The sequence below is a fragment of the Perognathus longimembris genome, chromosome 2 (genome assembly GCF_023159225.1).
Source record: "Perognathus longimembris pacificus isolate PPM17 chromosome 2, ASM2315922v1, whole genome shotgun sequence".
NCBI lineage: Eukaryota > Metazoa > Chordata > Mammalia > Rodentia > Heteromyidae > Perognathus > Perognathus longimembris.
Window position 1 is genome coordinate 90996568 of NC_063162.1, and position 144179 is coordinate 91140746.

Genomic DNA, 144179 nt, shown 5'->3' on the forward strand with positions numbered 1-144179 from the left:
TCCATGTGCCACCAAATCAAATTATCATTTAACCTTACTGGCAGGTGGAAGAGAACACAAATGAATAACAATTGAGAGGGAAAAGGTTCAGGATAATGTAAAAGAGTCAGCTTTAGCAGCGGCTGTGTCCTCCATCCTGGATCAGTAGGTTTCATTAGCCACATGTGATGGAGGCAGGTAGGGAGATGGGTTGGATCTGGGCAAGGCTATCGTGGCATCTCAGAGTCCTCTGGATAGATTGTCACACCGCCTGTTGGGTTGCCTGCAAAAATCTACACAGACTGGTTAAAGACATTTGAAATCTCCCAATATTTCCTGGTTGGTTGCTCTGAGTACTCTGGCTGCTCAAATCCTTTATCTAGAAATGTATTTTAAGCCTTTAAAGCTTTTACATCTCTGCCTCAGCCTTATTTGCATCCGAAAAACTCTGAAACCCAGGGGGCTTCTAGCCTCCTGGCTGCCTTGGAAAACTGATTAATGCTGTGATGTGATAATCTGATCTTAGACTCTTCCCTATCTCCCCTGAAGACCTAGGCATTGGTTTACTAAAATGTCAATCTGTTCTTAATTTTTCTCAACTTGAAGTCTTTCAGGGGCTCAGTGCTTATAACAGAACTTGTGAAAAAACTTTTTTTTTCTTTTTCATATAAGAGATCCCATGTGAAAGCAGCTTTTATTTCTCAGCAGGCTCTGAGGTGACACTGCTCTTTAGTATTTGAAAAACACTGACCTGCAATATGAAGTTTAAATCCTCCCATCTGGCTTTCTCTTTTATCTAATCCTGCCTCCACTCCCTTCTTTAACTTGCTCTACACTTCATTGATCTCCAAGCCTTTCCCTAAACTGGCTACTTTGGCTCTGGGCTTTACTATAGTTCCACATCTTCTCCTGGTGCCTGAACGTTCCTTTTTACCTTGGATAGCTGAGACCATCCAGCTCATCTTTATGACCCACTCAAACTGTCCCTCGGAGGCCTTTCTCACTCCCTTTTCTGCCAACTCCATGTCTCCATAGTAACCTGAATTATTTCTATTTTTGAGATACATCGTCTATTGATATACATCTGTGTGTTTCCCATTGCTGCTATTTTATGTATACACTGTACATGCTACAAGAAACGTGCTTTTATTATTGTCTAAAATGAAATATCGAGTGAGAATCCTCAATCTGCCTTATTTCCCCTAATGAGCCATCATTCATTAATTTTTTTGTTCCTTTAAGTTACTGTATGTTTTGAGGTTACTAAGGGTTTCAGGAGTCTCACATTCCTTTCTGCTGACAGTGCACACTGTGTTCCAGTTTTTATATATCATGAAAAGTTTGCTGTCCAAATATGAGATTACTATAAGGAAGCTCAGTTCTAGAGGGAATATGTTTGTGTCAGGAACCAATGGCAAGTTTTATACTTTTATTAGATCAGGAATTCACATGATGATTTTATTTCAAAGCATTAAATACATTGCTGTTGATAGTTCAGCAGCAGAATTCTGGGTTAAAAAATTAAATATACAATTGGTTTCTGATTTCCACTATTTCTCTCCAGATCATATTAAGTAATGTTAGATTCCCCTACTCCTACAATAACTATACTAACACACACCCACAAATTTAGTATAATATCATACTTCTGTGTTGGGATTAAGATGGCTACAATCTTTTCTTAAGAAAGAAAGAAAGAGCCAGGCACTAGTGCTTGGAATCTTAGTTACTCAGGAGGCTGAGATCTGAAGATCACCGGTCAAGGCCAGCCTGGGCAGGAAAATCTAGGTGACTCTTGTCTGCAAAAAACAAACAAGCAAAAAGCTGGAACTAGAGCTATATCAAGGGGTTGAGTCCCAGCCCTGAACAAAATGTTCAAGTAAAGATGGAAGGCCCTGAATTCAAGCCTTTGTGAAGGTACAATTTAAAAAAAGAAGAAGAAAAAGAAAGAAAAGGAAACAAGCAAGCAAAATATATGAACATTGTTGCTGGTGCTTTTTTTTGTGCTTATCAGTGAAGGGAGCCCGTCATTATTATTATTATTTTTATTTTTTGCCAGTCCTGGGGCTTGAACTCAGGGGCTGAGCACTGTCCCTAGCTTCTTTTTGCTCAAGGCTAGCACTCTATCGTTTGAGCCACAACACCACTTCTGTTTTTTTCTTTTTTTTGAGGAATTGAACCCAGGCTTCATGAATGCGAGGTAAGTACTCTACCAATAGGCCATATTCCCAGCCCCGGTAGCCCATTATTAAAATAAATTGCAATTTGAATCAATAAAATTAAAAATGGGAAAAAATTTGGTCTGTATTTTCAGATGGATAATTTTGTATCCCAATAATTTTTACTAAAAAGCTTCAAATTAGAAGTTGATAATTGACTTTTTGAAGCAATTGTGTTGCAATTTCTTGCTATATACAAACTTGGTTAGATTTGGCTTGATTATCAATATTACTTTTTCAGAACAGAAAATTAAAAGAGAACATTTTAAAAAATATTAATAATAGAAAGATGAAATCTTCTCATGGCTTATTTTTGTCCTCCTGCTGACTTCTTACTAATATCTTGGGTGTAAAGAATTGTTTAAAACAAAATCCTGGTGGCTCACACCTCTAATCCTAGCTATTGAGGAGGCTGAGATTTCAGGATTTTAGCTTGAAGGCTAATCTGGGGCAGAAAAGTCCATGAAATTCTTATCTCCAATTAACCAGCAAAAAGCCAGAAGCAGAGCTATATCTCAAGTAGTAGAGCTCCAGCCTTGATTAGAAAAGCCAAATGAGAGTATGAAGCCCTGATTTCATGCCCCAGTACTGACAGAGAGAGAGAGAGAGAGAGAGAGAGAGAGAGAGAGAGAGAGAGAGAGAGAGAGAGAGAGAGAGAGAGATACGGGGCTTATTTTCCAGATGATAGGCTTAGTCAATAATCTGATCCCTAGGGTTCTGAGTCAATCAATGGGTTGATCTTTCAATGTAATCAAAATATATTAATGGTGAAAGGTAGGAGGTAGGAATTAGTTCAAGAAACAGATCCCTGAGGTGTGTGATGGAAAGATGTGCTCATACACCCTGCCCCTACTTATATCTCTGCTTCCTCCCTGCATAAGATAAACATCCTCCTTCCCACACATTCCTACTATCATGTTGTTTTGTCTCACCTCAAGAAGTAAGTGCACCATAGGCTAAAATTTCTGAAGTTCTTTTGTAAAAACATTAATTTATTTCTATTAAGTAGTTGTACTGAAGGAGTTTAGTTCCAGAAATCAGGTGGTGAGTACAGTGTTACCTCTTCCATTGTTCTTCCTTTCCTTTCCCCATCCCCCAAGTTGCAAAGTTCAATTGTTTTACATAGTAGACATTGAATATAATGACTATTGGCTTACTCTTCCTCCCTCCTTTCAGGTTGTTCCCCATCTCATTGTCCTTTCCCCCAGAACAAATTCCAGTTTGCTGATAGTCATTTTGCTGAGTGGTATGTTAGTTGTTCAGAGGAGTTACACCATGGGACTTCTCTAAGTGTCCCATCCTTAAGTTAATTTGTTTGTGTGTGTGTATGCATAACCTTGTATGTTACTCTATATGTTTTTATATTAGATATAACTTCCACATATATGAAAAAACATGCATTGTTTGTTTCTGAGCCTGATTTATTTCACTTAACACAACTTTTTCTAGGTCCATTTGTTTCCCTGCAAAGGATGTAATATTATTCATTCTCATAGGTGAGAAAATTCCATTGTGTGTGTGTGTGTGTGTGTGTGTGTGTGTGTGCCATATTTTCTTGATTCACTCATCTGTTGTAGGGCAACTGAGCTCTGAAAATGTGAGCCAAAATTCATCATTCAACATCTATTCAACATTCATACATGTGCATAGCTTTCTCCTATCTGACCAAGCTATCATCAGAACCTACCCAGATGATTCTGTACTATAATTATACCTTTCCTTTCTTTCATGGTCAGGCCTTCATAGTTCTACCTCATATATTCACATTTATGTTTCTGTTCCTCTCCATAACACTCAGAAATTGGGCTTTGATTTCATCTACAGTGCATATGTAAGAGTCATTTCCTACCTGTCAGGATGATGAGCCCATGATTACCCCATTCTTTAGGATTCTAAGATGTTGAAGTTCTCCACTTGACCACAAACCAGTGTGGACAGAATACCTCAGGCTTTCTCCAGTGGGCATCTTGCTGTTAGTGGTGTGTGTGCTTCCAGGCCTGAGGTGCAACCAGTGAAAGTTTTTGTACCAACCTTGGTATTGTGGACTGAGTTGAACACATGTATCTGTGTAAAGAAATCATCATCACACCTCACTCTAAAGAATGGAGGAGGACGTATTCTCTTCCTGTGTCTTTACTGCTGCTATTACTGTAACTGATCTTAGTACCCTGGATACTGTATACATGTATTGGAACTAGGGAAGGGAATATCAAAATCAAGAGACAAAGGATAAGAAGACAAACCATTGCAATAGCAATACTTACAAAACCAATTGGTGTAAACCAACTGTACAACTCATGGGGGCAAGGGGACTGGGGAGTGGGTAGATGGGGGGATGAGGGAGGAAGTAACAAGTTGGATAAGAAATGTACTTGCCTTTCATATGAAACTATTGCCTTCTGTACTTCACTTTGACAATAAAGAAGAAAAAATAAAGAATGGAGGAGGAGGGAAAAAGAAAAGCAGCCAACAGCCAATAACTACTCTTCACTAACTACTAAATTCTAACCTGTATCTCTGCTCCAGAATGGAACCAATGGCTTCTTCATTGCCACCATTCTCCCTGTTTCAGCACTATTGATTTCCTTAAAGTTTAGATCAAGTTACAAATCAGAGAGCCAGACTTCCCCCTCAAGTCTGTGGCTCACCTTTAAAATTTTCCAACTGAACATTGTTTTCTTTAGTCACTTCTTCTTCTGCCTCACTCTAGACATTCTGGTTGAGTCACTTTAGTGGATTCCAAACTTATTTCATTCTTCTCAAATCATCCTCTAACATAATCATGACGATGACCTAACTGGAAACTAATTACCTTCTTTCCTACTTAATTATCAGTAGATCCTCTCCACCTACATAACACAGATTACTCTAACCATAGTTTGAAATCCCTTCATGCCTTTCCCCAAGTTTATATGTTCAACCTATTTCACTCATTAACCAAATTTGAATGAATGCTCACTTGATAGGAGGCTGAATTCTAGGCATCAGAGCTGCCATAGTAACAAAAAAAGTGACTATTCAGAAGGATTTCTTGGTGAAAGTTAGTAAACCAATGAGAGAAATTAAAAATTCTAATAAATACTGCTCATTACATGAAAATATGGCTTTTGAATACTGGAGTGACTAAATAGCTAAATGTAATTGTCTGATTTGAGAAGGTTTTCTACACATCTGACATCTCTAAAAAAGAGAAAATTCTTGAGATATTTTTAGGTAGAATTGCACATGTCTGCATGTGGTTTCTCATGGAGAGCAGGAGAGAAGAGTCGATGACAGCAGCAAAGCAGAATAAACCATGATCTGTTTTACAAAGGGAAGAAGGCATAATTTTAAGAAAGTAAATTATTTTTCTAACAATATAATTCAGTTTGCCAATTAACATCTAGGTAACAATTCTTAGAGCTAGGTGAAAATGGAAATATAGACCTAATCATATTACTTACTGATAAAATTACTTGGTCACATTTTTTTAGATTCAAGAATTTTAATTTATAATAAGATTTATTATTTTATTAATTAATTAATTTATTTATTGTCAGTCCTGGAGCTTGAACTCAGGGCCTGAATGCTGTCCCTGTTAGCTCTTTTGCTCAAGGTTAGTGCTCTACCACTTGAGCCACAGCTCCACGTCTAGGTTTTTTGGTGGTTAATTGGAGATAAAAGTCTTATAGACTTTTCTTCCCAGCTGGCTTCCAACACCAATCCTCAGATCATAATCTTCTGAGTAGCTAGGTTTATAGGCATGAGCCACTGGCATCTGGCTTAGGATAAAAAACTTAAGTGCTAGTTCTACACTTTATAAAAGAAGTAAAATACATTGGAAAGCGTACTAGGCTTAAACAAATGTAACTATTTATTTAACAGATGTTGGATGTCGGCGATCCCCTTCTCCCCGACCCCACGGGGAGAATGGTGAACCCCGAAAAATTATGAAAGGGCACTCGGCCTTGCCCTCCGCCAGCGGAAGGCCAAAGGCGCACTCACATGGACCTGTGCTAAGTTGAGGAAAGGTTGCTGAAGCCTCCCCTCCCCCCAGTCCCCTCACATGTTACCAAGAGCGGGGGCGAAAAGGAAGGCATCAGGGACACGCTGCGGTGGTGGGATGCGTCTCAAAGACTTTAATATGGAAAGGCACTTATATAGAAGTAATGGCGGGAAAGAAAGGGGGCTGGCCAAAGGGCCAGTCATAGGCTAAGGACCATGTCCATCAAGTGACATCACAAAACTTCCTTTGTGGGCGGGACAACCCCATCATGGTGGCATGCACGTGTTCACCTCCCAAGGGGCGGAGGCCAGAAGGTGGGAGGGACTTCCATTGTCCCAAGGCTGGTGGATGGGCAGCCTTCCCCCAAGGCCATAATAATCCCCAACATCTCCCCCTTTTTGTTTTTTCAATGAGCAGGGGATGCTGTAAACACATGGCATGTGTGGGCATACGGCAAATGCTGACATGAGATCTGTGGGGCCCCTTCCACAAAACTGGGGTGAGGGGTAGGTAAGGGTCCATCTGTCTGGCTATGTCCAGAAGTCGGAATCCTCAGCTGGTTTCTGCCAAGTGCAGGAAAGTGCAGACAGCAGCCCTCTTTTGCTGGTGAGGTAGAAGCTGAAACTGGCATTCCCGGCAGTTCACAGTAGCTGATAACTCAAACATAAGTGATTAGTGAAACATACTTTTATATAAACATTGAAGCCAAGGTGCTAAACCTTTGTGTTTACCTTTTTAAACATTTCTATCATAAAACATTGAGGTTGAGTGTCAATACCCTCAGCTCCTATTTTCTTTCCAACGGGACTCCCCAAGTCTAGCAACAGGGGGAGAGGAAAGGAAGAAGCATGGTGCAAAATTCTTTTAGTTTCTTTGTGTGACGTTGTAGGCAGTATTGCCACGGCAAAACATTGAACCATGAGACGCTCAAGAAGGAATCTAGAAAGCAAACAAGGAAAGGAAGCTTGGTTGCCTCCTACCGTAGGCAGTCCTACTTTCCATATTTTCATGGGAGAGCAGAAGTCCAACATGGTCCTCCTTTTTCTGGAGAGAACAAGAAAACGTTTCTCCAGAGCGGGTGCTCTGGGTTTAATTTTCCAATCTGGAAAAACACACATACTGTACTCCATCCCACACTGATTCGGGATGATTTAAAATTTCTTGATAATTAACATAAGCATAACTAATCCTGGGGAATTTAAAATTTCTTGATAATTAACATAAGCATAACTAATCCTGGGGAATACCCCCCCCCTTTTGTTTTTTTAAAATTATGACACCGGCGGCTACCAGGCAGGGAGTATGGGTGGAGGTCTCATCTTCTGTAGCTACTTCCTGCTGTCAAGGGGGCGACGTAAATCAAGGGCCCCTGGTCACCCTGGCAGTCCGGTGTAGCTGGCAAAAAGTTCCCATCATTACCATGAGGATGGTCACTGGGGCTAGAGAGTGCTATGGTTTTCTCCAGCCCCTCCTGCATCTTTGGGCATACCCAGAAGTTTCCAAGGCTAGTGCCTCCAGGGTCCAGGCCCGTGTTAGGGTGACGGCTGTGAACAGTAAATTCCCAATTGGTGATCTCAGCAAGAGATGTTATTCTGTCAAAAGACACTTTTGAAAAGGTCAGGCAAAGTATTGACAAGTTCTCAGAGCTGGTTGGCATGAATGGCATAGAACACCCCCTGGGCATAAGTCAGGAACGGTTCCTTTTGGAGCATAAACCCAATTGTAAAGCGAACAGGTAAGGAGAAATGACCAAAAGAAGTGTTTAATGTTAGAAAACTGGTTTGGCATAGCCAGTCAGAGGCAAAAAAATAAATATATATATACACCTATATACAATTGGCAGAAAAGAAGAAAATGGACAGGAATTATCTCTCTCCATTTCCCGGCTATGATCCATTTTGAAAGGGTGAAACAAGGCAGCTCCCTTTAGGATAATATGGCACCATTCTCCTCTCACTCCACTCCACCTTTCCGTCTCCTGGACTGGCTAAGTCCCAGGAATTTCAACGTTTGTGGCTGGAATTGCATTTTCCCATCTGCGTTTCAACTCGGGGTCTGAGCACTGTCCCTGAGCACTTTTGTTCAAGGCTAGTGTTCTACCACTTGAGTCACGGTGCTGCTTCAGCCTTTTGCTCGTTCTCTGTGGTTGAGCTCTCAATCTGGCTCTTTGCTGTTTAACTGGGAGGTGGGATTTTGGAGAGATTTTTTCCTTTTGCCCGGGCTGGCTTTGAACTATCCAGGGAGTCATAGTCCTACAAGCCCTTTTTTATTCCCAATTGAGCAACAAGGAAAAAACAGCAGAGATAATCCATTTGTAACTCGTTGAGACTGACCAAAAACTGCTTGTTAAAGTTTTGCTATAACACTTAGAGAACATGAGATTCATATGCCATCAACTTGAATCATGCCAATGAATCCCACTGGCAAGTGAAAGAGAACACAGATAAATGTCAACCAAGGGCAAAGGGTTAAAGCATTGTGGAATCCTCAGTCTCAGCAGTGGCTGCGTCCCTCATCCCCATTTGGCAAGTTCCATGCCATGCGATGGAGAAATCTAGGCGAGGCTGCAGTGGCATCTCTGGATAGACTGTCACATCTCACTCTGGGTTGCCTGCAAAATTTCTATATAAATTGGTTAGGGTGTTTAAAATTTTTCCCAGCATTTCTGGCTCTGGTGTATCGATGCCCTTCTGGTTTAAGCAGGGTGAAAAGACTTTCTTAATCACAAAATTCACCTGGCTAGCTCTGTGACCACTAACATAACTATGGTGATTTAACCTGGAGTAACTGTTAGGATGGGACTATTTACATCCTCACAAGGCTCATAAATCATTCGAACAGCTTCCAATGCGAAAGAGAGCAAAGAATCATTAGTAGTGAAACCAGGCAGTTTGGGAACAGACTGTGGTGGCATCTTCCTGTATCCAGGGGCTGCCACCGTCCATGCGGCTAGCACATCTGTCTACCTGTATCCTATAAAGCAATATATTAATCCTGGGTCAGGAAAGTTGAGGTTAATAGTCACATTTGTATGAAGCAATCCCAATTCCTTGACCTTGAGAGTTTATGAGAACACAGGAGAGAAAAATGGGAAGGTAAAATCTTAATTTATGCCAAAGAGTTGTTAAGACTAGATGCACACTTAACTTTTAACACACTGAATATAAAATAACACACTGGTTTTATACCATTGTACTTTTACCACATGTTGCATATTTGAACCTTATGGAATTATTTTATAAACACCTTTGTTTGTATTGAACATTGGGCTGAAAACCTATTGTTATGCTTTTAAATCTTACCAACAACCACACACGCGTGCGCACACACACAAAAATACCTGAGCGCTCTTAAAATTGCTTTGATTGGCCATTTAAATTTTCTGGAATTCCAGCGGCAAATGATATTAATTTGCCCATAATAGAACCACGTGGTTGAATAAAAAACAAAAGGGAAACCTGTTAATTACACACTCCCAACATGACAATTTTTAAATCACAGTGGACAAGCAAACCCTTTTATCCATCTAGAAAAACTCCAGTCGATTTTGTATCTTTGAACTGGTAAACATGGAAGTTCAATCAAATTACCTATTGTCATATCAAAACTTTGTTTTTCCCTTTAATATTTTGTTTTGGTTTACAATTTGAAGCTTTCCCTGGCTTTAACCCCGCCTGCAGCCACAGAGAGAAAACGTGCAGGCAAGCAGGCAATCGCTGGACGCTTGTTAAGTCAGAGTTCCCACCCAGCCCAGGGGAGTCTGGCACGCCCCTCACCTGGGGGGAATGGGTGGGGCCCTGCCTTCAATATGGTGGACCCCATTGTGCTCCACATGTGTGTTAAGTCGGGGAAATCAGGATTCAACCAACTCACCCGAATTTCTGAGCTTAACGACCATCGGCGGGCACAAAGCAGTTTCCGCTCAAAACCACAGTCGCTGGGCTGCAGCAGGTCCAGCCACTCCGGGCTGCTGCCGACGCTGATGCCGCCCACGCACCCCAACGGGGACGCCGGCCCATGGCCCCGCAGAGCCTAAACTGCACGCTGCGCCCTGCTTGCAACATAATGCCCCAGTGCTGCTCCCCAGGGGCAAAGCCCCACTCAACGCTGCCCACTGTGTCCATTGACCAGCTAGAGAAAATTTAACATTAACTCCTTTAGCATTAACTCCTCTTTTTCTTTTTTTTTTGGTTTGGTTTTAACTCCATCCGCAGGCAGGCTGCTGGCTCCGCCCAGCCACTGTAAACGCCTCAGCCTGGCCAAAAAGCAACTTTCTCCTGAAAGCTCTGCCGCCGCCATGCCACGGCTTCCACGTGGCGGAACCGCGCTTCCGCCGCGCCGTGCTCGGCCCGCCACGCTCAGCCCAAACCCTACGGCACTAGACGCCCGGTGCCGCCCGAGGCAACGCGGGCCCCAGCACACGCAGCTCGCAAACCCGGGGCTGCACGGAGCCCAGACTGTACTCCGCGCTCAGCCCGCAAACGCAAACGCCAAACCGCTCCGGCGCTCGTCTACCCACTGCTTCTCAAGCACCACTGCGGGTGCCGGGTCGTCTGGCCCGGGGCACGCAGAGCAGAACCGACTGACCCCAGATCGGGGTCGCAGTCCTCTTGGCTCCGGCCTCACTGCTTCACTGACATGTTTCCGCTGGAGGCGCGCCCCACTCCCTCCCCCGCCTGGCGCCAAATCGCCACGGCGGGGCAACTCTCTGGCGCCGCGTCCCGCGAGCCCATGTCTGGCCTGTCTTGTCTCCATGCTTCTGCCCCATCTGGATGGGCAGGACCCTCCTCTAAAAACCCTACTTAGCACCATCTGTGGGGATACTGTACCCCGAAATTCCCGGCCGTATGATTCGGTCCCTGTTCGGGCGCCAGATGTCGGATGTCGGGATCCGAACGATCCCCTTCTCCCCGACCCCACGGGGAGAATGGTGAACCCCGAAAAATTATGAAAGGGCACTCGGCCTTGCCCTCCGCCAGCGGAAGGCCAAAGGCGCACTCACATGGACCTGTGCTAAGTTGAGGAAAGGTTGCTGAAGCCTCCCCTCCCCCCAGTCCCCTCACATGTTACCAAGAGCGGGGGCGAAAAGGAAGGCATCAGGGACACGCTGCGGTGGTGGGATGCGTCTCAAAGACTTTAATATGGAAAGGCACTTATATAGAAGTAATGGCGGGAAAGAAAGGGGGCTGGCCAAAGGGCCAGTCATAGGCTAAGGACCATGTCCATCAAGTGACATCACGAAACTTCCTTTGTGGGCGGGACAACCCCATCATGGTGGCATGCACGTGTTCACCTCCCAAGGGGCGGAGGCCAGAAGGTGGGAGGGACTTCCATTGTCCCAAAGCTGGTGGATGGGCAGCCTTCCCCCAAGGCCATAATAATCCCCAACAAACAGATAGTCAAGAACAAACAACTATCCTGAGATGTAAATTCACTAGTTAATATCAATCTATACCTCTAGTTGCTCAATAGAAGCAAGGAGCCAGACATAAGCCTCAGAAAAAGAACACATTATATCTTTGAAACCGTCAGGACTCTGAAAAATTGGGACTAGTAAGAGATACTTCTGTATGTAAAAGACATTCATATTCAATGGACTGAATTAAAAACAAAGTTAAAAATTGGAGGAATCGGATTTTACTCCGAGGTCTTTGATCCAATTGGAATTGATTTTGGTGCAGGGTAATATATAAGAATCTAGTTTTAGTTTTTCACAGATGTTGAATCAGCTTTGCCAGCCCCATTTGTTGAAGAGGCTGTCTTTCTTTCATCTTATTTGTTTTAGCTCCTTTATCAAAGATTAGGTAGCCATAGGTGTGTGGGTTCATTTCTGGGTCTTCAGTTTTGTTGCATTGGTCCTCAGGCCTATTCTTGTGCCAATACCAAACTATTTTTATTACTATAGCTTTGTAATACAGCTTGAAGCTTAGTATTGAGATTCCTCCAGCACTGTTATTTCTACTTAGGATTGTTTTTGCTATTCAGGGTCTTTTGTTGTTCCTGAAAATACTACAAGAACGAATAGGGAGAAATGCTTGGGCTCCTTCGCACAGGATGAAACTTCCTTAACAAAGGCCCAGAAATGCAACAAATCAAAGAAAGTTGGACAAATGGGAATGCATCAAACTGCAGAACTTCTGAATGCATCAAACTCCAGAACTTCTACACGACAAAGGACATAGCTTGCAAGATAAACAGAAAGCCCACAGATTGGGAGAAGATCTTTACCGGCCATACAACGGACAAAGGCCTCATATCTAAAATATATTCAGAACTCAAAAAATTATATTCCTCCAAAACAAGTCCTCAAAGAACCAATGGTCCCCTCAACACATGGGCCAAAGACCTAAAAAGAGACTTCTCTGAAGAGGAAATGAGAATGTCCAAGAGACACATGAAGAAGTGCTCTACATCACTGGCCATAAAAGAAATGCAAATCAAAACAACAGTGAGATTCTACCTCACCCCAGTAATAATGTCCATTATTACTAAAAATAACAAATGCTGGAGGGGATGTGGCCAAAAGGAAACCCTACTACATTGTTGGTGGGAATGTAAACTTGCTCAACCACTCTGGAAAGCAGCGATACTTACAAAACCAATTGGTGTAAACCAACTGTACAACTCATGGGGTGGGGAGGGAACTGGGGATGGGGGAGACAGGGGAAAATGAGGGAGGAGGGAACAAGTTGGATAAGAAATGTACTTGCCTTACATATGAAAATGTAACCCCTCTGTACTTCACTTCAACAATAAAGAAGAAAAAAAATGGAATCAACCAAGGAAAGTTTACAGAATGTGAAAGTTCATTAGGGTAGAGAAACCTCATATATTTGTAGTTCAGAAATGTAGTCAAATTTTTCTAGATAATAATAACAAATAACACCTATTAAGACATTATCACCTTATGCCAGACACTGCTGTAGAAATTTTCTATATATCAATGTTCTCAGTTCCAGCAAAATCCAAATGATGTCGAGAATTGAAGCAAATGTCACATGAGTCACAGTCACATTGTTGGTCAGGCAAGGAATGGTCTAGGAAGAACTATGTCAGTGCCTAGCCTTTTACCAGTATGTCATTTTACCTCCTTAGGTCTAGAATATTCTGAACATTGGCACAGCAATTATGTTTCCTTTTGAATTATTCATATTGATTGACAACCTGAGGCAATCACTGGGAAGGCTAGTGTAATTATGGAAAGAAACAGATAATCATGAAGTTTGCCTTCCCTAATTTACATAGCCATTCCACAGCTTCTTTATAATATAAGCTGTTTTTAAGGGGAAATAATAATATATATGGTACAAAGTGCTTATTGATGAGTAGTGAGTAGTGAGAAAAATCCCCAAAGAAGCAACCCCACAAGAGAACAGTGAAGCCAGAATATCATCTGTCATGTTTTACTTCCTAAATTAGGCATCAGTTTTAGCAGATTGCTTATAGGCTTTTTGGAGGTGTAGCCTCATGTCACAGAATTCTCCATTGAACACTTTCTTCCTCTAATTTACTGGAAAGATAAGCATATACTCTGTGGAATTCAATTATGAAAGAAAGGTTGCAACTCATTTTATTCAATGTCCAATAACAGCCCAGATTACACTTATGTAATCTGGCCTTCAGCATACTCAGATAGTCCATTTCCTCTTATTTGTCTCAAGGAAATTTTCTTGGTTATTTGGTAAGAAGACAAAAGGAAATAGCCAGCTTTTTTCACAAAATGAGTTTAACTTACATTGTGCATTAGATAGTTGTAGAAGATGAATTTCATTCATGTATTCAGTAACTCTCTAGTAAAGTATAGTATTTAAGAGAATGGATTCTGGAGCCAAACAGGCTTCATATTTTTCTTCTGCAGTTTTCTGTCTATAAGATGGTTTAATGCTCAAGTTTCCTTTTCAGTCAATTATGGATATATATATATATATATATATATATACATATGTTTTCAAGATTATGGGTTTATGCTTAAGATAAACTTCCTGACACAGAGAAGCTATGCCAATGTTAGTATATGATAGAGTCCCTGCTTTATCTTAGAGGCTGAGAGTCAAGTAAAAACCAAGATGGACAAAGGTCTTGATTTTCTGTCTTCAGCTATTCTAGTCAGGAAGACTCATAACAAGCATCAAGTTCAACATGCTCTCTCATTTCAGATTATATGAGGTTCAGTATGCTTGCTCATTTCAGGTTGTGATAGAAATTGCATAATGGCTGTACAAATTCTTATGTTCAATAATACTATATATATATATATATATATTACATTATCCTCAACAGTTGTTAATCACTTTGTACAATTTTGAATAGTCATTGAAACCATTCTTTGGCCAACATTTAATAGGTACATATTATTTTGAATCTTCCTCTAAAGATAAATAACTGAGACAAAGATACATCCATTAGCTTGATAAATAGTGGAGCTAAATCCAAATCTCTACTTGTCTCATTTGGAGTTCATGTCCTTAAACTACTCTGCACAGCCTTACAACCATGGGATGTGATGAAGCAGAGATAGTTCCCATTGCCAACTGAAAATATATGACACAAGTAAAGTGAAGGTCAAGGTCATATTGCTTGGAAAGTGGAAAAACTGGGCTATTAACACAGTATTTTTTATTTCTATTTTATTTTTTAACTATGAAACATTGCAAAATTCCACAAGAAATTGAAAGATGTTGGAAATATTGTTTAGATCCTTAAACCACTCATGCTTTTCTACTATTATTCATTTTATCGTATGATTGCAAAATGACTTTCAAAATCCCTGTTAACTCTGGGTGTTAGTTTGCTGGAAGAAAAGGTGGCTTCCCAAAGAAACAGTGGTCAAATAATGAGTGGCTTCTTAGAATAGCCCACAAACTTTCCTTAGCCTTCAGAAGCATGGTAGTACAATGTTCATAAAAATCACTTTGTTTTGATGGTTGAATGGTTCTCTGGAATATCTAAGGGGATTTTTTTCCCTTAGGTAATGAAAGAAAGGAATGCAATAGAATATGCCTTGGTTGTGAAAGGGAAGTGGTGACAAACACAGAAAGGACCACACTATTACTCAATAGGTTGTTTAGTTAAAAAATTTTATTTCCCTACAACTGTTTCATTACAAATTAGCACACATTTTGGAACACAATAACCAGATAATTTATAGTGTTTCATTTTGTGTTTTTGGACAGTCTTGTATGTAGCTCAGGCTGGCCTAGAACTCAGTACATAGTAGAAGTTGAATTTGAATTCATGATCATCCTGGCTCAACTTCTAACGCGCTAGAATTACAGGAGAACAGCACCATACCTCACTTGATAACTTTCCGTTTCTGAAAAACAGCCTTTCTATTAGGATATATGAGCAAGAATCTGCTAACTATCCATCCCAGACTCCAAAAAGTTGTCATGTACGTTATGATTCTTTGAAAGCCACTTTCAGACCTAGTAGTTCTCAGAAACTCCTACAGCTTCAGTGATAATAGAGAAATTGAGATGGAAAGAGACCAGCAGACAAATAAATACAGCTTACCTATAGCGGTAAATTATGGGGTGATACCACAAATTAACCTTGTAAGGCTCTTAAATTGGCCAGAAATTTATTTTATGTTATGTGGTTTACCTTTTGGCAATACAACAAATTTATACAAATGAGTCCAAGATTCTATCATATTTCAGAATTTTTGCTTTAATCTACACATTAGTGACAATGAAAGGGGCTTTTCTCACATCTAATTTCTTCTTCAGAATCCTACAGTTTTCAAGAGTGTTATTGATCCTGAAATCCTATCTTTGTTTTTTTTTAAAATATCTTCAAGTAGTTGTACAAAGGGTTTCAATTCAACATGTTAGTTTATGAGTACAATGCATATTGATCAATAACACTCCTTTCATCTTTCTCTCCGGTCTCCCCAATCCACTCATCTTCCCAATTTTATAAGTTCCATTTTCATATAAGTACACTGAATATTATGATTGCTAAAATCACGTTTCCCCTTCTGATAGAAAGGAGTTCTTTTTAAGCACTTATTTGGACTACTTATTTTAAAATATGCACAATCACAGTTTCTAATGCATTGGAACAGAAGATGGTATTAAATGTCACCATGATAAAGTAGTAAAATCTTGGATCCAGAGCCGAGAGACCTGGGCTCTAGTTCTTTGCATACATTACATGGGTTCACTTAAGTCCATTCCATGTCAGTTTGTTGACATCACAGAGATGTGATTGAAGGTTGTATGAGTCAAATCTCAAAACACAGCTCCCCCACAGTGAGGGCCTCCGACTTGCTGCCAACTTTGATCTGAAGGAGTTTGGGAGGGTCTCAGAAGCAAGGTCTCTGTGACATTTGCTCATTCTCCCTTCTCTTTCAGTTCTCCCCCAAACAGGGGACAGAAACTAGAATTTCACTCCCTCAAAGGTGGTCACAGAAACTGACTTCCTCTCTGCACATAAAGCATAGAAAAGTACTTTCTGATCTTTCTCTGCCTGTATTTTCGAAGCAGGACCATGAGGGGATTTTCTGACCTACTTTGCCTGGAAGTAGGGAATAAGACCTTATTCTTGGGCAGGTTTACCATTCCTCTCCATGGGCTGAGAAAGGAATTCTCATAGAAAGACCACAAAAGAATGTGAGCAGATAGGCCCTGCTGAGTATCCTTGCATTATCATTAGGCAGGCACCATTTTTGTGCTATCCATTCTTGCGTGATCATACATTCTGCACAGAATCTGAGCACAAAAACCTCATTTCCTCTGGGTCTTTAGGTATTATCCTGTATCATGCAAAACTCTTATTTTAATAAAAGTTTTTTTACATGATTGTCAATCACAATCTTAGTGATAAGTGGTGGAAAGACAGTACCTTTTTTCCCCTACACATGAATACACATATACTGTGTACATTTGTAAAAATAAAGATGCTCTTCAACTTGAAAAGTTGGGCCATTTCAGCCTAGCCTTTTGCTGGTGCTTCTAGAGATGGAGTCTTGCAGATTTTTTTTGCCCAGGCTGGCTTCAAACTTCAGTTTGTAAGATCTCAGCCTCCTGAGAAGCTAAGAAAGCAGGTGTGAGTCTATCCTAGTGTCTTTCTAGTCATTTTCATGGGATATATGACTAGCCCTGGCATCATAACAAATTGGCCACAAGACTCATTCATGGACAAGTCATATATACTTAGTCTGATGCTAAGTTGTATGACCAATCACTTTTATAGGTTTAGATAATATATATTTTATCAGTACAGATAATAGGAGCAAATGACTTTCCTATAATAGCCCCCAAATTGACTAAGTGTCTTCAAAAAATTAATACCTTAAAATGTGAAGCAAGTTCAGAATTGTTTAACAACTCAGGGAAATTAATGTGGATAGTATCATTTAATTTTTATGGTAGACCCGTTTGATACTGTCTTTACTTACAGATGCAGAAATTCAGTTAGTCGTATTCATTATAAAACACTGTGACTAGTTGCACATGGGCTTCACATATTGATTTTAATCTTAAAACTGTAAAATTGCTAATTCCTATATCATTATTGGGAAATTGATTGCTCAGTTCCATAATGTAAATTATACATTTTAAGTAAAAACAAAACAGAACATTTATTTGGTAAACTCCATTTAAAATTCCCCTGGAGGGACCTGAGTACCTTAAAAGACATAATGTAGTTCCGAATTGGAATAGATTATTTCCTTCTTATTGACCACATCACAAAGTAGGATGATTGCCTAAAATATTGGTTTGGAATTTAGGGTGACACACTACTTCAAGTGTTTTTGAGCATAGGACAAATTTCACTTCCCAGAAAGTCACTGAAGTCTGCAGTTCTCTATTTATGGTGGCTCCATGACTTTGCATTCTGACTGTGGTAATTTATGAATTTCTTCTGAAATGGAAATGGAGAAACTATCTTCACAGTATTCCAGCAATGGCCACACACATTGGGAGTTGGGTCTATTCACTACATTAAGAGTCATGAAATATAAATGAGAAAGAGTCCATGAAATATAAATAGAAAAAGATGAGAAACTGCACTGATTCTATCAGTGAATTCATCACAAACTATGTCGTTAATATGAACATTTCAGTACAAAGTTTATCTTTTCCTATAAATAAACAAGTTTATAAATTTCTCTAATGATAAAGACCTCTCTGTATCTCTGTCTCTGTCTCTGTCTCTGTCTCTCTCTCTCTCTTTTCCTTTCTGGAGCAATTTTAAACAAATACATAAATTTTGTTCCCAGTAAAATTAATACACAAATTGAATATAATGTTTACTACTTGTTCCTGCCTTCAAACTATGTTTAAAAGACATTTGTTTTATCCCAGATTCTGTGATAGCAACTGGGAAAATAACGTTGATCAGATCTACACAAGCTCCCCAGTTTATGGAGCTAACTGGAAGGACATATTTGAATTGTTTACACAAGGTATTATGTATGGTATTAGTACTTGCTGGACACCTTGAGGAAAGTTTTGCTATGGATAAAATCTGGTAGAATCCACAGGAAAAGAAGGAGAGATTCCAGTTAGTGGGAAAAAATAAAGACTCCTTGGTACAAGGAAACCTGGAAAATTCTAGAACTAAACTGTGAAAGGGAATACCAAAATCGAGAGACAAAGGATAAAAAGACAAATGACTACAAAAGCAATACTTGCAAAACTGTTTGGTGTAAACCAACTGAACAACTCATGGGGGGAGAGGGAAAGGGGGAGGGATGAGGGGGGAATGAGGGAGGAGGTAACAGACAGTACAAGAAATGTATCCAATGCCTAACATATGAAACTGTAACCTCTCTGTACATCATTTTGACAATAAATAGAAAAAAAATAAACTAATTCTCCTCTGGAGCTGAGGAAATCAAGACTGATGGGTTCTGTAAGTGGAGAGATCAGAAAGGACTAAAGCATCCATGAGGGCTACATGGATACAAATAGGGACTTCAACTTTACCTAAGAACAAAGCAAAGCCATTTAATAATTTTTTTTAAAAAAAAGAAGCAATGTATTTTCATTTTTGGTAAAAACATTCCCTTTTCAATGGAAAGTATGGATTGGAAAGCTATAAAATGGTTGAGAAAGGGCAAAGCCAACCTAAGCAGAAGTCTTTTTTCCCCTTCATCTAAAGCACTTTGTTGTTGTTAAATTATCTTTAAGTAGTTGTACAAAAGAAGTTTAATTCAACATGTCAGTTTATGAGTACAATGCATCTTGATCAATGACCCCTCTACCATCATTCTCCCACATCCCTCCCAACCCCATTCATCCACCAAGCAGAAAAGTCCTTCAGACTCCATTTTCCATTAATCAGCAAAAGGATAGACTGGAGGCATAAGACTAGCTGTGAGAAAGCAAGCCTCACCAGAGTTTGAGGCCTTGAGCTATCTATCCAACAAACATCCCAACTATTAAGCAAAGAATACCCTGGGATATATTATTTTCCCCTGGAAAATCAAACACTAGCGCCACCCTCTTTTTCATAGATACTCAAAGGAAAAATACATTGTAAACCACTTTCACCATTAGGAGAAAAAAAGAAAGACTGAGGCAGTAGCATGCAACTTTCATGCAATTGGTGAACTTTTAAGTTAGGAAGACATTCAGGTAAAGCTTTCTCATTTTAGGTGGACTAATATGACTGGGTAAACCCGAGAAAGCTTTGGGCTACTTACAGATAAACAAGACCCAGTTTTTAATTTGGACTCGAAATATGGAGGGTAGGAAGAGACCATACCTGTGCTGATGTTGTAAGAGTTGTGTTAGTTGTTTATATTAGAATTATGAGCCTCACACAAGAGCAAATGATTAATATTGAAAACCAGCACACCAAACTTCAATCCTGGAGTTGATGGGAGGGCTGAATCCTAGATCAGTTCTTTGTTTCTGCTAAGCCCTAGAAACCACAGTTTGCAAGTTGTCTAATCAATGTTAGGCAATCACATTGAGAGAAGGGTGCTGTTTGCACAGCTGTCTCTATTCACCAGGACGGTAGATTCTCTTCAGTTTTGCTATGTTCTAATTTGGTCTCAGAAAGCTGCATCTGATTAGCTATTCAAAATGCTCTGCCTCTCCCTTATCTATCTACAAGTACAGACAGGACAGAGGTACTACAACAGGAGTGTGTGGAAAATTTTAAACTTACAATTAAGTGCATGAAAACATTTTTTCTTTCTCTTTTATTTTTTAATTTTTAAATTTATTTTTAGTGCCAGTACTAGTGCATGAACTCAGGACCTAGGCTATCCCTTAGCTTTTTCTTTCCAAACTGGTACTCTACCACACAAGCCACAGCTCCCCTTCCAGCATTATGGTGGTTAACTGGAGATAAGAGTCTTACAGATTTTTCTGCCTGAAATGGCTTCCAACCACAATCCTCAGATATCAGCTTCTTGTCTATATAGAATAAAAGGTGTGAGCCTCTGATGTCAGGGAATGACTTATGTTTTATTCTCAGTCTTTTGAGTTCCTCCTTTTCTTCCTCCCTCTCTAGTTTTTCTTCCATATGGCAAGTGTATGACAAGTGAATTAATGCAACATTATAATATGGGGAGAAGATGCTTTGTGTTTCACATGTGTGTTTCATGTGTTTCTTCCATAGGTACTCAGGAAGCCATGGTTAATTCTTGCATGGAAGCTTATCTAGAGCATCATCTAGTATGACATTCAGTAATGAATGATTCTCATCATTTTTCTTGAGTAATTAATATATGGAATAGCCTTCTTGTCCTATGTCCTGGGCTCTCAGGTCCACTAGCTCTCTTGGCACCTTCATATTTACACTGGAAAATGTGAATGAATAGAGACTTCTCTATTTGCTCTTTCAAATGGGCAAAGTATAGCATAGTGCAGGCTCTGTGACTTATCACAGAGTCCTTGTGCCTGACACTTCCTGCTATCTGGTGCCTCCTCACATGTTTCTATGGAAACCGCTGAGTTCTTCTTGATCTCTGGCTTTCTTCTCACATACTGGGAGAAAAGGGACTAGAATTCCATACCATTCTTCAATCTGTCTAAAAAACTAAGAACATGTTTGTATCCTACTCTTTTTCTTAGATTCAATCAATCACATGGATTTCATTAAAGAAATGTAAACATCATTCAGGAGCATATACAAAACAGTGTCCTACCCAGACAGTGATCAGTAAGTCAGTGCAAGAAGTATGGAAGAGACATGGAAGGCATAGGGGTTATTATAGACCAAGCTTTGCAAACCTTAGACAATGGTTCACATATATAAGCTAAGGGGCCAACAATCATAATATGATTAGAAAAGAAGATAAGATTAGGAAAGAGGAGAGGTATGTGCCCCAGCTAGACAATAATTGATGTTATTAAGCCAGCTTTTGTGTCTGATGACACCAATCTCACTGTATAGGTCAGCAGGATCTGACTCATTTCCTCCACAGTGGTTGATGGCTAAAAAATGACACAAATGTGTGAGGGTTAGGGGAGTCCCATAGAAGCAAGTATGAGGAACTAGTACCCGCTAAGACTTCCCATCCATGGATGAGAAAGAACAGTGATTAAGGACTATTTAAACTAAAGAATAGACTTTAGTCTTCAGAGTGATGAGATTAGATCTTATGGGAGGAGAGCAAGAGATGCTGGAGATGGAGATGATGGTCAACAATCATAGATGAAAGCAGGCTGAGGTTTACAAAAAACAAAACAAAACAGTAATCCAAGAGAACTCCAGAGAGGTCTAACAAGTGCACAGCCTGAAGTAGAGGTGGTCAAACAATTAGAACTGATCCATAATGAGCTCTATTCCTGGTATTATCAGGGACTGAATTTTTAATTTAATACTTTAACATTCTGATAATAAAGAAAGACATACCTGTATCTTAGCACTCAGGAAGAAGATCAAGAAGTCAAAGCCAACTTACAAAGTCAGACTCAAAGAATCAAGGCTAAGGTTGTAACTCAATGTCAGGGTACTTGTCTAGCACGGGTAAGACTCTAAATTCAGTCTCCAGTACTGCAACATACATAACATACATACATAGATACATACATACATACACACACATACCTACCTACTAACCTACCTGCATACACAGATAGTTATGAAAGTCATGCCAGAGTTTTCATATCAGCATCCCTTCCTGGTATTTAGCAAGTTGCCTGGCTAGAATTGTGTTAAGTATTAACAGCCAGGCTCTGGTGATTCATAATGCTAACTGCTCAAGAGGATAAGATATGAGGATCCCACTTGGAAGCCATCCTGGGCAAACAAATCCCAGAGATGCTTGTGTTCAATTAACCAGCAAAGAAGCCAGAAGTGAAGGTGTGGCTCAAGTGGTAGAGTGCCAACTTTGATTGAGCTCAGGACCTGAGCTCAATCCATAGTACCCGCACACATGTAAAAATACTTAACATTAGTACTGCAATTATTTTGTGCACCAATTACTTCTCAGAAATGCCTACTACATGTGCATTTCTGAGCCAGTGGTCTAGAAATAAAATGGAGTCCTATAGCTTATTTACACATAGCCTCACCCAAAGCAATAATGTGTGGTATGTTTTCTGAGAGGAATACATATTGCATTGTAGCATTTACTATGGTGGAGAGACTAATTCAGATGAAGTCAAAGAATGGAAAGGGGCTGTGAATATGGCCTAGTGGTAGAGTGCTTGCCTCATATGCATGAAACCCTGGGTTCGATTCCTCAGCACCACATATATAGAAAAAAGCTGGAAGTGGAGCTGTGGCTCAAGTGGCAGAGTGCTGGCCTTGAGCAAAAAGAAGCCAGGGACAGTGCTCAGGCCCTGAGTTCAAGCCTGAGGACTGGCAAAAAACAAAACAAACAACAAAGAAGGAAAAGGGCCTTCTTGCAGAAGAGTATCTTTTTGTCTTACTTGAAGGAATGGAAGATCGGGCATTTTTCAATAGGAGCAAAGAGGATTTCAGGAAGAAGAAAGAATCTAAAAACACAAATTGTAAGGCTGGGGATAATGAAGAGCCTGAGTTTAAAAAGAACATACCTAGCATAAAGAAAAGTTAGGTTTTAGTCAAAAGCTGAGGGATCCATGAAAAAGAGAGCTAGAAAGTTGTGTTTGGATTGGGGAAAGAGTAATATGGGGTGGGGGAGGGGTTTGTTGCGACTCTGGGTAAAGTAACAGGCTTGGGTAGCATACATTTGGGATGCAGAGGCTTACCAAATGGAAGACAAGAGTGCAGGAAAGGAAAAAGAAAATATTTGGTCACCATTGGACCATCCACTTTACTATTGTGTGTTTGAGCCCAGATCAAGCCAAGACACATCTCTTCCCATTTTCGGGGCTGATTTTAATGGAAAAGAAAAGATTTAGAGAGATATGCTCTATAAACAAATTTGGGAAACACATTTTTAGCTTGAGGTTTTGCTTTTTTGTTGGTTTTTTTTTTTTAATTTTCTATTGCTGACTGCAAAGGGCAAACAACTACAGCATGTTTCATCTCACCCAGTTTTCCACGTTTCTCCCTGCGTTTTTTCTTTCTTGAATTCTGAGCAATTGAAAATAATGCTGCAATAGAAAGATGAAAATATAGTCTCTAGTCATGGAAAGGAAAATGGAAGGACATTTCAAGAAAGATGTTTTGGTTAACATGTTAACCTCGGACACTTCATCCAGATTCCCAGCCTTCTTGCTCATATTTTACAAAGCACATTATCAAAAATTCAGAATGTTCTGGAACACTTAGGGTCAAAAGGTCTCCACTGTATCTGCAGCATCTCTGAGTGATAATCACAGGGTTGATGTAAGAGGAACTAAAACTGGCAAGGATCTTACCTTTGCAGTCTGCATTCACGTGTTTCCTCAGGTACTGAGGCAAACCCACCGGTGAGTCAGCTAAAGAGAATCTGGCAGGGCGGGTTGAAGGCTACGGGAGACTTTGTATGCAGGAGGATTTTTCAGGTCTTGCCAACACTGAAGGAGCCACCCTTACTCCTTGGCAAACACGAAACCACTTTAATTTCCATTTATGGAAGTGGGATCATAAACACTGCTTGTTCTTAGGTGTAACTGTCTAATGTTTGTTCCTATTGCTTTTCCAACTGGTTCTCTTTCCTCTTTGAGTGAAACTGGCTATTGCCCTGTCCTCCTGGTTTCGGGTGAGGAGATTGGATTGTGGGTATTGTAGTTCTCTTGCTTTTCAGAGTTTCTGGTTGAGCAGCCTTGGCCACCCTGGTAGGACTTCTACTCCCAGGTGGCTCTCTAAGCAGGAACATAGGTGCTCTCCGTGGTCCCTGTGGAGGAGGAGGCAGGCCCCTTCGGAGACCTTACCTGCCTGGGTTCAGTGAATGACTTTCACTCAAACAATGTGCCTGAGCAGAAGAAGCTGAGATTCGCTTCCACTTATGTAAGTGTTACGTTTTCTAAAAATAGTAGCCAATTCACTGCTGATATATGCTACGGACCGGGAAGTTGTAGAACTTTCAGGAAAATTGAACAAACTGACTGCTTCTTCCTTGCTAAGCCCTGCTTGGAAAATGGGAGGGGCTGATATTCTGGGGGCTTTGGGGCCTCTGGTTAGAATAATGACTTGAGATATAGCTTAAAATAAAGTATTTTTTTAAAGGAGGGAAAAGTCAACATGAAAAGTCAAATCTAAGAAAAGAGCCACTAAGATTTGTTTGAAATAGGTAGATGTTTGTAATCCTCTGAAACTATGAAGTTATTCAAAAGGAATCCAAGTGTGTTGAAAAGACACTGTGAGCTTTGAAATCAGAGCCAGTTGGGTTGGGTCCACGGCTTATGAGATTTGGGACCAGTAATGTGATGTTTCACCTTGCAAAGCCTCACTTTTCTCATCTGCGAAGGGGTTATAACTTACATTATTGATTTAACCCAATTAAAGTAACAGAGTTCATTGCAATAAATAGATACTTAGGCAATAACTGATGGAGGTGACTTTCAGTCAAGCTTCCACAACATATCAAAGAGAAAGATCATATGATCCCACTTACATGAAGTATCACAATTAACCAAAGTTTTACAGAAGCAGGATGGAGAATGGTTGTTGCTAGGTCTGGGAGGAAGGGGAAGTGAGTGTTGTTTCATGGATGTAGGGTTTTAGTTTTGTAAGATGAAGATCTCCTGGAGACTGTTTGCACAACAATCTAAGTATACTAAATGCTGTTGAACTTTATACTTATAAATGGTTAAGATGCTAATATTAATATATAACATAAATTATATTGTTATATAATTGTATTATATTAGCATATAATATCGATTATATTATATACTGTATTAATATAATATATAACTATATATTATATTGTACATTATATATTAATATAATAATTGATATATGTTTCTTTTAATATAATAAAAAATAAACAGACCCAAGAGCATAAAGCAAAATTTCTGGTGCCTGCCTAATTCCTTAAGAAACATCACAATCTGTATTCATGATATATTTACATCAATTTCAGATGTGAATCACCTGCTGGTGCTGGTGTCTGTATTGTACATTGAAATAGCACTGGGTGGAAAGGATACATTTACACACATTCCTAAAGTTGTCTAGACTTTCAGGAAGATTCTTCCATGCCTCTTTAACATAATTATGTGATTATTTTGAGCTCACAATAGTGATTTTAATATGATTTCAATGTAGTAAGCAGAACCTAGAAATTGAAGTCATAATTATTAGCTACCATTTAATTGAAAGCTTAAGCTACAACTCATTCAAAGATAAAGGAAACTTATTATTTGTTCTAATTTTCTCACCTCATGGTAATTAATTTATAAACAAAATATTTTAATCTGCATATTCTAATGGTAATGAAGACTTGCAGAGTTTGTTAAGGACTAGGTTATATTATAATATATTAGCTAATTTGGAGGACAAGGGGTGAGGAGAATGCAATCATAAAATTCAATGTACACCCTCCAATTTAAGAAAATTGAAGGAAGGGGGAGAGTTGGGAAGAATGGAGAACAAAGAAAGGGGTGACACTGAAAAATATTCTTTATATTTATAAACTGCTTTGTTAAATGGCAATACCTTTGTACAGCTACTTAAAGATGATAATAAATACATTTGAAAATTACATCGATCTTAATCTGAAGACAAGTGGTCACTGAACATTGAGAAAATCCTTTATTGAGAGACTGCACATAGACCCAGCTATGAGGACCATATTCCCCATGGTTTTGGTGGTAACAGAAGGCAGTGGGAATAGTGTTTGTGGTGAGTGTGCACAGTTTTATAGGTGATTTACCATGGAAGTTTGATCCTTTCTGGAGCTGTGTCAGCAAGTCCCGCGGTCAGCAACAGAGTGAAAGCAAAGATGGGGGAGTTTCAGAAGCAATGCAGCTTTGTTTCTGTCATGGCTTCCCATCTATGGTCCATTTTCTCTACAAACAGCCACATATTTGTTTGACAAGGATTGCCAGCAGTTCTGTAGTGCTCTACCTCAGGCTCAGCCTGGAGAGTGGATGTGTTATTCAGACACAGACTTTGGGCAGGGGAACCTTTATAGTTCAGGAACTATGCATTCATAGTTTGAGGGAGAAAGCATCCACTCATCAGCCACTTAGGTTGTTCATGTGGTCATATTCATTCATTCAGGACCTTTTTTTTTTTCATTAGTATACAGTGGGATTTCACTGTGGTATTTCCCTACATGTGCACATATGAATATATTTTCCTCCATGTTCTCACCCCTCTGATCCTTCTTTCCCAACTTGTATGTATGTGTGTGTGTGTGTGTGTGTGTGTGTATATATATGTATGTATGTATATCCTTCTTTCCTAGCTTGTTATATATATTATATATATGATATATCATGGTATATATGATTTAGCATGGATATATATGATATATCATGATATATATGTTTATATAAACACATATGTACATATATACATATACATATATACATATATAACAGATATATATGATATACATGATATATATGATATCTATCTATCTATATATCAACCTGTGATCCTCTACAGTTCTCATCAACCCCTTGACTCAAGGACTGATGTACTGAAAGCCTTGCATGCTGTAGTCTAGGCATCTATGGAATAGCATACAGGAATAAAGATTATGGGCGCAGAAAGAGTGCTTTGGAAACTGATTGTGGTAATCTAAGCCTGAATAAGGAAAGAAGGATGGGATCATTTAGTAAAGAAGAACATTAAGTAAAAATAATGACAATGGCTGCCAAGATTCTCCTGAATGTTGAAGCTTGGTAGCTGAAAGAATGGCTTTCATTGGGGTTAGAGGGAAAGCTTGCTGTTGTGGGAGAAAAAGTACTCTATACCTGAGGCCACTTGAAACTGTTTTGAAGAATGGACCTTCAAGTGTTGTACACCGCCTGGGGTTGGAATCTTGGAGTGCCACCTTGGAGACAGCAAGTTCCTACTCATAAGAATGCAACCTAGCTCTGATCTTTACCCTGCCCTAGTCCAGGTTTTAGAGGATAGAAGAAAAAGAATGAGAATCTTCAGTGTCCTGCAGATGGGAAGCCAAAGCAAAGACATGATGATTTTTCTTTCTAATGTTTTCTTCTGGGTGTTTTCTGTTATTAACTGCAACCACTTCCTTTCCTAAGAGAAACGAGGCTTCTTTATAGGGAAATTCTATGAATAAACAAAATAATCTTCATCTCTAGCCAGAACAGGCAACTGTTTTTAACTTCTGGGAACAATTGAAGAGCCTTGTGTATTTTCCTGCTTCTAGTGGAGGGAAAAGCTTAATGTAGACATTGCTCTGGCACATAAAATGACATCGGAGACATTTAAAGATCAAGATTCATTATACTTATAAAGTAATATGTTGAATTGAAACCACTTTGTACAACTACAAAGATAATAAAAATATTTTAAAATATGGATAGATACCACAAAGATTTGTGTATTTAGGACTCAGATTAACAAATAAAACATGAAAGATATCTTTATTAATTAAGACATCTTTATTAATCCTTTTTCTTTGTTTTTAACATTGGAGATTACCACTATCCTGTGTGTAAATGTCAATGGAGAATATCTTTGATTTGAAAATAGTTTATCCTTCCACTGCATGTGAATACATCCATAAATATACATTACATTGATTTGAATACTTAAAATTTTTCTATTAGCAATAAAGTACAGGCTACTGATCTGTCTTTTGCTCTCTCTTATCATTAGACTTATGAGATTGATTCTTGTTGATTTTTCTGGAGCAACCTATTAATTTTCATAGCTATGTGGTATTTTTGCTATGGTTAATAGCACTATTAGTGTTCAATTATATTCTGTTGTGTAAGAATATAAGAATTACTCTAGAGTATATTTCTAGAAATGAATTTTCTGAGCCACAGGCAAGTTTATCTTCAAATTTACGACCTATTGAGAAATTGCTTTCCAGAATACTTATGCCATAGGTATTCCCAGCCAAGGTAAGAGTTCCTGTTTCTGCCCATTATCAACATATTTCGTGACCTCGAACATTCTAACAACATCTGTCCAGATGTAATTTAAATCTAGGCAGTTGGGACATTTGGGTGACTCAGCTATGTGGGGAGTACTCCAATCTCCAAAATAAAGAGAAATTTTGAATTTAAATCAGTTTTCTGTCTCTTAACCAGTAGCACTAGATATTGATTGCTGTTTCCACTTTAAGCAACACATTTTTAGTATGTTATATTAATAAAAATAATGATTGCTCTAAGTAGTTTAAGTGCTTTGCTTCAATTTCAAAGAGCACATAATGATATTTTACCTCTGCGATAGATGAAGAAACTGACTCAGAGAAATTACGTCAATGGTAAGTAGAGACCATGGTTTTGTACCTAGGGAATTGCTTGTAGTTACTGGGACAGGTAGGAAACAATAAATGGGAAGAAAGACATTAAAAAATTATAGTTCTTAACTTCTGATAACTTACTAAAATACAGCTAGTATTTAAATAACATCATAAAGCACATTTAAATAACAAGAGGAGTCAAAATGAGGGCTATCTTCATGCTGAAGAGAGTTTAATTTTGCATAGGAAAACAGATGACTTACAGATAAGCAAAAGTTGACTGTCTTTGGACTAGAGAGAAGTTTAACAAGGCAAAATATTGAATGGAGTATCTTTTTGAATATATGGAGAAGTGAAAAGTGAAAAATATAATTTATAAAGTTAATTTATCCAGCCAATTTCAACAAATAATTTTCTGAGCATCTACTTTAAGAGAACTAGGTTACTTTGGAATCTTGTAATGAGAAAGAATGACATAATTGCTCCACAGAGATGGGTATGCATGGAATTATGGTATCTGAAGAAATATGAGCAAAAATACAAAGAAAAACCTTGAAAAGATGGATGGCTTATAGTTGGGAAAGATTTTCAGGTCTTAACACAAGGACTATTTAGTTGTGGGGAGTTGATGAGATGAGTGGCATCATTCATATATATATATTCAGAAAACATTTATTATACTTACAATTTGCTTAGCTCTGCAGATATAAGAAGTGATACATATGTAAAATTTATAATACAATGGACAACCTAAAAAAGAGGTTTGAATGATGCTTTCTGGGAATAAAAGATATATCTTGAAGCAGTTGAATTTACTCTTTCACAAAATATACATCTTTTACTTGTTCCTGCTGGTTTCAAAAGTTGTTGCATATTTCTTATAGAAAATTTAAGAACCAAAACTATATTTGTGAAAGATATATAAGCTTTGTGTTACATTCTGTTAGCTTTTTTATGACTACAGTACATAGTGATATGCATACTTCTTGTTTACAGTCATGCCACACTGATTGAGCCAGATCTTTTATTAAGTACCAGTAGCTCATAGCTGTAATCTTAGCTATTCAGGAGGCTGAGATCTGAGATTGTGGCTCAAAGCCAGCCAGGACAGGAAAGTCCATGAGATTCTTATCTCTAAGAAAGTACCCAAAAATCCAGAAGTAGAGGTGTGGCTCAAATGGTAGAGCTGTGGTCTTGGGCAAAAAAGATCAGGGACATCATGTAGGCCCCAAGTTCAAGCCCTGTGTGCAGAACAAAATAAAAAGAAAAGGAAAGAAATATGTATTTTTCCAAATATGTTATATGAATTTTTTAGTTCATTGCACCATATATTGCACAATTCTATATCATTATATATTTTGGAATGTAGCAGAATTTACCAATATAATACTATAGAAATTAGTGGATTAGGGATAATGATCAAGGGCCAGAAAGAGAGTAAAATTGATTGTGGGTGGCGTTTTAATATTCAAATTACCTATCTAATTGGGTAGAGGGTGGTGTTTTGTTCCTTTAGATGGGAAGACAAGAAACATGTTTGGGAAGAAGGACAGGTGACTTGAGTTGATGCTGATGGAATACTCCATTGATTGCCTACATGGAGAAGAAATTATTTAAGCAATTGGACAGGTCTGGGCATCAGAAGTCCCAGTGACTAGAGAGTGATGTGGAATCAGTAATCTCTAGGCTTGGGTGTGGATGTGTCTTCAGAGGTACTAAGAACATGAGTAAGGGGCTCAGGTTGGTGACTTCTGCTAGGACATTGACCTTCAGTGAGAAGAACTCATACTGGAGACTGATCAGGAAATGCCAGAGAAACTGGAGAAAATTCAATGGAGAGGAGAGTGAATGAAGATAAGGGAAGACAACTTTCCAAGAAGAGAAATTAAGTGTCTTGTCACAGAGAGCCCAACTGAGAAGAATGAAATGTCTTATGGAGGGCACACATTGTGGCTCATATCTATAATCCAGCTACTCAAGAAGAAGAGATTGAAAGGACCAAGGTTTGAAGCCAGCAAGTATGAAAAGTTTATGAGATCCCATCTCAAGAAAAAAACTAGGCATGGTGGCTTATGCCTCTAGTCCCAGCTACCTAGGAGACAGATAGAGGAAGGAGTATTGAAGTTGAAGCTGACCCAACATGTATCTAAATATACCTAGGTTAATAAAAATATCAAAATATGTTTTTTTGACAGGGATAGGTGGGGATCACTCCCAATTCCCTTCCTGTGTTAGACAAACACTCTACCACTGAGCTTCAGCTTTAGCCCTAAAGTAATTTTTGCACAAAAACTCTAAATAATATAAGGGTATATACATACGTGTATCTCCTGTCTCAAAATGCAAATGACACAGAAATGGAGGGATAAAGGGTTAACAAACGCAGCAATGGTATTTACTAGGCATAATCCATACCAAGGTGCACTAAGCCAAAAGATTGACATCATGAGAGGAAAGAGTCTTAGTATACTTGGTTGTTAAAAATTAACTTTATGTAGTTATATAAAAGGGGTTTGATTCAATATGTCAGTTTAGGAGTACAATGCATCTTGATCAATGTCATACCTTTCACTATACTCTCCTATTTGTCCCAGTTTCACCTATTCTTCAAGTTACCTGGTTTTAGGTAGAAGGAATGAAGTATTCAGTAACATCAATTAACAACTGTATCTGACTCATTAGTATGGTTCTATAAAAAACTTGATGGTAGTAGATTGTTCAAGCAACAAATTTGTCTCTTTTATAAATGAAGATAAAGGAAATTTATCATATGAAATAATGCTTTTGGTGGGCACTTGCTGGGCTAGGTTTGCCTCCCCTGGCTCGGGGATGCTAGGCTTACTCTCTTATCTGTGCTCCCTTTCTCACCCTCTCCCCTGGCTGCCTGACCTGCAGGCAGGCCAGGGTGGAGTGGGGGAGTTAGGGTAGGCCTCAGGTGCACATAGCTGAACCAGATCCCCTTTTCTCCCTCCTTACCCACGAAGGAAGCCAGGTGCACACGGATCTCGAAGATGCTTCGGAGAGCAATCTGGTTTATTCGGGAGGGGCTTACAGTAATATAATGATGATGATGAGGATTGAGCATGAGCTGGCGATAGGCTGGCGAGCTTGTCTGTCCAAGAGCAGCTCCCAAGGACCTCCCTCATGGGCTAACGTCACTTCCCATAGTATCGCCCTCTGGGTAAAGCCCGTGAAAAGGGAGCACACGTGCTCGCTGGTGCAAGGTGAGGGATGGTCTCAAAGTTATCCCTTCTGGTTCCAGACCCAGAAGGAGATAGGTGTGGCTCACTGCCACACTGCCCCAGCGCTGGGGGAAGGGCGACGTCTAGGGAGCGCTCTCATTGCCCTTCCCCCCTTAAGGCCAAGATGAATCCCCAACAGGCACTAGTGACTTATACCTGTTATCCTAGCTATTCAGGAGGTTGAAATCTGAGGTTCAAAGTTTGAAACTAGTGTGGACAGGAACATCCCTGAGAATCATATCTCCAGTTAACTACCAAAAAATCCAGAAGTGGAAGTGGAGCTGTGGTTCAAGTGGTAGAGTGCCATTCTTCAGCAAAAAAGCTAAGGGACATTGCCCAGGCTTTGGATTCAGGCCCCACACTAAACACCTTCACATAAGAGAGTAATTGTTTCATTGCTTAAAGGCAATATAGGAGTCAACAAAAAAAGAAAACACTCAATGAATTAGCAGTGAGATAGGAATATCACTTTCTTTCCTTCATAGTGAACCAGAGTGGGCATATGTACTGCCCAGGTGAAGGAGTTTGACTCTATATTTTGCTTCCATGGAGGCAGAAGCTCAGCAACAGTACCTCAGATGGTCCCTAGTACAAAATTTCAAGGGGATGAAATATAGTCCCTTGAGCACTGTAAGTGGCAGACAGGGGATAAGGACGCTGGCTCGAGGTCTTTGCTTTATTGCTTCCATCTCCTGCTACTTCTCATTGTTAGCTGATTTCCCATACTCCCTTGAGAAAATGTAACTCACAAATAAATCATACCATTATTTTCTTTCTTTCTTTCCTCCTCCTCCTCCTCCTCCTCCTCCTCCTCCTCCTCCTCCTCCTCCTCCTCCTCCTCCTCCTCCTCCTCCTCCTCCTCCTCCTCCTCCTCCTCCTCCTCCTCCTCCTCCTCCTCCTCCTCCTCCTCCTCCTCCTCCTCCTCCTCCTCCTCCTCCTCCTCCTCCTCCTTCTTCTTCTTCTTCTTCTTCTTCTTCTTCTTCTTCTTCTTCTTTTTTGCCAGTCCTGGGGCTTGAACTCAGGGCCTAGGCACTGTCCTTGAGCTTCTTTTGCTCATGGCTAGCACTTGAGCTAGCTCACAGTGTGACTTCCAGCTTTTTCTGTTTATGTGGTACTGAGGAATGGAACTCAGGGCTTCATGAATGATAGGCAAGCACTCTACCACTAAACCGTATTCCCAGCCCCCATTATTTTCTTAATTTCAACTCCTCTGCACCTTCTTTATTTTAGGCAAAAGTTCACATTCTTCAGTTTGTTTTCTTACTATGTTTAGCTAGTGTCCTCTACTTCAGCTCTGCCCATTGCTCCAGCCCTATGGAGCTACTTGCAACTTTCTCTGTGAGCCATAGTTATTTTCATGAATACATTTTGTCACATTTAAACTCTTTGAGGAGTTGGTATTCGAACACAGGTGGCTTAGCTTCCAGAATTTCTTTTATGAACACTACATGGTAACATAGAGTAAACAGGCGGAAGGGCTTTCCTGTGTCTTACAGTGTATGATCCTGGCAGCTTCTTGCATTCTTCTCTGTGGTTATAACTGCAGCCAGTACCATCCTTCCTCAGTGTCTAGTGGGCACTCATCCAGGTTTTCCTTATATATTGGATTCAACAGCTCAGATGATAGACTACCATATCTTCTTTAGTTTTATTTTTTAAAGAAAAATATAATAATAGAAATCCATTCTTCATGGGCTGGGGTTGTCATTTGTTGGTAATGTGTTGCTTCCCATGTATGAGGCTCTGGATTCAATCCCTAGCAGAGAGAGAGAGAGAGAGAGAGAGAGAGAGAGAGAGAGAGAGAGGCCTGAAGCTGGTGGCTCATGCCAGTAATCCTAGCTACTCAGGAGGCTGAGATCTGAGGATTGTGGTTTAAAGCCAGCTGGGTCAGGAAAGTCCATGAGACTCTTATCTCCAATTAACCACCAGAATACCGGAAGTGGTGCTGTGGCTCAAGTGGCACAGCTGTAGCCTAGAGCTGAAGAGGTTAGGGACAGTGCCCAGGCCCTGAGTTCAAGCCCCATGGCTGACAAAAGAAAAAAAAAGAAGAAGAAGAAAGAAAAATTTATACTATCACATAATAATACTTAATCATCTTCACAGAATTTTTTAACAAGTGTGTGTGTGGGGGTGGGGGGTGTTGACTTTTTTGGTGGTTGTTGTTGTTCGTGTAGAATAGTATGTTGCCTGGGTGCTCAACAGATCAGAATGGAAGCTGGCTAGAAAATGGTACTTGATGCTCATACTGAACATCCACCCAACCTAGAAACAGAGGATAGGCATGAAAGTAGTGCCAGGTCCTTACAGACTTCCAGTGTTGGATAATACCCATGGTTCTAGGCTGCAATGGTAAGGAGTGTTTTAGGAGTCTAACCATGCATGAATGGAAATACTTTTTCCTGGATCAAGCAGAAAGGAAATTAGGTACTGGTGGTGGAGTGTATTGTTTCAGTTCCTCTCTCCTATAATTGCATCACTTGATTTCTCAAGTCTTGGATTGAGTCTGGCTGTTTCCTAAACTAGAAGTTCCCAGTGATTAACTTATGTATTTTACCTATTCCAGTTTGGTGACAATTTCCATTCTCTTCCAGGATTTGTCATGGTGAGCATTAAGTGGGTTATGAAGGATAATACCAACAGTCTTTCAGTAGCCTTTCATTTCCTTCCATATGTTTTCTTCATATTTATGATTTTTGTTAAACTCATCTTGGAGTATAATTTAGCAGTGTTTGCTAATGGGAGATATGCTTTTATATGTGTCAATTTCTTGTGACTGCTTAACTGAATATACTGTATATGTGCATGTATGTATGTATAGTAAACAAGTTTTTTTTTCTTATTTTCTACTTTCTTTTTTTTTTTTCTTTTTTTTTTTTTTTTGGCCAGTCCTGGGCCTTGGACTCAGGGCCTGAGCACTGTCCCTGGATTCTTCCCGCTCAAGGCTAGCACTCTGCCACTTGAGCCACAGCGCCGCTTCTGGCCGTTTTCTGTATATGTGGTGCTGGGGAATCGAACCTAGGGCCTCGTGTATCCGAGGCAGACACTCTTGCCACTAGGCTATATCCCCAGCCCTCTACTTTCTTTTAAACAATCATAAAGTTAACTTATTTGGTCTTTAAAACCCAATTAGCACGGCTCTTTTTTTCTTTATAAAAGTATATGCAACTCTTGATTTATCTAAGAGATCATTTTTTTCTTTTTCTTTTTTTTCATTTCTTTATTGTTAAAGTGAAGAACAGAGGGGTTATAGTTTCATACGTAAGTCAGTGAGTACATTTCTTATCCAACTTGTTACCTTTTCCCTCACTTTCCCCCCGGCCTCCCCCGTCCCCATTTTTCTCGCTCCCCCATGAGTTGTACAGCTGGTTTACACCATATAGTTTTGTAAGTTTTGCTGTTGCATTGGCTTATCTTATTTTTTAATGTCTTTCTTAAAAAATAGAATTAGACTTGCTTTCAAAACAAAAAAAAAATGGTAGAGATTGCAAGTACAATGTTGTATCAGTACCAGAGCTTGAACTCAGGACCTCAAAACCCAGCTTAGCTTTCTTGCTCACAGATGGAGTTGTACCACTTGAGCCATACATTCATCTGGCATTTTGCTGATTCATTGAAAATAGAATCTCATAGACTTTTCTTCCTGAACCAGCTTTTAACCATGATCCTCTAGATCTCAGTCTCCTAAATAGGTAAGGTTACAGGCATGAGCCACAGGCTTTTGGATCTACAGTTATTTTTGAACAATATTATATTCCCCCTTGCTTCACCCCTATGAGTTTTTCTGCATTGGTTTAAATTCTATGTTAATAAGTGGCCTAATGTCTCTGAATGTTTTCTACTTCATTTGAGCAACCTTACTTATCCTGCCATTTGGAGCCTTACCTTGGAGCATGGTCCCAAAGTGACTATTCCTGATGATTTATTCTTTATTTTTTTGCCAGTCCTGGGGCTTGAACTTAGGGCCTGAGCACTGTCCCTGGATTCTTTTTGCTCAAGGCTAGCTAGCACTCTACCACTTGAGCCACAGCACCACTTCCAGCTTTTTCCGTTTATGTGGTGCTGAGGAACAGAACCCAGAGTTTCATGCATGCTAGGCAAACACTCTACCACTAAACCACATTCCTAGCCTCTTCCTGATGATTTCAGTATGGCCATTCTGGTGATGTTGAACAGTGTGATTAAGGTAGGACTGTTCTGGTTGGCACAAGGTTGATTTCAGACCAACAAAATGATAAAACGCCTGGTTCTACTGAACAAGGCCAGAGAACTGTTTACTGGCATCTCCTTGGGTGAGCTGCTGCCTCTAACACTCCCTCCCCCCCCACCCCCAACCTGCCACACACACACACTTGCCCACATCCCTTCTCTATGCTGTCTCTCTTCTCTTTCAGATAGCTTAGGCCAGGATGGTGAATACTTTTCCATGACTCTGGAGCAGAGGTCAATTCTTGCCAACTCTTTTATCTAGGGACTATGTTTTCCTTTCAGTAACTAACACTTTTTTTTTCTTTCTTGCCCGAGCTTTGTAAAATCCTCATAATGATTGTATGTCTCAATTTCTTATCTGTAAAAGTAGAGTGAATAACATGGGCTACTTTTATCCTGAGGGACTCTTGAGGATTACTAAGCTGGCATTCAGAAGTGTTTTAAAATGACAGGCTCTCCACAAATTCAAATTACTATTATTATCATCCTTCCTAGGCAGTGCCATCAGATTAGGCACACTCACAGAGAATCCAGTAATTCTAGACAGTTTTGCATTTGAACAAGTTCTTTATAATATTTATTAATTTATCCAAGAGTATTTTTCCCCTTCTCAGCATCATACTTTTTATTTTTTTGGAAGGGGTCCTGGGACTAGAACTCATAGCATGGACATTGTCTCTGAGGGTTTTTTTTTTTTTCTTCTTCTTCTTCTTCTCAAGGATAGCACTTTATCACTTGAGCCACAGCTCCACTTCTGTATTTTTGGTGGTTAACTGGAGATAAGAGCCTCACAGATTTTCCTGACTGGGCTGGCTTTGAACCATAATGTCAGATTTTAGCCTCCTGAGTAGCTAGGATTATAGATGTGAGCCACCAGTGCCCAGCTAAGCATCATATTTTTATGGCTAAAGAATTTGCTAAGCATAATCGACTTGTGGAATTGGAACCTCTTTGTACAACTACTTTAAAAGAATCATGAAAAAAACCTCAAGACTTTGTTAAACATACCAAGTAGAATTCTCATTTTTCATAGGCTCATCAAAGTTTTGCTAGTTCCGATTACTATTATTATGGTTCTATTTTTGTAATTGGAAAGATTTGTCCTATAGTCTTTTTGGAGTGCATGAAACATATCTTTCGATTGAAATAACTGGGTACTATGTATATGATTTGGTGAATAAATTACAAGACCTCACAGAATCTGCAATCCTCAAGAATTATCTGGAAGGATTAAAGGTAAGGCTGACGGTCCAAGGCATGGACAAAAAATTCCAGAGTCCAGTCTAAGACCAGAGGCCAATTTCAGAAGCTTATCAAGACACAATTGAATAACCAGAGGGTGGAGCCTGGACAAAATGTTTGTCTGGATAACCCTGAACTGTTTACAATAGCCAAATGACCCCCTTTCATCCCCTCCACCACTGGGAGAACAATTGTCATTAAACATTTGCTTGGCACTTCTCCTGTCTTGTGTTTACATCTTGAACTAGCACAATACGCTGGCCTCTTTATCCTTCTGAAATCTCCCATGTCGCCTTGGAGCTGATGCCTAATTCTGTTTCAGAAAGCCCCAGGGACTTTACTCAAGCACTTAATTAGTGCCAGGTTTTTCCAGCCCTGATGGAAAAGGATCAGAAACTGCTTTGATCAGTATCTCTTAGGCAATGTTTTACTTTTTTTCTTCCCATTCTCCGTTCTTACCTCAGATATCAGATGCCCCTCAGAGACCTCCAGACCTCTGGGCTCTTTAAGATGTTTTACTAACATCAGGATCTCTTGTGTACAATCACCTGTTAAGGGTTTAATGGCTAGATGACAACGTTTCCTTCTCCTTCTCTTTAAAATTATTTATGTTGAAATGGTTGTATTAAATATAAACTTCTGTAACAAAATAGCCAAATTACCTTACTCTTCTTCACTTTTTATTCTAGTGCTGGGGCTTGAGCTCAAGACCTCAAGCTCGTGCTTGGATTCTTGCTTATGGCTGACGCTCTACCACTTTGGCTTTTTAATGGTTAATTGAAGATAAGAGTCTTATGGATTTTTCTACCTTTGCTAACTTCAAACTATGATCCTCAGATCTCAGCCTTGTGAGTAATAAGGATTGCAGGCATGAGCCAGTGTTACTCAGCAAAATAACCAAGTTTCCATGGGATAAGATAAACATTGATATTTTAAGAAATAAAAATGAAAACAACAGTGGAAGCATCATAGATACAAAATTAGATTGATGTTGTTTTAAATCATGCAGATACCTATTTCTGCATTTTAGACTAGAAGTATTTATAAAATAAACCATGCTTCCAGGTCATTTCAATACCAGTTTATTGAAAGCCAACACATGAGGATATGATCGACTTTTATTTAATGAATAGAGAACTTCGTGGATGCAATTTGAAAACCTGAAGCTAGACCAACATATAAACATGTCCAAGGAAGAGAAGCATGCTGTCATTAAGAATCTAAGATATCATTATCCTGGCTTTTCTGACTTAACGTATGAAAAACAGTATGTCTGTGTGATTCTTTATTCAAGGAATGAAGAAATTTTGATCTATTAGAGATTGCTAGGGAATATAGAAGGTTGAATTAGTTGAACCAAATCCCGAAGGGAGGACAATCTTTAGGAGCACAGAGGTCTAGAGGAAGGAAATGTTGCTGGGCTTAAGAGATAATTCTTGTTGCTTTGAGTAAAGGAAATCATAGATCCTCTTTAATCTTAACTAAAACTTTCAACTGCTTAACCTTTTTCAAAGACTACGGTCTTCATTTCAAGGCATGATTGGAATGACTCTTTCTATTTTGACAGAAATAAACAGCTAGAAGTCAGGAAACAGTTCTGGTGGTATCTTGGTCACTAACTGGATGTTCATAGATAAGTCATGCCTGTGTTGTTAGTTATTAATTATACTGAACAAAGAAGACAGAAGTGGAGTATGTGCCACTGGGAAGTAGGTTTTCTGTAGAGTGAACGAAGAGCTGCTGTTCGAGGCAAATGGTGGAAGTAGTGGTTCTGCCTTCTTACCTTTTTTTCAAAGAAACTTCCTTTTTCTTTATTTTTCAGCTGTTTCTTTACATTTTGAACAATATTTCATTTGAAGAAATAGTTGCTTTCTGCATGATGGATGTGTTTGCAATCATTCAATTACATTATCACTAAATTCTTTTCAATTTTGTGTATAGATATTTCTCTGACAGCTAATGGTACCATATATTATGCATCTAGTGCACACACATAAGTATATACCTGTTTAAATTCTTTTACATGAATATACTACTTTTCTCCAATTTGACTTAATGTAACAATTCATGAACATACATCTTCAGTATAACTGGAAATCACTATTCCATACTAATAATAAAGTATGTTGGGGGAGGAGCTTAATAACATTAAACAAACAATAAAACAAAATATCAAGGATTTGGAAGTTACTTCATATGGAGAGCAACTCAGCCCAAGTTCCCCTAGAGTAAAGCTCAAGGTATGAGGAGATATTAGCTTTATGATGAAGGGCAGTGGAGGTATGGTCCAATCAGAGGTATGGTAGTGTGCTAGCTTTGAGAAAAAAAAAGCTCAGGGACAAACACCCAGTTCCTAAATTCAAGCCCTATGACTAGCACAGCGATTAGGGTGAAGAAAGTTTTTTATCTCTGAATTCTAAGAATCATTTACTATGCAAGGTTTATATGAGGGGAAAAATGTACAACACAATGAGTAAGAAGACAGGAAAATGATGTATATAATGTTCCTGACATGGTCTTGCTTCATAGCTTCCCACTAGATTGTGGCCAAATGGTTCTAGAGATCAATCTGGACATCAACCAGCATGCATGAGTCAGTTAGGAGCCCTAAAAGTATGGTCAAAGGAGCAAGGCGTATTTCAACAAGGGCTTCTGACCCCTGTTGTGGAAGCAGATTAAAGTGCCTCTTCTGAAGTTTTCCTCTTCCAAAAACCAAAAACAACATGGGAGAAATCACCAGTTTATTGTATTGTTTTCAATATTTTAGAAAAAAAAAGGAAAAGCTGGGTCATTGGCTTTCATACACCATTGAGCTATGTGTCATAATCAATACATTTCTGTCATCTACAGTTTGTTTCTGACATCTAAAATTTGAGTTTCTGCTAAGCACTGAGGGTTCACCCCTGTAATACTAGCTACTCATGAGGCTGAGATCTGAAGATCACAGTTCAAAGCCAGTATAGGCAGAAAAGTCAGTGAGACTCTATCTGCAATTAATCACCAAAATGCTGGTTGGGAAGAGCTGTTGCTCAAGTGGTAACATACTCACCCTGATTGAAGAAGCTTGGCAAGAGTGAAGGGCATGAGTTCAAGCCTCAGAACCAGCAAAAAAATAAGTAAATAAATGAATATGATAAATTTTACTTTCTTTCCAGGGACTGGTTGTTCATACCCGTACTGATATACTTAGTAGATTAGGAGGTTTGAAGCTGAGGCTTGAGCAAAAACTTGGTGAGACTGCTTCTCAACAGATAAAAGTTGGGTGGGGTGATCCATACCTTCCACCCCAGATATGACCGACCTACTAGGGAAAAAAGCAAAATCTTGTATGAAGAACAACCAGACCAGAAAGGGCTTGGCACATGGCTTAGTTGAGAATGCACCTCTTAGCATGTATGAAACCTTGAGTTTAATCCTCAATACCACTATAAACAACATTACCTTCTAAAACTCCCTGACCTAGATTGGCATATAAAGTGAGAGCTACTAAGAATAGTGTGAATTCATACATTCTATGCATTTAACTTTTATTTCTTTACTTATTTATTCGAGGTTAAAGTCTCACTGTGTAGCCTAGGCTGGCTTCAGACTTGTGATTCTCCTGCCTCAGTCTCCCAAGTGCTGGGATTACAGGTGTGCAATACTTCATTTCTATATTTATTGTTTTATAGTTGGTACTATATTTGTTGCAGTGGACCCCATGTAGGAGGAGAGTGGTCACATGAGGAAGAACCCCTCATTTCACCTGGTAACATAGAGGTATTCAGCAAGCAAGGGACTATGCAGGTCATAGAATACATGGCTACAAGCTAAGAGTGAGAATCCAGCTCCTGGTATTTCAGTTCTGCTGCTCCATGATATCCAAAGAAATGATTATTAAAACAGCAAATGCTTTCTTTAAGCATGCCTGCTTGTAGGTGTGTGTGTGTGTGTGTGTGTGTGTGTGTGTGTGTGTGTATGTGCACACCTAGTCCTGTTTATTTAGAGATGCTAGGTAACAGGAATGGAGAGATAGGTTCTTGTTGTTTGCTGTTAGTTGTGAGACAGAAAAGGGAATAGAAAAATGCCAAACTTCTCCAAGTATCTGAGTTTACTTTCCTAATGATGTTTTACTTTCCGCTTTATACACTGCAAAGTGAGAAGTGGCTCCCCACAGCCAGGTCTGCTTTGTCTAGCCTAGGCATTACATAATTCCCTTCCTTCAGCTGTGGCTTGCATAGAGCATGGCTTATGAAACCTCCAAAGCTGGTTTCAGGGGTTTGGCATCACAGACTGCTGGCTGTCATAGGATGGAAATGAGAAGGGAAATAAAAAATGAAAGGGGAAAAAAAGGGTAAGGCCGTCATTTTCACGTAAGTATTTTCACCTCTCCAAATTTCCTTCCAGTTCTTTCTTGTCATATGTATAAATGTAAATACAAAATATTTAAACTTTCCAGATGAGCTCTCTCACTTACTTTCCAATTTCTCATGTTGGAGACTTTGTAACTCCCTTTAAACAAGATCACATCATTCTTTAATAAGGTTAATAACTTGTAATTTATTTAACAATTCATCTATTTTATGGGTTACTTTCAGTTTATTCATCAGTTAGGTAAAGGGTTCTGACAAAGAGTTCCAGACATAGCTGCCCCTTTCCTTTTGAGCTATCTCCATGGAGAAATTCTGATTATTCAAAATGTCCTAAAGAGTCTGGTGATTGTTAATGTAAGTCCTTTAAGGTTTGATCTTTGTGTGGTGCATCCTAAAGTTTATACAACTTGATGGACTGAGCTCCTTGGAAAAAGGAATATAGATGCATTAACATAAGCTGTTGGAGAAGCTCTGGCCTGAACGAGATTCCTCACTGAGAGAAGCCCTATGCTTGACATCTATCAGAATCACATTGTTGTTTAGGCTCCCTCAGTGCCTGAGTAACTTTCAATTTCATCAGTAACCACCTAGAATCCTTCATCTTTGAAACGTCCTACATTCTAGTCCCTGTGACTTAATTATTTGCTGTTTTCAGCCAGCATAACCTAGTTACACATTTTTTGATTATTAGAATTGCCTCTCCTTTGCTCCACAGGAGGCAAACTTACCCCCAAATTTACCTGAAAACACAATCTTTATTATATTTCACGAGTAAGTGCTTGAGGGATTTAGATGAGGTTTAACCAGTTGGTCCTATGTGAAATACAGACTGTGATTTGCAATTTTCAGGCAGACTAGTGTGGGTACTTCTATTCACACCTGACAATGTAGAGGGGAGAGTAGAAGTAGTGTTCCAAATTTTTATTTTTATTTTTTGCCAGTCCTGGGCCTTGGACTCAGGGCCTGAGCACTGTCCCTGGCTTCTTTTTGCTCAAGGCTAGCACTCTGCCACTTGAGCCACAGCACCACTTCTGGCCATTTTCTACATATGTGGTGCTGGGGAATTGAACCCAGGGCTTCATATATACAAGGCAAGCACTCTTGCCACTAGGCCATATCCCCAGCCCCCAGGGTTCCAATTTTGACCACTCACAAGATCACCTACCTGAGAAGAAATAAAAATGGCAAAGAAGCATATGAGGAAATGTTCAACATCCCTGACAGCAAAGGAAATGCAAATAAAAACAACCCTGAGATTCTACCTCACTCCAGTTAGAATAGCCTATATACTCTGAACTCAGGCAACAACAAATGCTGGAGGGGATGTGGAGAAAGAGGAGCCCTTCTCCACTGTTGGTGTGAGCATAAATTAGTACAACCACTCTGGAGAACAGTATGGAGGTTCCTCAAAAAACTCAGCATAGAGTTACCCTATGACCCAGCCATACCACTCTTAGGTATCCTGAACAGCAGGATCTAGGATACCATAATGATACGTGCACATCCCTGTTTATCACTGTACAGTTCACAATAGCCAAAATATGGAAACAACCCAGATGCCCTACTACAGATGAATGGATCCAAAAAATGTGGTACATGTACACATGGAATACTACATAGCGATTAGAAATGATAAAATAATGGCATTCATAGGGAAAAGGTCAGATCTTGAACAAATAATGTTGAAGGAGATAAGCCTAAAGCACAGAGAACAAAGGTGCATGGTCTCCCTGATATGTGGTGTGTGTGTGTGGGGGGGGGGGGGGAGAACAGTAGAGATCATGTCTGTAAAACAACAAAGTTCTCTTCAAATGGTATTTCCACATGTTTTGGTCAGCAACTTTACATTATGTCTCTAAAACCAAACAATTACTGAATAAGTATAAGAAGGTTTAAGGTAGACCTATCAGAGGTTCACAATAGCTCATCAGCTATGTATATAAGATGAGGCTAAGCAACATGAACTCCAAGAGATGCAAACAGGAGGATTTTATCGTTGTCATTAGGTTTTATGTACTAGGTGAATTTCCTATAGTGTACCCCATGTGGTTACTGTATATGATTTTGGTATACTGGATATTGTATATATGCTTATCTGAACTAGGGAAGGGAAAGAAGAATAAGTGAGCCACTAGTGCCCAGCACCTTCCTGAATCTTTGTATTTACAAGGGCCAGTGGAGAAATCTCCCCGAAAATAATAAAGAACTCAAATCCATCAGTAGCTATCACATGTTAATAGTTTTTCCATGAAAATTTATTCTTACATAAATGATCAGGTCAATAGCATCATATATTGGAATTTGAACAGAATAATAAGGATTAACATAGAATATTATCATGGTTTTATGATAATTAAATTATTTTATAACTTGTATATATCTACTAAATAAGCCATTCATAAGGTAAAAAGACAATTTCTTCAGTGTTAGGTTTAAACAAAATCACTAATTTATTATTATATTTTACACTGTTATATCTTCACTTTATATTTGTGTGGTTTTATTCATCATTTTATTGCTTTAATAAAAGGATGAAAAAGATAGCAAGTTTTCATTATCAATCCCAAGCACAATCATATCAAGTATCTAATACAAGAAAAAGAAGGAATATCTGGTTATCCTAGTGTCCATTTCTTTCCTTCTGTGTGCTTATGTGTGCTGCAGGTTTCTGGTACCTGACATATAACTATTTTAAGTTTTTATTACTGTCAGGATTTCAGTTAGACTTTTCTGTAATAGGTCTTGGAAGGAGACCAAGAAACAAAGAAAGGACAAAATGATTTGCTGTCTCCAGCTTCCAGGTGTCCTATAGCAATCAACACAAAGCTGTGGACAGACTGTTTCCCTTTTGTAGCTCCAGTGCCCATAGCTGAGAACTCTTTCTTGGTCCCAGTACTGATGCCAACCCCTCTATCCTAGCCCCTGCCCTGTGGCCCTCTTTGTTTACCCAGGCACCTGTGAGCATGGCCCCTAAGCTATTTGCTCCCCCCGCCCCCTCCCCCATCAGCACCACTTCCTTGCCAGTCCCAGCAACAGATACTTGGGGACAGCTGTGTTTCCAGAGTGGCTTGCAGTGCATCTCACCCTGGCTGTCCCAGCACTTCATGCCTGGCAGCTTAGCCATGCTCTCAGTACCAACAGCGTGGATCTTTTGTGTTTCCAGGAGCTTTGAGCCAACCCAGAGGTTGAATTAGCAAATGGATTCCAGCCTTCTCTCTACCTCCTCCTTTCTTTTGTTTTCCTGGCTCTGGGAATAATAGCAGCAAGTATTAATGTCTGGCTTTGTTCACATACTGCATTTTGCTTTTTTCAGTGTTCTCAACATATTTTCCACTAATCCTCTCTCCTTGAAACAGCTCCTGTGGTTTGTGTTTTCCTTACTACACTCTGATTGATATGGTAGGTGCTGTGTTTCTTCCAGGCATTTTTTCCCCCCATAGGAGTAAATGTCCATTAAAGAAGCATACTCAGATCAGTGTAGCTGGTGACAGAAAGTTAACCAGCTGAATATGCTGCGCAGTACATATTGTTGCATTATTTCCTATGTTTTTAAATATTCCTATTGTTCGTAGGCTCTGTACACAGAGTGCTAATTGCATTCTACAAGTAATGAATGTAGCATTCTTGGGAGTAATACTTATTTTCTTGCTAGTTCCAAATTAAATTTTGCACACCAAATGTCCTGGGAATATGTCCACTCATCATTCCATCACCTAGGGTTTACATGTTAAGTTCTCAAACCTAAACATTAGGTTATTATATTTAAACAGTGTGTGTGTGTATGTGTGTGTATGAGTGTGTGTGTATGTGTGAGAGAGTGAAAGTGAGAGAGAGAGAAAATAGAGAGAGAGGGAGAAAGAGAGAGAGAGATTGCACCTTAGCAAGTGTGGCTTTGTCTGTAATCTTAGCTACTCAAGAGGCTAAGATCGGAGGATCACTGTTCAAAACAAGCCAGGGATTTGAGGTTCTTATATCCAATTAATGACCTAAAAGCTAGAGGTGGAGCGGTGGCTCAAGGGAATGAGTGCTACCCTGGAGCATAGAACTCAAGGATAGCACCTAGGCCTTGAGTTCAAGATCCAGGACCAACACATCAGTAGGTCATGAAGACTTCAAGGAGTCTAGAACTAGTCACTAAATGAATGAACGTTGAAGTAATTCAGAAAAGTATTTGTTATTGTTCTTTCTTACTTTCAATCAAGATCTTCAGTTCCCTCTTCCAAGTGTTATCAAACCCGTGTTAGTGACTTTGGCTTTGGGAAGATATGTACTAGAATTTGTAAAGTTTTGGATTTTATGCTGATGTAGCTTACCTGGCTCATCCTTGATGACACACCACCTTTTCTGAGAATGTCCAGGTGGTGTGGCTTGAGTGAGCACTGCAGTACCACTTGGATCATCTCACAGCAATAAGTTAAGACAAGTTCAGGAAATATAAAAACAATGCATTTCAGTTCTGCAGGTGCCAAGTGTCACAGGGGGCAACAATTCAGGGCTTTAATATAGAAAAATTGAGTCTTCATGACATTTGCTAGGCATCAATACATTGGACTCAAAGGCCTCTGAGTTAGATGCATTGATGCTCCTTTATAGTAGCAATTTACCATCAGCAAAGCAATATCATGATGTTAAGTCAATGCAGTTATTTTGAAGATTAAATCATATTTAGAATATTAATAAGCAACAGTACTTTGGTTGAATATGGCAAATTGTAATTGCATATGGAACTTATTAAAAACCTTTAATGTAGCCACATTTAAATTTAACTAGCATTAGGGTTATTTTTTTAATTTAGGCTCTCCTCATTTAAAATTATTCTTTATCTATAAATTTTATCTATTATTCAAATTTAAGAAATATTGCTGCCAGATGTTGGAGGCTCACACACATAATCCTAGCTATTCAGGAGGCTGAGATCTGAGGATCGAAGTTCAAAGCCAACAAGGGCAGGAAAGTCTATGAGATCCTTATCTCCAATTAATAACCAGAAAACCAGAAATGGTGCTGTGGCTCAAGTGGTAGAGTGCTAGTGTTGAACTGAAGAGCTCAGGGACAGTGCCCAGGCCCCCAGTTCAAGTCTTGCAACTTAAAAAAAAAAAAAAAGAAAAACAGAAATATTGTTATGTTCAATTGACAATTCCTTGCTGAATCCAGGGCAAGTGGCCTATGGGAATAAGTGTTATTTTACTTAGGGTTTTATATGATAGTAAGAAACAACTCGCCAAATACCTGTGACTTAAAATACCAAACATTTAATTTATTGTTCTTGTTTCATTTCTTCACTAGTTTTTCTTTGAAGGTTGTGGCAGTGAAGCTTATTATCTGTAAGGAAGTTAAATAGAAAATTAGTATTATCTCAAATGGTAATTAAGCATTACTCATTCCCCCAGGGGAAATGTTCATAAGCATTTGGAAGGTCTCTCAGTGACAACTGTCCACTCTTTTGGGAATAACGCACCTCACTTCCACTCCATCTCATTATCAGCTAGAGCTAGACATAGGATTTGTCTGACCATAAGAAGTCAGGAGTTATAATCTTACCATGCGTTCAGAAAGGCAGACAGGTGGAAATGTTTGGGTAAATGCAATGATCATCACAGAGGTAGGGGTCTGCATTCTCTTGGACCACAGAGACCAGAGTACATAGAATATAAATAATTTCCTGGATAGCTTTCAGTTAGGAAATACATCTCTTTACACATATGTATTAAAAACTTAACAGCACTGTGGTGAACTAAGAGATGAGGTATTTAGGAAGGAGATTATTAGTGATTCATGGATTGAATTAGTACCCCTGTAAGAAGAGGACAGAGAATGAGTTACCTCTCCACCTATGAAGACACAGCAAGAAGACAACTTTCTATAAATCAGGAAAACAGAGCCTTGCCAAGAACCTGACCCAGATTGCTCCCTGATCTTCAACTTCCAAAGTGTTAGGAATAAACCCTTATTATTTAAGTCACTTATGTATGGTGTATTCATATAGCAACTTTAGCTATTTCTCTTCTCTCTTTTTCTGTGTGTGCATACACACTCACATGTTCATATGCATGTGCGTGCATATCTGTGTGTCTGTGAATGTAGGCAGTTCCCTCTGCTTTGGTGTAGAACTAATAGGCTGTGGAATTTAAATGTTACTTGTTGGCAATGCTTTTAAAGCTTTCACACTGTGGTTGACATTTTATAAAATAAGTCATTCACATAAACTGTGTAGATGCTGTATTTCAAATAGTTTTGCAAACTACTTAGAAAATCTTCATGCACTGTCATTGATTTGTTGCAAATGACTTTCACTCTACCGACACTGTCTCTTTCTCAGTTTTCAAGGGAAAATTAATGGATATTTTTCATAATTTATTACTGTCTATGTTACAAATATGTCTAACTAATTTACTTTAGGTTTTCAAACTGTTTGGAGATGAACATCTTTTTGCATCATTTTTTGTTTGGTATGTGTGTTTGTGCTGACATTGGGAATTGAACTCAAGGACTTGTGCTCTTGCTTGGCTGTTTCTCCCTTGCTCAAGTCTGGTATTTTACCATTTGAGCCACACCCTCATTCTGGCTTTTTGTTGGTAAATTGGAGATAAATGTTTCACAGACATTCCTGCTTCAAACCACCACTATCAGATCTCAATTTCCCGAGTAGCTAGTGCCTGGCTTCTGTATACTACTTTTTTTTTCCCCCAGAAAGAATCTTTATAAGTTCATTCTTTACTTTTTTTAAAAACACATTAACCCAAGTCCCTCAAACCCAATCCATTGACATTTTTGTTTTTCTCACTTGGATTCTCTCAAAGCTTCCATATAATATTTTAGTAATAGTCTGAATAGATTTGAGTCTAGAAGACTAATCTTCCCTTTATGTTACATTTGGAGCTTATTTATTTTATTATTTTATCTTTTTTCAATTTGATGCCATGATTTTAATAGTATTCCATGTATATCACAGCTATATGTTCATATAGCCTAACAATAATTTACTTGAATTTCTTAACTGTTAATACTTCAGGTTTTGGGGATTCATTCTATATTAAAAGTTTCCATAACCTTTTCAAATATTGTTGGTGATGAATACCTCATCTGACTTACATTGGAAAACCCAGAGAACATTCTGATTAACAAGTTTTTTAGCATGTAAGGCATTGTGGGAAGACCATACAAGGAAATGAGGAAGGACAACCTACCTCTGAGACCAGCAAACCCAACTTAGAGCTGGCATGATTGAAATACGGGTGTCACATGGCTCTGGGAAGTTGGTGACAATTTCACAATCGTCCCTGCGGAATTGCTACTCAGATGTTCCCCACATGTGATTCTCAATGTTATGGTGAAGAGCCTTAACTCAGAAGCTACATTTTGGAGGTTTTGTTTCTATTTTTTGTCTTCTCGGCAGTATGCTGTTGGGTAAATTAACTAATGTCCCTATAATATAGTTTCTGTAACTATAAAATGTTGACAATAAGATCACCTAACCCATACCATTGCTGTGAGAATTAGAAGTGGCAGGTATAAAGTATATAAAAAATTCCCTAGCACAGAGGATTTCCAGAAACAGCTATTGTTAATTATTTTTTAATAAAAGGGTAACCTACATGAGACAATCCCTTTGTAAGCATAATTTCCAGTTTTACTTGATAGAGTTATATAGATTTACAATTGACAATCTTTCCTTTTTAAGCATAATTTCCCATTTTACATGATAGAGTTATATAGATTTACAATTGTATCAAAACAGTACAGGTTGGTCATCCCTAATCTGAAGAACTGAAGTGCAAAATATTGCAAGACCTCATTTTTTTTAGCACCATCGTAACACCACAAGTGGAAAATTCTACACTAAGCATTTTTCCTTCTAAAAAATAAAGATAGACAATCTCTTTTTTCCAGATTTCTAATTTTTCTTCTCTTTATTTTCTGTTACCATTTTTTGTTAGCAGTGCTTTAAAAGTATTCAAGCAATGTTACTTCATTTTGTTCATTCTCTTCTATTTACAATAAAGTAGGTCACTTTCTTTTCAGTTATCTTAATAGACAAAATGTATTGGAAGAAATATTTCTGTTTCTTACATGGACTTTGTAAGTACCACCACATTTGGGGGGCTTTTTTATGATTACATACAATTTCTTTTCAGTTTGTATCTCCTTAGTCGATCTAATTGGAATACTCACTTCAGATATTGTTCAAAGAAGATGTGGTTTTGAAAAATACATCTTGAAATGTGGTCTTCTATAAACTTATGGTGGATAAGCGGCTGAAATATTGATAGAATTTAAATTGCTTATTTCTGAGCCCTCATTATAGCAAGTTGCAGCGCTCTGATTAAGTAACCATGTCTTGGTAGTACAGATTTAATTTCTGAAATACTAATACTGTTTTTCTTTACAATCTTGTCTGGAGGAGGGAGAGTATTGTGAGTTCTACACTCAGGAATAGAGAGGAAAAGGTCTCTGTGAATCATAATTGAAAGTCCTTTCCATCTACTTGGCTTCTAAGTTCAAGTTGCAAGGGTTTTGGTCCTAGGACTTGAATTTAACTGTGTAATTTAAATGCTGTACACCCTTATTATAAATGTGACTGGAATGTAAAAAAGAATATAAAATACTGTTGAATACAGGTACTTTGTCAGGTTCCTTTGAATAACATTTCCTTGAATGACTATCTCTCATAAGGTTATTTAAAAGATAACATTTTAATGGATACAAGGCAGGGTGTGCAAGGAGGAATGATAATGTTTTTCCTAATGTTTAATCAATTAGTCCTGCAAAACTACGCCTTCTGGAAAGACCAACCTTTGTAGTTAAGACTTGCTTAACCAGTGAAACTATTTCACTATAAACCACAGATTCTTGTATTTCTCTCACATCTCTAGCATATGAGTATCTGAATCATAATATTTCCCTCTCTGCAGAACATTCTTATGACCCTATATTAAAGAAATAGCACTAAGAAAATCATGCAGATATAGGCATCAGAAGTTGGTAGAGTCACTAGATACCAGTGGCTCACACCTGTAATTCTAGCAACGAGGGAGACTGAGGTCTGGGAAGTATGTTTCAAAGGAAGGAAAGTCCATAAGGTTCTTATGTCCACCAGGAAAGAAATAAAAGCTGAAAGTGAAGCTGTGGTTCAAGGGATTGTTGAGTGAAAAAAGCCCAGAAACAGCATGCAGGCCCTGAGTTCAAGCCCCAGGACCAACACACACACACACACACACACACACACACACACACACACACACACAATTTCATAAATTGAGTATGAGGTTTATAGAGTTCTCTTCTCCTAATTTTTTCTCTTACAGAAAATTATGTGGCAAGAGTGAAATCAAACGGAGTGTTTGAAAGTGCTATAGATGGGAGAATTGCTTTAAAGTGGTAGTAAGCTTAGGTAGAGAGCAGATGTAGGATTGCCATGTACTTTTTTTATATTAAATTTTATTGACAAGGTGTTGTGCAAAGAGAGTACATTTACATAATAAAGCAGTGAATACATTTCTTGTGATATCTTACGCCCTCATTTTTCTTTCCCTTCCCTAGATCAGGTAGGCATATATACAATATCCAGTGTACCAAAATCATATACAGTAATCATGTAGGGTATGCCACTTTTTTGAGCATAGTTGGGGCTTACAGTCATGTACTGCAGCTGCCAACATCCAAAATTAGGCCTTAGATTGGCTGCTGTCAATCTCAGAGATTTTCCAGATCATTATGATACAGAGAAAGAGAGCTTGGAAGTTAAGATTCGATTATTCCACTGTGGGGGAACAACACCTAAGCAGCTAAGGAGGTAAATGAGGACATGAAGAAGTGGGAATGGTACTAAAAGTTAGGTATTGACGGTTTCAGAGTTGAAGAATTGTTGACACTACAGATTACAGAGAGGTAGGGAAGTGGGTTGGGTGAGAACGAGAGCTAAAAATAAGTTTTGGACAGTTTTTTTCCCCTCCAGATAAACTTTAGAATTATTTTGATGTATTAGATTCCTATTTGTGCAATAATCACACATCTAGAGGATTAGAGCAGTCACAATGTATTCATTCACTCTTCTGCAGGAAGTCAGGCACAATAAGGGTTGGTTCTCTTTTAAAGGTACCATTAGGCCTAAATCAGTCCATTGGGCTGAATTCTCCTCATAGAGTTCAGTTCATTAGTTTCATGCAATTGTAAGACAGAAATCCCTGCTTCCTTTTTACTTACAGACAAGGGCCACAAGAAATTTAAGACTGAGTACCATAGAGCCTTTTCCTTTTCCCCTTACACCCATTCTTTCACTCCATCCTTCTCCCCTGCTATCAACTAATTTGTTCTCCACTTCCATAATTTTTCCATGTAGATTATATTATGGAAAAGAAACCATATGGCATTCCACATACCATAATGCCTGAGATATATTCACATTGTTGTGCAAACCTAAAGTTTGTTCCTTTTTATTGCTGAGTAATCGTTTGGACATCCATGTAGTAAGTTACTCACTGAAGGGCTTTTGGGTTGTTTCCATTTAGGGGCTGTTGCAAAAAAAAAAAAAAAATCTTACCTGCTATGAACAATTGTGTAAAGGTTTTTGTAGAAACAGAAGTTTTTGCTTGTTGTAGGGGGTACAGCTGATGCCATTTTGATTAGAGAAACATAGTAGGAAATGCTGGGGTGGGGGAGAAGATTAGGTTAACCTAACCCCATAATTCTGCTTCTGTAAATGGCTTGCTTAACTTGTTTGTTGCTTGCTCTACCCCCTGTGCCAACCTCCTACATCTGTGCCACGTTTGCTTGTTGCTTGCTACTTGCTCTATCCCCTGCCTCAACCCCCTACATCTGTGCTATGCTTTTACCTTTATAAACCCCGATTTGAGGCCTGCTCGGGGTCATGGTGGCAGCTACAGAGTCTGTGCTGTGTCCCTGGCTGGTCAGCCCGCTTTTGGGTGCCATAGTTTCAGCTCCCGAGTCTGTGCTACATCCCCGGCTGGGCAGTTTTGCTTTTTGCTTCCCCAATAAACCCATCTTTTTGCTTGAGACTGTATCTCAGTGGTGGACTCTGGGGGAGACGTGGAACCTCCCCCCTGCCACCCCCCAACATGCTTATCTGGGATAAATGCCTAGCAGTGGAATGCTGGGCCATCTGGCAATCATGGGTTTGGTGTTTTGATTTTATGTTGTTGTTTTTTGTTTTTAATAAATAAACTGGGTAAGGTTAACCTTTGAGGTTAAGTATTTTATCCCTATTTGGAAAGTAGATGAGAGGAGTGTCTGGGATTTAGAGATGGTACACTTGGAGTTCAATCTGGCATTGACTTTCTCAGCTATGACATGAGGCAAACTTTTTAGTCCTAATGTGGTTCTCATTTATCTCATAGGTGAACTACTCTAACTTTTTTTTGTTGTTTTTAGTACTGGGCATGAGGCTTGAACTCAGGGCTTGGATGCTGTCCTGCACATTTTTCCTCATGGCTAATGCTCTACCATTTAAGCCACAGCTCTACTTCCAGCTTCTTGGTGGTTATTAGGAGCTAAGAGTCTTCTGGTCTTTCCTGCTCCAGACTAGCTTTGAATGGCCATCCACAGATCTCATCAGGAGTCTGAATAATTAAGATCACAGGCACCAGCCACCCAGCCTAACTTAACTTTTCTTTTTTAATGTAATGTTTTCCAACTCTATTGAAGTATAAATAGCAGAAATCGCTATATGTAAGTTACGTACATGTTCTGATATACATATACATTGTGAAAAGAAACGAATTTATAAATAAATGGCAATATATTTAAAAACTGAAAAATATGATTCAAGAAAACATGCTATACATAAACAATATATATTACAAATCCTCATCAAATTCAATATTGTAATTGATTATAGTACCTATGCTGTCAGACAGGAACCACAGCACAGAGGCCCAAAGTGAGGGTACATTATTGAGGACTTGTGAAATCAGCTGGAGATTCTGACTCCATCAATGACCTTTGACTTTTAGTGTTTTCTTGTGGCTTACAATGGAAAGAGTCCTATCAGAATTCCAGCTGAATCTTTGCTATGTTCGAAAGGGCTCTAAAGCTATTGATTTAAAACTGCTTCATCTTTACCATCAGCAAACTTATTAGCATTAGATTTTCTCATCAGGGCCAAGAGTCATATTAAAATGCTATTAATTCTTCCAAAAAAAAAGATGAGAAGGAAAAGTCTCATTTCAAGATTAAAGGCAATGCCAATATTCTGATGAGAAGCTTCCAAGTTATCTAAAGTGTTTACTAGTGCCAGAGCTATTAACAAAAATTATTCTATGAAAATAAATAGGGCTGGGGATATGGCCTAGTGGCAAGAGTGCCTGCCTCATATACATGAGGCCCTGGGTTCAATTCCCCAGCACCACATATACAGAAAATGGCCAGAAGTGGCGCTGTGGCTCAAGTGGCAGAGTGCTAGCCTTGAGTAAAAAGAAGCCAGGGACAGTGCTCAGGCCCTGAGTCCAAGCCCCAGGACAGGCAAAAATAAATAAATAAATAAATAAATAAATAAATAAACATGTATATGCAGTGTTAGAAAAGGATATGTGTGTGTGAATTTATTTGAAACATTGAATGACATTTAAAAATGTATCCATTTATATGTTAGATGTACTTACATTAGAAAATAATCTAGAATAATTTATGTCATATTACATGTTCGGTATTCTTTAAACTCTATTTCTTTTAAACCATACATCTAAGATGTTTTTTTTTAAATCACAATATATCAGAATTTATATATTCAAAGGCAAGAAGAGAGAATTCTTTTAGCCTTCATTTCAGAGCAAGTTTTCCCATAGTTCTCAGCAGCATCAATCCCAGCCTTCTTAGTTCTAAAACAGGTTAATGACAGCATATTTGGAATCAATATACCATTTCTTGGAGAATTGAATGGCTGGGCCAAGATGGCATGTGGCCAGGTGTAGAATTAGTTATCTGTTAGTGCCATACCTTTGTGAAGGCTGTTTAAAATGAATAATGCTAGATAAACACATATTTTCTAAAATGAGTCGCTGAACTCAGACTCTGTCCATAATGCAATTTTTTGATGAGCTAGGAATTTCCTCCACAAGCATAAGAAAACATTTTGTTTCATCCATCAGCAGAACGCAGACTTTCCCTTAATGTGGAGAAGTATCTCCATCAGACCTTACAGTTCTAAAAGAAAGAAAAGACAAAGCAACACGAACCACAAGAAATGGGACCGAGGGAGAGTCCTTGTCTCTAAGACTTAGAGCAGAACTAACCTCCATGAGGCCATGGGATCCTTAGCCTATATATGGATGGGGTGTGCAAGTGGGAAGATGTTCTTAGCCTTTTCCTTTACATACTGAAATCCTATGTCTTGTGCAATGTTCCCATCAGTGCCTCTTGCCAGTGGTCAAATTGCTTTGTGAGGATAGGTAGCTTGAGCTGCCACATATCTTAGTATGTCTGGAATATACTTATGTAAAACATAACAAAATGAAGCATACATATTTTCTTTAGCTTAACATTATGATTTAGTGGCTGTGTGTGTGTGTGTGTGTGACAGAAAGAGAGAGAGAGAGAGAGAGAGAGAGAGAGAGAGAGAGAGAGAGAGAGAGAAAGAGATCTCCTGGGAGACTTTTATAAGATCAGTGACCGCAATGACTGCCTCTACATGAGATTCCTAGGATGCTTTCTGAACATCAGCATTGTTTTTAAAGTGTAAATGTTTATTTTGATGCTAAGGAACATTGAAGACTAATGTTTTATACTGAACTGGTTGGGAGCCAACACCAAGACACAGATCAATTCTCTGAAGGGCAGTCCAGGAAGTCCATGACCTGGCACCAGGTGGTGCTATGTGCACAACTCTCAGCCTTCTTTCAGGTGACCACCAGGAGCCCACCAGCTCCGCAGAACAGCAGAGGGTCTCTGCAGAGATCAAAGCAAACTTGCCCTTGAGCATGGAACCTGCTTTCAGTGAAGGGGAGGTAAATAGGATGCATGCCTTTTTTTTTTTTATTTTTTTGGCCTGTCCTGGGCCTTGGACTCAGGGCCTGAGCACTGTCCCTGGCTTCTTTTTGCTCAAGGCTAGCACTCTGCCAATGAGCCACAGCGCCACTTCTGGCCATTTTCTGTATATGTGGTGCTGGGGAATCGAACCCAGGGCCTCATGTATATGAGGCAGGCACTCTTGCCACTAGGCCATATCCCCAGCCTCGGATGCATGCCTTTTTGAGAAGGTGCTCAGTCACTTTGGGCTGTGAAGAGATGGGGTTTGGTTTTGTGGAATAAGAAAGGCAGGAATGGACAATTCTAATTCCGTTTTGTGTTTTTCTTTTTTCTTTTGTCTTTTATTTACTGTTTAGAACTTCAGAGTAGAACAAAATATACTGAATTTAGTTATTTACCTATTATTAATTTAAACATTAAGTCATTCCACTATGTATACATATATGCATAGGCATTTAGCAGTGAGCTTACATAGAATGTTATCTGGGTAAATAATATTAGGACTTTGAATAAATTCTGTTCAATAACAGTGGAGCAACTGTAAGCTAAAAGTCACTACATTTTACTCCAAAAAGTCTGCTAAAATCTAATTAGAAAGTATAGTTATCTTTAAGTTATTTTCAAAGAGATGAAGAAAAACTACCAGATGATTAAACAACAAAATAACTATTACACTTAAGTAGAGTTCTTTCCATTTCTTATTTTTTAATATTCCTTTACTTTTGATTTGTGGTGCTGGGGATTATATTTAGGGCCTTGCATAGCTGCTACTGGGCTACACTACCCCTCAGTCTCCTCTTTTCCAATATTCTTTAAGTGACTTTTCCAGGAGCATTTCATTTTTCTTGCCTAAAACCGCTGAAACACAGATGTGGTTAAAAAATTGACAATATAGATAGTGATTATCTGAATCCGCTCTTGGTGGTCATTGGAAGTTCACAGTATTTAATATTTAATGAAAAGCTCTATTGGCTTATGATTCATATGCTTATTGCAAGAATGTGTTGAAGTATGTAATTTATCCTTCTTCTATTGACCAACAACAAATTAGTGAATTCATTTCTAAGTGTTGCTGTGCAAATCACCCATTTTATTTTGAAGGCAAGCTGCTTCTGCCAGCATCTCAGTGTCTCCCTTGTCCTAGGTACAAGGATCTCCTTAGGTAGGAGTTGTGAATGGGTGGTGAAGTTGTCTGTAAGGGTGAAGGACAGGTTGTTGGGGGTCCCAAGGCACAGCTAGTAGGCAGTTATTTTTAGTCTTTAGGGAATGAGTGAATAAGGTTTGGGTTCATCTGAGCAAGGAACAGAGCTAGGTCAGAATGGGATAAAACCATTTCTAAACTTTGCTTTGGGATAATCCACAGGGAAAGAAAGGAAGAAGAGAGGGAGAATCATCTCATCATGACCTCTTTTATATAGTATTTCCTTTGATCCTTATAGAAGCTTGGTAAGGATTGTGGGATATTATATATGAATTATGACACCATCTCATATTTTACAAATGAGAAACAGAATCCCCAAAATATTTACTAACTTTCCCAAGTTTATACTCAAAGGTCAGAAACAAGAGAATTCTAAATCCAAAACCTTTGTACTTAATACAAATGTGTTTATATGTAAGAAAAATATACAAAAGAGAAAAGTTATAGTTCAGTAAGGGACAACCAGTTCAAACTCATGATTTACTATCAATGACTCCATGAAGCAGTGGAGTTTTACAGAGTGAACTCTGCAACAAAAGCAAGTACAGACTTAGGCTTAGTTCCTTGAAAACTGAAGGCCCTTCAGGTTTAACATCCTTAGCCATACTGGAATCTGCCTCTAGTCCTACCCTTCTGCCAGGAGCCATTGGCAAAATCCTGTAATCCTCACTACTAGGGAGGCTGGTATCTGAAGATTGCCATTCAAAGCCAGATCAGGCAGAAATAAGACTCTTAATCCCCAAATAACCATCAAAAAATGGAAGCAGATATGTGGCTCAAGCGGTAGAATACCGGCCTTCATCAGAGTGTGAGGCCTTGAGTTCAAGTTCCAGAATTGGAAAAGAAGAAGAAAGAGGAGGAAGGAAAAGAAAGGAAAGGAAAGGAAAGAAAAGGAAAGGAAAGGAAAGGAAAGGAAAGAAAAGAAAAGGAAAGGAAAGATACAAAAATGCAATGGAGAAAACTTCTCTTGCATAGAAAGTTACAGATAAAAAAACAATTCAAAATTATTCAACCTCAAAGTCCTATCTGACTAACTCATGTCACAGTTATACTCATCCCATTCACGGGAATGAATTTTTTGTTTTGTTTTGTTTTGTTTTGTTTTTTACTGATGATATATTTGAGAGTTTGCTAGGAGCAACGATTACTTAAAGTCAATGCTGATAGACTCATCACTGGGAATATTTCATGGAAAACACTGGAGATTTTATGACAAATTCATTACTATGTTTTCCTTAACAAAGTTTTGGAAAGTCAAGAAAAAAAAAGCCTCTAATACCACAGCACAACTCACAAAGGTCAAATAGCCTCTGCTCAGGCTTTGTAACTCCTACTCTTCATTTGCACAAGAGCCCCAACTTCCATCTGTTATTTAACAGATTGGGTCTTCAAGAGAGTTTTTAGCCAGTCCAGCTTGAAGTTTTTACTGGGCCAGGTGATCTTGCCCCTCCTTTGGGGACTCACCTAAAATGTGTTCATATATAGGGTTTATATAGGTTAGTAGGGTAGATAGCTGCTCAACTGGACCCAAAGCTCCCATCTGGTTTGACAGAATTGCCTTTGTGTGAGATGACAGCCACCCACATCAAGAGAGTTCCTCAAAAGGAATTTAATGTGTGGAACGTGTCGTAAGGCTTGGGACTGAGGAATTCCTGGTACTGTGATATTCCTGCTTAGGGATTTATGTGTAACACATGGTCACGAAGGAGCTTGTTTTTCTGACTGTAATTATTTTTAGACCTTTGTGGTTCATTGATAGTAAGTATACTGGAACTTGCAGCCTAATGTTTGTGAAAGTATTTTTGTTTTGATCTTCCTACCAACTTCTTGTAAATGTCATCTCTAATTTATACTCATTTTTGAACTTCTTACAGAAGAATAACATACACTTACTTGTATAAACTTGTGCTATCTGACTTTTTCTTAAGATTTCTCATTCTAAACTAAGGAATTCTAAACCAACCAATTCTAAACCAAGGTGTATGACTCTACATGTAGCATGTAAAATGAGCACATGGGAAGGAGTTCATATTAAAGAAATAAACATCTAGTGATAGTTATGTACTTAGTATTAAAAGAACTCTCATTTATAATGAATGTTGATCAGAATGATCTCTTATTAACAAACACTTCTATCTTCATGGACTACCCTCTAAACTTTCAAAAGAGGCTTCATATTAAAATGTTGTTGGTGGAGGTGGTCTGGCAGTTGTGTGTGTGGTGGGGGTGTGGTAAGGGTTATACCTAGGCCCTCACTCATGGTACGTAGGTGCTCTATCACTTAGCTATATCTCCTCACCTTCTGTTTTTATCAAGTTATGATATATGGCTCTGCTTAGTGAGGGAAAGGCAAGTTGCTATAAGTATGAGGTAAAATGAAAACAATCAGAAATGACCTTGTCAACAGACTGAATTCTCCCTGCCTTAGGCACACATAGTATCCAAAGAACCCTTATGTGGTGGGAGCTGCAATGATAGAGTTGGAGCCCTCTGTAGTTTACTCTGGTTAAATGCTAGGTTAAACCTTTTTGTCATGTCATTTTTTTGCTTTGAATTTGAAATTCTATGCTGTTATAGCTTTTTTTTTTTTTTGGCCAGTCCTGGGGCTTGAACTCAGGGCCTGAGCACTGTCCCTCGCTTCTTTTTGCTCAAGGCTAGCATTCTGCCACTTGAGCCACAGCGCCACTTCTGGCCATTTTCTGTATATGTCGTGCTGGGGAATTGAACCCAGGGCCTCATGTATAGGAGGCAAGCACTCTTGCCACTAGGCCAGCCCCCTGTTATAGCTTTTGCCATTATGTAATTTAAGATTCTTGTAGTGTTCATGGAAATGGGTAGAACTCTTCTCATACCCTCTCCATTTCTTATGGAGTTATAGCAAAGCAATGAGAATGGGATTCCTAAACCTGTCCATGATGAGTTTGAATCTCAGGCAACTTAGTCCACAGTTTGGTTTTATCCTCTGTAAAATGTTCCTCACCCCAAATACTGATTTTTCTCTTTTGTCAAGGCCTCCCATAATTTGAGCCATTTCTCTGGGTATGAAGCACAAAGGTTTTCAACCCTTGAATCAGGCTGGCACAAATGAAAATATCAGGCCCTGTTGTGGTTTGAATATAAAGTGCTTCTCAAAAGGCTCATGTGTTAAAGGCTTCTTTGCCAGCAGATGGATTTTTGAGAGGTGATGGGATCATGAGAGTTCTAACTTCATCAGTGGATTAATCCTTTGATTAGTTCACAAGTTCATAACTAAATATCCTTTAGAAAATGTGTGGGAGGTAGCTGGTGGTGGTAGGTCACTGGAGGTATGTTTTTAAAGGTACATATTGTTCTGAGCCCTTCTTATAGGACTCTTGTTTCCTAGCTGCCATTATAAGCTTCCTTTGAGCTATTTCTGTATTTACATGACCCCAAAGGCATAAAACCCATTGACTGAAATCCCTGAAACTCTGAGAAAAATTAACTTATTCCTCCTTTAAGTTGTTTTTATAAGGTGTTTTGTCTCAGTGACAAAACATGAACTAATTCAGACTCCTTACCCAATAGATCACTAACCCATGATCCCGATAGTGAGGTCCTGTGCCACTCTGCAGGTCATATGTCCATGATGAAAGTACCCCTGAACTTGGAGAACATCTTCTGAGATCGGAATTGAAGCCATTCTTTAGCAACATGCTGGGGCATAGTCTCACATTCTAATTCCTTTGGAAGAACATGTGTGATCATAGGTAGGCATCACAGTACAGCATGCAATTGTGTGTTCTAGGACCCAGTATCTTTAACTTTAAGTATTAGCTCTGATGCTTAGTATCTTTATATTCTTAGACTAAGAAGGTTCCAAAATAATGAGAGTGTTCATGCCAAGAGTGCAGCAAACCCTCAAAAATAGTTTCTTGTGCTCATTGTATTTTACTGTTGTTTTTCCCCTAAGCCTGAGATTTTTTTAAACTTTTAAATATGTTCAGAGTCCTTTATCTGTTTTCTTTCACATTTGTGTTTCTGGAGATCTTTATTTTTATTGTTGCTTTTTTTCCCTCTAAACCTGAGATTTTTAAAATTTTTCAGTATGTTCAGAGTCCTTTATCCTTTTCCTTTCAGATTAATATTTCTGGAGATCTTCCTTGGCTTAATCACTAAGCTAAACAGAGCTCAGATTATGACTTCATACTTCTTTATTCCTGATCTCTGCTGCTCACTAATGTGATGTTTCAGTTCACAATCACTATAATTTTTTGAAATTCAGCTCTTTCAGTGCTGGAATGGTAAGGAAATATAACCAAATGATAGACATTTTGACATGGTGATATTGAGGATGATGTATTGATGAAATGTCTTGAGTTACCAGCCTTAGAGGCATCACAGGAAACTAATATTCCTAAAGCACTAGGCTCCCTGCTGCCTTCCACAGAGAGGCAGCTGAAGTCATGTTCCTCAAGGAAAAGTGACAGCCAAAATCTGTCCTCTCAGCCTGTGAGGTTCTTAAAAGCTTTGGTCAGAACAATCATAGGTAAGAATCTCTCATACTACTTAAAAACTGATGTTAGATATATGTTACCAAACAGATATAATCACTCACAAGAAAGGGGATAATAAGCAATAAGCCTACGGTTACCATAGTAACATACAGTATTATCCTAGTTGAATGTCATTGCTTATTATTATTCTCTTATGAGGTAGGTGTTCATGTTTCCTTGACCAGTTGAATTTGTAAAGTGATGTGATAGTATTTGGGTAGGTTTTGGCACATGGGAGAGATAGAAAAGTGTATTGATCCATCAATTACTCTCTTTAAAGTTTTGCATTTGTTGCTGCCCACAAACATTGTAGCTAACACAGAACTATCTTAATATAACATAGACCGAGAGTTAAATACAGTAGAGATCATGGGAAGAGTTCATTACAATCAGGTTTATAGAAATTATGGAGGTCTGATACTCAAAGATGAATTGGGTAAACTCCTTCATCCAGCTAAAGGTAGTGATTTTCACAAAAGACTAAAGGTAGTGATTTTCACAAAAGAAAGAGTAATATAAACAATTTAAAGAGGATTTTAAAGGTGGATTTTTTTCCAAGTCTAAGCAAGGTTCTAAGCTAAGCTCTATCCCTAAAACCAGTGTGTGTATGTGTGTGTGTGTGTGCATGTGTGTGTGTGTATGTGCACCAGTCTTAGAGCTGGGACACAAGGCCTGGCACTCTCCCTGAGTTTTTTCCTTAGTGTTACCTTCTCCCACTTGAGCCATACCTTGACTTCTGGCTTTTTGTGGTTAACTGGAGATAGACTTCCATGCCTCAGGCTGGCTTCAAACCAGCCTCAGCCTTCAGAGTAGCTAGGATTACAAGTCTGAGCCACCAGGACCTGGGTAAAAAAATAATTTTTAAGTTATTGCTTATTTAAACACCATACTTTCTCCATTATATAAAAAAAGGAAGAGGAAAAATATTTGGGGAAGCTTTGTAAATTGTATATTTGGTAAATACTACCAATTTCTTAATGTCCAGTTAAACACTAAAATAAATGAAGGATTAAACTGTACTCGTTGCTTCTTTAGAGAAAATAAGTGGAATACGCATGATCAGAATAAGTAGATGGCACATAGGAAAGACTGTATCCCAAATTAAATGCATAGTAAAGTATTTTCTATTTATTCATTCTAAAAAGACTGAATCATACTTCAATAGGTAAAGTTTTTTTTTAAAGTCCTATTTGGGATAGCAATTGTTATTGAGTATAATCTGAGCAAAATTCAGGTAAGTGGTCAATGCCATTATTCTCTGCCACCAAGTGAACACACACTGCCCTCTGTAGGTCCTTCTGTCCTGATAGTCAAGAACTTTTCCCCTATACTACTTCTCCTTTGTTCATAGAAAAATAATGTTCAGATGTAGGATATATGATTGTGAAAGGTATGTGTGAGTTGTGTTTGTGAGAAGGGTGTATATGTGTGTGTGTGGGGGGGGTGTTTAGTGACACTGGAGGAGGATTTGTTGGGGGATACTGGGATGAAGAGCCAGTTAAGCTAGTTGGTCAGTGTAATGGATTTCAGAATGTACTTTGCAACATGTACCTACCAGAACCACACCATCAGCATTATTTAGCAACTTGGTTAAAAATAAAAATTCTTAAACCCTGTCTCAGGCCTTCCAGATCAGAAATATCAGGTGGCCTTGAGGTTACATTTGGTTAAAAACAGGTAATTCCAGTACAATTTTGTAACTACAGCTGCTGTGGAGGAAAGTGAGAACTATTGTGGTAACTGGAGAGAAGGGTTAATCCACAGAGACACTGGCAACCACCTGTGACTCAGATATTATGATCTTGAAGGATACTGAAGGATCATAGTTTAAGACACCAATCCTAGTTTTTATGGAGTTGAGGACTTATCTTGAAATATGAAATATTCATATTTCGCTGTATTGCGACTCTGTGTGTGTGTGTGTGTTTGTGTGTGTGTGTGTGTGTGTGTGTGTGTGTGTGTGTACCAGCAGGAAGCCTCAAATTCAGTGCCTCATTCTCTTGCTAAGCTATTTCTACTCAAGTTGGCACAACATATTTATGCAGTTATATTATGGTCAATGATTGTTTGATTCTAGCCTTTGGTAAATGTAATATAATGAACATTCATGTAAATGTCTTTTTTTATACCTCTATGCAAGATTTTTCTAGAACAAATGCTGGAATTGGAATTTCTTAGAACTAGTTATGGACATTTTCCAGATCATAACAGATTATACCAGATAGACTTCCAATTGGTTGTGTCTAAAGTACGTACTTTAGGAGTATGTATGACTTCCTTGTGTTACAGTTGGCCATTGGTGACACAGGACTGTAAATGTTTTGCAAACTTTATAAGTAGTAATTGATTTGTGTGATTTTGCTTTTCATGGGATTTCATTTCATGCATTTACCAGTGAGACTCAGGATATTTTAATAGAGTGAGATTCATTTGTGCTCACCATTTTCTTTAGAAATGTTTGTCTAGACCATATCTTCAGCAATGTTCCCAGCATTCTTATTTTGAAGATTATTTGATATATTGGTATTTTGTCACTCACAATCACTAGAAATAAGTTCTCACAATTATGTTTTCTAAATGATGTCTTTTCATATATACGTACATATATGTATTCTCACTTAACATAGCTTGAATTTCATGTGTGTGCCTTGCTTAAGAATTTCTTTATTTTCAGAAGGTTAAGGATAAGCTCTTAGATTTTCATTTCACCTTATGACACTTTCATTCACAATTCTGTTTGCCATCACATTTCATTGTATACCTTTAAATCTCTGGCAGTTGATTTTTTTGTGTGTGTGCAATTATTTTTGCCATGGACAAATAATGGTACTATAATGGTTAAGTGAATAGTCCATCACTTGCACATAGCTTCCCATGACTATCTTGATCAAATATCAAGTTTTCATAAATGTGCATCTGCTTCTGAGGTCTCGGTTCTATGCCCTTGTTCTAGTATAATTATAGTTTTACACTGTCTTATTTAGAACATATGGGTAACATTGCTGGTATAACACATATGGTCTTTTATGGGATATCATGAATATTTGCCACTTGTTTTTCTTACTGAATTTAGTTTAAGTATTAACAAACAACATGCTATAAGTATATAAAACTATAGCATGCTACATATGATCAATATAATAATTTGATATATCAATTAAAATAGGTGTATATATATGTTTTTATTAAAAAGTAAGTTATAGTAAGCACTAGTGGCTAGTGCCTATAATCCTAGCTATTCAGAAAGGTAAGACCGGGAAGATCATGGTGTAGAGCCAGAAAAGTCCATGAGACTCTATATCCAAAAAGCCAAGCTTTTTTGGTGTCCTTGGGATTTTCATGAATTGTTTTTAATGCATGAATTATTTTTAATGCATTTCAGTTTACTTGTTGGTATGAATCCAAAATCTGAGAGCATTTTTATTTTATGATGCTAATACACATTCTGGTATATCTAATTTGCATCTTCCTTCACTAGAAGAGACTTATGTAGAGTATTTTTACCTGCAATTTTTAATTTAAATATGTATGTCCATTTTGTATTTGTTTCATCTTTCAACTTGTTTCTGTGTGTTTACAAAAAACAACAACAAACTTCTCCATTTGCTTTGTAGGTAGAAAAATGTTAATCAATGAAAGAAACCACTTTTGGTCAGTAGGAATTGAACGAAGCAGATCTGAAGGAAATTTGGTTGACATGGAAGCCCAAAAACTCTCAAAAACTTGCAATATTACAGGTACAGTAAATTATAACTTTTGTAACATTTTTCTAATGTTCAAAATTATATAGGAGTTTAAAAAATATAAAATCCCAACATCATCATAGAAATATATATGTATATATCATAGAATTCAGTATTGTGGAAAATGTGCACAAAAGTCTACATTGTATCAGAATATAGTAAATATTGTGAAGAAATAAACAGTAATTAATAAGCAATCACACAAGGCCTTGTGTGATGGCATATACATGTAATCCTAATTGGGAAGTGGAAGTCAGGAGGATCCTATCTTATGGCCAGCTCAAGCCTTAACAAATAAAATTGAAGTGGTATGTGCCTGTCTTCCCAGGTATACAAGAAGGCTAAATAGGAGGGCTGTGGCATAAATATGAGATCCAATCAGAAAAAAATAACCAAAAACAAAACAGGTGATGGCATCACTCATTAGGAGAGATTCTGCCTAGCAAGTGGGAGATATGAGTTCAAACCCTGGTACTAAAATAAAGTTGCAGTTTGTTAAATAGAGTGAATGGGGGGGGGGGCGGTAAAAGAGATCTTGGGAGGTTGGAGGACCTAACTGTTTTCCATGCAATAGAAGACCATTGAACTGATCCTTAGAGAAAAACCACATGTTAAGAGAAAAACCAGACAGAAGGATAAATAAGAGAAATTCAACCTATATTATTTAAAATACATCTTCCAATTTTTAATGTACAACACTCAGAATTCCTTTGAATCAAGTAAAAATTCTGTACATATCGAACAAAACAGTGTGACAGTGCTCTTGAGTCCATTTTTTTTCTATAGAACCTCTGATAAATTGGTTGCTCATTCTTGCTTTTATTTTCTCTAGAGCATTTAGAGACTCACCAAGTCCCCAGGGTCATTACTGATGTTTTGTGTGAAATGGCCAAATATGAGTCATTCTCAACACAAAACTATGGCTTCAATATTATAAGGTATAGAGGAATTCTTATACTGGAAATGGAAATGCTTTAATGTGTTACTAAATCCTTAAATGCTCATTTTGCAAAATAATAACCTGCTTCCATTGCTTGTGATAATTGAGTCAAAACAAGGTCACAAAAGGCTAAGTGAATTCCTGCCAAGAGTAAATCCAATGATGATCTGTTCTATCAATGTTTTTTTCTCTCTCTTTCTCTTTCTTCCTCCGTTTTTCTCTCGCCCTCTCACATGCACATAATCCAATGTTATTAAATTTACCACCCTTTGAATATCTACATACTATATATACAAATATAGTTAAAAATGTCAATGCATGGACCTAGAATAAATCATAGTATGTGAGGTAAGCCAAGTTCAGAGAGACATGTTTTCTTTCATGCCTGGAAACTAGATCGAGACTATAACTGGGCATGATAACTTATATAGGACTCTAGTCATTCACACACAAATAGACTAAAGAATGATACATTTGGTGAGAAACCCAAAGGCATAACTTCTCTGAACATTTAAAATACTATTTATTGAAAGGAATTCCAGAAAATGGATGCATGGGTTTGTTGTTGTTGTTGTTGTTTTTGGTGGTGGTGGTGGTAGTGTTATTTGTTTTTGCTTTTGGGGTTTTGTTTGAAGTAGGAGAAAGGGGAGGCACAGAAAGGAACTAGGACAGGTGATTCAATATGTACTATTCAGTATATACTATGTGGAAAATTAAGTATAATTTATGGGCACAGACTGGAGGGGGAAACTGGAGGAAGGTGAAGGAAGAGATGACATTGTGCAAAAAAAGAAATGCACTCATTACCTAACTTATAAAATGGTAATCCCTATGTACAGCACTTTAATAATAATATTATATTAAAAATTATCAATATAAAGTTACCAGAAAATAAGAAATTAATTATGGCCATTAAATTAAGCAAATGACTTAGATATTTTATAGATATATTTGATGTTGGTTTTTAATGTTTCATAATGTTTCAAGGCATCAAATTGATAGTCTAGATATAACGACAATGACTACTTTGTAGTTAGAAAATTCAGAATTGAATCAGTTTGTTCAAATGTTTACTTTTGTGTAAAAACAAAACATGACACAATGCAGACATGCATAGAAGACTTAAGAAGTGTGTTAAAAAGTTTTTGTTTTGCCTATATTGCAATATAATGCTTACATATTAATAAGTTTGCATACATTGGTGTATTGCTACGTATCATAATGACTAAAGATAAATGTGGTCAAAATTTTCTTTTCCTCATTATTTTCCAATTAGACCTAATTATAGTTTTTGTATTAGATAATAGACTAGAGATCAAAAAGTCAAGTAAAAGGCCAGGGTTGGATTTCTAAGCTAGGGGGACGGCTGATCTTGGTTATATCTGAGAATGCCCCCTTACTTTTGTTTCCCTTTGTTTTTGTTTACACAAGAAGTCCACGGCTCAAGACAGCTTTCCAATAGGCCAGATGCTTCTGCTCTTCATGGCCATGATACCTCCAAGGCTACCAATCCATTCTGGAATAAACTGTCTGCTTCGAACCCATTTTTGGACGACATAACTCAGCTAAGAAATACCCAGAAGAGAGAAACGATTTCCATCTTGAAGGAAGATCCTTTGCTGTTTTTAAGAGAAATAGAAATGGGAAATTCTTTCGATTCTTCCGGCGATGAGCTCGATGTGCACCAGTTACTGAGGCAGTCTTCCTCCAGGAAATCGGGAAGATCCAAAAGTGTCTCAGAACTTCTGGACATTCTAAATGACACAGCACATGCTCATCAGACAATGCATAACTCCGACCAGATCCTAGTTCAGGACCTAGAATGGCTTCAGAATGATCGAGAAGCTTATAAAATGGCCTGGTTAAGTCAACGTCAGCTGGCCCGTTCCTGCCTGGATTTGAATACAATGAACCAGAGTCCTGGTTGGGCCCAGACACAAGTAGCAGAGACCATCAGCATTTGTAAATTAAACCACCAAGGAGGCTCCATACAGATACCTGAATCAGATATCACCGTCCACGTGCCCCAAGGCCATGTGGCTATGGGAGAATGCCAGGAGGTCTCACTCAGAGCTTTCCTGCATCCTCCACAAATACTAAACCATCATCTTTCATGTACTGTCAGCCCCCTGTTGGAAATCATGTTAAGCAACCTTAATACAATGGAAGCTATTTTGCTGGAGATGAAAATTGGGGCTGAAGTGAAAAAGGATCCTTTTAGCCAAGTCATGACAGAAATAGTTTGTTTACACAGTTGGCATAAAGAAGGCCCTTTCAAAGTGTTGAACAACTGCTATATCTATAAAGACACTATCCAAGTCAAGTTAGTTGAATTGAGTCGGGTGATGTATGTAGTGATTGCTGCCCAGGCCAAAGCCATTCGACCACCAGCTGCCACTATTTGGGATTATATCCACAAAACCACCTCGATTGGAATTTATGGACCCAAATACATCCACCCCAGTTTCACTGCTGTTTTCACAGTCTGCGGACACAGTTATATGCCATGCAGACTTACAGTCTCTGATATTAATAAAGGTGGGAAAAGTGCATCTCCAGTTGTGTTTCAGCTCTGGGGAAAGCATTCATTTGTACTTGACAAGCCTCAGGATTTAAACATTTCAGTTTTCTCATGTGATCCTGATTTTGAAGTAAAGTTACAAGGAGAAAAGAAAGAAATTAAACAAAAGCAGTTGGAAACAGGAGACATAATTCATGGGCAAGTTTTATTTTCTCTAGTTGATCACAAAGAAATGCACTTGTTTGTCTTCCGTATTCAGGTGGAGCCTCCCAATGGTAGACCGATTACACAGTTCTTTATCACTTCACCAGACCCAGCCCCAAATCTGAAAAGGCTCTCTAATCAGCCAGATTCTTTGTGGAAAGGGAAAGAAGCTAAGTCTGTTCCTTTACTGCCAGTGGTATTTGTAAAATACCCCACATTCCAGAATAAAAAAGTGTACTTTACCAACTATGGTGTGACCCTGAAGACTGTGCTCAGACAAAGCAAGATCGAATACTTGCTTGAATATTTTAAAGGAGACACAATCGCTCTCCTGGGAGAAGGGAAGGTAAAAGCCATTGGGCAGTCCAAAGTGAAAGAGTGGTATGTGGGCGTCCTCAGAGGTAAGGTTGGCCTTGTGCATTGCAAAAATGTCAAGATAATCTTAAAAGAGCAAGTAATGGCTACATCTGATACTGAGTTTATGACAAGGAACCTTCTTGAACAGATTGTCCTGCCATTTAAAAAACTGACTTATATATACTCAGTTGTATTGACGTTGGTGTCAGAAAAAGTTTATGATTGGAAAGTTTTGGCTGAGGTGCTGGGTTATTCACATTTGGCTCTGCAAGATTTTGATGGAATACAAACAGATAAAGAATCAGAAAAGGTTTCTTTTGTTGTAAAGAAGTTAAAGGAAGATTGCCACGAAAATAGAAATACAAGGAAGTTTCTTTATGAACTTATTGTGGTGAGTATTTCTTGATTATTGTCATTTATTTATGAGAAAGCACATCATCATCACCATCACCATCATCATCACCATCATCATCATTATTTCACTTGCTTGCCATACTAGGGATTGAACCCAGAGATGTGTGCTTGCTAGGCAAGTGTTTTACTACCTGAGCCATGACCCTGGCATTACCACAAGAAACATTATTAGCTTTAAAATATTTATAACCAAACATATGAGAAAAGAATGTTTTAAAAGTTGAAGTTGCAAAGAAGATTTTTTACAGTGAGAACTTTTCCTACAATATCATGCAATTGGATACTCAGATTTGAGATTCAATTTTTATTTCCTCAGAAAAGAGGCCCTTGAGGATTACTTCTAAAGAGGCTAAGATTAAAGATTCTATTTGTTCTGGGTTTAAAACTTGGGAGACATTTTCTCTTCCTTTTTCAAATGTTTAGATAGCTCTTAAAACATCAGAGAACTTCCATATAATTAAATAAGAGCAAACTTAAAAGTATCCTTGCCATTCTTGGAGGTCCACATTTTATTTAGCTGCACTTTCTTCTAATATATCAGTATGCATTGTTTGGAATTTAATATTCTTCTGAATGGTATATATCACAATGCAGGCTATGATATTGTCAATTCTCTTCTTAATCCTAAAATTTTATTGAGAATCTCGGGGTCAGTATTTTTCGCCATAGGGTTTACCCAGTGGATGGCTTAGTGGAAAGTTATAAAGAATTGTTTTATCATTATAAAAGTAGAAATTTGTTATGGTATTCAAAATATAATTACCAGATATCTAATAATCATTGGAATATTAATGTTTAGGTAATAACTATAATACTTTCTGGCTACTAGCAAATACTTGGGTGAAATAAAGTTGTATATTTGTATGTGTGCTGAATAAAAACTTTATTGTGTATGTTAGCATTATATCTGTGAAAAACTGTGCCTTGTAGAAGATAAGTGAGATGAGACAGGATGATGTAGAGGAGTAAAGTTTTAATCAGGTTTCAAACAGGAAGAAAAATTGGAGAAGGAATTTAATCTGTGATACTAACAATAATTTACATGTTAAAGATATAAATATATAAAATAATTTCCTCTCTTTCAATGAGTATTATGACACCAAAAGGAGTTAAACTTTATAAGCCCAATATCCTTTTGGTGAGTGGACAGATTCATTTTGGCATGGCTATTTTTTTTTTTAACTAAATCTGGTCTTGTGGCTACTGAATGCTAAAAGCTCCTCTACTTGGTGCAAGCTGAACATTCATTTTGCAGTAGCTCATTAGTTTATACAACTCACTTTCAACATGTATCCATAAAACATTGACATTGGAATTGCATTCTTTGTTTTCTTGGTGGCTGGACAAAAGTTATATTGTCCTGGTGATCTGAAAGTTTAAGCTTGATCATATTTCAACTTTTTGGCTTGAGTAGCTGATGCTGATGGAGATCAGATTCCACTGGGGGCCCCGAACTCACATTCTTCCTAAGTGGAGCTGTAGGACTTCTGTATGGGGAGTTTTAGGCCTGACTACCTGGCAGAATGACAATTGAGCATGGGATAAAGAGCTGTCTCTTTGAAACTTTACTTGTATAAAAGTAAACATTTTGAAACTCTGTAAAGCCTTTTTGCTTCTGGTTTGAACTTTATTTTATTTCACAGAATTAGAAGAGTGGTATTACCTTCATATCCACATTAAAAATAATTAAGTAGAGATATTGAATTAAGCATATGAAGTCTATATTTGTGGGGATATGAATTTTAAACTCGGGTTTTATGATTCCAAGTGCTGATTTTGATACCCTAAAGGAAGAAATGACTCTATGCAGTAGTAAAGCCACCTAAAAGTACTGTGACCGCCTTTAGTACGTGCTGGATTAGTATTGCTTCTCACTGGGGCCATAACTCCCTAGTATAAGTGTGGGAATCTTATGGTCACTGTATAAAGACCATATGTAATCCTTCTAACTTTATATATCATGGACAATAAATAATCTAAGGACTTCAATAGTTGTCTTTCTTGGTCATTAGTTTTTTACTTATTGTTTTATATTGGAAGGTAGAACATTTTCAGGTACTATTATCAGATTTATTTGCTAATTTGAACAGTTAAGTATAACCAGATATAATTACCTCTGAAATATACTCAAGATAAAACAGAAACTTCTAGACTCATTTGACAGGCACAGTGAATGACAAAGTCCAGATGCTGTATAAAGGAAGAAAGACTCTGATAGCTTTCTGTTTTGCACTGCAAATGTGGTTTTATCTTTAATACCTTGTGTGTATATAACACAATTACATTAGTGGTAAGAAAATTAGGTGGTTGTTTTAAAATGCATAAACACCAATAATTTTGTTCAATTGAAGGTGTGTCATAGTCTTATTCAATATGCATGATTCTAATTTTAAATCATGTTTTAGTGAAGCTTAGAATAATGTGCACCACTACTAGTGTTCTCATTCTTCACACGCACACACATGCACACACACATGCACACATACACATAGCACTTGTCAGTCCTCTAGTGAGAAGAATTATTTCTTGTGTATTACTAATTACCACAGACTCATAGATTATCAACTGCTGCAGTGTCACAATATCTGTGGAAGTGTACAGTTCACTTTTCTCCTTTTTTTTTTTTTTTTTTTACATTTTGAAGTCTCTTTACTTAATTTTGCCAGTACCAGGGTTTGAATGTGGGGCTTTGTGCTCTCTACTTGCTTGCTCACAGCTGGCACTCTACCTAATGTTTATTGCTTATACGTATGCTTCCTGTTTCTAACTCTTCGTTTGCATCTATATTCCTTTTTCAGAACCATACAGGTTTTAACTTGATAGAAAAAAAAAGATGAGAGTATTGAATATTCCTTTTAGCTTTGCCTAATGGCCTTCTTGAAGAAGGAACCAAAGAACAAGTTTCTTTCCTAACCCAAGAAGTGGTAAAACCTTTCTTTTTTATAATTGAAGAGATCAAGATGCATATTAGTTGAGTGGCTTAACCTAAAATTCCATAATTAACCATTGATTTTGTCCTAAATATTCCCTATTTCTGGTTTAGTTATATCTACCATCCTTGGCTTGTGTAATTTTCCGATAATTAAGCCAATATTTTGAGTTTGAGAAAACCCAGTTATATGCTGGAGAAAATATAAAGGACTCCAATTTTTGGAGTACTTAATGAAAAGCCAAAATGACTTGCTTTTCACTATGATATATAATTGCTATCTCAGGGTCTGCTCAAGATGGATTGCCAAGGGTTAGTGGCACAACTCATCCAGGAGGCTGTTATTCTGACTTCAGCTGTCAAACTTGGAAAGGGCTGGAGAGAACTTGCTGAGAAGGTTGTACGGCTCACAAAACAACAGATGGAGGCCTATGAAATTCCCCACCGTGGCAGAACTGGAGATGTTTCTGTAGAGGTAAGATCTGTGTTATGTCTAGTTCAATGGTGAAACATTGCAGACCAAGCAAAGAAATGTATTCAAGCCTGGACCACATGGGTGGATTAATTGGAGTGTGTCCACAAACATCTACTACCTGAAGTGACTACCCTTGAGAACACTTCAAGACTATCTAAAATAACAAAAATAATAATATGCACACTGTAGAAGGCATGGAAGGCTGTTTTAATACACTGACATTTGTCCTGTTGGGTTTTATATTAACATAGCTTCTTTCAGGTTAGTTGGTCAAAATGGGTTGATAGGAAGTCAGGGCAAGACAAATTAAAGAGAAGAAGGTGGGAGAATGCAGTCAAAAATTCAAAGTATATCTTACAAAATTAAGAATAATGAGATAAGGGGTAGGTTAGGAGGTTGGATGAGGATACTGAACAAGATTTGTTGTATTCATAAACTGTTTTATTGAATGGCAACTCCTTTGTACAACTACTTACAGATAATAAAATCGCTTTTTTAAAAAATAGAAGACGGGGCATTAATAGCTTATATCATCTGACAGTTAATTTTGAAAGGAAGCTTTTGAAAAAAGTCAAGACAAGGAATGAAGATACAGTAATTAGAACTTACAGGCTTCCAGTATTCAGTTAGTCATGTGTGATGGACAAGGAACACAAAGATGGCGGCTGATGTGGAGCCACTGATACTAGAGACAGATGCTCGAGAGTTCAGTATTTTTTCTACGATTTTTCATAAAGTAAGACCTATTGATATCTTGTACAGAATTACAATGTAAATATCTACTATGCAAATACTGTTTGTCCATATTCTAACAATCTAGCACTCACAGCAATGAGAAACCATTTTCATTAATTTAAATAAAAATGAAATAATAAAAATAAACATACATTATGAACATTGAAAATAAAAAAACATTCCATAAAATATATAAGGTATAAAAATAGTTCTTGAAAGGTTCTGTATATTTTAATTGAAAGCATTTTCACAATGTTTACATTTCAGACAATTTTTACTTGGTAAAAACAAAAGCTATGTTCTTAACATCCTTTTGAGGCATGGATTGGATGCTAGGATTTTTGAGAATTTTCCTCCGCTGTAGTAACTATACCAGGTGGGTGAACAGGACAAAGCAGCCTTTCAATGATGAGTGAAGCATCAAACCAAGTCAGCTGAAACCCAGCAGCTGCAGGAAGTATCAGCAGGCAGGCCATTTGGCTGGAAGCCTGGGCCTTCAACAAGACCTGCTTAAAGCATGACTCTCTAGCCAGAAGCGGCTGGAGACTTAGCACCTATCCCTCTCATAGGCTACAGTGATGTCTACAAACTTTGAAGGGCATGGCAACCTACAATTGAACGTACAACAGCTCTGAACACAGTGTACAAAATAGACACAAGCATTATCTGAATGAAGATGAAGTAGAAGAGACACTGAAGAAGGAGATGAGAACCACATTATGTGTTCTGAGTTAGAAATTTCAGTTAACCCATTAAAAAAACTATCCAATTGAAAGCTTATTTTTTTCTTGATAAGTGCTGAATTTTAAAGACTTAGTTGATAGCTTTGAGAGGGCAAGCTGTTCTAGCAGCCTTCTTAATCCATCTGGATTCTCACAAATTGTGGTTGTAGTTTATCTTCCCCCAATCTTGATGGAAGGGAAAAAAAGCCTACTTTTCCATTATTTACTTTTACACAGCCCAAATAATAAATAACTACTTCTATGCTGGAGGCTGAGAACTATTCTGAAGCATAAAGGAAATCCCCTGGATGTTTTTCATGGTGCTATAATTTGATTTGTTTTGATTAATACAGTCATTACTCTGGTCCACCTTATTAAATACTTAGAAAAATCTATGACATATGATTCTAAAACTCTTCTAAATAACCAGTAAAATACATACCTATTAGTCTATTTAAAGAATAATGCATGCTGACTTACATTCTCCTAAAAATGCAGTTTTATAATTGCTTTCTCTTCTGAAGTATTTTAAAACATGATCAATTTACAAATTAAGTAGTTGATTTCAAAATATACCATTTGAACTGGGAGCAGAAGTGCAGAAGGAGGAAGTTGGCCTTAGGGCAGGAAAGAGACCCTTGTTCAGTAAACCTTGTGCTGCTTTTCTCTCCTCTCTCTCAGGGCACACTAGTTCCCAAAAGTGTTCTTGCATGTGTGTTGGGGCCTATGGTTAGGCTACACTCTTTTTTTAACTTCTGTCTCTTAGTTCTGCTTGTAATCTATTGAACAGAGAGTGATCTGACACTTGTCTGTATAAGGCACTCTTCCTAGAATATTACAAATATGACTTTGCTTGCAAACACCAGTCTTTCAACAAACACTTGAAGAGGATACACAAATATGATGGTCAATGTAGAAGTATTTGCTAACCTGTCTTATTCTATAGGGTTAGAAGGCCATGCTCCAAGTTCAATATGGTGAGCCTCTACATTGAGCAGCTAGGGCTTAGAGCTCTTTCATTACTCACTTCTTGCTTTCCTTGTCCCCTTTTAAGCCATGTTACAATGCTAACAACTTTTGTCTGGATAACTTCAAACAAAACTGAGTAAATAATAGGGAATATTGATAGTATGTCTTTTCCAGTTTTGCTTGGAGATTTTTTTTTTATCCTTTCACATTCTTCGCTAATGTGAAGAAAAAATCTTTCAGTGGAGATTTTCAAGAATGTTAAATTAACCATCTCCCCAAATTAAATCTTAAGAAATCATACTCAACTATTCTAGAGTTATCATTCCTACAAAAAAAACTACAAACTTACAATGAGATTATAAGCAAATACAATTTTCAGAGTATTTCTTTTGGAAACAATGTTTGTGAGATACAAAGATGTGACTCTTGCAAGGTTTTACTTCACAAGTTAGTACATAGTCATTGGAGTTTTCCTGAAGATAATTTATGTACTTAATATAAAAATACCAAAAAATTATTTTTTAAAATATCTCACTTTTTAAAAAATAGATTTTGCATGGGGAAATTATGGGGACTTCAAGGCTAAAATATTTATAGTCCTGAAGTGGGTGATCTTTACTTAGTCCTTTGGGGATTATTATCATTGATGACAGGATTTTTGTACAACTCTCGCATTGGCTCTAGCTCATTCGGTCTTACAGAGGACTTGTATCTACTAACAACACTAAAGGTCAACTTTCCACTTTAAAGTATCTCAACCCACTGGTCTCCACTTCATCTGTTGGCACTACAGTTTCCTATAGAGTGGTTTATCTGGCTGGCCTCAATGATCTGCCTCCTTTTCTCACTCCACGTGGGGGCTCAATGAAGCCAGGTTATGTAATCATAGTATTTTTGCCTACTCAGAAGCCACTCTCCTGAACATAGTCACAATTAGCAATGTATATCTTCAGTTTGTTTTGTGGCACCATTGAACTAGTGAAAAATTGAATTACCTTTGGTATTTTCTAGGAACAATTAGTGTTGAAGGGCATTAGTGTTATCTTAAGCATGGTGGTAAACCACTTATGCTAAGCTAATAATAAGCCCTTTTAGAAATAGATAAAAGTGGACAGAGGTATTCAAGAGATGTATTCTAGTCCCAAAGGATGGAGAACACTTGGAGAGGAGTAGGAGAGTTCTGTGTTCTTAGTTTTAAGTTCTAGAGGCCTTTAAAGAGAAGAGTGGGCTAGAGGAGAATTTGCCTTACTACCTACTGGGAGGAATGGTGAGTGCTTATGTTGACACGAATGGAGGAGAGTCATCCACAACACAGAAGGATAGCTTCCTCATCTGGACTCCTATTCCAATGGTACCATTTTTTAGCCCTAGGATCGTGTGGAAGTTGTGTGACTTTCCTAAAAGCTTTATTATATCTTTAATTTTTAAAAGTATTTTATTCTCTTTATGTAGTTATACAAAGGAGGTGCCATTTAACAAAGCAGTTTGTAAATATAATGCATCTTGACCAGTGTCACCCCTTTCAACATTCTCATCCCTCTTTGGCCCACACCTTATTTACTTTTATTAATTTTGTGGTCTGTAAAATAAATTCTTGACTGCCTTCTCCTCCACCACTTCATTCATCTCAGCATTCCCCCCCACCCCTGCCACCCCACCACCTTTTGCAAGTACTCATTTCCTGGTGCTTATTTGTTGGGATTTGACTTTGTCTTTCTAAACAATTACACTAGTTGAGCTCTCCATAGGATCTACTATACTTCAAATAACTCATTTGTAGCCACTTGCATACCACTCAATGTGATTACTTGTAACTTACAGGCTCATTCTAGCTGACACAAATGAGAGAAGCCATGCAGCCTTTGGTTTTCTAGGTCTGACTTATTTCATTTAATATAATTTTTCCAAGTCTTTCTATTTCCTTATGAATGGTACAATGTCATTCTTTCTAATGGATAAGTAAAATTCCATTTTTTATAGATGCCACATTTTCTTAATCCATTCATCCACTGAGGGCATTTGGGCTGATTCCATACCTTGGGTATGTGAATAGTGCAGTGATGAACATGGTAGTACCAGTGGCTTTACTCTGTCCTTGTTTATGAATATGCCCTAACTATCTGACTTATCAGATATTAGAAGATCAAATTAAATATACATATGAAATATTGGTGAATTGTAACCACTAAATAAATCATATGTATTATTGTGATATAGAGAAAGAGGTGACTTTAGGAACTATATGACAATGAATGTTTCTTGGAAAAACAGAATAAATATGGTAACTTTTATTCATATCACTGGGAAAGAACATAGAGAAGAAAATGCCATCAGCGATGTCAATGTTTCTTTCCTGAGAAATCAGAAGACTGGTAATGCATGGAAAAAATTAGAAAAGGTCTTAGCTGATTAGCTTTTCCTAATGGGCTTAACAATATCTAATGTTCTTTGAAAATATCTCTTGCAAAAGTACAAGAATGCCCTTAGGTTCTTACGGTTTTCTGGATTACATGGCAACTTTTGAACTTTGTGTACAGGGATGCTGTATTGTCCAGGTTTGTCTCTGAGCCTGGTTCTGTTTAAATCTTATTACTTAAGCCTTTGAGTGCTGTTGTTTTGCAGTGGGACATATACTTGCAACTTCTTACTAGGAAGCATTGTGTGGAAATACATTTATCAGTAGTAAAGTGTATAGAACATCTCTAATCTTTTAATATTTGAATTGGATATTTGGCACAATAATATTGCTTAGATTACCATCATCCACTTTACACAGTTCTTAATTTGTTACTGTAATATTCAATTTCAAAATGATACTTCCTTTTTTCAAGGGATGGAAGAAAAAAAGAAATCAAAGGCATTGTATTCAAATTTGTGGAGTAAACACATTGTATCTCTCTTACCCTCCTTTAACTCTGAATCACATGTCAAGTTACATACTGAAAATCAAATAGAAATAATAATCATATGATGTTAAATACTTAAGTGTATTTAATGTTTAGTGTTTTAAATATATTTACATGTGATAAAACGTTCATTTTTTAGATATTTTAGATTTTCTTTATTAAGATATATTACTAGGGAACACAAACAATAAGGGATTTTAGAAAACCAAAATCTAGTTAAGTATAAGACCTAAACCAGACCTACTACTTGAGACTGATTCAGGCAGGGATTTAGGCAGAGTGTGCAGGTGGGGTGAGTTTGATCAAGATACCTTGTATGTGTACATGGACAGGTCAAAATGAAATACTCTTGTACAAATAATTGATACTAATTTTAAAAATCACTTGGTAACAAAAGAAATTTGGGTCAATACTTTGGTGAAATGGTACTAAATGTATTACTTAGACATCTGGATTATTTCCTTGGATATTTGATTGTAGATTGTTACTAAAATATCAAATTCATTTGAGCACCTAATGTACTTTGGGAATTTTTACATCTGTTCCTTTATGTGCTTAATGCTTCTTTGGCATTGAAAATACTTTTTCCCCTTTTGACAGGAGAGGAAAATCAAATCCAAAAAAAAAAATTTCTATAGCCTACTGCAGATCCCAGCGCTGTATGGTCAATGGTGTAAATTATAACCTAAACGTGTGCTTTTAAATCCTCTAAAGCTCTTACCACTGTATTTCCATTAACTTGATTTAATGTTTACCTAAAGAAATTGGATTATAGAAACTCAGTTTCTCCAAATTTTGACATTCAGGTTTCCCTACCAACAAAAAATTTGTGAAGGTAAGTGGGTATTACTAAGAAGAAAGCAATGAGGACTCCTGTCTAGGAGTTGGCTAGTCTCCCTGTGATGCTGGACTTAAAAATTATTTTTAAATAGTTGTAAAAAGGGGTTTCAATTTAACATGTCTTCATGAAAACAATGTTATCTTGGTTTCAGCAGATAATCCAGGAAAGAATTGTGCTTGCCTTCTGTGGTTAAGCAACTCTCTTAATGTGGTTCATGCTTCACTTGTTCCAAGTGGTATTTTTTTTATTGAACTTATATGACTGTCCCAAGCACACTTTTCTTAGAGAAGCCTACATCAAATATTAACCAAGCACTATTTCCCTCCTGAGAAAATAGGGACCCCTCATGTGTTAGTTGCCTTTCTTCTTATGGAGGTACTAATTATTTGAGATATTAAGCCCTACCAGGCTACTCTAAATGAACTGAAGACAGCACACATGTAATAGTCATTAAAAAGGAAAAAGTCCTAATACTTCTTCAGCGACTGGTACTTACACTGCGCCTAGTAATTTTATGAGAAAATCAGGTGGATTATTAATTCTCATTTGTGGTAAATATAATTATCCAGAAGTAGTTAAAATCAATTACATTCTTTATGCTACTCCTATTTTAAGAGCTAAAAAAGAAACCTGAAATGCTTTGCTCAAATGTGAATCACTTTTGCTCACCATGTAGTGCATCATCTAATGATTCTTATTACCTTCCAGGAATAAACACTCTAAATTCGGGAAGCTTTACCTTTTAGTATCTACTATTTCATTTCTCTTTAGCATTCTATATATTATGTTTTTCATTGCTCCTCTATTGTTTTTTTCTCCTCTAATACTGAGTAGATAAAACAAAGGAAAGACATATTTGTTCCACACATATTTCCACACATATTTGTTCCTAAGGCTCAGGCCTTAGGAAAATGGTTACATGTGAGAGATTGGGTAATGTGGTAGGTATGTAAAGAGATCAAAATACATAGATGAGAAATTAACCCTGTGGGTAAAAAAAGACAACTACAAAAGCAATACTTGCAAAACTGTTTGGTGTAAGTGAACTGAACACCTCGGGGGGGGGGGGGGGGGGAAGGAAAGGGGGAGGAGAGAGGGGGGTATGAGGGACAAGGTAACAAACAGTACAAGAAATGTATCCAATGCCTAACGTATGAAACTGTAACCTCTCTGTACATCAGTTTGATAATAAAAATTTGAAAAAAAAAAGAAATTAACCCTGTGTTTTTATCAGACTATGCTTCCTATTCAAAAGATTAACGCAGAAAACTATAAGGTAAACATGAAGAAATGTAGCAGTAGAAGCAAAACGACATGCAGACTATCTATCAATTATTTGTGATAGAAATGAGAAGGCTGAGATTAAGTGCTGTGTGATTAGAATAATCCAGCACAAATTCTTGGAGGCCATTCCTTCTTTTTGCTTTGCTGAAGCCAAAGTTCACAATTTACCTTAATCATAACATTAAACAAGGGTGGAAGAAAAATTTTTTAAAGCACCAAATAGATAATAAAACATTGGAAGAGATCTTGGTAGACTGCAATATGTTTCCAGCCTTTGTAAAATGAAACATAACTCAACCCAGAAAGATAATTATTTATTTTACTTATTTCACCTGTTTAAACATGTCCATAAATAATTCTTTCCCCTGTAATTTATTGCAAAATGTAGACTCTTTTGTGACCTTTCTAGTATATTTTTTTCTGGACAGAATTTCACAGAGTTAATGTGCAAGTTATCTCTTGTGCTTTTGCCTTTGACAGCATATATTCACTTTCATAAGAAAAACTAGAACAAATTAAAATAGGAAATGCTGATGAAGTAGAAGTATAGATATTTAGACTTGAATCCACATGTCATATATATTCTTCATACCTATAATCTACCATTACTGCACTTTCCAAACTGCCTTCTCCAAAGTTACCAAAAGCCTGCCAACTAGATTCCCTGATGTCGTGTGTTGTAGTCCTTTGCTTGCAGCATGGTACTATGTTCAACACTGGAAAAAAAAACAAAACCCTAAGTTATAGCCCTAGTTAACTTCCTGGTGTATGTACTCCAATCCGGGATGATTTTTCATGTCTAATTTGTCACTGAACACCATCATCTGTGAGGGGCTCTGGAGCCAGTTCCAGCAAGTCACTGAGGGCCTTCGGGGAAAGCTATGAGTCTCTAGCATTTCTTCTACTTCCTATCACTGACTCTGATTTCCCTTATTGCTTCATAGCCTCTGTATCTTACTGCATCCACTAATTCCAGATGTAGTTGAAATGTATATTTTCATCCCTTTATTTTCTTCTGCTGCAATTTCTTTAACTCAATAGATTTTTCTCCATTACTATAACTGAAATGATGTTTGACCTTTGACTCTCTAAAGGTCAACTCCCTCTTTCAGTTTCATCAGATAATCTGCCCACCCCATTTTTCCTCTACTTTTAGCTCTACTCACTACAGCTAAACTAAATAGAGCTCGAAACTCAGTAGAGCTAAAACTAGGCTCCCTATCTTCCCCCATCCAAAAAAATTGCTAACTTTCCTCCAAATACTTTAAAAAAGTATTACATGAAAATTATATATTGGACATTTCGTAATACTCACTTAGGACTTAGGAAATATTATCTATGTTTTGTAGATTGTAAAAACTCAAAGCTCAGTTGACTCAGTTTTTCAATGTGACCTATCCAATAGGTAGTGGAAGTTGGATGTGAACACAAGGTTGTGTCACCATACCCTATGTTCTTTATGTTACAGTATTAGGGCTCTTGCTCAGTGGAAAGACAATTTTCTCTTCATACTGTTTAAACCATGCTAGTAATTTTGGCTTTCCTTTTTAATCTGTTGTTAATTATCAAATCCTTTCCACACAAACTGTGCCAGTATTTGTGTAAATATTTCTTTTTTTCTAGGCTATTCGCCTCTAAAAGCAAAAAAAAAAAAAAAAATGAGTGCTAGTGGCTGGTCACTAACCCTAGCTGTTAAAGAGACTGAGATTTGAGGATGCTGTTTGAAAACCAGCTGGGGAGAAATGTTCCTAAGATTTTTATCTCCAGTTAACCAGCAAAAATTTAGAAGTAGGGTGTGGCTCAAGTGGTATCATGTCAGGGTTGATCAAAACAAAGAAAAGGTCAAGCAATTGCTCAAGGCCTCAAGTTCAAGCCCCAGTACTAACATAACACATACACACACACACACACACACACACACACACACACACACATGCATGCACACACAGAGCAAGGGTCTTCATTTTATTTCCTGCTACAACAAAATTTCTGGTAGTGGTAGGCACTAAGTTTTTATTTAATAAATAAGATAGTTAAAGAATAACGATGTATTTTGAACATATTCACTTTATGTCTTCTCTAATAGTAATTACCACCTGAAAACCACCAATGATTTTATGTAGTGGGGTCAAAGTTTACACAAGAAATATGTGAGTTTAGTTTGATGCAAGATAAACAAGAAAAAAAGGATCCCAAATATGCTAGGATTTTAGTGGAAACTATTCTACCCATTTCTGTATAGATTGTGATTTTGACTTCGGGGATATCAAATGACTTCAAGGAAATGTCCTTCCTTGCATTTCTGATTATTACTGGTGAGTATTTATACTTTCTAGAGTCTTCCTTAGGGAACCAGACGCAGGATTCTAAACCCAAATATCTATGCAAATGTCTCTGAATTATAAGAGCTAGCTTCATGATTACACAGGCAGTAAATGGGGCTTGTGGGTACTCTGCTGCTGTTCAGAATAGATGTACCACTGGATCTTTCCTGAGTCTGTAGTCTCTAGTTATGTATTACGGGTACATATTCTACTTCATCATGATTGAATGTGATTCAGGGTTCTTTTATAGATAGTAGTCCACAGAGCTGTGACAAGATTTATGACTCAGAGTTTGTACCTAGGAAAATTAATGGAAACCATTTTTACTACTTTTGAGTATAAAGGAAAAGTGAATGCTCTCACATTACCCATTTGAAATTCTTAACATATTTTTTAAATATTTTATGATAATCTACTATGGCATTGTCTTGTTGCTGAAATCCTGTTAGCTCTTGTTTATCAATAATATTTTCAGATACATTTCAAGTTTCTTACAAGACTTAATCACAAAGAGATTCAGGACTGTCTTAGAATAGCTATAGTATCATTATTCGAAATAGTATATGAGAAATTAAAGAATAGTGTACCAATTGGTTGAGCATCTGAGACTTTTTAGTGTGTACAATGTGGAACATAAGTCTCAGAGCCTGTACAGATAGGAAAATTATTTGTTCATTTAGTGCTTTGTATCACATCTGGAAAGTAAGAGCCAAGACTGAGTCTGGCAGAAAGCTTCTAATAAATGTCTCTACCTTCCATTGCTAGTCTACTAGTGCCAATCCATACTTCAGGAAGTTTGCTTTCAATATAAGTCTACAGAGATAAATGGGAGCACATGCTCATCACATGTTACTTGAGCAGAGGGCATAATTCTCTGTAAATAGGGCTTGTGAGGGTAAAGCTCAGATACCAAACACTGAGATGATTTTTGCTGCTATAGTATCTACCATGACATGATTTAATTTTTATAATTCTTTTACTCACTACTTTGTAGAACTGAGCTTGTCATAATTGAGGGTAGGGGTATTCATGCCTTCCTAGGAATACCAATTTAGATAATTTCTCTGTGAGCTTGTTACACAGATTGAATCAAAGTATAATAAAACCTCTTGCTTAACTAGGTCTTCAATTTTTGCCTCTTTAATGGTAACTTATGCAGTAATATTAGAGGAGGAAAATTCTAACCGAAGGCCCCACTTCATGTGATATTACTGTTCATGGAAGCTCTATTTTAAGAGATCAGTAATATTAAGCATAATATTAAGCTCAGAGTCTGTGCCTCCTATATTTTGAAAATGATAAAATCACAACTGAATTAGTTTCAAATAAGTAGTAAGTAATAAAGTTTATATTCCAAATTTTTCAGTTACTAGTGCATGCTCATTTTGTTATTTTTTTAGGAAAGATTATTTAAATTGCATGTGTGTGTGTGTGTGTGTGTGTGTTCATTCATTTGTCTTATTTAGCCTGCCTTTGTCTCCATTCTCCCCGAGCCTCGTTGCCTTGGTTACCATTACATGCGTGCTTGCATGTGAAATTCTCCTTTGATGCACATTTATTTCTATGGAAACGGTGATGTTACTGGTGTAGGTAGGTGTTAAGGAAGAGCAAAGGGACAAAGTATTGAATATTGATCTTTCTTTTGACCAAACTATTTACTTTAAATCATTAAAGCAATTTTAGAATTAAAGAACTTGCATTTTTGTTTGTATTTTGTTGTGATCATCAAGGTACTTTTTTCTTTGTTTATAAACTTGCTTGACTAGTATGACTTGCATGTAGAAAGTAAGCTTTAGAGCTCCTTTTTATGATAGGCAGTGCCATAAAATTCAACATGAATAGACATGCATAACAGTAAGAGTTAATACTTTTTTTTAAGTAATACTGTGATTAGAAGCCAGGACCTTGTGTTTGCTAGGTCAGTATTCTACCACTTGACTAAAACTCCTACCCCTTTCTTTTTAATTTGTTATTTTTCTAGATAGGGTTTATTTTTTGTTTAAAAATTTATTTGCATAAATTTATTGAACAAGAGGATTTCATTGTGATACTATAAATGCATATAATGTACCTCAATCAAGCCACTCTTCCCAACTCTCTCCATCATCTCTCTACCCATTTTTTAAATAATTTCAACAGGTTTCATGGTTCCCTTCTGACACATGATATAAAGTACTTTGTCATTTCTTGCCCTCTACATTGGCTGTCCTTCCTCCTACTGGTAATGATCCCTACCTACAGAGCCTATTTTACTTTTCTGTCATTATTTAATAATTATTAATTGTACAAAGGAGTTTCACAGTGGCATTCCACGTGTGGATATATTATATTTTAGACTAATCAACCCCTTCATGTACTCATTCTCTCCCCATCTCACTCCCATTGTTTAATAATTTTCAGTGTGTTGGTTTATGTGGAGTCTTGATTTTTGCCTGTGGTAGCCTCTGACTTCTATTCTCCTACCTATGATTCCCTTGTAGTTGGAATTACAGGCATGTGCCACCACACTCAGCTAAGAGTTGTTACTGTGACCTTAAATGTCCCTCAGACAGTGAAAAGCTTATAGTAATAACACATTTATTGTAAAAAAATTGTTCAAGTGATTTTATATCCACATCAAGGTGATGAGGAACAGATGATGGGTTAAGAAACATAAAGATGGGGCTGGGAATATGGCCTAGCCCTGGGTTTGATTCCCCAGCACCATATATATATAGAAAATGGCCAGAAGTGGCGCTGTGGCTCAAGTGGCAGAGTGCTATCCTTGAGCAAAAAGAAGCCAGGGACAGTGCTCAGGCCCTGAGTCCAAGGCCCAGGTCTGGCAAAAAAGAAAGAAAGAAAGGAAGGAAGAAAGAAAGAAGGAAAGAAAGAAAGAAAGAAAGAAAGAAAGAAAGAAAGAAAGAAAGAAAGAAAGAAAGAAAGAAAGAAAGAAAGAAAGAAAGAAAGAAAGAAAGAAAGAAAGAAAGAAAGGAAGAAAGAGAGAGAGAGAGAAAGAAAGAAAGAAAGAAAGAAAGAAAGAAAGAAAGAAAGAAAGAAAGAAAAAGAAAGAAAGGGGAAACATAAAGGCTGTACTTGTAGTCCACTGTACTTGTAGTCATTGTTTTAAATTATCTCTCTAGTTTTATACAAACAAGTCTATAACAAGGTAATGATACTTATTAAAACATGTTTTTCTTTGGTATCAAATAAGCCCCTGTAGAACTGCATTTTACTTTCTTTTAGGTCTTAAGAGGCTATCAATGTTGTGTTTTCTTTTTGAAGCATTGATCTCTCTCTCTCTCTCTCTCTCTCTCTCTCTCTCTCTCTCTCTCTGTGTTCTACCTGCATGTTCTTCCAGTATAATAATATGTTTTCTTTCTAGATGATGTGGAAACCTGCCTATGATTTTCTGTATAACTGGAGTTCGCACTATGGAAACAGCTACAGAGATGTGTTACAAGACCTTCAATCAGCTTTAGACAGAATGAAAAATCCTGTGACCAAACAGTGGAGAGATCTAACAGGAACTTTAATATTAGTGAATTCCTTAGAAGTTTTGAGGGTAACTGCATTCTCTACACCTGAGGAAGTATAGAAATGGCACGAAGAGGGGACAAATGTGTGTATGTTTGAAAGAGATGAATCTCAGAAAGTGTATTGTACTTATTTTCTTTATGTTTGAAAAAATGCTATTTTTTAATCTGGTGAAAGCAATGCCTTGCATTGTATCCAGAGTTGGGTTTTATAATCAAACACCTTCTTGGCTTATTCAAAGGCAAACACTAGCGGCTTCATTGCTGAGAAAGCAAAGACAAGACCTTTTTTGAAGTTACTTTCAATTTTCTTAGGTTAAAACAGATTACTACTAGAATAATATTGCACAGATGTATGTGTATAAAGAGTTGACAGAGGGACCCTGAGTTTCCTGGTAAACTAGAAAAGGAGAGGAGCCCATCACAGGACTGCAAGCTTTCTGGACATAGTCTTTTATATTCCTTGGTGTTGCTAGCCAATATCACTCCCATTCTTCATGTGGAAAGTGAAGGCCTGAAGAAGATACCCAAAGCCAATGTAAAATAAAACACTTGCAAAATTCATGCCATGTACTCAAATAGTAAAAAGAATAATAAATAAGAAAGAATATTGAAGCTTACAGCAAAATTGTAGTTATTCATTTTAAATGAAGCTCGTTCATCTCTTTTCACATGTCTTGAAAGATTGCCTCAAGAAATACATGACTTTTCAGAAATATGTTGTCTGCATACCTGGGCCTAGTTTTTATCTACTTCCTTCAGCATGTTGGGACCTATCTAATTATGCCTAACTTGGACTTTAGCTGCAGGATCCAAATGCAAAGTAGTTCTTTGGCTCACAGAGATTTTTTTTAAGATAATAAGAGTTATTAAAAACAACATCAATCGCCCAAGCCTGATTTATCATTGTTGATTGTAACAGTTTTAACTGCCACAAATATATGGTATCATTGTGCATACTTACATAAATACACATATCTTCTGTGTGTGTGTGCATGCGCACATGCACCTGTGTGTGTTTGTGTGTGTGTGTGTTTGTATGTAAGAAGCTTGTAGGTAACAAAGCTAATGTGAGAATATAGTTAGTATAAATGCTGATACCTGGCAGAATTCAGATGTGTTCTGTGCTTTCCCATATGTTCAATCCTCTAGCAGCCTGGCAATGTTTATTTGGTCCTTCACTTAATTTTTCACTTGACAGATGGAGTAAATGGCAGGTGCATAGGTGTTTGAAGTTAAAATGGGAGTGTGGGGAATCATGATCTTGGACTTCAATATTAGTAAGTGATAGAGACACACTATAAAATATAATACCATTAAATATAAAATGTCATCTAGAGTGATCGCTGTGATGGAGAGACAACTGTGAAGCTTGGAGATGCAGAGATAGAAGAGCCAGCCTATAAGTGTGTATGTGGTATCTGGTAAATTTTTGCTGGTGAAGAAACAATGAGCCTAAAAGAAGACCAGTCATCACAGTGTTACAATAAACGAAGGTAGTTGTGCTACAACTCTCCAAAGCACTTGGGAATGCAGGGATCAGATTGGGGGAAGGAGTACAAGGAAGGATGAGTCAGAGTGGACAGGAAAGAGGCCATACCAGAGACTAAAACCCACAAAGATTTAGGAAGGAATGACACATCCTCAAAGATAATGTGTATGAGCTGAATAAGGATTTTGTTAGGGGATCCTGAATAAAACATGTCCATTTGGCTAAAAAGGTAAAAGCAGAATCTTTTTTAGAGCTTTTAATACACCCACCCTTGGGCATTAGCAAGGATAATTTGAATTGGAGAGTTTTAGAAAAATCCTTAAGGCATTCAATATTTATATTTGATGATTGAAAAAAAAAAAAAACTCTCCACAGCCTCACCAAGGAGTTACATACACACATTCAAGGACAGAATTCATTTTAATTGAAAATAAATTTAGAGGAAAGGAAAACATCTCATTAGTTTGTTTGGGATATAACCATTTTAAACTACACTTTTGTTTTCTTTTGGACATTCTCGGAATCCTATTAACATATCAGAAAACTAGAGGATTTCGAGAAGGGACAGTATGGAATTCATAACTGGGTTTTTCCAGGCTGCAAGCTGTGAGAAGACAAAGGACTTGTCAGCTCATTAGTGTAGTAAGATTAAATAAATCAATCCAGGTTACACCTCATCATGTTTTTAGATTGTGGTTGGGGATTTTAAGAAGAGTTTTTAAAAATGAAAAACATTACTAAGGATGGAACAATGGTTTAAATACACACAAAGTTGTCTTAGATTGTAAAACAAATCTTACCAGGGGAATTTTAAGTGGTTTCTAAACATTCTGTTATTAACTTACTCTAGTATTTTGATATAAATTTGTTTCTTCTTTTCTGAATTTTATATTTTTTCTTGCTCTAGTGTATTTTCATAATAAGAAAAGATTAACTTAGTAATTATGAACTACATTTGGTACTTGTCAGGAAGTCAAATAAATTAGTAAGGTACTCTACTTGACATCAATATAATCATCAAAGTTTATTAATCTACAACTTCTTGGAGCATTTCAAAAGTGGAAAAGGCTTATATGGCTCTTTCTATTCTTAAGGCTCTTCATCTAATGATGCATGAATCCATTCATTCCCTAGCTTGCAATGTGACAATTTTTCAATCTATATCACAGATCCTCTGCTTCCTTTGCTGGAAGTCTTCATAGTTTTCATAGATGATTCTTTCAGTAGTACATTATTATTGGTTCCTACCAACATGGAAACAGCAGACTCTGGTGCCCTATGTTGTAGACAATATTATATGTGTTTGAATGTAGAGATAGCAGGTTTACTGGAAGGAATAGAAAGGTGTCACTGGATGCACTGAGGTGAGGAAAGTTATTACTAGTAAACTGTGTTGAATATGTGACAAGAACATGAAATAGAGATAGCACATTTTAAAGTATATAATCCAATAAATGGGAAGTCTCAAAACAATTTTAATATTGTGCTAATGCAAATGACATATTTAGTGAGTTTAATACCTAAGGAATATTTGAGTTGAAATATAAAAGGATAATGTATGAAAACATGCATCACTAGAGGTTTTTCTTATTAAAGCAGATCTTTCTGTTTATACATATATCATGTATAATTTCCTCCTCCCTTTTCTTTATGAAGTTTTCTCCTATATGGTGCTGTATAGCCTATTGAAAGGGAAGTTTAATCATAAAATCCAAATATTAAATGACACCATCATGTTGAGTAGGAGAATACAAAGACATTTTTTAGGATAAAAGAAAATATTTGGAGGTTGGTTTCTTCTATGCATATTTACCAATCCACGAGACAAAATCAAAAGTGAGTACTTATACACAGAAACTTGAATTTGTATATAGTGTTAGATATTAAATGCTGTTGTAAAATAGACGTACAGCATATTGTACATTGACTTTCTATTTGTGGGAATTGTTTTGCAATTTTCAGTCATGGTGCTGGTGTAAGTAGAAGGAAATAGGAATTATTGGTGACAAAGGAGAAGACTCTAGAGCAAACGCCACCGGAAATCAAGTATAGCTCCTCTATATGGCATTAGTGTAGAAGTTGAGGGCTGTGGCTTCTAGTCTTTGCCAGTTTGTCCAGATCAGATGTGTCACTCAGCCTACAGGACTTTGTTTTGCTTATCCATGAAAGAAGTACTTTGAAGCAGATGATTTCGGAAGTTCCCCTCCAACTAAAGTATGTGTGATTGTTTATTGAGCAGAACATAGTATGTTGCTTTTACTATACGGAAAGAGACTTGCAGTAAGGAGTAATTTGAATGACAATTATCCACACTGAAATAATAACCTTTCTGTGATAGTACTTTGTGCTACACAGACATTCTGGTACAGGGACAAATACCTAGGTGAGATAATTTAAAAAGAGAAATACATAACATTGGTACACAGTTCCAGGGGAGTCAGTCCATAGTCACTTGGCTTTGTGCTGTGAGCACTGCAGTGAATCAGATCATCATGATGGAAGGGCATAGTGGAGGGAAGCTTCTTACCTCATTGCAGCCAGGACAAAAGGAGAGTTGGGGGCAGGAGGCCGGGGAAAAAGGATAAGAAAGAGGAAGGGAGGGAAGACAGACAGGGTCAAGGGTATAATCTTCAAAGCATATTCTCAGATATCTATTTTCTTCACTTAGGCCATATTTTCTAAAGTTTCTAGAACCTCCGAAGATAGCATTACTGCATGTCATACACATCAGAGACATTTCTGATTCAAACCATAACACACATAAACTTAAACACACTAAGCTATTATTATCTCTGTTCTTTTTTTTTTTAATTTTTTTTTTTTTTTGGCCAGTCCTGGGGCTTGGACTCAGGGCCTTAGCACTGTCCCTGGCTTCTTTTTGCTCAAGGCTAGCACTCTGCCACTTGAGCCACAGCGCCACTTCTGGCCATTTTCTGTATATGTGGTGCTGGGGAATTGAACCCAGGGCCTCATGTATACGAGGCAAGCACTCTTGCCACTAGGACATATCCCCAGCCATTATCTCTGATCTTAATATAGTCTTATAAAATTGGTCATGAAATATGCCCAGCTTTAAATACTCGGTAACCGCATGAATTTAAATGATATTTGAGTGATTGGAAAGTTACTAGGAACTGCTATTCAAAGTTACACTGCCAAACGTCACCTGTCAATGAACATCTTTGAACCTCATTTAAAGGGTTAAGATGACTATGAAAAAAATACACATTAATATTGTACTTGATTCTATAAAAATATATTTGGAAATAGGCTTATTTTTATTGACCTATCATTTGTTATACCTGTTGAATTGATCTTACCCCACTGAAAATATATTTGTAGCCAACAGAATAAATACATCTATTAAAAATTTCATAGCACAATTATAAAACATTTGCTAATAACGTGGGCAGATAATGTATTTCCAATGAGCATTTTGATGGTGCTAAGAAGAGAATGATAATTATATAGGACTTTGGTCATTCACATACTGAGGACAAAGGAGGATATGCATAGGAGTGGTGGACACACACTTAATAGCTATGGGCAGATGACCATATAAAATAATATTCTATGAAGTAAACCCCAAGAAAAGGAAAAGGAAATAAGGGACACTTTTTAGTTGTCATTGTTGCTGTTTTTCTTTTTATTTGGGTGGGTAAGGGAGGGCACATTAAAGGTAGAACAAAGATGAACAAATACAGTACGTGGAAAATGAACTGAATAATTTGTGGGTGGGAACAGGAGGGGAAAACTGTGAGAGAAGAAAGAAAGGAGAGACATGGTTCAAAAAGAATTATATTCATTTCTCATTATCTGATTCATGTAACTGTAACCCCTTTATATATCAACTCTACAATAGCAAAAAAAAAAGAGAATGAAAAATTGAATAATCTCTCTTTGATCTTAATATGTCCACTCTTACCCTCTACTATCATGTTTTATTAATTGTTCTTTGGTGGGTCAATGGGATAGTTATGGCTTTCTATTTTTTTCTGTGTCTAACAATATAGTACTTGTGTTTGTATGCATGAAAATAAGTTTATATGTCCATAATGCTTAATTCCTCTCTTAAACCCTTTGAACATACCCAGGCATTTAATGCATTCATATAAATGTGATTAGTAGCTGAAAATCAAAACTCAGTTGTGATGAAATTTTTGCTTTTACTTTATCAGACTCTACCAAACTCAATATTTTAAGCAGAATTTGAGATTGGTAAATTTGGTGGAATAGTGACCTTACTTACATATATTACAAATTTACTTATTTACACATAATAGGTTAAATGACTACTACTTGCCAGAGTGGAATATCTGCTTTTGGAGAAACACTCCCTTTTTAATCCCAAGAAGTTTTCACAAAATGCTAAGAACGGAGAGAGGGAAGACTTCGATTGTGTTCTGACTACAGGAAGCTATCCATGGAAGATAGACATTTTGTCATCAGTGGAATAGTTGGTCCTTGTTTGTATGCTAATTCCTTGGCCCTCCATCAAGTCCATGTGGTCTAATAGTTTGAAATTTATTAGTCAACCTGTGAAACCAGGATTTGTTCCTAGAAACAGTAAGAGGTGGATACTGATATTTTCCACTAAGAATCTGACGTGAGATTTATTTTGCCACTATTTCCTGCCCCAAGGAGCATTCCTTGCTCAAGTGTGATTCAAGAAACATGTCTTCTGAGACCTTCATGGGAAATTGAGCAGTGCCTTGGGCCTACAAACCTCTGCACTAAGTCAAACGCTAAGGAAATGGAATCACACAGACCATATCTGGCAGTCTGTAGTCCGACTTAAAAATTACAGATGTACTGAACAACTCATGGGGGGGGGGGAGGGAAAGGGAGAGGGGGGAGAGGGGAATGAGGGATGAGGTAACAAACAGTACAAGAAATGTATCCAATCCTCATGTATGAAACTGTAACCTCTCTGTAATTCAGTTTGATAATAAAAAAATATTTAAAAAAAGTTACAGATGGCATGACTTAAACATTCACAGGTCAATATGTGCACTTGGCTCAGAAGGACCAGTGCATCTATTACTTTAACTCTCCAGAAGGCCTAGTGGATGCACTTTGCCACTTGACAAAAAGAAGCTGATGGAGAGAGAGGCAGTGTGTTAGAGTGCTCAAGGATGCAAGATGAAGAAAATTCTAACTGGGAACCAGTGGTGAAAAACAACAGTGTCATTTCCTGAATGAGATTATGAGACATTCCAAGGTCAGTTGTATTTACGTCTTTCTCAGCCATGTGACTTCTCACTGGAGACCCTCATCTCCTTTTGAATAAGTAATAACACTAAATGCCACCCGAGGGGAAAGTGGACCAGAAATAACTACCAAGGCAGTAAGACCTCATCAAAAATAGGGCAAGATGGAAGAATATTACTGTAGTGGGGAGGCCAGATCTGCCCAGTGCCATCAATAGCTGTGGAGGGACTTCAGGTTGACTCCAGCTCAGATTAGAGCAGAAGCCAACTCCATCTCCACTAAGCCCTCCCCCACCCTATTCAGGGAAGCTCCCTTTACTATGTAGATTGACTACCTGAGGCCTGGGAGCTTCAAGGGAACCTGTGTCCTCCTCTTTATTATGATAAGTTATGTAGATTAACCACCTGAGGCTTGGGAGCTTCAAGGAAACCAGCTATGAATAGGCATATCCGCCTGCATCATGTGAGCCCCGCCAAATCCATGCGTCAATTCTAACTAGAATGATAGGTTAGTTCAAATGAATATTATGAGACAGACTGTAACTCTATTGGCCACCTGCGTGCGGCCTAGCATGCTCTGTAAGTGTTGTATCTTCATTGGTCACCTGCGTGTGACAAGTTTGTCTGTGATGTTTGCCTTATAACCAGGCTGGAAGGCCACACGGGGGCGGTCCCAGCTCCCGAGTCTGGGCCGCCCAGGTGTGTACAAGCCCAGCTCCCGAGTCTGGGCTCCACACGTGGTCGGCAGTTTCGGCTCCCGAGTCCGGGCTGCGACCAAGGCCTGTCGGTTCACTTTTTGTTCACTTTTTACTTCCCCAATAAAACTGTCTTTTTGTCACCTTGTAGCTGGAGACTGTGTGGTGGACTCTTGGGAGAACCAGGAATCCCTTCCCTTGGGGGGAACCCTGTTTCATTGTAGCGAACCCCCACTCTACTTCAATTACAGATGACAGTGCAGTTGGTTCCTTTTTATTTGTTTGAAAAAACGCCTAACAGCTTTATTAAAGTATAATTCACACACCATAAAATGCATCTTCTCTGTTCATTTCTGAAAGCCCATAATCGTTTCTCTTCTTAGTATATACTTCCCATTTCATATTTGCTCAATTATATTCATAATTAACTCTGCATGGAGAAATACTCCTGGGAGGGAATATCACACAGTTAGCCTTTTCAAGGTTGAGTAGAATGTTGTGAGTTGTGGTGAAATTGGAGCTGGAGAATCAAGGTTATTCATGAGAAGAAGAGGAGAGAACACTTGATAATATACTTAGAAAGCTATTGCTTCTTTGGCAATTTGGAAGTTCAAAAGTCTGACGTCCACCTTTCACAGGGATACAAACCTTTGAATTTCTTTCTATTTTGATGGCAGGGTAGATTCTGTGTTCTTAGGAACAAGAATCCAAGTTCCAAATGCTCTGTAAGTAATGAATCCCCTAGGCCTGAGTTCCTGCCTGGAGCAAGATTTTAAATCCATCCTTAATGAGAACTCTGTTTTGACAAGTTAGTAAATTCTACGTTTATTTACTAGAAAATTGCATTCATTTGCTAAGGTTTCCATAGCCAAGTGCCACATACTGAGTATCTTAAACACCCTTCGTTTATTTTCTCACAGCTCTGGAAGTTAGCAGGTCTTGGCAGGTTTGGTTGCTTCTGAGAGCCATGAGGAAAGGATTTGTTCCTGGCTTTTCTCAGCACTTTCTTTCCTTCAACACTGGGAAGGAACTGGCCTTAGGAGGAGACAGTCTCCTAACCTCTTTTTAAAAGGGCACCACTGTTTGGATTAGGCCCACCTCAATAACCCCATTTTAACTTAATTACCTCTTGAAAGACCTATCACTAAACATAATCCTTTCTTAGATTCTAGGGGTTTAGCAACTTAACCTGGAAACCCAGGAGACACAAATCTAATGCCATGACAAAAATGACTTGGTAAATTTTGTTATTGTTACTGAAATCATATGCTTTGCTCCAGGGCATTTTAAAACTCCTACAGCCTTTAAAAAATTTGTCCTGCTATCTTTGCCAACAGAAATCAGAGATGTTGAGAGGGCCCTCCAAAGACCAGGAATAATCAGAATGAAGAGTGATGATCAATGTAGACAGCAGAAACTGTCAGAAGAGTCTATAACCTCAAGCATGATACCTAGTCTAAGCTTGTTAAAGAAAGGGGATGTGGTCAAAATACTTTATGTATATGGGAAACACAGGAAACAATACTGTAGCTTACTAAGACTAGTTTGAGAGTGGGATGAGGGGAAGAAGGGACAGTGTCTTATGGATATGACAAAATAAAATCCCATTGGATAACTAATTGATGCTCATAAAATGTAACATAATAACAACAACATAACTAAGCTTAATAGATCAATATTTGTATAGGTAATGCATATTGGTGGTAATTTCTTGAGGAATTGTTTGTTGTCATGACAGGATCTGAATAGTGCAGAAAAGAAATTGCTCATTTAACATTTTAAAATTAGTTTTTGAAACAGAACATTGCTACATTGTGTAGGCTGGACTCAAACTCCTGAGCTCAAGTAAGGCATTTAGAGAGAGACTACAAAGATGAGGTCAGATCAGGCTGCACACTACGGCTAGGCACCTCTTTTGTTATTTTTTAGTTGGAGAACAGAGATGTCTGGAAGACCAATGTCCCTATAGGGCAAAGTACAAGTGTGAACTGAGAAACTGGGGTGTGGGAGGTCTCAAGGGTGTTGAATGTGGATGTGGGGAAAAGGCAGGAACAGGATACTCCAGCTTCCCCCAGATTTGAGTAGGTCATTCTCAAAAGGGAATGCAGGAGTGGGGGAGGATTTCTGAATGAGAACACCAACGGAAGAGAATGTTAAAAAAAAAAAAACACACCAAAATACCAAAAAACTCCTTCCCTTGAGCACCAGGGTTTACAGACTTCTTTAAGTAAATTGAGAGTAAATATCTTCCAGTTTTGCCTAATTCTGAGGCATTTCTTGAGATATGGGGCTTTTTGTGCTTAGGACCAAAAAATTTTTAAACAAACAGGACATTTGACTACTTTAATTATAAAATACTTGATGTCACTGTTAAATGTAAAAGGAGGAAAGTGGGAAGGAAGAAATATAAATCATTACCAGACACTGCGGTGTAGCTCAAATAGTGACTATTGTAAACCTATGGTAGGGAAGGAAAAGAAATAGGTATACTTATAGGTGAAGGAATGGAAACTTATATTCAGAATGGGCAAGATTTGAGAATAATAGAAAGATGACTCTGATTTAGATTCACTGCACACCTGAATGGACATATTAAATACCACCCCCCTTGTGAAACTATTTGAAAACACTAAGAAAGAATTGATATGGAAATATAGAGGGAGCAAAATTGATAAGCAATTTCTGCCTGAAGTACAGATGTAATATATCCCTGCCCCTCTCATGTGAATAACTCTTTGCAAGGAAGGGTATCTGTGAATTTAATACTCAATTACCAATTTCTCTCTCTACAAAACACCAAGCTGTTGATATAAGTAAGCCATGTAGATAAATATAGAAGCAAAAAAAAATTGTGACAGTGCAAAACACAGAATGTGGAAAGGGTATTATAAAAATATTATTTTTGTTTCTGAAAACCAACAATAGGCAAAATTATTTGCATAATAAATGATAAAAACAGAAAAATGTGAAAAGCTTTTAAGTATGTGCTTTTTATGCCTTTGTAGAAGGTCTGAGGAATTCCTTCTCAGGATTATGTTGAACCTGGTAATGTCTTAATATGGATTTTGCTGTTGTCATCTAACCAGTTACCATTTACAGAATAGATTTGGTGCCAAGCCAGGAAGCAAATGTGTGAGCAATGCCAAATAAGTGTATCTGGAATGGATTTCTTTCATTATGACAATCCAGCCAATGCCAATGCCAATCTCCTCTTCCTCTGCTTTTATTTTCTCTGCTCTTTTTTCCCCATCATCTTTCTCTTATTTTTCTCCTTCTTTTTGTCGAGAGCAGAGTCAGAGTTAGCCTGTCATGCTCAGAACAATATATGAAATTACTATTCATGAGAAAACAAATTTTCTTTATAGATCTACCATGTCTAAAGCATGATGCATGGAAGGACTGAAAATTATCACCATTTTTAGGACATTTGCAATGTGATGAATGAGCTAAGCACATAAGATAAATAACCATAGATCTGACAGAAAAAATAGCCAACAGTAACTGCATTGACATGTAGAGGGGACCCTGAATCAAAGCTCTCCTATAAAGGATTTATAAAGCATATATATATATATATATATATACATACACACACAGACACACAGACACACATACACACACATATACATACACACAGTAGTGTGTGAGCTATAATACTTGTAACTCATTTCTTTTGCTACCCTTATGATGGAAACACATATTTTTGTATTAATTATAAATTGTTGTTTTCATGATTACATTGCACAAAACCAATTGAACTTAGCAATTTCAATTGTTTTACTTAGGAAAAAAAAACAACTTGAAGTCTTCTTTTCTCTGGACTACCTACTCATTTAATTCTTTTTTTTAATGTCCTAGGAATAGAGAGTAAGCAATATTGACCAACTTTTCTGCTTTCTCAGCCCTGTTTGTATTTTGATATCCTCTATATTATTTCAGAGAAAATGCACCTTCAAATGGAAAGTTTTAAAAATCTTATGCAAGATTTCTTATTAAATATCACACTGACAACTATGGTAATGCACTTCTTGATTCCTTCAGGGCAAAGGGCATGTGGAACACAATATTTAAAGCTCTGTGTAAATTCAGGAATTTCTCTGTAAGTACTGACTCAACAGAATTAGGCCAAGTTTACGGTCAGGGCTCTTACATTAATAAGAGATTGTATTTCCAAAACATTCCAGTGTTTAAAAAACTCTTAGAATAACTCCAACATGACTTAACAGTGCTTAACTAGAAACAAGTCTACCACTGAGTACTTTGCACTTGAAAGGACCTTAAGACAGGCTTGATTTTAACTAACTGTGAAAATATGATTTTTGACGATGTTGCTTATTTCTTCAGACAAAGTAGAATGACAATTTCAATGAGTGGAGATATAAAAATGAATACTTTCTGAATACTGGATAAGTTAATCTGAAAAAAATCCTCATAATACCAAAGATACACACACACACACACACACACACACACACACACACACACACACACACACCCCTAAAATACTCTAACCAGCAAACTTGGAAAGAATCTAAACATCTTTGAAAGGGTTATCTAAAATTATACATTACATATAATTCATAATTTAAGATGGCTATTCTAGAGAGTGTACAAATAGTAGTCATTTTCATCAAGTATCTATAATGCAATTGATTTTAAATGTTTTTGTATAAAGCATTCATTTTCCATGTAATACATACATTTCATTGTTTCAACTCCTTGGCTAGAAGAGTTGAATAGAGTATCTACTTGGAATGGTGTAATTGCCATTTCATCTTCCTTTTAGTACTCATGATGGACTGACTTAATTTAGCTGTGCTTCTTTTCTGGTGGCTCCTCCATCAATACCATGATTACTAGGGTGTTAGGATAATCTTACTGGTGTAGCAATTTGTGTGGATATTGATTATATTCACATTGGGTATCATTTTCAGGACCAACTGGCTCATCAAAAAGTAATTCCCAGAAATCCAATGAATAAATAAAGAAATCTATCTGATGGTCACCTGGAGATTATTTCAATTAACTCAGAACTAAAACTCACTGTCAGAAATACAAATCACTCCAGTTTTTTAATATTTCTCTTGTGCAATTCTGCCTGTAATTGAGCCCCAGTCTGCCTTTTGTATCTCATTCATTCAGCCATTTACTTTTGATATATACTGATGATCTAATAGGGTCCATAGATTTTGTGGTTAACATAATAACCAAAACCTACTCCTTGTTCTTGTGGTTCTTGCAAACAGGAGGAGGAAGTAACATTTGGAGATAAGTAACATTCTCCCAGAATTTGAAACATTTCCTGATTTAAGCTACACACCTGAAGTAAATCTTTTTATTTCAAATAGTTCCAAATAGTTTCTAGAATCTCTACTGCCTATGTAACAACTTTCTTTGTGGTATGGTAAATTCTATGCCCTGGTGAACATACTTGTCAATTCAATCATTTCATATTTATCATATTCAGTCATTATATAAAACTTGTTTGGTAGTTGTCATATATTAGGTAAATGTGAGTAAAACCAGAAATTCTGTTGTTGAGAAGTGCATGTACTAACGAAAATTCTAGAATGATTGAACAAACAAATACTTGTCTTATTCAGCACAACACAGTTTTGGTTTTGGCCTATGCTTTGAAGATAGGTAATAGATCTTAATAGGTTTATGCTGTTACCATCTTCTATGTTAGATGAAGACATTTCAGTTCCAGGCATAGTGCTAAATACAGAAAATTCATAGAGATAAACAAGTGACCTAAACACTTCTAGGAAATAATCCAAGCTGTGGAATAGATAATATTTTTATAAGTAAAATGAAATAATTACAATAGACTTTCAACAACTTTTAGAAGCTCACAGATATATTTCTAATCATCATTAATTTGGAAATAAAGGACTATGAAAATATTTGTGTGGAACCAAGAAGACATAGATGTTGAGACCATTATAAATTAGTAAAACATTTGTCTTTGTTTCCTTCATCTCCTAAGGAATTACTATTTATGAGACCATAACATTTTTTTCAGTGATAGTTTAGATATTGATGCTCCTTCGCTATCATTTTAGTTTCTTTAAACTGGCAGAAGTTTCTTCCCTCCTTTACCCTCTACATTTATCTTCTTTAATAGCTCCCACTTCTCCTATCAAGAGAATCAATTAGTGAAATCATTTTAGTCATTCATTTACTCATATACCTACTTATGACATTTTACTAATACATTAAACTTTCAAAATAAAATTATCCCCAGCCCACATTTGTGTGATGAAGGTCTAAATGGGCTGGGACTTGGATAACCAAACTCATTGCTCTATAAAGATATTATGGAGCTTTGATGACCAGAAAGATGGGAATTTATTTCAGCCGAGTGAAACTAAAAAGCCCTAGTAGACTGATGATACCCGCAGTGCAGGGACATCACAAAGGACACCAGCCCACTGGACGGCAGGCTGGTTAGAACTCTGACATGAATCTGACTTCTGAGTGCTAGTGTCATGACGTTTTACATCTAACAGAGCTTGATATAGATAAATAGAGATATATGAATGTATAAATGATATGTGATGAATAATATTGGTATATTGATAAGATGAATATTGTTATTCCTTGTGTCTTTCTTATGGTCATACTGAAGATGCTTCATTACAACTGCTACACAGTGTTATATGACAATATTCTTATTAAATATGTTAAATATCACTTGTACCACTATGAGATCTGCTTTCAGCTTGGATACCACTTTTGAGTGGCTCTTGCCATGAGGGATTTCCCATGACCCTTCAATCTGCTCAACATGATGCAGTAGTAATAAGAGGCACAGGTAGTCAGGTTGTAGAGCCATATGGGCAAGTTGATAGAGTTGGCAAGAATCATTTCTAGGATGATAAAGTAAGAGGTTCTTAAAAATCATGTTTTGCTGAAGAGCAGCAACTACTCATTAGACGCACAAAATAACGGGGAATAAGATAAACACTAGGCATCCCAGCCTCCCTGATTTTGTGTCTTTATCCTTGGCCCTGAGACATACTTTCCTATAGTCACTTTAAAGCCATCTTAGAAGCCTGAAAGGAGTAGTCAACTGGCAGTCATCAAGGATTCTTATCATAAGCAGGCTTCAGCTGACTAGTCCTGAGACAAGGGATTAAAAGTCCCACCAGATTAATCCTTGGAGTTTGGACTATCAGACCACTTTTGCTATCTGAATACACCTGTGATTGAGGACTGTTTTAGTTATGCTTATATTCTCTCTTTCTACCCCACCATTCTTCCTATTTACCCAAAGGCAAATAAAGGTCTGTACCCCTAAAGATGGCTGAAGATGTACTAAATCTTATCATGACTGCCACATTATAAATCTCCATACTTCATCATGTCTTATTATTTGATATATGAGAGCAAGTAACTGTAATTGACATGTAAAACCCCTGAGGTTTGGGCCTGAAGTCTCCTGGCAGGATAAAATAGACCCTTGAAGTACTTGCATCACAGTTGTTGGACCTTGGATGGCTGACTATAATGGAATTGGTTCCCTACACATCTGGTATTACTTTTTTATTTATTCCAGGGACTTTTGGTTATGTTTCTGCTTTGGCATGCACCAGTTGCTTTTGACTATCATCTGGTGAGGCAGAGAACTGAACAGCTGGATGGTGGGAGTACTGATGTTTGACCTTGGTGAGCTCCCCTGATTTTGCACTTTAGGCCCCTTCCTTTCTTCTGTTGTGTGGAGACTCTTCTGAGCCATTTGGGGTTCTGCTGAAATAACTCTGTAGGGTTCAGTTGAAGAATTTGGGCTATTGCCATTTGTCTGGCAAGAAACTTTGGATCCCTTGTTCACAGGCTTTTCTGAGCATTTCAGTTCATTTGAAAACTTTGTGCTGGTAATTAGCAGGGAAGGGATGTAAAGTGTAGCAAAATCAGAGTGCTTGTGGGAAATCTCTGTTGCAATTTGCTCAAGAATGAAAAATGCTAATTCTAGCTTTAGTCTTAGGAAGAATTCTACCTGACTGGTCCACTGAAGAACAACAACACAAGGGAGTGGGTGGGATGATTTGTCTAAGCATGCGCTTCAAATTCATTAGAGGTGCTTAAAAGCTGCTTTGTGTTGCTTTATTTGTGCATATGAATTAACCAGGAGCAAATCAATGGCTAGGTATTCTTGCCTCCTCCATTTTATATTTATGTCTGTGGAGTCATTCTCTATTGAAGTCATTTTGCAGCCATCTTGGAAACACGAAAGGAGTGAACTAACTGCCAGTCATCAATGACTTTTTTGTAACAAAACCTCACATGAGTAATCTTCAGATAAAGATCTACCAGACCACCACCAAGATAGCACTTCTAGCCACCTCTGATGACCTCTGAATATACCTGGGACTTAGGACTGTTTTACTTTGTACAAACTATTGCACCTTCTACCTGCAATTCTTATTTAACTTAAGGCAAATGTCTGCACCCTGAAGAAAAGGCCGAAGATGTACTAAAATGTTGTTTTCCATGGCTTCTATATATTAACTCTCTGTTCTTTCCCCTTTACCGTGTATCTTTATGTGATATCTGGAGACAAATGACGAGAAGTGACATGCAGAATTTCTGATTTGGCCCTGGATGCTTAACAACTCCAGTTTCATCCACAGGATGGCCAAGGCTTTGCAAGATGAAAAATTATTAGAAAGAGCTATAATTAAATATTGTACGTAAATAGACTTGGAGTAAGCAGAAACACAGAAGAAATCCCAATAGAAAATAACAGTGTGGTAAACTGACCAAGAGAGTGGGAGCTCAGGTAGACTGAAAAAGGAGTTTGCCTGATTATCACTTGTGTCTTGCCTCTTCACCACTTATTCCTCTGCATACCCACAATCCTGCTGTTCCTTCTTTGTCTAATGATGAGCAAGGAGGGCAGAATACTAGGGTTTAAAACTCAGGGACTAGGTGCTGTCCCTTGGATCTTTTCAGCTAAGGCTGGTGTTCTACTACTTCTTTATAGCTTCAATTTGAGCCACAGGTAGCTCTAGTATTTTTTAAAGGATTTATTTGTGAGGATAGGTATAAATTAAATTAGTAGCCTCAGTGCTGTGGTTAATGCCTGCAATCTTAGCTATTCAGGAGGCTGAGATCTGAGAATCACATTTCCAAGCCAGCTGGGGCAGTAAAGCCATGAGACTCCCATCTCCAATTAATCACCACGAACTCCAGAAATGGAGCTGTAGCTCAAGTAGTGGAGCCTTGAGCAAAATTCTGAAGGGCCGACAATGTTCTGGCCTTGAGTTCCAGTCCTGGGACTGGTTTAAAAAAAAAAAAAAAGAGTGAGCAATTTTAAATATTTTAACACCTCACAGTTGTGAAAAATCAAATGACATATTGAAATGTAAAATAAGTTACTGTTAAAACTCTTAGGTGGTTGATGGTAAATAACCATTAGAATTTCTTTGGGCTCAGCAGAGGGCAGTTAGCCTCAGGGTTAGTTAGATACCTGCACTGTGTCTGGTCTGTCTCACTCCCAGGCTTTCTTAGGAATCTTACACTTACTTTCAAATTCTGTATCACACATTTAGTCTGGGATGAGTGACAGTAGAGCCCTGGCGAAACACAGCAAAAGGAATCACTAAGCTATTAAATACCCAAGATTGCTTATGCTCTAGTCACACCAAACAGGTATGAGAAATTCGTGTCTAAAGGAATAACATGCCTTATAGAATTCAGTTTCTCGTTTAAAAACACGGGAGGCGGAGGTGCAGAGCCATTTGTCATGAAAAGGAGGATATTCAGAAGACAGCTCTGGTGGCAGATGGGGGAGCTCATATGGAAGATCTGTTGAGCAGCTAGATTTCAAGGGGGAAAAGAGGGAGGAAGTCCTACAGACGTTTTTCCTCAGGCCTAAACTCAGGAGAGAATATTAAGAGGGTTTCTCAGCACAGGAGATGAAGTTGGAGGGGCCAAGAAAAATGAAGATGCACAGGAGTAAATGGGCAGTAATCTTGTGCAGGATTGAAGTCTGAGAATACTTGGAATTCTTTGCCATTCTCCAGGAAAGATTGAAGCAGAAAGTATTTCCTTTGTCTTTTTATCCTACCTCCTTATAATAGTTTATTGCTTGCTTACATGGTATTTGTTTATATCTCCACTCCAGTTTTATTATGTCAGTTGTTCATATTTATTTAAGAATTACATTACCTGCATTAAAAGATGGTATAAAATACATGATTTAGGTTACACAGAAGTTTTTGCATTACAGACATCTGCTATTTAAACATATATTTTCCTATGGTCATAAAGATAGTCCTATATTAGGCCCATACTTGTCATATGCCTTAACTCTTAGGCATATAGTGTATATATCCAAAGACAACCCTTCCTAACAAAAACCTAGGACAAAAAAACATCATGTTGAGTAAGAAAGTAAGGCAAAAATGGGTTCATACACTAGTTTCACCCACATTTGAAGCAAGCACACACACACACATACACACACACACACACACACACAATTAAATTAATGACATGTACTAGAGAAATATGTGACAATTCCAGAACCATGCTAAAATTTACAGATGGGGAGAAACTGTTGAACCTAGAGGGGCATTTACAATTTCTATAACATTTTTATCTCTTTTTAAAAAATTTTTAAATAACTAATTTTATTTTTATTGTTATTATAAAGGTGATGTGAAGAGGAGTTATAGTTACATAAGTCAGGTAATGAGTGCTTTCTTTTTGGAAAATGTCATCCTTTCCCTCTCTTTCTCCCAAGTTTTCCCTTCCATCCTCACTCACAAGTTGCATAGTTGATTTTCAATGTAGATAGTGTCTAATGAGTTCCATTGCTGCATTTATTCACCTTTTGTCCCTTCGTTTCAGTGACCCTATTACCCTCACAAAGACAGATAAACAACGAAGATGAAAAGAAAACAAAACAACAACAACAAAGAAAAAAATTCTTATTTCCATTTCCTGGAGGCCATTTTGATAAATATTTTCAAAGACATTTTGCCTTTATGTTCCTTCCCTAAGAGTACCCTCCTTTGGTCTCACTGTGTGAATGCCTATAGTCTTGTATATCATGTTTCCAGTATATTTTAGATCTAGCTCATTTTTTTCTTTTTCTAAATGGAGCTTGGAACCACTTGCAACAACTATTGATGGATGCTCAGTGATATTTCTATACATAAATCTTTGCAGGGACAATACATTCTCTATTTTTCTGAATATGAGAAAGCACTGTCAGTAAAATTCAAACAATTTTTAAACCCTGTGTCCTCTGTTTGTGGTAGGACTTTTTTCACCAAAGAAAATTTGAAATAACTTTTCATTTTTAGCTATTATCTCCATTTAATAGTTAAAAATACCCTTTGGCTAACAGTAAGCGTCAAAAGTACTATATTTATTTCACTTTGTGCCCATACTGGGGCTAGAACTCGGGGCCTTGGTGATATTGTTTAGCTTCTTTGTTCAAGTCTAGTGTTCTATTGTTTGAGTCACATCACTACTTCCAGCTTTTTTCTGGATAATTGTCTGGGCTGGCTTAAACTCATGATTTTCAGATTTCAGCCTTCTAAGTAGTTAGGATTGTGGTGTGAGCCACTGATGTCCAACAAGAATACTATCCTTAGAACAGTAAGTTATACATTACTATTTTGATTCATGTGCCACAAATGTAGTATATGATGCACTAGACAGTGCAATTACTATAGTTTTCCTCTAAAATGTTAAATCTACACCAAAATCCATAGAGGACAAATCAATTGAGTTTACTCATTGGCATGGCAGGTTAACCCCTCTGGGTGTTCATACACCTCTTCACTTAACATCCAGTAGATGTCAAAATAGCAAAGTATAAGCAAATTGTTTCTAAATTCAGATTGAGGCATGTAAGAACAGTAATACTTCTTTCTTCTAAGGTGCTTGTGTAACTAAATAAAACAACACAGACACAGCTCTTAGAACAGTGCCAAGTGAATATTCAGGGGCTCAGCTCTTTTTATTGTTCTTCCTAATGCTCAGAACAGTGCACAATGCTAGAGTTTGAAAGTTTGTAATGTCAAGTTCTTTGTTTTGTTTTGTCACTTGTAAAATCTTTCCCCACTATTTCATTAGGCCCCTGAATTGAAGAGACATATATGCCCTGGCCTGTTCCTTGAGGAATTACCAGAATAGTTGAGATAAAAGAAATCAACTACAGGAGGTAATCACTAATGAGGCAGTCAGTAAGAAGACTGAGTGGTAAAGGTTCATCCTCGGTTTAGAGGAAGGGTTCCAGGATGAGAAACTTCAGTGTGCGGGGGCTGAAGCTGGGTCAAGAATGAGTCAATGAGTAACGTGGGAAGCCAGTTATGTCTCAGAAGCCATTGTTGTCTTAGTCTCTTCTCAGACCCTGTCAGTTCTAGTTAATGGAATGAATAACAAAGTCCTGACTGGTTTCATCACTAACAATGGGAGTTCTGGTGTAAGGGAAGAATCTGACTTAATTACTTACAACCTGGGCCAAAATTTTGCATTCCTTTATTTCAAAGTATGAATTCCAATCATTTCTGAAGATCAAATATCCTTTGTAAAAAAGTGATTTACTTTTTATTCTGCTCAGGAAAGTGCCTCCACACACTCATTTGTGGTCAATGAGGCAGTGCACTTTTCTTGTGATTCTTAGGTAAAACCAGAGGACAATTCTGCCTCACAAAAGAAGGAAGCCAGTCTGTAGATGCTCAGTGTGCTCCATTGTCTAGGATGGTGGTGTCTTATTCAGGGAGGGACATAAAGGTCCTTATATAAATTGAAGTGTGAAAGAGTTGTTTATTCTCTTTGGCTGACTGGGCAGTGTGTTTAACTGCCTTAAACAAAAGTTTTCTGAGCACTGTGGTTCAGGACTGTAATCCTAAGTACTCAAGAGGCTGAGATATGAGGACCAAGATTCAAAGCTAGTCTGGGCAGAGAAGTCTATGAGACTCTTATCTCAATAAGCCACCTAAAAGCTGGAATTAGAGGTGTGGTTCAAGTGGTTGAATGCCAAACCTTGAGTGAAAAAGTCAAGGAAAATCTCAAGGCTTTGAATTTATGCCCCAATAAACGTTCACTGGCCATTTGTTCTGAATAGACCACTATGTTCTAAAACTACTGAGATATACTTAGTCAAATTGCTTAATTTCCCTAAAACTATTTGTTCATTTTAAAAATAGAAATAAACAAAAACTTCCTTTATTGGAGAATTAACAAGACAGTTCATGTAAAGTACTTAGCAAACTGACCAACTAGCAGTTACCTGTTAGTGTGGCACACAGGATTAATTGTATTTGTATTAGTTCCCATCATTTTGCTTTTTTTTGAATCTCTCCAGAAAGTAAGAACATTTAAGAATAGTAATATTAGTGCTTTTCTTTTATTCTCTTTCTAGAAAATTTAAAGAGTACATTCAAATCTCCAACAATTTTAGTTGCTTAAGAGAAAAGACTACCATAAAAAAGTAGTCACATAGTATATTCTTTTACAGCTAGTCTAGCTGTGCAACAAGTCAGGTTATTTTATCCCCATATTCATTCCATTGTCCATATTTATGAGCATTTTTATTCTGTAAGATTCACAACATCCCTTTGCTTAAAATCTCAAACACGTACTTTCAACAGCTAAGTTCTTGCTTTGCTTCATTTTGTCATTATTTAAATTTCTCAGGTTAGTTGTCATAAAAGAATGTTGAATGAAGAGTTTTCACTGAGCTCTATTAGATAGTCTCAGAAGCCTGATATAAAATCTAACTGAGTCGTTGTGTTTCTTTTTGGTATCATACTGATTTTTTTTTTCACCTCGACTGGCGTTGCAGTGGCAAAATCAATCAAGCCATTAAAACTTTTGTGTTGCCTTACACAAGGAAGCAGAAACAAAATGTGCTATTTTTTGCTTGAGAGAAGACACAGGGAAGTGATAGCTGACTTCTGCTCTTACTTCATGGATCTGTCTGCATTATCAGTGTGACTGTTTCAGAAGGGATGGCTAGACTGTAACTCTTCTGAGAGTGCTCTGATCCCCTGATAGCTTTCCCATTAGTGAAGGCATTTCTGGAACTCAAGTGTTTTCTCTGTTTTCCTTACTTGGTTAAAAATCACACATAAAATATCTGGACTTCTTTTAAAATGACCATTATGCAGAAACCATTTATAGCTAAGGAGGCTAAGGATAAAATTGTGGGTTTGTTTATGTATGATTAATCTAAATGCATTGAGAAATGCATACCACAAGGATTTTTTCTTTTACTCATGACTTCTCTTCTGCATACCTACTTATTATAATAGTAGAAATACCTTGAGTTTATTGAACATGAATTATATGCTAGTTTTTTCTCTGGAATCAAACTCATGCTTTTGGACTTTAACTCCACCAGAAACATACTTGGATTGTGTACTTAGCTAGCGGAGGCTGAATTTTATCTAAAGCTTTACTTGTTGTCATTTGGAAGGTATATACAACATGATTTTAAAAAGCCTCCTTACTTCACCAAGATGCAGGCTCCATTCTGTCCCTTTGGAACAGTTTTGCCTCAGTTCCAACTTCTCATGTACAAGAAGGCTGCCAACTGTCCCCTCAATATAAAGATTATTAGAAAAGACAGAGATGAAGATTTGAGAATACAGTTCAGTGTGGTTGTCAGACATGTTTAAGGCCTTAGGTTTGATTCCCAACACTGAGAAGGAAGAAGAGGAGGAGGAAGGAGGAGGGAGGAGGAGGAGGAGGGAGGAGGGAGGAGCAAGAGGAGGAGGAGGAGGAGGAGGAGGAGGAGGAGGAGGAGGAGGAGGAGGAGGAGGAGGAGGAGGAGGAGGAGGAGGGATATATTATATTATTGACTAAAGATCTGTCTATTATAAGAGGCTTTTGTTCCCTGAACTCTAGAATACATTTCCCTGGCATGTAGTAGATATGTTAGCTATTTTAGTGCCTTATTCTTTTTTTCCAGCTTTTAATATTTAGGAAGATATATAGCAAGTTGATATAGAAAATACATTGTTCATACTTTTTTAATCTATATATCTCATGGTAAATGTAAAAAGACAGAAAAGATATTTGTTTTAGATTCTCGTGTCAAAATTGACCTACAAGGCATCCATGAAATTGCCAAGTATGTTAGCGAGTCCCAATGAACAAATGACAAAGCAGAGTATGCATCTGCCATCGCTATAGAAACACTATTCTTGTGTGTCACAAGACTAAAACTGTGCAGGTATTCTACAAAAGTATGTGTTTAGATAAGAAGTCCCATTTTATGTACCATCTCTTTTGTCACTTTTAAACTTTTTATCACAATGCTCCTAGACTATGCTGTAGAATTTCCTACAACAAATTCCTATATAATACACTTCCTACAATAAATAATTTCATATACAGTAAATTTCCTATAATGAACATACTCTCACGTAATAGAACTTAAGGATTTTTATTTTTTCCACTTTCTTTCTGACATGCTCAAGGCCCTGAGTCCAATTTCCATACTTAAATAATAATCATAATAATGATGATAATTAATAATAATGTGTGAATCTGTAAGCATATACACACACCTGCAATCCCAGCACTTGGGAAGAAGATGTAGGGGGATCTTGAGTTTCAAACCAGTTTGAGTTGTAATGGAAATACCTTGTTTCAAAGACAACAACACTAAAAATTTAAAAGAACAAAAGCCAAAGTATCATAAGTCACATTTATGTAACATCAACCATCCCAAATATTGAATGAAATCTTGTATGAAATTTAAACTGATCCTCAAATAAACTAAAATGGAAAAAAAAGAAAAACAACTAACTCAGAACCAATTAACTTTGACAATGTACTTTATCCAATCAACATAAGAGCTATTATCTGGTTTCTGTGTTTATCATAGAGAAGAAAGAATAACATAGTAAAGAGCAGTGTGTAGATAAAGAAGCCCTGGTTATCTGCAAGAGCTGGAGGATAGATGCTATCTGAACCTCCTGCAATAAGCAGTCTTTAGAAGAGCAGAAAATGTGTGTGTCAGCTAATCAAATCTGTTCCTGTTCTGTCACCAGATGGAGGAAAGAGCATATAGTTAAAACACTCAGGACGTAGCCCTGAGTATTTTTCTGTGTTTCCTTACTTGACTTCAGTTTGGCTAAGAATCATTAAATTCAGTCAAATTTCACATAAGTTTGATCATTCTGTATATAGCATCCTATGTTTCTTTCCTAGACTTAGATTTTGCAAGACTGATGTCAATAACCTGAAATAAAAATAACAATTTTTGCCATTGGGTGGTAGTGGGGATTCGAATTTAGGGAGCTACAATTGCTTGGTTGATGCTCTGCTACTGTGTCATACCCATAACCCTTTGTACTTTTTCTTAGTCTGCCCAATACCAGCTACAATAGAGCTATCCTTTTGGTTTATAATTGAAACATTATTATATAATAGCATTAGTTTGCTTTATTTTAATAAGTTTAGAGGTGCTCCCTTCCATGAACTAGGAAAAAAAGCATTGAAAATACTAAGGCAATTAATAATTGAATAATTAAATAATAAATTAAATAATTATTAAATAATTAAATAATTGGCTATGTAATTTTATTTAAAATGTATGAATGTTAATATGTGTCTAAAATTTTGTAGAAAATAGTGACAAGTGAAAATGTGTAGCCCCCACGGGACTCATTTGAAAGCAATGATGACAGGAAGTATTCTCTTTTTTAAGATTAAAGGACACTAAATATTATAATGTACAATGCAATAAACATGAATATTGTAAGTATAAAGCTTAAATGCTTTTCCTGGGAAGATAGTTTTATGAGATGTATGAATAGTGTGTGTTGAAAGAGCTAGTCTGTATGTGGACAAGAAGGCTGAATCAGCTTCATTCTAAACCACCAACCTCTGTGACCTTGGAACAAATCAATAGAACCTATTTGGCTTGTTTTCTGGGAAATAGAGTTAAATTGACTTCTAATGCATATTAATTAAAATTGACTCATTCACCCTGTGCTTGAGATACAAGTGGTTAACTCTTGTTCTTTCCTAACCCACAATCTAGATAGGAAAATAATTCTTGCTCATCAAACACCCAAGAAAAGTTGGATGAGGGCCATTAGATAAACAAAGAATTAAAGGAAAATTGATGGCGGCTGAATGTTTTTGGAAGCTGGAGGAAGATGAACTTCTCCTAGACGCTTACATTTATGTTCCGATGGTTAAGAAGAATTCCTTTTTCCTTCCTTCTTAAAAAATCTCATGTATCTTTAGAATTACATATTCTTTCTTCTTTACTTATTAAAATTTCTAATTTGTTGATACATGAGCTACTTATTTCATAAAGAATTAATGAAGTAAATTAAATTTTTAAATGCAATCATTCTGTCCTGTATTTATTTTTGAAGATTAGTATTGGAAATAAATGTTCTCATTTTTCAAATGTGGAAATCTGAGTCATTTAAAAATCTAGCATTTTATAGACTCCTTCCAGGATTACATACATTCAAACATTTCTCAATAACAGATATTCATTATGAGAAACATGTGGTTAGGTGATATTTTATTATTATTATTGTTATTATTAGTGTGTGTGTGTGTGTGTGTGTGTGTGTGTGTGTGCATGTGCGCCACTCCTGGAGTTTGAGCTCACAACCTCAACTCTTGCTTGGCCTTTTTGCTTGAGGTTGATGTTTTACAACTTGAGCCACACCTGCACATTCAGCTTTTCTTCCTGTTTAATTGGATATATGAATTTCAAGGACTACTATGCCATGGTTGGTTTGGAATCTCTTTCCTCATATCTCAGCCTACTGAGTAGTTAGTATTACATGTATAAACTACCAGTGCCCAACATTAGTTGATTTCATTAGTTTATGAACACCATAGAACTTATTTGCATGAAGTAAGATGGGTGCATCATTAAAGAATATAATTTTAAAGGAACCACCTGCGTATATGTGGTCCATCCTTGACAGAAAGGTTACTCAGCACAAGTCTGTATTTGCATGTGGAAGGGCATTTGACAGACACATTTTGCTTTAGATGGTAGAATGAGATCAGTGATTTGATGCCTGGGTTTTGGCTTGATACAGACAGTATCTTCACAATGAGTGGCTGAAAATTCAAATGGTATGACTTGGGAAAAAAATGAGCTATAGCACTTACTAAGAAGAAATGTCACCATTTCCCCCAAATAAGGTTCAATTCAGAGGTTGTTATGAGCAAACATTTCCTTGAATAACTTCGGATTGACTCAAATATTCAAAGCAAGAAAAGACAACAAATTCTGTTCCATTGAGTAGGAGTAGTGATAAGACTTGGTCTCAACATTAAAAATAAAATGAGCAGCTGAGTGGGAAAAAGTACAAAAAAAAAGAAAGAGAAACCAATCCTTCCACCGTGAATCACTTGAAACTGCTTTATTTCCTCAAGATGCATGAAAAGACAGGCTGAAAAGAAAACTTACAAATTTTTCTCCTTTCCATTAAGAATCATGAACTATCTGCATAGCTTAAATGCATGAACAACTACAGTGTTCCAACATGCAGTATATGAAGTGAGATATCTAAGGAGTTAGATTAGGAAGATTTCTTCGTGTGATAATTATAAAATACATTTCAGATGTACACTTTAAAACATAAGGAATAGGTGTGGATTAATCTCTCTGGGGCTTTGATTATACTTTTGCTTGAAATCACAAGACTAATAGTTATTCAGCCCAGAGGAGCTGAACTTCAATTCCCGCCAGATGGTTCTGAGAATCATTTTTCAAGCCAATGGAAATGTGATGCTGAGCTAGGTTTTTCTATTAATAGAGATTGATTTGATATTAGCTGAAATAGGATGACTTCTAAGTTTCTTTACATCAGTCAAAGAGAAAAGAAGGCAATCATTTCGGATAGTCTTTCACAGTCAAAGGGAAATGGGTAGCTTTGGAATATTATATGCCGGTATGTCTGGTGAGCATACTGATCAGACTCATTGAATTTCCATATAAGGGTCTAACCTTGTTCACTTGACTCCACCCCCTGAGCTTTAGCAATACAATTGGTGGCAGAATGTGTGTGTGTGTGTGTGTGTGTGTGTGTGTGTGTGTGACATGTGATAGTATTGTCTTGCACTCAGGGCCAATGAGTTCTCCTTTAGCTTTTTCACTCAAGGCTAGTGCTCTATTAATTGAGCCACATCTTCTCTTCCAGTCTTCTGCTGGTTAATTGGAGATGAGAGTCTCTGTACTTACTGCCCTGGCTGATTTTGAACTGCTATCCTCACATCTCAGCCTCATGAATAGATAATGTTAAGAGGCATGAGCCACAGGCAGTTGGCTAGAAAATATTTTGTTCGTTTGGACATATTTCAGGTCTAAATATTTGGTTCTGTGGGATACCGGAAGGTCCTTGCTGCGTTTGCCAAGAGGGCTGTGTTCTGTCTCTCCCACTCCTAGTGTATGACCTTGCACCATAATGACTTAGTGAAGACAAGCAGCACACTTCACAGGAAGTGCTTCTCTCAAGAAAAAACTATTCATCTTGGCAAGACTTAGAGTGGCAATTATTTATATTTTTATCTTTTCCTCCAAGACAATTGACTTGAAAATGGAGTAATTTCCTATTTCTTGCATTCCTTTGTGCCCCATACCCAGATATAGCACAATGGATAGGTTTATTGTCCAGACACATGGGCTGTTTGGTAGGATTTGGTAGAAACTTTTTCTTTTTGTAAAACTGTTCTCATTTGTTTTCCTTGTTTGTATTTTTCAAATGGATGCCTACACAAGCCAGCCATAAGATGCTATAGAAGTTATTACATCTGGTTTGAATGAACTATCCTGTGATAGTCTTAAATAAAAAGCACAGAAACTGAACTTGAATGATATTATGATGAGGTACACTTAGGAGTTGGTTTAACAGTGACATCCTCCACTTAAAGAAAGGTGCTTATGGGGAGGATAATGAGAAATCATCAAGGATTTCTGCTTTGAAATTACAGAAGTCAGAACAATATTTTGGAGGCTTGTGTGTGTCAATATTTTAAAGCACAAGGTGATTGCTATTAAGAGATAATATTCAAGTTGTTGCTTGAACATGCTTCTATCTTCATTTCTTTCTTTCTTCTTTTTTTGTGGGCGGTACATGGGCCTCAAAATTTGGCTTGCTTGCTTGGTTGCTGCTCTACCACTTGAGTCATGCCTTCTGTCCAGCTATTTGCTGATTATTTTGGAGACAGAGTCTCAAACTTTTTTCTATGTGCTGGCTGGCCTCATTTAAGATCCTCTGAATAGCAGCATCCTGAGAAGCTAGAGTTACAGACACGACCTACCATTTCCTCATCTATGTCTTCATTTTCTCAATGAAAAATCAAAGAAAATATATCTGTGTGCACTTTTAAAACTTTATTTATTTATTTACTGTCAAAGTGGTGTACAGAAGGACTACAGTTTCATTCGTAAGGCAGTGAGTACATTTCTTATCCAACTTGTTACCACCTCCCTCATTTTTTTCTGCTGATCACATGAGGCCAGTTTATTTCACTTGGAAAATAGAAGGAACAAAGGCAAACCTTATATTTATCTAGCATTTACTCATTTATGACACTGCAGTGACTGACAGCACAGGTCAATATCTCCCAGTGTGTAGTGGAATGGCTGAGGAGAGAGGAGACTAATAAAAAAGAACTAGATATGATTTCTTTTCCATGTCATTCCACCCTTTCCTTGTCTCATTTTTGATCACAGTTAATCAAACCACGTACAGAAAAACGAACATGTGTTAATGCCTTTCAGGAAAAAAGAAATGACTGATGAATTTCTTATACCAGAGATCAAGTTTCAACAATGATGGTTTGGGGCATACTTCAAACCATACTAGAATGTTTCCTATAATTCCTATGGAAGGACACCCTCTGAGTCCAAGTAGAGGGTCCAAATCACAGGCTGCCTTCCAAACTTAAACACTACTGTCTCTTCAGTCATGATCTTTAGTTTGCAAACAAATCAAGAGGATTAAATGAAAAGAAGAGGCAATGCAAGGAGGTGTCTCTAGGACCAGCTCCTTGGTATGCAGTGATGGTAATTCACTGGCCTTCCAGCCTAGGATGGCTTCTTTATATTTTTTTTTTCTGAGAATCTGTAGGTTTGCTACTATCATATCATAGATCAGGACATCCTGAGGTCACCTCCTAATCCACCTGGCCACACCCCTTGCCCCTGCCCTAAATAAAGCAGGGCTGGGTGGGGGTCGCTCTCTCTCTCTCTGTCTCTCTCTCTCCCTTCTCTCCAGCCATGGATCATCTTGGCCACAGGCCAGCAGTTCGGTAATAAAAGTTCTCTCCTGCCTGAATACCGCGTGGCGTTCTCCTTTACCGGCTACCTACTTTAGAAACCTAACATATATGGTGCCGTGACTCGGGAAGGGCTGAAGAGTCAGGACAGGCGGAATTCAGGCAGGAGAGAACTTTTATTACCGAACTGCTGGCCTGTGGCCAAGATGATCCATGGCTGGAGAGAAGGAAGAGAGAGAGAGAGAGAGAGAGAGAGAGAGAGAGAGAGGAGTGAGAGAGGGAGTTTGTAAGAAATATCTCGTATATTCATGTGCATTTAGAAGCTTCATTCCAAACTTCAGAAGTACTAAAATTGGAAATATAATTTATATTACTAATAAAAGAATGAATTTTATCAAGACCTTAATAAAAACCTGTATTGGACATTTATGTCACACTTTTCCCCCTCACATCCCCAACAATCCCCAAGATCAGCAGTGGTTGCCTTTATTTCTTCAGACACCAAAAGAATAGCTAGTAGATTACATTCTGAGGAAGAGAAAAAATTAACTGAACATTTGCTCTGCACATTTTACAGGAAATAGAGTGCTGTAACAAGTTTTACACCTTAAAAACAAAAAGCAACAACCAAAATAAACTATAGCCAATGATGGCTGTAGCTACTCAGGAGGCAGAGATCTGAGGATCATGGTTCGAAGCCAGCCCAAGAACAAAAGTCCCTGTGAGATTCTTATTTCCAATTAACCACTCAAAAGCCAGGAGTGGAGCTGTGGCTCAAAATGGTAGAGCACAAGCCTTGAGCAAAGAGCTCAGAGACAGGGCTGGGGATATAGCCTAGTGGCAAGAGTGCCTGCCTCGGATACACGAGGCCCTAGGTTCGATTCCCCAGCACCACATATGCAGAAAACGGCCAGAAGTGGCGCTGTGGCTCAAGTGGCAGAGTGCTAGCCTTGAGTAAAAAGAAGCCAGGGACAGTGCTCAGGCCCTGAGTCCAAGGCCCAGGACTGGCCAAAAAAAAAAAAAAAGAGCTCAGAGACAGTGCCCAGGCCTTGTCACAACAGACAAAAAAAAAATAATAACAAATAAACTATAATTGGGAAAGAAAATCCCAGAAATCCCCTCCTCTGAGAGTTCACTCTAGGTGAGATGATTTCCTGAACATTACATTTCCTGCACACACACTTTCCATAAAGCTTCTCAAAACATGAACAATCAGTGCTTACAGTAACTTACTTGTCCTTACACAGAGCTTCCACTGTGTTTTTGATCCCAGTTTATTCCTAAGTCTTGTTTACTATTCATTCTCTCAGATTCTTTACAGTCTTGGCTATTTCTTCTGAGAATTCACAATTACACTTAGCAACAATACCGGGTTCTATGATATCTCATTATAATACACCATCATAAAAATGCTCTTCATACTTCAAAGTAAACAGTGCTCTCACATTGTTTTCTTTGCTGTGAGTAGGAAAGCTATTGCTAATTCTTCTTTGGGGAAGAATAGATTGAATCCCATATTGATTAAAAACAAGGTAATACAAGACACCAAATGCCAGCTGAGGAGCTGCACCAGAGGGATGGCAAAGCTCTGACAGGTACTCAGGTAAATCCTCCCACGCTTTCTCACGTTCTTTGCTCTTCCTTTCTTTGTGATGGATTACTAAAGGAACTCTGATTATATAAGGAAAATGTATCTGACTACACCATTCACTGTCAAATGTCTCATCCCATGACCAATCTATTTTGCAAGCATTTCTCCCTTGTCTTCCTCTCCTTCTGTCTTCTCTTTCCTCCCCTTCCTGCTCCCACTTCGTTTTCCCCAACTGTTGAGGAAAAAGGGTTCTGAAATCTGGAGGCTTCAGTTATTCTTGGCTGGTTCATTTCTGCCATTTGTTTTTCAGCAGGTGGATGTTAATATCAAAATCACCGATGAATTCTTTTTCTTCATTTAGAATGCAAGTCATGATCCATTTCTCATAGAGCCTTTTGGAGAACCCCAGCCAACATCTGGGCCTTGCTTGCTTCAGTGGAGAGCCAGCGATCCACTTTATGATTCTCAACATTCTCCCACAGTGGCCCAAACCTGGGCCACTTCTGTTGTTTCCTGTGGTTGGTCCAGCTACTCAAGTCACAGATGCATCACTAGGAGATCTTTGTATTCACTCCATGTATCCAAACCATTACCAGTCTCTTCACGTTTTCCTCCTGATTATCTCTTGAATCAGAACCCCCCTTTTTATTCCATCCCTGTCTATCCACTGAGATGTCCTTGATTCCACTCACTCTCCACTAATCCAGTGCTAGGTCTTTCTCTGTGTACCCCTATTAAAACTATTTCAAAGGCTGAGCATGCTGGTCCCCCACCTGTAATCCAAGCTAATTGGAACAGGACATCCAGAAGACACTGGTTTGAGGCCAGACTGGGCAAAAAAGTTTTCCAGAACCTTATTTGAAAAAATAAGCTGAGTGTGGTAGTATGTGCCTGTCAGCCAAGCTATGTAGAAGTCAAAATCAAGAGGATCATGGTCAGAAGCAGAAATGTAAGGAAGGCAGAAGAGCAAATGACATGGTTCTAGGCAGGAGCACCTTCCTAGCATAAACAAAGGCCCAGAATTTAAAATCCAAGCACCACTAAAAATAAATCATAGCAATATACAAAACAACTCCAATGTTCCTCATCACTTCAGGGATAGAAATCCTTACACTTTCTTGCCCTGCTCATGGTTTGGCCCCTTCAGGCCTCTCTGGAGCTGACCTTCTCTTTCACCTGACTCCTAATAGTTAAACTACCTGTTCCTTCCCAAACCATGCACTACCTCCTGGGCCTGGAGCATGCCCTTTCTCACCTAGCTCACCCTCAGTTTTCCATTCATCCTCAGAGTTCAATTCCAACAGTAATGATTCTTCATAAAGGATTTATCCATATCTTCTCTGATTTCTCCATGGTATCAGTTTTCCCCCACACCACTCTTCTGTTTACTTTCCTTTGACTGGTGATTGGGTCATATGTTATAAAGAAGGTTACCAATAAATCTGCATTCCAATTTTCTGTGCTTGAAAACACCTCAGGCAGATTGCCTCTTATCCATCACCATCCCTCACAAATACTGACTGCTGACTAATGGGGGGTGGCTTTCAACAGAATATTCCTTATCAGTGTGGTCCATTTACTGTAAGTGCATCTGTAATTTATATCCATATGAAGTGTAGCTGTGCTGATGTAGACAAGATAATCACATAGCTAGTACTTAAGTAATGATGGACACACTAAGAGACCATAGCACTTGGAGGCCTTACTCAAGCTATACAATGTGAGCCCCATTTACTTTAGATCCAAAGAATTTCAAAATGTCAAAAATAGCAAGAGGCATCTTGGTGCATGCCAGTCAGGGCTGTGGCATGATGGCCTTTTCTTACAAGCATTGCTAATTATCTGTAAAGCTTCATGTTGGGTAATATTTGTACTGCATGTGATTCATCCTGACTACTTAGGCTTTCATTAATGCACAAGTAGATTTATCTGTGCAAAACTTCCTTTTATTTTATTCATCTTATGAGCACTGTGAAAGCAGGAAAGGGATTGTTTTACCTCACTGTTATTTACCTATTTCCTTGGCTAGCACTTAGTACATAATATTTAAAGTTTGAGTGGTAGAAATTACTATCATAGCCAATCATTCTTTCCTTATTGTAAATGGGTGATACACTGTGCAATTAACTTTTAACCCTTTGGTTAATTTTGACAAATTGAATGTAAAATGAGAGGGAGTAGCATCCTAACTCAGGGTAGATGCAGTGAAGATAAATTATAAACTACCTACATTATTTTTCTCGCAAATGTGGAAACTTGAGTCTAGATGGTTTGTAGGGAAAGCTGATAGACCTTCTGTCATTTTGGGGTTCCTACTAGAGCACAACCCTCTTCTTATCTATGTTGGATAGCCCAAACCAGAATCATTAATGGATTTTTGTGAAGTGGTTGAGATGTTTGAGATTAAAGTGTTACCAGGCTTAACATAGCCCATGCTGTCTAATATATGAGCGTCAATTGGCAAGTAAGATGATGCATAATGACTTCTGGAGCACACCCAATCTTCTTTTCTTCCACTGCTGCTTCTCATCTCTTCTTCTCAAAATACAGATACGTAGATAGGGTAGAAATGGGTGCATGGGGGTAACTGGCAATAAGGAATTAACTGACTCAACACAACTGAACTGATTCAATGAATTAAATTGATGCTATTACCTTTTGAACAGGGCACATTATGTGCCAATTCCTGTGATAGGTATTTGAGATTAAATTATGAAGAGAGCCTACCCTCAGACTGCTCACATATGCAACCAAGAGTAGTAGAAAAATGACAATACTATAGGAAGAAAGAAGAAAGAAAGAAGCATCATTTGTGAGTAATGATAAGGCCTGCAAATGACTTCATAGATTGAGTGGCATGGAAACTAGATCTTTGAGAGTCCACCAAATGCAGGAGAGATACAGGCCCATCAAAAACAACTTTTAATGACAGAGATAGTCATGGCAATTAACAATAGGGTTTAGTAGATATGCATTAGTACCTGGGGTGAGAATTTTGGGAGAGAATGAGAAAGTCAATTTTCCCTGCTCTTATTCTTGCTGTTACTACACACACACACACACACACACACACACACACACACACACACACACTTTTTTTAGGATCTGAAATACTTTATTTTATTTTTTATTATAAAGGTGGTGTACAGGTTACAGTTATATGAGTCAGGTAATGAGCACATTTATTTATTTTTCTTCTTTATTGTCAAAGTGAAGTACGGGGTGGGGGCTACAGTTTTATATGAAAGGCAAGTACATTTATTATCCAACTTGTTACCTCCTCCCTCATTTTCCCCCAGCCTCCCCTCTCCCCAATTCCCTTACCTCTCATGAGTTGTACAGTTGGTTATTTCTGATTCTTTAGTTCAATAGTCCACATGTGGATTTCTACCATAGTCTCTCAACCCTGCATACTCTATATATCTAGCTACCCTGCACAGTCGGCATTTCTGAGCCGTCTTGCTATTCACTTTTTCATTCTTTTGTTGCTGATGTTCTTTTTTTTATCTTTATTGTACAGCAAATGTCAGACTTCCCTGGTTAAGTCTTTCTGTGGCAATACCTCACTAAAACACATCAGTAAAATATTAGAGGCCAATCTTGATGATCTGGTTTCAGTCCGTCAAACTAAAAATAGGAACTTTACATTTAAGACTAACACATACATCCTCTGTTCATAGTTTTATGTCTTTGTAGGATATTTATCTATATCTTCTATAGTTCTCTAAATATTGGTAGTGATTAAGATCATCTCAGTAACATCATTAAATGACCATTCTAAGGTCTGTCTGTACATAAGAATTCTGGCCTATCATACGTACATGAGCCCAAGGAAATTGCATTTTAAAATACTACTCCATTTTGAAATGGGAACCCCTCTATCCATCACCTTTATAATAACAATAAAAAGATGTTAAAAATAAAAAGTAAATATTAGCCTTTGTTCTCCATATAGACACTGCTATAGGGAGCCACTGTAACAAATCTAAAAGTATGTGAGCCTTCTTTAATTTATATCAGTGGCCTTCCCATCTGGCTGCATATAAAAACTTTGGGAAACTTTAAAAATAGTATCAATCCACAATCTACACCACAGAAAGATTGTATCTGCCTATCTAGAAGGGAAGAAACATAGACAAATCTGTACATTGCATGCTATAGCACAGTCTTTCCATCCGTGTTTAGATCTCCTACTTAGAGTGATGATTCCATGAAACTAGGAAACAGGCACCATTCAGTCCACAGTCACTTAATTGAGAATATTGACACAGAGTGCAATAGAATCAAACTGAGCAAGTGAAAATTTCTTAAAATTTTGGAACATGAAGGGCTGACCTTCTTGGTAAAATATTAATGTGACAGATTTCATTCCTCTCATTTCAGTTCTAGCCCATCTGTTCCTTTCATGCTATTATAAGCAGGCAAGTGAAGACTAAAGAGTGTGAATCTTTGACTCTCACAACCCTGACAGGTGGAACTGATGTAAGGTCATCTTCACTTGTGGGATGGGTAAAAAAGGTCACAGGAAGAGCAAAGAACATAGGCTCCAGGGTTTCTCTCATTTAGTATATGTCTAGGACAGTCCTAGCAGAGGATCATAATAGCTCAATAGTTATGTACATTTGACCACATAAAATGGTGAGAATTGAAATGAACTCCAAGATATGGAAACAAGAAGTTTTTTCTTTGTTGTTGTTTGTTTAACACACAATGTGAAGTTACTTCTTCTTTCTTTTTTTTCCCTTTGTTTATCCCCTGTTGTCACTGTTTGTGATTTTGTTACCTTGTGTCTTGTATTCGTTTATCTGATTTGGGAAAGACAAGAGGAATAACAAAATGGTGAGACAAAGGACAAAGAGTGAACCAATGCAACAGCGATACTCACAAGACAACATGTTAGAAATGAACTTTACAACTTGGGGCAGGGGGCAGGGGCAGGATTGGAGCGGAGTTAAAGTGGCAGAAAAATGAGGGAGGGGACAACAATGCTTGACAAGAAATATACTCATTACCTTATATGTGTAATTGTAACATTTCTGTACATCACTTTGACAATAAAATTAAATTAATAAAAACTTAAGTTGCATTAAGCTCATGATTAGAAAAGTGAAATAAAGGATTCTAAAAATTTCCTCTACAGTTAGAAGAAAAATCTGAGGGCAAGAGAAAGATTATTCTATGGGCAGAGTATTACCACATAAAGATTTTTGATGGAGAAAATTGTTGGTATCTAATTTTTATGCATATAGGCAGGGATTTTTATTTGTAAATAAATAAATATCAACAATGAAAAAGTATCATACATGGCAAGAAAAATAACATACAACTACTCACAAAGAGAATGACAAGCAATTTGACTCAAAGAAAAAAAAAAAGAGCCAGAAGATCTTCAGTGTTTAACTTTGCCTTCTAGCTTTCTTAGCATAGATAATACATTTCAAAATCATCTTTCTACCTGTGCACCAGGACATATTGTCTAGTCTATACAATGATACATTTCCAGAACTTTTCCTCTTCTAATACTGTTAGTATTTCACCATCTATTGGGTTTTTTCCCCCTGATTATCATCCAAACATGCTGTTATTTGTTCCACATTTGAAAATAATGCTCTCATTCCATGTCCTGCATGAGCTACAGCCTCATTTACATGCTCTGTTTTAAATTCCTCCCTTCCTAACCTCTATGTTAATCACATTTTCTCTATCATATTTCTGTATCAGGATTGTGGCCCGTATCTCCATGTTAGTAAATCTAGTATTCAATTTTCAGTGTATATCATAAGCTTTCAGCAATACAGCATAAATAGTCACACTCTTTATACCTTTTCTTAATTTATTTCCAGGACACCACAGGACCTTGATGTGACCTACTCTATCAGTGGTTGTTCTCTGTCAAGCCATTTGTTTGACTTTTCCCCCACCTACCTTATAATAAAGTGCTCCAAGTTCAATTCTTCTACTTCTCTACCCACACAGTACCCATTCTCTTGAAAATCTCATCCTAGCTAATCACTGTCAATGCTCAGAATTATATTTCCAGCTAAATCTGTAATCAATACCCAAACGCTTATTTGATATGGCACCATTCTTGATATGTAATGATATCACAGACAACATGTGAAAAGGGGCGGGGAGGACCTGTTTCTCTGTGTGATCTTCCCAATGTGACTCAATGTGAATTTATCCTTTTGGTTGTTTTTGACAAAATTCTTTTTGTCTTAACTTTTTAATGACATCAGCTCTCTTCAATCCTTTAAATTTACTGTGTGTGTTATTGGCAACCACTTTTCCTAGGCTCTTTCTTTCCCAGGACCACATTTTCTCAGATAGGTATCTTCCATCCAAGTACTAAACATTCCCGACCTTACTTAGCTTCGGAGATTAGAGGAGATCGGGCACGTTCAGGGTGGTATGGCCGAAGACTCAGATATGTAACTCTATCCCCCCCTCCTTTTTTTTTTTTTTTTGCCAGTCCTTGGGCTTGGACACAGGGCCTGAGCACTGTCCCTGACTTCCTTTTGCTCAAGGCTAGCAACTCTAGCTCTTGAGCCACAGCGCCACTTCCAGCTTTTTCTGTTTATGTGGTGCTGAGGAATGGAACCCAGGGTTTCCTGCATGCTAGGCAAGCACTCTACCTACCACTAAGCCACATTCCCATCCCCTCTATCAACATTTTAAAGCTTGGTTCAAATATCACCTTTTCAAATAGGAACTAATCAAAAGGGATTAAAGAATACTCTCCCTTAATTATAGAACTTCTAATCATCTTTACCTTGTGCTATCATTTCCTGACACCACCATGTGATACATTAACACATAGCATTTGCTCCTTTTGTTTACTTTGTGTGGGGTCCACTTGAATTGCACTCATTTTCTCTGTGAGCTAGAGCCTCATTTACACAGTCTGTTTAAATGAAGGAAAAACAGAAATTGTAGTAATCCTCCCAAGCCCAAAAAGGCCTGTGATGTGCTTAATTTTAATGATAAAAGTGAAATTTTTAGATTTGCTTAAATAAAGGTGGCATGTCCTTTAGCAGAAGCAGGGCAATGTTATGGAAAATGAATCAAGCATCCACAAGTGCAGTACTGAACTCTATATATCCTGGACATTGATGGGTTTTCTTGTCTGATTATCTCTTTGGAACCATCTATGGGTATATAGAGACCAGAGGATACCGGGATTACATAGACATACTTATTTAGGTACCAAGTGCTTACTATAATCACATATTGTTTTAGACATTTAGAAAGATCATCAATAGGGTAAATTAGACAATAAACTCTCCCTTTACTTTGAAATTATTTCCAAAGAGAATATTTGTTTTTTAGAAAACCAATATCAACTCCACTAATAATGAATAGTGGGCTATGGATTTCAATATTATTTTATACCTACTGTCAAAGTAAGATCTTATGAAAGACTTCAGTATTCTCTTGAATCTTAATACACAATAATTAGGTAATCCAAAACACTATGAGCCTCAATCATGACCTGATAAGATTTCAAATGGAAGACTAATCAGTGTGGCAGTTCTATGTTCATGGCTGAATGTTTTCATCACAGAGCAATTTGAACTAATGCAGAAATACTATGATGCAATTTTGTAAAGCTCATTGATGTCTGTTTGTTTTCGCTTCTATATTGCTATAATCACACCAGACATTAAGTGAGGGAAGCAATAATTATTTCATTAACTACAGCTGCTACTGTTGAATCACCTACAGTTTCTATATATACACCAAAGAAGAACATTTCCTTTTCTACTGGAGAAATATTTATGTAATCCTCTCAATATTTATTCAATACCATTTTTTGCAAACATTCACTGTGTGGTAACAGATGCAGGCTCATATGTGGGGGGAGAAGAGTAGTGGAGCAGAGGAGACTAATCATAGAAGTAAGAGCTTTGTATATGTGATCTGGTGGTGTTTTTTGGCGTAGATGATTTGGTCCTGGTAGTGGATGTGGTACTTAAAAAATTACACTCTACTTAGAGAAAAATATATACCCCTAAGGAATAAACAACTCATTTAACTCATGTTTGCTTAAACTAATAAAATACTTTGCAATCCAAAGCAACATATATCTTTCCAGATTATCCAAAAAGGAATGTATGAAAGAGCTTCAAAAACAAGAAAGAGCATTTGAAGAGGCTGCTGATGTTGGACAGCCTCCAGTACTCTTACAATTTTCTTATTTATCAGTACTTTGGGTTTTTATTTTGCTGTATTTGCTACAAAGATTGCCTCAGAATCACCTTCTTCCCATTTACCTTTTAGTGGCTTTTTTATTTCTACCAACATTTTTTTTAATTCCCCTAAATTTTTGTCTATTTTGTTTACTTAAAGCAATTTAAGCAATATCTTTTCACATCTCAGTATATATATTAACGATACCAATGATTTATTGTCCTGTTTCTCCTGGTTTTGTTTTGCTCCTTTTTTGATGTCTGTCATCTTATACCACATTAATAGGTGTCTCTGTCAAATTTAGCTAAATTTTGACATTTGCTTGAAGGATCAGTATAAGAGACAATAGGTGACTGTAATTGTTGTAAGGTAAATTATCAGAGAAGCCACAGTTTGAAGGATCTAATCTTGGTGTTTTTATTAAAGCATTAACAGTCTGTAGGCAGCCAGTTGTTACAAAGGCCTGCAGCCCATAAATACCCTTACCACTGGTAGAAAATGGGCCAGAGAGGAAAGAAAGAACAAAAACAATACCAACAAATCAATTCAGCTTCCATGGAGAGTTGTCATGGGATGCCATTGTGACTGGAGATGAGCCAGGAGCCTCCTGCAGGCACGAAGACATTTGGCAAAATGGTGCCTAAGCTGGTCTGACTCCAAATAGGGTCATGACTCTTATGTGAATGGAGAGGGCCCCACAGTTCCTTGGTGAACCCAGAGTGAAAAGCTGGATTTTATCTCTCACTGGCACTAATCCCAGCCTTGGTCATGTGCAGCAGCCCAGGACACCAGAGTCCCATCTGCTCTTTATCTCATCCTTGTGAGTTTTTGCATTTAAAAAACAACAACAACAACAAATCCTTCCCTAATACCCTACCTTTTTTGTTTTTGAGGAAGATCGGTTCTATGTGTTTATTTGACCTGCCATCTCACCCCACAGTATTATTTAGAAAATAAAAATCAAAATTAGGATAACTATTCTAAGATAATTTTCTTGACAGATCTATTTAGAAGTTTGTATTCTCCTTTGGAGCTAAAGAAGAAATATATGGCCAGAATTCTTAAGACAGATCATGTAGCAACCCAGATCAAAATATTGCTACATCAGCAACCCTGAAGAGCATAGCATTTGTGAAGCAAATTCAAAACCATATACTTAGCTTGGGTTGGAGAATATTGAGGCTTAGATGTCAGCGAGGATAAGCTTGATATTTAAAACTAATTAAGCAGTTGTGCAAATTGCACATAAACATATTACTCAGCATATCCTGCATAGTTCAGTAATTGTAGAACATGATTCATCTCCTTCAGTGACCTCCCTTGCAGGGGTGAAAGCAGAGATTTCTTTATTGTCAAGGACAAGAAGCCAGGAGCTGTTTACTCCTAAGCAAAGATTTCTTATATTTTAGCTTTTCTAAAGCAAAGGAAATTACAATCACCTGGGTCTCCCTGTGTTCTTTATGTTACAGAGGTGGGGGTAGGAATGCATACCTTGGATCTGCCTTTGTCACTTTGTAGGAATTTTTATTAGACAGAAGAGCTTTATAAAACACATTTTGCCCAGTGTGATGACACAGGCTTGTAATTCTAACTACCTAGGAGGTGAAATCTGAAGAATCTTGACCTGAGTCAACCTTAGGCAAAAATGGAACACTTAATCTGGAAAAATAGCTGAAATACAAGGATGGGCTCAAATGGTACAGTGAATGCCCAGCCCATGAAAGGTCTTGAGTTGAAACTCCAGTTCCACCCAAAGGAAAAATTAAAAAGGTGATTATTTTCTCTTTACCCGGGGACTAAAAAATGTTTTGATACCCCCCCCCCCCCCCCATCCACATGAGATGATCTTGTCCACTTGCAGTATCCTATGCCTCCTCCATCAAGGTGACCTCCTGCAAGTATCTCCTATTCAAGCAGCAAGTGCTGCTCTGCCACCTGTCACCTGGTCACTCTGCTCTATGGGTCTCACAGGTATTGTGAATTCTGTTTTGAGTGCAGTAATGTCCCTCATAAATAAAAATTCTAAAGGATTTCAGACTTGCCACAGTGTCTCCTCACACCCCCAGGTGCCTCCTCCTCATGGCTCTACTAAGAAGTTTAAAGCAGAACTTTAAAGTTTCTCGGCATTTGCCTTCAGTGCACCTTTTCCACTTACAATTGCTATTTCCACCAGGTGGACCGACCTGCTATTTCTGTAAACCTATTGTAGATTTCACTGTTTGCATAGGTAGGTATTTATTAACCTCTTCCTTCAGAAATGTTGCTTCTCCATACCCATCTGTATTTATCTTGCAGTTAAATCTCTGCTCAAAGGTCCCTGAACTCATCTGGTTCTCTGCCCACAAATTGGTCCATATTTCATTGGACAGTTATCAGTGTTCTAGATGTTTCCTCAGTTCTTGGACTAAAGCCAGGAGCCTATGGCTTATGCCTATAATCCTAGATATTCAGGAAGCTGGTTCAAAACCAACTCAGACAGACATACTCAAGCGATTCAATGAAAATGGAAGCCACGTGATGATATGTTATATGGGGAAATAATATTCCTGCCAGCGAGGAGAACCAGAACAACAGATGCGGAGTGTGGCAAGTTTGGGAGAAAAGCCGGAAATGCTTCATCAGATGTGGGGGGGGGGGGGGGAGGAAGAGTCAGATAATTGTCTGAGGTCATGAAGGACCTTATAGCTGTGGATAATAATTTGGATTTTGGATGCAATTGACACCGTTGGACAGATTGAGCACAGATGGCTGAGATGAGATTCTTAGAGCTTGTGTGGTAGGAGGTTATTTGGGAGGTTATTTAAATCTTGTAGAGAAATCATGATGAACTATAGGTTTAGGAAGAAGGCATAAAAGTGATAGAAGCTTCTGGGATGAAGAGACATTCAGAAGGTAGGGAAGCAGACTCACTCTGATGATTGAAATTGAACAAAGACTTAGGACCTGAGTAATCTGGGACATGGAGCTACCATTTAGTAAGGTGGAGAAAACTGGAGAGAGATCCAGTCACAGATGAAAAAATCCTACATTAAACATTTCTTTTTGCAATGAGTGACTGTTAAAATTGTTTTCTCTTTGACATGGAAAGTTTAGTAACTATATACGTGGTTTTATTTACCCTGTTCAGATTGTTCTTTCCACTGTATATAATATATTTATATTTACTACACCCAGAAAATGCTTTATTATTATTATTATTATATCTTTCAATAATATTTTTGAAGACAGTTATTCTGTTTATACTTTCTAATTCCAGTTAAATATCTTTGGATTTTCTTATTGTGTTCCTCATAACTCAAAATTATTTTGCATATTTGTTTTGTGTGACTTCAACCATTCTTACTCTCAGTTTATAAAGTTTTCTTCATGTAGATTTATACAATTGACTTTCAGTAGTTTGATTTGGTTTGGAAAAATCTGCATGTCTCTTGACCTTGTATCTTTTTAGTCATTATGGATGAAATTTTTTTCTTTTGTCCAGCTGCAAGTTTAACAATTTTCCCTCAGAGTCATCTATGATTTCCAAATTTTTCACTCGTTCTAATTTGTCTCATCACGATTAAGATAACCTCTTTCCCATATTCTTTTCTCTTCTTCTCCCCACACTTTCCTTTTCATCCCTTTCTCTGTTTACTTCCTTGTAAATGTGAACTTCTTGGCAGGAAATTTTCCTAAACTGTCCCGTCAGCCTTGGACTTTGGGCCATACAATGATGCCCACATAGTTTTGTTTTTGTTTTTTTGCAAGGGCAGAAGGTAGCAAGGGAGCTCATCAGTTTGAAACTTGACTTTTGGTACTCTTTCATGGACTTTACCCCCCATGTAAGCAATTCTACTGATGTGTATGGTATACTCTGGATGTTTTGATTTACCAGGGATTACTTTATTCATTGGACTATAGCTTTGAATAGAAAGAAAATTACTTTTCCCTTTTGGGAAAACATGATAAGATTTGCAGTATACAGTTTCACCTGAGTTTCATTTCACCTTGAACTGGACAAAGCTAGTCCCAGCCTCTTTTATATTTTTCTCATTCAATTTAAGTCACCCCATATCTGCTTATCTCTTTCACTGCAATTTCTAGGATGCCCATATTATACAAGCATATGTTTCTCTTCATTAACTTCAGGTTATCGTTCCATAGTTTTAAGGACTATGAGACAGCAAAGAACTTTATGGAGTTACGTAAGTTAGTTTACAGTACTATCCCCAGTTCCCATCCAAAATCCTTTTCAAGAAGTAGTATTTGAATCATTAAATAGATTTCTTTATTATTACTTTTATACAATTCTATGGAGTCATTTTAAGAAAATAAAATACTCAGGGTTTCTTAAACTTCAAAAGTTATACTCTGCTGTTTTGTTGATAAATACTCTTCCCTCAATAGAAAAAAGATGAGGCTCACATTTCTTAGAGCCTCCACTAAGAGCTGAGTTCTTCCCTAACATTGTTTTTTTTAATTCTCTCAACTATTAAAAACAGGTGGTTATTCATGCTCACTTTTGTGGTAAGAAAAGGAAAGAGATTTAAAGGTAAAATGTCCTTTCTAAGGCCTAAAATAAAGTTAGCAGGAAGCAAAGTGAAGACTGAAGCCTAAACTGGGCATTGGTGGCTTACACTTACAATCTCAGATACTCAGGAGGCTGAGATCTAAGGATATCAGATAGGCAGACAAATCTAAAGGACTCTTATCTCCAATTAATCAGCAAAAAAGAAAACCCAAAAACAAAAGCAAAAATGGAAGTAGAAGTATGGTTCAAAAGGTAGAGATTCAGCCTGGAACAAAAAAGCTAAAAGTCTGAAGTCCTGAACTCAAGCCTCAGTAACAGAACCAAAAGAAAAATAATTAAGTCCAGTAGTATTACACTGACTTCAAGAAGTATTTGAAACAAGAGAAATTCAGAAGTCATTTACAAACTCTTATAGCCAAGTTAAACTTAATTATGTCGCCTTTCATGTCCCTTAACTTAACTTTTAAATTTTTTGTAGTATCTTTGAAAATTCTTTCCACACCCACAAATTCTTTCAGAAGAATCACATACAGAAAACCTTTTTGAAAAGGTCTTCTAATCCTAAAATTCAACTAGAAAATGAAGCTTTTCTTAAAAACAAAACAACTTGTTCCATATTCTGTACCTATTTCAAAACAAAGGATTTATAGGGATTAACAGACACAACTATTTTTGTTAAATAAATATTTGAATTGTTTTATTGTTTGCCTCAATACCTATAGATGTGACATAAAGACAATTTTTTCCCTTTGCTTTACAATATTATACAAGCCATTTTGTCAGGCTTCATATATGCATTATCTCAGCAAGTAAGTGATACATTAATTCTTTCCTATAAAATCCAGAAGTACAAAACTTTCCATTCAGAGTCAGCTTATCACTGGAGACTATCATACCCTGATTTACTGAAGTGTAACTTTACTACAATTATCTCCAAAGCTGTGTGTGTGTGTGTGCGCGTGCGCGAGCGAGTGTGCATGCACGCAAGCACACCAGTCCTGGTGTTTGAACTCAGAACTGAGCTTTTTTTGCTTAAAGCCTAGTGGGCTCACAACTTGAGGCACAGTTCCACTTCTGCCTTTTGGTGGTTAATTGAAGATAAGATTCTCACCGACTTTCTTGCCTGGGAGATTTGCAAACCATCATTTTGGGATCTCAAGCCTCTTGGGTGGCTAGGATTACAGGTGTGAGTCACTAGCACCTAAAACCTATTCCACACATTTTAAGAGTTTCCCCAAGAACTCTCCTATTTTAATATGATTCAGTCTCATATCTCACAGTAGTTATTTTGCTCCTTTAGGTTTTTGTGAATAAAATATGGATGCAATTTCGATTAATATTTAATACAAATGCACAAAGAAAAGTGTGTGGTTACTGCCTGTATATGTGCCTTGCCAATCTCATTTAATCCTAGTTGGCTCTTCTTTGTGTTGTGTGTGATTTACAGAGAGAAATGGTGATGTGTTACCGAAGCCATTACTGGAAGGTACTTGATGTGATGTATATATAACAGTAAGACTGTTTCTTTAATGGCAGCACTTGTCAGTATTGTTTCAACATTATTCACTTTGCCTGATGATTAATATCATTGATTTAATGCTTGACGCCCAAAGCCTTCTGGTTATCTAATTTGAAAGTTGTTTTTTTCACACAACTTTGGAGAAAAAGAGAATTTCCCCCCCCCCCAGTTGTTTCAACATGCCAGCCTTGAGTTTTAACCTTTTCCTTTTGTCACTAAAAAGGCAACAGATTAAGATAATTGGCTCAGAATTTAGTGTGTGTGTTATCTCTCCTTTTGGATGATTTGCAAACAATCCAAAGACACAATAATACAATGTTGTTATTGTTGTCTTCAGTTTTGCTATGGTAAGACACTTCAGCCATTGTTGTTTGTTTTTCTTAGCCATGGCTTCAGCTTTTGTATTCAGGGAGATCTGGACAAGGTTCAATTTAGTGTTGTTATTTTTAATTTCTGAAAAATAGAAGTCACATACTTGAATGTTTAACAACAGCATTATTTATTTATTTATTTTCTTTTTTTCTTTCTTTTCTGCCAGTCTTGGGGCTTGGACTCAGCACTGTCCTGGGCACTGTCCCTGGCTTCTTTTTGCTCAGGCTAGCACTCTACCACTTGAGCCACAGCGCCACTTCTGGCTTTTTTTTATATATGTGGTACTGAGGAATCGAACCCAGGGCTACCACTGGACCATATTCCCATCCCCAGCATTATTTATTTAAAGGAGGTAGAGATGCTATTTTCTACTAGGAGTAAATATGGCTTCAATGAGATAACTTACTCAATGAGATAACTATGCAAATGAGATAACTTATTTTTATTCTCTGTGCTTTTAAAATTAAAAACTATGAAGACCACAATGTTTTTCTTCTCTCTAGAATGAAATTTTCTTCCACAAAGACACATCATTTCCCTTTTATTTATTTATTTATTTATTTATTTATTTACTTTTACTCTATATGTCTTACATGTTAAACAAAAACACCCTTTTTTCTTCTTAGTCTTAATCCTTAGTACATTAAGTTTTGGACATTTGTTAGAATTCTAAATACATGGATATATGCAAGACATTTTAGATCAACTACCTGTCATCACTCACAAATTCCAATTGCTCAAATACTATTTGTGTCTTTGACAAAAGCCAGTTTAAGTATGGTAGAATGTACAAGGTACTCCTATGTTTCTGTCATGTCCTTTATGACAGAAATAATGCCTTTGTGCCTTTCAGTATCTTTTAGTTACAGCTATTTTATACTGAAAAAAGATTTTTTATCTGTAGATAGCCAATGTTCAGTAAAATCTCAACAGTAATAAAAATGCCTCAGGGATTCTTCTCTTGTTTCATTTTTAAAGGAGTTTAAAAACATATTCTTTGACTTAAATTTCCATGTAAAGTTATTAATAGAATCTACCACCCAGCAGTGAAATAAATACAAACACTTCTATAATGGACTATGTGTCCATTTCAGAGAAACACAAATAAATCTGGCTACTTTCCTATGCTTCTAAAACAGTTTCTTTTCTGTTGTTATGTATTATTTCATTTACATGAATTAGTATGTGATATTTGTACTCATTGAGCTGTGTTCTAACATTTTATTCATACTGAATTCCTAGTCTCGTTTATTAAAAAAATAAGGTTAGTCTAATCAATTATTTTGTATACAGAGTTTGTTATATTTAAATGTTTGCCAACCTAGGTTTAATTTGAAAAGAAGTTTGACTGCTCTTTAAACTAAGAATGACTGAAACCAGATTTTGAGATTAAATACAGAAAATATGAGATCACTTACTGATCCCCAGCTTCATTTCTCATATATGCCTCTGGGGCTTCAATAGTATTTGATTTGTATCATGTATCTCATATCAAGTTGACTACATCTCATTAAACGGTCATCAGATCCAAATACAGGTAGGTATGGCCTTTCATTCTTTTTATACCTTTGCAAGAATGAACACATGTTAATTAGCTTGAAAAGAAATGAGGTGTTTCCACTTCATGTTGCCCTTGCTGTTCTGGTGCCCAAGGCTTTTAAGCATGCATTTTTCTCACTGATTTCAGTTTTTAAATATGGTATTTTAAGCACTTTGCATTGACTAATTTAGCCTTTGATAGCTAAATTAGTAAAACCAGAAATTGCCTGATTAGTCTAATCGTGAGCCTTCATCAGTAAGAATGAGGCCATCAAAGCATTGGCAAAGGAAATTTTGACTTCATCAAGTTGTTCTGAATTGTTTTTTCTTCTCTACCTCTTTTCTTCAGCTGTGTGGTATTTTATACAGTGTGGGTAATGTTTTATTCTTTATTTTTTCTTTTGTATATTTATGCTTACTTGAGAATTTGTATCATGCTATGGTAATGGTAGTTCTCCTTTGATCATTTCTGGATATAGGATTCTCTTAAACAACTTTTATTAAAGCTGGTATAGTCATCAGGAATCCTCTCAATGTTAGCTTATCTTTGAAGGTCTGTATTTCTCCTTCTCTTTTGAAGGATATCTTGTAATGTTATAATAGTTTCCATTGACTGCTATCTCAATTTACATGTTAGGACTGAGAATGAGAAGACTCTCATTCTCATTTTTCCTTGCCTGGCCAGCCAGAGAAAATGTTTGTAGGATTCCATCTCCACAAAAGAGAAGCAGTGGCATTTATGAGATCCAAGTAATGATGGGACTCCTGTAGTAGGCAGATTGGGGCTCAGGCATATGACTGGGCAGGAAGGAAGACTCCTTAAAAATAAGCAGTGAAAAACATGATTGGAGTTGTGGTTCATTGGTATCCTGCCAGCCTAGTAAGCATAATGCCCTGAGTTCAAACCCTCAGTACTAAAAAGAAAAAGAAAAAGAAAAAAAACAGAAAAGGAAAAAGAAAGGATGAGGGAGGGTCTTCACGTTCAAGGCCTCATGATTGTTTTCTTGTTGAAGGTAAGAGTCTTGAGCACTTTTCTGTTTGGACTGGCTTACATCCTTCATCCTCCAAATCTTTGCTTCTTTAGTAGGTAGAACTACAGATATGAATCATCAGTACCATTTTACACTTTTTAAATCAGGAATTTCATTCATTTCAATTTCTTTGACATCTGTTACTAGATAGTTGTAATCCTTTGTAGGTATCATACTTCCTTGTTGTTTATATTTTATATGTTCCTAGGTTGATATTTATTAATCTTGTGATTTAACTACCTCTACAACTTTTATGGGATGACATTTTTAGTCAGCAGCTTTCTCATTCTCCAGAACAGGCATCGTGGGGTAATATGTTACATAATGTTGGCTTTTCAATTTTCCAACTGGGCATTGCAGTTAGTCCCCACTAGCTTCTTCAGCAGTGATTCTTGAGTTTGAGAGTGGTATATATTGTGTCAGAATTGGAGAAATACAAATCCTCCCTTCCTGTGGTTAATACTGGAGTAGATACAATCTCTCAGTCCCAGCAAGTATGAGACAGTTGAGTTTTATGATACACACAGTAGGAATACTCCTACAGTAGAAATGGTGGTCCTTGTCAGGCATGGAAGTTTCCTTAGGTGCTGACTCTGTTACTTGTAAGAGTCTCTGGTATTGGCAACATCAGTAGTATATTTGTCCTCTGACCCAATAGGCCCAGGTGATTCACAGAGTGAGGAATTGTCAGGATCCACAACTGCCCCACTGTTTCATATAGGCCCAGTTCTGTAAGTAGTGCAGAGGTGGCCAGCAATGTGAAGTGTAAACTATTATTGCAGTAGTAAGGAATTATGGATTGCCTCTCTGTTGCCACCACCCGGAAGTGGAACTCAGTTAAAGCCCCAACCATGTTCACGAGAGGACTGGGTCACAGTAAAGGCTCCCATTCCTTCAGAACTTTCAGGTATACCGCTCCTCATGGTGGGCAAGCAGAAAGAACCCCTTCATAGGTGGAACCACAACAATGCCTCCTGGGTTCTTCTTTTCTTGTGCACCTCAGGGGCAAGGTGAGAACTGTGTCTCTTCTCCTTCTGACTCCTTCAGCTGCAGTGCCCATGCAATTGAGAAAGGGTGCAACTAAGTTTCTCTTCAAATTTCCTTAGGCTGAGTATGCTAGGAGCAGAGCAACTGCCAGAGGGCTGGCTGCACATCTGCAGGCCAGCCTCGCACACTTGGGAAACCAGAAAGCTCTTTCATCATCCTATTAGTGAAGGGGCTTGAGTGTGAACCTGCAGACAGGAGAATGGAAATAGCATAGGTGACTGACTGCAGTGTTAGCTCTCACTGAAATCTGCATACAACTTTTCAGGCCCTGGGTCTCTCAGATGGCTGGTTCCTTAGTCTCCCAGTTGCCTTCCAAGCCGCAATACTCACCCACGGCTCTTCAGTCCAATCAGTTGGCTTGGTTCTTTGTCACTCTGCTGGGCCAAGTTTGGTTGTCACCTGCTGAGCCAGTGTGGTGGCCTATCTGTGGGATACAAGAAATTGGAACATTCAGGCATCTGTAACCCAACAGCCATCCAAAGTCACTTCTCAAATTGCTGCTGGCCAAAAGACCCTGAGTGTACACTGGAAGACATATAAAAGCTTCTCTTCAAGCAAGGCTTCCCTGTAGATTTACTTTCTAGTTAGGCTTCAAGCCTGTGAAAATTGTGAAACAAAAAATAGTAGAATTGCCAGGATTGGCTCTGATCAAGTGTTTTGGAATTCACTTTTTTTGTCCTTACCTCTGCAGAGAGGGTCATGGAGAGCCCCCTCCCTGCACCCCTGCTGTAGATTCAGACACATGGAGCTGACTATTTTGTTTCTCAGACAACTATTTTATTGTTTCAGTTCTTTGAATCTTAGATTTCCCTCCTTCTCCTGACTTCTATGGTTCTCCCATATCATTCAGCTCAAGATGCAGGCCCTCATGCTTGCTGCTTTGGCTCTTCTTTGTGGAGAACAGGTTAGGACATGGTATTTCCATTCAGTCCTCTGGATGCTCCACTTCTTTGTGCTTTACCTGGTCTTGAGGAGAATTATTTTTGCTCTACTTATCAAATGCTCCTATTACGATGGGTTTCTTCATCAAGGATGCAAAGATGATCTCTTATGGACTGGAAACTAAACTGAATCAGCAAGCTCTTTCCTTTCTAGTTAATTATCTCATCTACTTTGTCATGGCAATGGAAAGCTGACTAAAACAGTATCAACCGTTCCCAAGACAAGGAGATATACGGCAAAGTTTAGATGCTTCTTAAGTTCTGTTAACATAAAAATAATAGAAACGCTCCAATCTGTCAAGTATTAGATTGCTGTGCATACTTAGTGAAATATTCATATAGATGTAAGAATAATATCATCCAGCCTATAAACACAGAAGAAGGTAATGTAATTTTTCTATTATATGGAGCTAGGAGGAAAGATAATAGAATAATCACAACTGTTAGACTGAGATTTGATATCAATATTTTAAATATTATATGCATTATACATTCATCTTTCATTACATGTTTTCTCCAGTAACCATTATGACTAACTTATGAGGTAATACAGCTATCAGTCCACATCATATTGTAATGTGACCCAAAGAATTAGTGTAAATCTCACAGATTACTCATATGCTCCGTGTTCTCAGTAACTGCTTTCTACTGTCTTTTTCAACAGTGGACCTGCGATTCTTAGAGTCAATCTGGGAATACAAATATCCTAGATGAATAATTAAAAGTAAATGCTAATCTTTGTGTTTAACATTTCAGTAAACGTGACCTGTACTGGGACTGCTGTGTTGAAAAGATCACAAAGCCATATTTAGAGAGTAGAAAATTAGTGACATCTTCCAGGGATAAATGAAAGGGATTTAGAAACAGTATAGACCATGGTAAGGGAATACTTTTCTTTGTTGTACTTTTTGGTTCCGTTTGGTTTGAATATAAGAGCTTTTGTAAATTGCATTGATCATGACACATTGTACTCATAAAGTGACATGCTGGATTGACTACTGAAGATAATAATGAAAAGATAATAAAATTGCTTCATTGAGTATTATGGGGGTGAGGGATTGATGGTGGTGTTGGAAGACTTATTTTCTGATGTCATCTGTAATTTTTATTGAGTAGATGGAGCCTGTGAACATTTGTTTTACCAATAACATGTTAGTACATAGGTAGGGTTTTTTTTTTTTTTTGAGACATGTCTCACTGTGTAGCCTAGGATGGTCTCGAATTTGTCATCCTCCTGCCTCCGGTTCCCATGTCCCAATGGTACTTAAATATTTTTGAGATTTCGTATTGTATTTTTGTTCAGAGCACATCACCTATGTATGATGAGCTAGTGCTCGCTTATCACTCATTCAGGAGAACCTTCTTACTTTACACATGAGAGAAATGAAATTAAGGGAGGTAATTTAATTTCCTTGCACTCCATTACTTGATTCCCCAATGATGCATTGATTATTGAGATATGTGGGACAGTAATATGGAAAGATAGAGATAAAGATAGATAAGATTGGCTATTCCATTGCTGTTCTCATATTCAGATGTGCACATGTTGATAGGTCTTTTGTTAGGACCCAGTCCTCTTTGGTAGTGATGTTCTGAAGCTGCGAACTATTCTTGTATCTAAGTTTGGAGTCAAAATTTCTTTTCCATAAAATATACTTTCTATTTTGCCAGCTGAGTATCTGTATTAAGCTATTGCCAGCCCAGTCAATGTAGACAAAGCTTCTACTAATAGCACCCTTAAAATAATTGTGAGCTCCCCATGAATCTACTGGGAATCCCATGAGAATAAATAAAACAAAACAAAACAAAAGATACCACACAATTTTTTTAGGTAAACCTTAGACTAAGAGTATTATGACACATCATCCTTAATAAAAGCTCAATTGAGTAGTTGACGTACTTTCAGTATTTCCGTGAGGTACTTTGTTTCTGAGACCACAGAAAGATTCTTATATTCACTTTCTTGATATGAACATTATCTAATAGACTGATTTGATAGAAGTGCTTTTGTTTTGAACATTTTCCTTAGGACATTATGATCGTTGACTAGCTGAAGGAAAACAGTTTTATCCATGAACCAAGCAAGTTCTAATTCCGTTATATTTTCTATAAGTTCTATTTCAAACATTTTTTCTAAAATGTGTATTATTCTATGGGAAGAAGGAGATATTTCACCCTAAGAATCTAGAAGAAATCTTGATTTAAAATTTTCTTAATCAGGATCATGAGTTCATTAATATCTTCTTTGCATCCCATGTCACTGCAGCAATGCTTCTGCTAATCACCTTTATGCAATGATGTGGGTCCACTTGATTCCACCTGACAAAAATTGAGTTTTGACTGTGTTTATATCTGGTCCCCCAAATCCACTTTGAATTTTGGGAGGTGTAATACTTCACTTGTATCCCCAAAATATAAAGAAATTGGAAGCATTACAATAAAAAGGAAATCAGTATTGAAAAGGATGTGTAGGGTTCTCTATCTGCAAAATTTAAAGCCTCATTAAGCCAACACCTCTTATCTTGAGTGATTCCATAAGTAAAATCAGAAAAGTAAGAGTTGTATTTAAATGTATTGCCATGAACATATATGCATTACAACATATGCAGAACACAGAAAGTTCAGATAGAAAAAAAGTGAAATATAGATATATCCAATAAGAGATTAAATTATGATAGATATGTCTCATGAATAATTGAGTATATTAATATTGTTTTTTTATTTCTTTTATTTTTTTTGGGGGGGGGGACATAGGGCTTGAACTCTGGGTGCTGTCCCTGAGCTCTTCAGCTCAAGGCTGGCACTCTACCACTTTGAGCCACAGTGCCACTTCTGGTTTTCTGGTGGTTAATTGGAGATAAGAGTGTTAGACTTTTCTGCACCTGCTGGCTTTGAACCTCAAATCCTCAGATCTCAGCCTTTTGAGTAGCTAGGATTACAGGCATGAGTAACAGGCACCTGGTCTAATACCATGTTTTCTAAGAATGCTTGAGGACCCAGAGAAAAGCTCACAAAACATCAAATTAAAAATCAGGTTTAAAAGGTTGAACATAATATAAATGTACTGAATAAAATAAAAGAGATGTATATATACATACACACATATGTTGAAGCTCTTCTCCCACTGGAACTATATAGTACTATAACTATAAGGGGAAAGCTCAACGGATTCTACCAAGTATTTCTGTGTTTGCAGGAATACATTTAATATGTTGAATGATTCTTTGAAGAGACAAAAGTCATGACTCTTATCTCCCTAGAAATGGATTTATATCTAGGAGTGAAGCATCTTGTAACTTGCTCAACTGATGGATACAGAAAATGAGAGCTAATGAAGTACTGGAAACACTCATTTCAGAAAGGTAGCTATAGAAACCCATCCAGTACCTGTTTTAGAAAGCAATTATAAAACAGATAAATTAAATTTTAAGAAATAAAGATTTTTACTCACTGTAGCTCTTAAACCTTGAATTTGTGATAAGGCCTTTATCCTGAGTGAAAATCCTAGCATTTGGAAATATAAAATTTCAAGATACACAACTAATGACAAGGTCAAATAAATTTTATTTTATTTATTTATTTATTATTATTATTATTAAAGTTTTTTCTTTATTGTCAAAGTGTGGTACAGAGGGGTTACAGATTCATATGTAAGGCAGTGAGGACATTTCTCATTCAATTTGTTATCTCCTCCTTCATTTTTCCCCACCTCCCCCTTTTCCTCTCCCCCTATGAGTTGTTCAGTTGGTTTACATTAAATGGTTTTGTAAGTATTGCTTTTGGAATGATTTGTCTTTTTATCCACTGTATTTCAATTTTGGTATATCCTTTCCTTTCCCTAGTTCTAATACACGTTTATACAGTATCCTGGGTATTCGAATGAGATATAGTGGTAGTGGGGGTACAACCACAGGAAGGGAATACAAGAGACACAAACCTAAACAAAACAATCAAACAAACAGACAAGAAAAAAAAAAACCACAAAAGGTACTATTTACTTTCTTCAAAAAGAGGAACAAAGGACTTTAAAATGTAACTGCATTGTAGAATTTCAACCATACTGCAAACCTTCAGTAGATTTCATAACAAATCAATTAATTCTTGATCATCCTGGAGGCACTGCCAGGCATCATTAGCCCTGGGAGGCACAACCCGCCACTGATGACCGGCCCACATTTACTTTTTTGGAAAGCTTCCTTCTCATAGATGACATGGAGCTGGCCCTGACTGCACATTAGAACACAAGTAATTATTCATCCAAACTGGTCTTGCTGGAAGCAATTCATTCCTCTCTTCACAAATGTCCCCGACTTTGACCCCAGCAGCATGAATGCTGGCTAAAAATAGCAGCTACACAATATAGCGGGCAGCCATGCTGAGAGTTTGAATTTAAGTGGTTTTTATACCCGTGGTTCCAGAGTGCATTGCCCACCAGATTAATCTCGGAAAGTGAGCATTGTCTTACCTTCTCTTGTGTGGTTCATGTTGAGAGTAGATTTTCCTGTACCAAAAGAAGCATCTTCCTTTTTGTTTTATGCCTTTCTTAATTCTTGTTTATTTTCTCTTACCTCTTGCTAGTGTGTAAGTGAGTTATTCCAGTCTTGCTACACTTCCAGATCCTAAGACATGCTCAGAAGAGTGTATCAATCAACACTTGTTATGTGGAAGTAGGTGTTAAGCGCTGTGGAGGATAAACTTAATCCTTGTGTCTCTGTTACATGAGCTGCAGAAAAATCGACTTAAGTGACAACCACAGCAGCATTTGATTTCAATCCTTAGTGCTGCCTGCCACTGTGTGTCCTGGTTTCCAAATCCCATGCTTGTTTTTCACTTCTTTTCAGTATGTAGGGGTAGGTAGTAACTGACATCTTTACTTAAGAACTTCAAATACAAAAATGAGGTAAAATTCTCTTTAAGAAACACACACACACACACACACACACACACAAACCAACAGCCTTGGAACATTTTCCAGTGTTGTTCTTGCCAAGTGTTCTTGTTAAAGGCCATCATGGCTGCAGATGAATGTCTCAGGTCACAGTTATTCCAACAGGCCTGGATTCCCTCAAGCCAGTGGATCCAGAGGTCTTCCCAGAATTCCTAAAATGCTTGGGATGATTAACTTGATTACAAGAATCCTCAGAAGGGGAGATAGTGGACAGATTTGATCTCTGCCCTCAAGAAAATTAAGACAACCATATATTCCAAAGACAGAGAGTAGAAATATAGCATCTCATGTGATTTTTATGGCTAGGTTTTTGTTGGGTTGATAATCAGGAAATAAGCTATAAATTATGGCCTATCAAGGGCAATAATGGCACACTATCGTTCCCATGCCTCAGATCAGCCTCAAAGTACTTTGAGAGCTAGAGCAGGGGCATGGAATTCTGTGCCTTTCAGGTAATAGTTCAGGGCAAGCAAGATCTTGGTACAGCTCCTCTGTCCTGGAGTTCAGGTTCTGGAGCATTTGACAGCCCATGGTGTAGTAGCTCATGCAGCAAGTGCTCTCCGTCCCACGGATGGCTCTGATCAACAGTGCTGGTGATATTTTCATTCTTCCCAGCTACAAGTGGGAGTGAGCTGAAATTTCAGCTCCAGCCCTATGAGAAAATACATTTTTAGTGTCTAACCTATTCACCATCCTGTTATTTTGTTGTGACAGCCTGAGCAGACTAATGCACAGCCAAATTTAATCACATTTCCCATGGCTTTTCTCATCATGTAGTTGTTCAAATTTGCTGCATGCAGCAGATTTTCTGATTAATGTGGTGGAATTAGAATCATTTACAGGCAGTTCACTCTGATTAATTCTGGTCTTTTCTCATCAATTTACTACTGGGTGATGTTATTACTACAGAAGGATCATCAAGGTGCAACTAATTGCATAACATTAAATAGCATCACTTTGCTAAGTGAAAATAGGTAACTCCTCAAGATGTGGCTTATGTTTTTCCTAGGAACTTATTTAGTTTAGTTAATGGTGAGTAGCTTTAGCAGGATTTAATAAAAGAAAAGCAAATTCTAATGACTGTTACTTTATTTTCTTGTGTATTTAGATATCAGAAGAGTAGGCCTTCTGCTGTGTGTGTGTATGTGTGTGTGTGTGTGTGTGTGTGTATGTATTTTCCTCTTTATTTCCTAATATATTTGGTGCAATTGTGTTCTTCAGTGTTCTTAGACACTTAGTTTATTTATTTATTACAAAGGTGACGAACAGGGAGATAAAAGTTACATAAGAAAGGAGTAATGAGTACTTTACTTTCTAAACACTGTTACCCCTTCCCTCATTTTCTCCACTTCACTACTCTCCACTCACCTCTCCACTAAGTTGTAAAGTTTATTTCCAACAATAGTGTCTAGTGAGTATCATTGTTGCATTAGTTCATCCTTTGTCCTGCGTTTTCTATGATTCCCTTTCCCATATCAGATATGTTTACATAAGATAAGACAAAGGATATAGAAAACTAAGACAGAAATTAAAAATAAGAAATAACTGCTTACAGGACATAAAAGGAACCTCTTGCTTCCAATAACTGTTATATATCTATGGTATTCTTAGCAGGGGATTGCAATAGCCCAATCTCTATGTGCATTGGACTGTATATAATGAAAGCACTTAGTTTCTTTTTTTTTTCACCTGAAAATTTTTTCTTTATTGTCAAAGTGAAGTAGAGGGGTTACAGTTTCATACGTAAGGCAGCAAGTACATTTCTTATCCATCTTGTTACCTCCTCCCTCATTCACCTCCCCCCTGCCTCCCCCTTCCCCTTTTCCCTCTCCCCTCCATGAGTTGTACAGATGGTTTACACCAAATGGTTTTGTAAATATTGCTTTAGGAATGGTTTGTCTTTTTATCCTTTGTATCTCAATTTTGGTATACCCTTTCCCTTCCCTAGTTCTAATACACGTTTATACAGTATCCAGGGTAGTAAGATCAGATACAGTGGTAGCAGGGGTAAAACCACGGGAAGGGAACATGAGAGAAAAAAAAAGACAAAAAAGGGTACTGTTTCACATGGCATGTTGAAAATAATTACCGCAATGATGTACCACTTGTTTCCATAACATGGAGTTCATTTCATTATTGATTCGTATTCTGGTTCTGAAAAAGAATCTGCTTGGGGAATAAATAAAGCTACTGTAAGCAAGTTGATAACTGAAGAAAGGAGAATGGCAGAATGCAGTCATAATAATCAGGGCACATGTGTGAGAACGACACTAGGAAAATTGAGAAGAGTGGGGCTGGGAGAGATCAGGGAGAAAGATGAAATTGATTATATTGATGAAGATGCATTATACTCACAAGATGACATGTTGAATTGTAAGTCCTTTGTATCATTACTTAAAGATAATTAATACTAATTTTTTTAAAGTTATCTGGTAGTCAGACAAAGGGTCACTTAACTTCTATGACCTTCAAAGTGCTCACTTGCAGGACCTATGAAGCTAGGTGCATTCTGTCAGAGTATTTGGGGAAATGAATGAAATAATATCCATGAAGCCCTTAGCTCAATGAGAGCAGAATAATTCACATGCAATAAATATTGCATACTTTGTTTATTGTATACGAACTATCAGCATACAATTGTAATTGTAGGAATTTGTTATTATCTGTACACTTATGACACTTTTGGCAGTACATCTGTACATCTAATCTTTTTTTTTTTACTAATTTGTGATTGCTGAGATAGATTCATTCACCCATGAAATTTATTTAATCAATGTTTACTTAATGATTAATATACATCAGGAATATTTTGTAGGCCCCAGGCTTATAATGTAAGAAAAAATATAAAGGATTATGAAGATTTAGAGTAATAAATATAGTAAATTACACAGAGGATGGAGAAGAGCAGAGGGAGAGAAAGAGGGAAAGAAGAGAAAGAAGAGAGGGAACTTCAAAGTGATAGTAAGCTGCTGCATGTTTGGATGATAAGAAATGATTTGGCAACTTCATTCCATGTGAATGGTGCAAGAATCATTTTGTCTCTTATGTGGGAACAGCCTACAATGTTTAAAGACTTAAAAGAATTCCAGAGATGCTATAGCCAAGCAAAAGAACAGATAAACTGTCAAAGATATGCTCAGAGTGAAACTGGGACAGAGCATTTAGCTCTATGGGACACACTGATGAAATTCTACATTTTGCAAAGGAGAATCACAAGGTACTGGAGAATTTTGAATAGGAAAATGTCTTGATTTCACTTACATTAAAAAAAAAACACCAACAACATTCTCTCTGAGAGCTTAGAGTCATCCTGTAGATAATAGAAGACATAGAGCATGTAGAGCCAT

The 144179-nt window shown here is 37.5% G+C and overlaps 1 protein-coding gene across 2 annotated transcripts; it reads left to right on the forward strand.

Annotated features, from left to right (window-relative positions):
• Nucleotides 1-24445: 24445 nt before the first annotated feature.
• Nucleotides 24446-87442, forward strand: Macc1 (MET transcriptional regulator MACC1). 2 transcript variants are annotated; one of them, XM_048339722.1, is made up of 5 exons: nucleotides 24446-24510; nucleotides 65252-65374; nucleotides 67752-69793; nucleotides 73032-73220; nucleotides 86363-87442. In XM_048339722.1, exons 2-5 carry the CDS (start codon nucleotides 65260-65262, stop codon nucleotides 86573-86575), a joined length of 2559 nt encoding a protein of 852 aa, XP_048195679.1. In that variant the 5' UTR covers nucleotides 24446-24510; nucleotides 65252-65259; the 3' UTR covers nucleotides 86576-87442. The 2 variants fall into 2 exon arrangements, with proteins under 2 accessions (XP_048195679.1, XP_048195680.1); XM_048339723.1 differs by having other exon boundaries at nucleotides 67755-69793.
• Nucleotides 87443-144179: the final 56737 nt, after the last annotated feature.

Coding starts and splice junctions, on each gene's coding strand:
- Macc1 (XM_048339722.1), top strand. CDS start 65,260: ATGTTAATCAATGAAAGAAACCACTTTTGGTCAGTAGGAATTGAACGA. Junction 65,375..67,751: donor AAAAACTTGCAATATTACAG/GTACAGTAAATT, acceptor TGTTTACACAAG/AAGTCCACGGCTCAAGACAG. Junction 73,221..86,362: donor CTGGAGATGTTTCTGTAGAG/GTAAGATCTGTG, acceptor TTTTCTTTCTAG/ATGATGTGGAAACCTGCCTA.